A 144,179-nucleotide genomic window follows, 5' to 3' on the forward strand; every position below is an offset into this window, starting at 1 on the left:
CTGTCTGAAATTACACACACACATACACACAAAATGGTAAAGGAATAAGTGATCAAAAAAATAGGGCGAGAAGTTCAGACCAGAGAGAAGACATCAAAAAAATGTCCAGGAACAGAAAGCAGGTAGACAGTGTCTTTCCTAGAAAGGTGAAAGAGGCAAACATCCATATCTCCCAGGTTGGCTTCATTATGATGCCTGGAGTTCTATTGATATTAAACTTAATTAAATGCTTTATGAGACAAATTGAATAGAGTCAGTGCCAGTCTCTGTCAGTCTGGTTATTCAGAGCAGCTGATGGAAAAATTCACCAGAAGCTAAAATGGTGCAGAAAAAAGAAGTGGATATTATTCTAGGGTGCATGAAACAGAGAACTAGAGAACTCTTTTTTAGGGGTTCCTTGGGTAAAGAGAAAATTTAATTTTTAAATGCCATCAGCACTATATGTAAGGTGGGCAGTCACCCTAGAATACCGCTCAAGAAAGATGCTGATGGAAAAGATAAAGGAGCACAGTATGTAAAGTTTAAAGAAGAAATGAAATGTAGGGAGCCAAGTTGAACGTAGATGTAGGGACAAAGAGGTCATCAAATTCCAGAACAGTGCATGATGGGAAGGGACGGCAGCGGCGGCAGAGGGAGACACGCTAGCTTCCCACAGAAGACTGGGTTTTATCACTTCCACGTTTTGAGCCACTCGTGCAACACAAATGCATCACCCTATTCACTTCATTAAATCTTTGCCAACACTCGGTAAATTTCTCTTTAAACATATCACACAGATGTTTACATTCAGTAGAGAAATCTGAGAATTTTCATCGGGATATACAAAAATTGAATCTGGAAGTTTGTGCTCTAAGGTCTCTGGCTCAGAAGCAAAACCATTATGGCTTTAAAAAAAGTGGGGGGTGGGGGTGGGGGTGGAGGACTGAGAGGTGTGAGAGACTGTGGAAGATTCTGCCTCTACCCAAACTAATCTATGTTATGATTCAAGCTATCTTTTTGGCCACACCAAATCGGCCAGGAGCAGATTTATGTCCTTATTCGACTTGGTGTAGCACAGAAGAGGAACTGTTTATTTCAGCAACTAACTGAACATTGGAACATCATGGTTTTGCTATTTTTCAGGACTGCAGCACAGGGGTCTTAGTTCTATCAATGAAAGTTTCTCCCTAGCACTTAGGAAACTTAAAATTGTAATTTTCCTCTTAGTTTATAATTTTTTACTCTCTGCTATTGATTCAATAGAAGGCATTGCTCACCTACTAAAAGCATTGTGCTCTCCATGGGGCACAAAGAGAGGAATAAAGCAAACTCAAAGGAACTTTGAGTAGGCAGTTATCTTTGGAAGCACACTATCACAAATGCAAAACACATTGCCACTCCAATCAAAATATTTAGCTGGTTGGTTGGTTGAACTTGCCACATTGATTAGGTGATTTGACCTATTAGAATAAAAGACATTTTATAAAATCAGAGTTTAACCTGTTTATATAACTGTTACTATATTTTTGCAAAGTTGAACATGAAACAAAAAAGGGGTCTGGGTTGATTCTTGCTATTAATCTTATTACATTGTACTAGAAATATAAAAACTAGACTGGATTTTAAAACCTTATGGTTTTTTGATATCCCCTTCATCCCCATTCTCTGCTTATACATGCAGAGCTCTTACTGGGTCAGTCTTTTCTGTCCATGTAAAGGGGCTGCCAAGTCGCTCTCACCTCACTGTAAATTCACTGCTGTCATGTGGTTTGCATTTCTTTAGAAATGAATCCAAGGAAGTAATCCAAGGAAAGTTACAGACCACACAACCAAGACAGAAGGAAAGTGTTGAAGACCCACCCTGCATCCTTTGAATAGATCCAATAATCATCTGATTTATTGATTGCCAGGGACCATCCTTATGATGACAAATGGAAAAATTGTCACGTTTTGATGTCAGACCCTAGAATGCAATGAAGAAATCTGCATTGGGTCTATATGGGCAAATGTGAACAAAATATTGGGAGATCATATCCTAGACTCTTCTTTGCAACTCTCTCACCAAGGCTCAAGTTTTTGTCATTTTTGTTTAGGGTGATGAAGGTAGCATGTTAACTATTCCTGCTTACTCCCTCTCACCTCCCATCGATGCATCCTCCCTAACAATAACAGAACAATATTTCTGAAGCATCCATCTGCTGTTATTTAGCATGAAAAGACCGGCAGTCTCTGATAAACCATCTCACCAGCCATAACCTATAAAAAGATGAAAAGATGATATAACGCTGGTAATTAGGACTGACAATAAGCTAATAATAGAATTTGCAAAGCATTTAGAAAGAATGCAAATGTAAAGCCAAAGGCACTGGCCAGAAAATCTACCTTCAAAAATGAAGATAAGGGAGGAATATATAAATACGTCCCCCAAAATACTTTGGGAAAACAGAAAACTAAATGATAGATATATAAGAGAGATAATAAAATTCTAAATGAACAAAAACAGCTAATATGTTCAGAGCATCTTTCACAGTACCATACCCACATCCCCCCACTTAATTCTCTCAACAAGCTATCCCCATATATTAAGATAAAGAACTGAGGAGGGAAAAATGAAAGGACTTCCCCAAGGTCACAAAGCTGGTAGGGAAAGAAATAGGATTACAACTCTGGTTATTTGCATCCAAGTCTCCTGCTAGGTTATGTCCCTCAAAACGAATATCTGGAAAAAAAGAAAAAGAAAAAAAGAGGAATTAACTGATAAAGGATTTGAAAGGTTTCATCACATGTCAGAGTAAATCTATAAACAAACCAGCAAAAATCTTGCATGGTAAAAATAAAAGGAAAAAAACATAAAGATAAAGAATAGCTTATGTAGCTTCTTTTTCTGCATAATAATTGCCAAAAGGAGTTAACACAAAACTTTTCTGACCCAATAAGTTAGTATTTAGCCAAGTTATTATTCATCTGTGCAGGCAACTGAGAGAACATTATCAGATATCCAAAGGTTCAGAAACATACCCTTACAACATTTATTTTAAAAAAAAAGCAAAAAGACATATTCGAAAGGTATTTGTATTACACAGTCAAGTGGAGAAAGATTATAAAACATTAGGCATTATTTAAGCCATCTTTTGAAAAGAAAAGTATGTCTTTACAAATACAGATGTAGAAAGACAAATGAAATGTTATATATCAAAATGTTAACATGTATGAAAAGTTTTTTTACTTGCTAATCTGAACACCCATTTTATAACATGCGATTGTTTCTGCATAAAAGAATAATAGAGGTTAAAATAAAAATGTTTCTGGAAACTGAAGGATGAATTAAATACGGGAACTTAAGAATGCGGCAATCGTAATATTAAAAATGATAGTAAGTGCTGAACCTTCAAGTTGAAATACCTTCCTGATATTGAAACTGAATGAGAATGTATATAAAAAAAATAAATTTCTAAGAGTAATCTGGTATAAAACCCAATATAAAAAAAAAAAAAAACAAAACAGTACCTGAATAGTAGAAAGGGCTAAAGGAAATAAGACATTCCCGCAAATTTCATCCTATAAATGGGCCCAAAAGCTACCATGAAGAAAGTGAAAAAACAAACAGGTATTTCTAGATGAAGAAATTTTAGGGGAAAGCTATTCATCCTTCCTGATTAAGTAAATACAACTTACAACAACGACATGTTATTTTTCATATATGTGCTTTGTAGAAAGTAAAGGTGTATATTATCCGGTGCTGTTGAGAATGTAGGTGAAATTTATGAGCATAAGTTTATAGAGATGATGTAAAGTACAAGATCTGGCAGTATCTGGCAACATTTAAAATGTGTATAAAATTCATCCAGAATCTCACTTGTAGTATCTGTCTATCCCAGACAAATATTTCCATAGACACACAAATGCACTTACAAGACTATTCACCACAGCATCATTTGTAGTAGCAAAAAATGAAAACACATGAATGTTGAGTTAGAAAGGAAATGGGTTAAATCTATATGGTACTACCATATACAGAATACTGTATCAAAAGTAATGAGGTAAATTATTTATCGGTACAGCTCCATCGCCAAGGTTCATTGTTCTATGAAGAAAACGTATTGCAGGAAAATGCATACAGGATTAACCCATTTATAGAAAAACATTACAAAACAGAAAAGATAAATGTGAAATTTTCTATTTAAAAATCTGGAAGGGAGAGAAGGGATTTTTACAAAACTTACTACATTTTTAAACTTGTATGGTGCATACTTTTTCGGATTTATTTTTAAATGAGCATATTTCTATTAAAACCCATGTTTCCTGGAAAACAGACTGAGGTAAGGCCTGAACCCTAAAAGTTGATTTGGAGTGCAAGGCAATCGCAGGACAGCAAGAGTAAGAGAGATAGAAAAATGAGGTGGAGAAGCAAGGAAATGAAACAAGGCGAGGCAGGATGGAGTTGGTCCAGCTTCACTGGAAAGCAGAGCTGGGGACATATCCTGGCATGTCACATGGAATGGCGGCACCTTGGAGCACGGGAGCTGCAGGAAAGGATCAGCTCTCTCCTTTCCTATTGCTCTTTGGTCTAATTTTTCCGTACAAATGAAGTCCCCTGAACTTGTGGGCTGAGTGAGTCATTCTCTCCATATGGTCCTTAGGAAAGGCTGAACTCGCGCCCTGCTGCTCAGTGATACTTCTGAATGCAGAATTGGTGGGAACTGCCAGACTCGTCATCGATTGAGTCGAGTTGGGTTAGTTTAAATCCTACTGCCCGTTCCCCTTCATCAGGTGCAAAAAAATCCCAATCGTGCTCAGAGGAAACTGAGATAGCACGTGCTATTTGGGATAAGGTGACTCACAATACAATAGTTAAAGATCTCAACTGAGCAGGTGGCCACAGCTTTGGGAAGCTTGGAGAACCCAGTGAATCTGGGAGCATGCTTAAATACTGAATTCCACACTGTGTTTATTAAATTATGCAAATATGCTAACTGTAGAATCAAAACAAATAATTAAACAAACAAAAGTTACTGATACTTCTTACCGTCAATAATAAGGGAAATAAAGAAATACAATGTTTTTTGAGAAAGATTAGAATTAAAAATCAGGATGTTTACTTTCCAAATTCCTGAACAAGTAAAAACTAAAATATAGTTCAAAAGAAAAATAAAAGGAGACTACAAGGAAGAATGCAAATCTAAAAGCATAAAACAATACCAAAGAGAAAGATTATACATTTCAATTATGATAAATGGTTAACTCCCCTATTAAGAGAGAAGGACACTTAGGTGCCATTAAAGCAAACAGAAAGACACAATATACAAATATTTATTGCTTATAAAAGCTGTACTGAGACAAACTGATACTGAAAATTTTAGATTAAATGTATGCAATAAGATTTAACCACCAAATAAGAAAAAGATGATGACCAGCACTAATTTAAGAAATACCATTGACAGAATGGTTTACAAAAATACCACATTGGTTACAGAGCTTTATAACTGTCATAATGCAAAATAAAATTATAATAAAGACTTAAGAGTAAAGGCCTTTATTAAGTAAATAAAATGGATAAAAAGTACATGAACAAAAAAGTTATATATTCAAGGAAAAATGGACAAAAGCAGCACAATTGTACTGAAAGTTTCAATATACCATTCAGCATTTGATAGTTCAAGGATAAATATTATTTTCAAAAGTGTCCCTGAAAAATTTCTTTTTTTAAAAGTTGTAAAATAAAAACCACTCTCATATGAAGAACATCTCCATAAATTCTCCACATTATTAAATGTTCAACACATAGTCTCTACCAAGAAAGAAATAGAAATTAACTTTAAACAAATAAACACACAAATAAAATGAATTCTTAATTGCCCCAGTCTCTAAATAATGCATGCATCACACAGAAAATCAAAATTACACTCATAAAATATTTAGAAAATTAATAACAATTAGTTCATTGCACAGCAAGCTTATGGAATGTGCCAAAGTCACAAACAGAAGAAAACCCATAGCCCTAAATGATTTCATTATTTGTTAGGATAAAATGAAATAAAGTAATTAAAAATGACAAAATTAGCCTCAGGAAAGCAGATATTCATAAATTAGAAAAATGAAAATGCATACTTACAACTTAAGTGCTGGTTCTTTGAAAAGATCTTGGCAAGAATAGTCAGAGAAACATTCAAAATCAGGAATGAGAATATCAAGTCAATGATTCAGTGAAGATTTCAAAAGCTATGAGATTATAATAGACTCTTGTTGGTTGTATGTTATTTAAATTGGAAAAAAATTAGATGACATTTTCTAGAAATAGGAATAATTGAACACAGCTAGAGTTATAAAACATGTATAGACCAAGGACAATCAAGGAAACTACATAACATTCTGAGCCCAAATATTTAGAACGATTACTTTCGGCAAACTTTTTAGGAAGTAAAAACATTTGAGATATGCTGTTTAAGGAAAGATTTGTAGCTTTTATTTTATGATGGTAAATAATCTTTCAGAGGTCTGAATTTACGATTCGACAAAAATGAATTGTTACACATAAATTTTTAAGTATTTACATTTTACTGCAATGCCTCTGCACCTCATATTTCCAGAAGAGGCTATCAGAGGACATCAGGGGAGGGACCTGCAGTAAGCATGTGCTCCTCAGAACCCAAGTTCCTCTTGGACAGCACATGCAGCTTGGGCACAGTGTTTCTCAGCCTAAGGCAAGATCCCGCGCCTCATGTGATATAACTTGTATCTTCCCAAACACATTGCTATGAAACACCAGCATGATTACTTTTATGCTATCTTTAGCACGTAACATCAATGGAACCAGATTCCAGTTAACATTGCATTATGCAACCACCGATATGTTTTCATGGTCCCAAAAGCATAACGAGGATTTGGCATCCTACATGCAGAGCTGCAGTGTAACGAGGTGAGATGCTGTCTATGGGCACAAACAAGGACTGTATACAAGGCATAGGACTAACAAAGCATGCCAAGCCTGGCAGGAGCCTACCATAGATTCTAACCTAACACTGGCACCGTAACCTAATAAAAATCACACATACACACACATACACACACATGCACACTCCAAAACTCTAGAGCTATCTCACACATGAAATTGTTTAAATCTTATAAAAAATTAGCAAGTCAATCTCAGCAAGATGTTGGAAGAATAAGTCGTATGTACAACTAGGATTTAACCCAGGCATGCAAGGATGATTTAATATTGATAACTCTTCTCAGCAGTTCTCAATAGAGCAAGAGGCTTCCGTTGGCCCCAGATGAGCCCTTCACCTTTGTCCACTCTTGTCTTGGGAGACCGACCTTGGTGGGATACACCCAAGGGGCTCTGTGCCGTCCAGCTTATGGCTGGGTTCAGTGAATGAGAAGCCAAGCAGGAGACTGAAGGAGGAAAGGGGAGTGGGGAGAAGATTCTTATTCCCTTGTCTCCCTTGCCGTAAAATACTCTTGCTTTGGCTCATCTTCCTCGTGCCCAGGAACCACTCCTTCCCCTCGCACTGAGGGTGGTAACTGTTCCACTGCTACTACATCCTGCTTACAAAACTGTCTTTTTGGAACACCTACACTCACTTCTTTGTAAATAATTCCCATGTAAATAAGCCCTCCTAGAAATAGTCTATTTTGAATGATAATCCATTTTCTGTTGGGATCCTGACCAATGAACTACGAAAAAAATCATCACCAACACAATTCATACATCCCTCCTCATATTTGCATGGCTCGGTGTCTCTCACTTACTTCAAGTCTTTCTTCAAGCATCACCTCCTCATGAGGCATTTCCTGACCATGTTACATAAAATTACAAACAGCCTCCCTGAATGCCCCATTCCTTCACCGCTTTGGTTTTATCCAAAGCATTTCTCAATGCCTAACTTCCTGTATCATATATATTTGGTCTATTGTCTATCTCTACTCACTAAATCGAAATAAATTTCATTACTGCACCAATTATTTTACTATTATTTTTAGATATCCTATACCCTGACAATATTCACAGCAGTTCCTGACAGATAGTAAGCAGTCAATAAGCATTTGTTGAATAAATGAGCACACAAGTGAATGAATACTAGGAATAGGCCAAAGGTGGTTCATGATAATCAGACAACAAAAAGGCATAATTAAAATGTGACATCTATTTGTGTCATTATTTTGATCTACAGTAAGCTAATTAACATAGCTCAGTAGTTTAAGCAAATACGTTAGCATGTTGTAAAGTACAAATAAGCCAGACTTATTAGTGCCAGAATAGTCAGAACAAGACAGAATAGAAATGCTAGAAGCAGACATGAGAATGTATTATAATTTATTTTTTTATCAAAATGCCATTTCAATATTTGACAAAATAAGGATTAGTTCAATAAATGGAGCTGAGACATTTGATATTTGCTAAAAACAAAAATAAATTAGGGTGGGCCACGGTGGCTCAGTGGGCAGAGTTCTTGCCTGCCATGCCGGAGACCTGGGTTCAATTCCTGGTGCCTGCCCGTGCAAAATGAATAAATAGGTAAGATTCCTATTTCATATCATACATCAAAAATTTTCACTAGTACATTTAGGATTAAGTGCAAAGAGTGAAGCGATTAAAATATCAGGAGAAAATATCACCAAATATTTATCTCAAGGTAGTTAGGGATCTTTAAAACATAAAGTTAAAGGAAAGCATCTGCAAAGAGAAAAACTAACAGATTCGATTACATGGATATTTAAAAATTTTTATGATAAAAATTAGCAGTTAAAAAGATAAAAAGAGCAAATGGAGGAAATATTTGCAACAACTAAGAAAGCAAGGATTTAATAGCTTCAATATAAATGTGTTCTTAGAAGCCACCATTAAAATGGTGAAATGACATGAAAATTAAATCATAAAGAAAAAAATAGAAATTTAATAACAATAGAAAAAATGTATAAACTCACTAGTAATCAAGGAAATGCAAATAATGAGATATTTTCACCCTTCAAAAAGTATTTGATGATAGTGGGGGGAAATTTATAAACACCAGGTATAGAAATAAATCACATTCAGGACAATGATAATATAAAAGTATTAGAAGTCTTTAAAATATTCATATTTTTGAGCCAGGATTTCGACAACCAGGAATTTACAATTAGAAATCATGTAACATCTGCAATGTTATTTTTCCTACCTGGTGAGTGGAAGCAGCCTGAGTGAGTGGCCCCTGCATATAATTTACTCACTCCTCTCCAGCAAACCTGAGCTGCCGCCAAACCATCTACCAATGCCTCTCCATCTTTGGAATTTGTCACTTCCCCCGCCCCCACTCTCCAATTGTCAAGGTTAAAACTCAGCCTAAGAAGTACCTTGTCTCCAGCCACTCCAGCACAAATGATTTCCCTCTTGGGTCCCAAAACAATTTTATTTAAGTCTTATGACTGTTCAGAAGAAGTAAGAGAAGAGAGGGATAAAGGAAGGAAAAGTTCAGGAGAATCAAGAGATGATCAGTAAATAGAGAGACCACTAAATCTTCAATTACTGAGAGATTTCTATCTCAAATCTTCTGCAGAACAAGCTGGAATATAAATGAAGGCATAAACACAGAAAAATATAAGTTGAGATAGCTACACAAATAAGAGAGATTCACTGAGCCCACTACAATAAGAAGGTCAATAACCAGCCCCATCCTGGTAAATAAGTGGTCAGCAGTGGTTGTTGATCATTATAGCAATATCCCTTAAATGAACAGCTATATGCCTTTGAATCAGTCTGTACTGGTTGTAATTAAACTTTATTCTGTTTGTAAGAGCTGTTTTCTGCTACAAAGTATTCACCACCACCCTCTCCTCATCTCACCTCAGTAAATTGGACAGCCATTTACCCACCTCCACTTTTCCAGAAGGAAAATATGATATCTAATGTCATACAAGTTATAAAAAAGTTCTGCTGTAACTACTCTTTATGAATCTAGCTTTCTACAAAATCATTTCAAAAAATGATGCTCTAAACTTCATAGAACGGTTAATCCCACCTCTGATTTTTCAGCCCTCTATTAATAGGAGCCAACTTTCCACCCAAGTCAATAAGTATAATGGCAAAAGACTCCACATCAATTTTAAGACCTTTTGGTACATATTGCCTTCATCTAATGCAAAACATCTCAAGCTGTCAATCAAAAGACAGTTCAAAAATGCAGAGATGAATATGCTTAGAGTCTGTGCATAAAATCTGATAACCAGAGCTGAGTAATTTGAAAGTCCAAACATAAGTGCTCCATTAAATTATTTTTAGTGGTATCCAGATTAGACACAGTAGTAGAATATGACTCTGCTTTCTTGTGTTTTAGGATGGTAAAAAAAAAAAGGAATTTTTTTGTTTGTTTTTTTTTTTTCAAAATTATGCTGACCACAGTTGGGATTTTTTAGTGGGTTAGGGGAGGAAAAGTGGGGGGAGAATATGAGCCTTTCGCCCATGGAGAGATCCTCTGAGAGCTTTACTTCTCTCTGCTTTTTTTTTTTTGCATTTTTTAAATCTTGTAACAAGAATGAACAAAGGTGGCAATTCAGACAAGACTTTTGAGCGAGTTTTCTGTGACTAGCAGAAGTTCCTTACTTCTGTATTTCTATGCCAACATAGCATTTTTCCTCACCAAACTTTTTTTATAGTTGTTTGAATTAAATAAATAGAGCCTAATGTTTTGTCCTCTCTAGTTCAAGGATCATTGGTGGATTTTCCAAATTCAATACCTAAAGGTTGGAGATGTTTTTCTGCACTATAGAAATGTACATATGCTTTCATAGGTCAGACTATCTATTCTTAAGAAAAACATATATATATAATTATTTACCTTTCTTTCTGTTCCTTCATTTTTATCATCCATCTGGACTGCTCCCAAAAGCATCTAAATGATGAGGAATAAAAACCACACACCCAAGATAAAGGTAGCATAGACTATCAGAAATTTTGACATAACTACAAGTAGACCCCAGATTCCTATGGAGACTTCTCTCCTGGAACTAATTTTTTCCAAAGGAATGATATTAGTGCTGACCTTATAAATCTTTGTAGATGAACACAATGGCTATGATATAGTCAGCTCTAGATTCTGAATATTTTCTGGAATTAATCCCTCTTTATTACAAGATATTCACTCACTATATATTTCAGAAGCTTTAACAAAGCTTTGAGTTAAGTCTGTCAAGGACAAAACCTATTTTTATCACCATTTAAACCAGTTAACATAAATATGTAATAAATAATTTTAATACAGCGACTAAAGGACTTCGTTGAAGAATCAGTAAGTCCTAAATTTCTTTCTGTGTTGGCATGCACACACACAATAAATACACATCAATTAGTATAAAAAAAAACAACAACAACATACTTTTCAACAGTTAAAAGAAAAAGTCCTTAAATTCTGAGCACAGATCAAGTCTATGATAACCATCTAAAATTTATGAACACTTTATTAATATTAACCTTACATTTGTTGTATTTTATCAGCACTCATACAATTGTCAATAGTAAAGGGAGCCAGTCTGAAATTGAAGTAGGCAACGAAGCCAAGAAAAAATGACTTACACCCAACCATATTGTGACAGCAGACAACCAACAGTTTGTCAGTCAAGTAACAATGGCTATAATATTCAAAATATATTTCTATAATTTAAAGCTACACCTCAAACAGTGGAAGGAGTTGCCAAAGAAAATACAGAAACTAAGATTCTAAACTCATATAGAATACTAATTATTACTATCTATTATGAATTCTGATTGTTTCATTGTAAAAACTTAAAATATTTTGTATTTTTTATTTCACAAATATTTGATCTTATATGAAAATATTTTTATTCTACAAGGAAGAAATAGAAACTAACCTGGTAGATGGGTTATTACAATGCCTCTACAGTCTATGATTCCTTTAAATATTGTATACTCCACACTGCTCAATCTAATGGAACTCCTTTAAAAGGAAGTTGAAAAAAACAATTCAAGGGACCAAATTAAAACCCAGGCTTCCACCCCAATCCAACCAAGATAGCAGAGTGAGATATTTCAGAACACTGTCCCACCAAAGAAGCAACCAGCAAGAAACATCTTTCTCAAAACTCCAGAAAAAAGTTAAAGGCATGCAGTAGCAGGGCAAGCACTAAGTGAAAAGAAAGGGCTATTGAAAAGCAAAGGTATAAGATGGCCTCCTTGCTGGCCCCTTCCCCAACCCTCACTGGCGCTGAGCCAGTCCACACTCCCAGTACAGATTCCTGGGACCAATTCCAGAGGGAGCAGAATACCCTTGTGCACTTACTGGGAGCCTGTATATCCATCCCAGACTGGCTGGTGTTTGCCAGAGGGACTCATCATCCTAGAACTCTTCCTGCCTGTAAAAGGCAGCTCACTGAACTCTCCTACAGAATGCCTTGGAGAATGATCAAGTCATGCTGCCTGGACAAGGGTTTGTTGGCATAGAACATACAATGCAATGCCAGGGAGCATGAGAAAATTGTTTCCTAGACAAGGGTTTGTTGACATAGAACACACAATGTAATGCCAGGGAGCATGAGAAAATTGTTTCCTAGAGAAGAGGGGGCATACAGAATTGTGTAAACGGGAGAATTCCTAGATACCTGCCCAGGACAAGATGCATGTGCATAAAAGGTCAGGAAGGCCCCTAAGCTTTGGCCTGGAGCTGTTCCCTAGACTCATTGTAGGGCTAAACTGTTGAAACATGTGAATCTGTAAAGACTAGGAAAGATGTTTTCCTTTATTCTTTTTGCTTTTTGTGTGTTTCTGGCAACCAAGGAGAGCTCTGTCATAACACTAACTGAAGACAAACTTAAGGAACAGATGCCTCAGAGTTCAAATTCCAGCTATAACATGTTAAAATACCAAGATGTTCAACTTTCAACAAACAGTTACAAAGATACAGAGAGATAGGAAGCAATATCCCTGGCAAAGGAGAAGATTAAAGCATTAGAAATCATCAGAGGAGGGCCAGATCTGGGACATACCAGAGAAAGATATTTTAAAAAATGTTTCTAAATACACTCAAAGAACTTGGACAAAGAATTAAAGGAAACACAAATAGAGTATCAATAGAGAGATGGAAATAAGGAAAAGGAACCCAACAGAATATTTAACAGAGATTAAAACTTCCCTGGAGGAATTCAACAGCATGTTAGAGATGACCGAAGAAGGAATGCACCTGAAGATAACACAATTGAAATCATTCTGTCTGAGGAGCAGAAAGGAGAAAGAATGAAGAAAAATGAACAAAGCCCAAGAAACATGAGAGACACAATCCAGCCTAATAATACATGCAACATGGAGTCCTAGACAGAAGGAGAAGAAAACTCGGGACAGTGTCAAAGAGAATATTCAAAGAAATGACAGCTGAATACTTCCCAAAGTTAACAAGAGATGAATTTCCACATCCAAGTCACTCAAAAATCGCTGAACAGGATAAACCCAAATAGAGCCACAATGTAGCATATTATAATCAAACTGTTGAATGCCAAAGAGAAAGAGTGACTTCTGAAAGCTTCAGTAGAGAAGCAATAGGTCACTTACAAGGGAGCCTCAGTAAGTTTGTGCTGATTTCTCATTGGAAACCATGGAGGCAGGAAGGCAGTGAGATGACGTATGTAAAGTACCGAAAGTAAAAAATCTGCCAACCAAGAAATCTATATCCAGGAAAACTGTCTTTCAAAATGAGGTAGAGATTAAGAGAGTCTCAGACAAAATAAATGAACAAACAAATACATAAATAATTTTTAAAAGCCGAAGGAATTTATCATCACCAGCCTAGTTGGACAACAGACAATAGATTGAGGCTGCAGGAAAAAATAACAATCTACAGTAAGGATAATAACACGGGTAAGAATAAATGTTAGCACTGTTGTATTTTTGTACTTCCTACAGAATCTCAAAGTAAATGCATAACATATCATTACAGACTCATGTTTTTAGACTCACAATGTATAAACATGCAATTTGTGACAAGAAGTATATAAAGGTGAGAGATGGGGAGTAGAGAAACATAGCTTGCGTATACTATTGAAATTAAACAATATCAAAGCAAACAAGATTGTGACAGATTTAGAATGTTACATTTAAGCTCCCTAGTAACTACACAGAAGCTACTAGAGAACAGGCAAACTCATAGAAGCAGAAATTATAGCACAAGATGTCAGGGGCAGGGGGCAGGGAGAATGGGGATGCATAATGGGTGTAGGATCTCTGGGGGAGATGGGACAATTTTATTAATGGAAGGTGGTAAGGATGTTGCAATATCATGAATGTAATTAATCCCACTGAATGGTGTGCATGGAAATAGAATGATTCAGAAATTTGGCAAACAGTTAAAATTGATAGATCTGGGTATCTGCGGGGTAGAAGTATACTGGAGTTCTCTGTATGGGATGTGTATTGTGTTTATAACTGTCCTGTACATTTGTAAGCATTTCAAAATGAAAAGCTAATAAAACAAAAACAGGTTCCCACAAACCCCAACCACAGCTCATGCGGCTCGTGACATTCATCCGCCTCTAACCCCTTCTCTCTGCCTGGGCTTTAGTTCCACTTTTTTGACACTTCTGATTCTGCAATGAATCAATGACCCTACTCTCCTGTGTCAGCATTAAGATCTAATTTTCAGATAGGTCTTAGATGGAGATAAAGTCACCTAGGCTGAACCATTGCAGCACACCATAAAAGACACAGCGAGTGGAAAGGACAAGAAAAGATAGGAACTGCCTCAGTTCTGAGCTGAGTTGAGAAGAGAGGGTGCCACACCTAGAAGAAGGGATACGGCACGGAGAGGCAGGATCCCCACTGACCGGTAGGGCCACCTATGCTGATGGCAGGATGAGGTGGAGGACATCATGAGGCCAAGGCCGTCTTGCACACAAATCTCACCCCACCACTTGACATGTACCATTAGGGTTTCTCACTTTTGCAATTGCCAATTGAGGGGATCCCACTTGAGAGGACAGGAATTGGCAGCCACATGAAAAAAGAACACAGAAAAGCCAAAGTACAGGATAAAGAATTTAGGATGATAAAGACCTTTGAACGAGTAACTGGAATGGAAACAATAACAAACTCCATACATTTCACCTTTTACCTGCAAAGAATTCTATACCTTGATTAAAAAGGAAAAAGAGCAATTAAAAATGAACCAAATTGAAAACGTACCTATTGCAAACTATCGACCGTAGTTAAGAGTAATATTTTAATATTCTTTCATCAACAGTAACAATTGTACCACACCAATACTATGGGTCAATAATGGGAGGGGATAGGGGTATAGGAGGATTTGGGTTTCTTCTTTATTTTTATTTCTTTTCTGGAGTAATGAAAATGTTCTAACATTGATCATGGGATTGTATGTACAACTATGTGATGATATGGTGAGCCAGTGATTGTATATACTTTGGTTGGGTTGTAAGATGTATGACTATACCTCAATCAAACTGCAAAAAATAAAAATAAACCAAGTTGAATATGCACTGGGCATCTACAATATAAATTCCTTGTTGTAGCTGTGGATTTTAAGAAAGAAACAAAAGGTAAAAATGAAAGTAGGATGATAGGAAGGAGGCATATTAATACAATGGAAAGTTACAGCAATAATTAAGCCGCTAAGCAAAAACCTAACACATGCTTTATAGTTAATATGGGAATTTCTATTCCATGTTAAGCTCTATTTAAAGACTTAGTTATGCTGTGATATGGAAATAAATTGGTACCTGATGAGAAAACTGCTGGTTACTCCTAATCTCCAGGGGCTACTCTACAGAAAATTAACTTGTGTGAAAATGTTATGTGACTCTTAAAGAACATTCATGCAAAATCTGCTTTGAGTAGATACCAATTTACAGTTCTCAAAGAACAAAACTGAATCTTGTATGATTTCTCACCAACATATAAAGTACAGAAAAAACATACACAAACTTTTTTTTCAATCCCTCAATTCCCAAAAAAGAAAAAAACTCTCCTGACAAACATAAAGCTGTCTCACTAAATAATATACAAGTATGAATCCTGAAAAATTACAATTAGTAATCTTGCTAAAATAGCTTCTATTTCTATTTAAATAACTCTTGAAAAACTAGGTGTTCTTTTTTTTGGCAGCATTCTTTTATTCATTCCTTTAGCAAATGTTTGTGGGAGCAAATACTATGAACAAGCCATGGTGTTAAAGCACAATACGTGAAGTTCAGATGACTTACTCCTATACTTAAGGAGCTTGAAGAGTCATTGGATAAGACATGTCCAAGGAACAACTGTAATGCAAGGCAAAAATAAATAGATACATAAAAGATAAAAGCAAAATACCAAGGAAGTTCAGAAAAAGGAGAAATTATCTCGCAGTGCTGAGGACAGAATAAGGAGTTTTTTAATGGAGAGCATTCCAGCTGAGTTGGGACGGAAGACCAGGCAAGAGGATATCTACAACTGGAGACGGAAGCTGAAGGAATCCATGTGAAAGAAATAATGCAATAAAAGGAACTAAAGTGGAAAAGCACAGGAGGTGTTTAGAAGAAGGGCCTGAATTCCAGTTGTGTATGTTCAGTAACCAATATATAATTTACAAGTATATTAAGAATAAAATGCTAGACTTTCAGGATTTTTCTAGGAGTTACTAGGTCATACTCAGATTTTAAAAACATGCTTTTTTTTTTTTTTAACAAACTTCAAGCTATTTTCTGTAGGAACAATATAATAAAATTTAGACCTAGGATCTCCTAGCCCAACTTCCTATTTTAAGAGAATTGAAAAATTGAACTTCAAGGAGGTTAAGTGGCATTTTCAAGCTCACACAGCTAATTAATGGCAGCACTGGGACCTGTGTTGGAGTTTATCATTCCAGTCTGGACGAAGGATTTTCCTTCGTCCATGAATACTCTCTTATTCCACACCCTTCCTCTCACCCTGTCCCCATTCATGCATTGGTTCACTGGCTGGCCCAAGCAATCTGTGATCTCCGGAGAGGGTATTTCTCTGCAAGATGCTAATTGGTTCATGTAGGGAGTCAGTCTCCACTTTGGCCTCATTAGCCACAGGCTCTAACCAACTCCTGATCTGAGTCCTTATTAACTGAGAGGGTCAAAACAAATCGTCACCAGGAAAAGGAATTTATAAAAAAGAACCAACAGCAGTTGAAATGTCTTAAACACAACTTTGTTAGATTTGACTCCCCCTAGAGTATGTTGGAGAAAAGACTTGATCCAGTAAATTCTTTTAACTGTGTTTCAGTACACATTTTAAAACATGTGGTCATGCTAAAAAACCGCCAACCCCAATTAATACGTTTTCTTTAAAAATAAAAGTCTGCCTTGACAGATAGAGCTGAAATATTCTGTTGAGAAAACTAGAATAAACCACTGATTTGTATCTCTAACTTACTCACCCATACTGCCAGGGCCAGAGAGATCTGGAGTGAAGTCATTAAATACTGACTCTGACTTAAAGTGTTAAAATTCCAAATTCACAGTAATTGCTTTTGTATGAAACAGAAAGTATTTTTAAGGAGCTTACATTTAATAAATGCCATCAAATCAAATATACCTACCATGAAGTTGTCATTTCTATCATTTAATTTTCAATAACTGAATTCTATGCCATTCAGCTTTTCACCTCTAAAATGAAAAAACAGTCACAGGTAAATGTATAAATGTGACATGTTCCTTTATGTCAAGATAAACATGCATTAGTTCCATCTGGTAAAAAGAAAAAGAATGTAAAATCAGGGATTTGTTTAATTCTCCTAAAATCACTTGAATACATTTAAAAGATTTCTCTCACAGGCTTTGCATCTTCAATCTCAAGATCACGGAAACATTATGCACTATATATCAACTATAATAGAAATATTGATAGGAACAAAACCCGTACTAGGATAACCAAGTTACACGAGCTCTCTTTTGTCCATTCACATTTTATCAGGGGCCTACATGAAGTTTCTCTGAATACACACACACACACACACACACATATTTGATGAGTTCCTGCCGTTCAATATTGGTAGACTCTGTCACAATGGTATTTTAAAAGCTTCACCCCCACATTTAAAGAGACTAAATTAGAAACTGGGAAATTATATGGGAAAAGAAGGAACCATAAAATATTAATATGAAAAATACCTTAACATTCCTCTGAATGTATTCAGGAATTCTACTACGTAGAAAAATACATCTATTTTAGATGGCTCTAATTGTCCAAAATGACCCTTGAAGTAAGGCTCCTCTCAATAAAAAAGACTTTCTTTAGACCTTAGGTTCCCAGCTATTAGTCGATTAGTAAAGCACTTCGGCTTGCCCACTAATACTAATAATTAACTGGATTGATTACTGTATGTGAAGGCACACAGGAGAGTCATGCTGGGGGAATTTATAAAAGATTGGTTATTTATTTAAACACTGTGGTGCATTAAGAGTTCACTTTGGCTTCCTTGAATAACGCCAAGTGGATAATTGTTCATCTTCTGCAAGCTGGGAAAATACTTAAAAGTCCAGTTTTTCACAAGTTGCAAAATGTACTGACTAATTCTTATAATATTGTGTTACACAGTTGCGATGGCTCTTGATGTCAATCGACATGTCCCATTCCACAGCCTGGACTCACTTGACTTTCTGTGTATTTAAGTGACACTCTTGTTTGAAATCTGGGTGCTCCTTATCCCTTTGAGTCACAGGCTGTGTCTGGGAGCCTCTGCTCTGGCACTTTTAGCACTTCATTAATTACTAACTGAAGCAAAGTCCTGCTGTTTTGCAACTCCCCTGCCTTTCTTGGGAAATCACAAGCCCTTGCTAGAAGGAGAATGCAAGACAAAAGTTATCTGCCAAATGTCCAGTTTTGGTGTTTATTACAAAGGCTATTTATCTCAAGGTCTTGTATTTTCTCTAAATATTCAAATTACAAAAGTCTCTGGAGTACCTTTCCATTTAGCAAGAAGGAAACCAGGAAACAGAAATAAGAGTGTTTTTTTTCTTTTTACTATTGCATTCACCTTCAATGCAACTAATATTCAGAGCAGATAGAATGTTGAAGTTATACAGCGAGAGCTGGTGTATTAACTCCCAGTTCACAGAGGCACTTTTTGAGGGACAGCTCAAGTTCCATAGGTAGGGATAACACTCTCAATGTCTCTACACTTACGGTCTGGATTGCTAATTTGGTTCTCAATGTATGCTCTGGTGCACTGTTGTTTGCTTTTTGTGCATGCAAGTCCTGTTTACTCCAAGTCGATTTTAAGCCCTTCAGAGGCAGGGGCTTGCTCCCGCTCTATTTCGTATCTGTAACACCCTGCAGTGCTGACTTCTGTATGTCAATGCTTGCAGTACACAGGACTTCTCCTATTACAAACTGTAACAATTAAACATATAAATAATCCTACAAATCAATGCAAGGCCTCAAAAAGAACAGGGTTTTGAATGGCAGCCAACATAATTTTGTGAAAAAATAATCTGCCAAACCAAGCTGGTCAAGACAGCAGACATACTAAAGAGAAGCAGTAAATGTAATCCACGCTGGTGTGACGAATGAACTGTTGCCAATATAGAGGCTACACATTCTTGAAATCAATATTCCTCAATCTGGTGATCACATAAGAGTAAAAGGAATCCGAAGGACTGCTTCCCGTGGCCTTAAGAAAATCTCCTCATTCCCCTCATTTTGAACTGTAAGACTCTCAACCAAGCCATGTAACCATTCTGAATTGCCATCTCTCCACACCTATAAACAGCGGTTATCTGCTCTGAAGTGTATCCTTCCAGAACCAGAACTTTCCCCAACAAAGCGACTTAGAGTTGTTGAGAATCATTCATTGTTCTACATGCAGTGATGGCTCTTGATAAAGATAAAGAGATGAAGGGTGATTGAATCCCATCTCTGCCTCTGCACTCATCCTTTCCTATTTGGGGCACCTGCATCTCACCCCTCATTCTCTCCTGGCCCCAGACTTTTTGCATCCACTGCCAACTGTCACCCAGTAGAACGATCTAGGGGTACCAAGACAAAACTGAGCTCTGACAAGGTCACCAGACAAAAAGAATGACACCATAGGATTGCCAGTGTTTCCCAGGCTTCTTTGTTAAATAAACAGATGATGAGGTCTCTTCCCTGGACATTCTGATTCCTGAGTCTGGAAGTTCTGAACCTAGACCCAAGAATTTACTATGCTAACAAAGGCTCTAGGTAACTCTTATCTTTTAGGTATGTTTGGGAAAGAGTAGAACAGTGTGTCTCCACCCTGGCAGTCTGCTAGAATCTCCTGAGGAGAGTTTTAAATCATACAGATGCCCCAGTCCCCAGGGATTCTGATTTAATAGGGCTGAAATAGAGCCCATTCAGCAGTGCTTTTAAAAGCTTCCTCCAAGGATTATACTATGAAGCAGCTCCTCAAATTTTAATGTGCATTAAAATCACTTGAGAAATTTTTAAATTGTTTAAAAATCAGTAGAGTGAAATTCAGCAGTTCTAGGATAGGGCTTGAGATTCCACATTTCTAACAAGCTCCCAAGTGATTTTCCTCTATGAGTTCCAAACCCTAATTTGCCCTAGAATTGGCCTGAAACCTTGTGCTGCCTTTATATTCTGAGGCCTGTGGGATAGAATGGAAACTCAGTCCAGAGAAGGGACTAGAGTCAGAACACTCTCTGAAGGTGGTCACTAGGCCTTATGGCAAATCTCAGTTTTGCTTTTTGTTCCAATTTAGTATCAGTATTTCTGATCAGACAAAGGATAAAAAACTTGACGTTATATAGAGGTCGGTGGTCTGTCCATTAGGTCAGTGGTGATTAAAGATGACTTAACAAATTCTTTGTTGCTTCTTTTGTTCTAGTTTGCTAGCTGCTGGAATGCAACACACCAGAGACAGACTGGCTTTTAATAAAAGGGGATTTATTTTGTTAGTTCTTCAAAGGAAAGGCAGCTAACTTTCCACTGAGGTTCTTTCTTACGTGGGAAGGCACAGGGTGATCTCCACTGGCCTTCTCTCCAGACCTCTGGGTTCCAACAACTTTCCCCATGGTGATTTCTTTCTGCACTTCCAAAGGCCTGGGCTGAACTGCAAATGCTGAGATGAGGTGTACTGAGCCGCTTGGGCTGTGCTACGTTGAGTCTCTCATTTAAGCACCAGCCAATTAAGTCAAACATCATTCATCGCAGTAGGCATGCCTCCTAGCCGACTGCAGATGTAATGAGCAACAGTTGAGGTTCAGGTACCATTGGCTCATGTCCACAGCAACAGAAACTAGGCACCTTCATCTGGCCAAGTTGACAACTGAATCTAACTACCACATCTTTTATCAAGAGATGGTCTACTAGGGAAACTTCAGAATCATGTCTGGCCCTGTAACCTATTTTGACCCACAGACCACAGTAGAACAGATACTGTAGGAGTGCCAAGCCTTGGCTTCAAAAAGCCTAGCCGCTTTCATTTGCCTGCTTTTAGAACAGGAGACTGCCAAGCTCCAAGGGTGAAGATCTACTTGAAAGAGGCCCATGTTGGACATCTCACCTGAGCCCAGGCCCTGGCTAACCGGACAGCTGAATTTGGCATACAAGTGAGCCCACGGAAGATCAGCAGGAGAGGCAGGCAACACACGCAGGCATCAGAAGCCATACACAGCTGATATTTTAAGCCAATAAGTTTATGGGTAGTTTGTTACACAGCAATACATAGCTGTTACAAGCTCCTAGAGAAAAATATCCTTTGTTTCTCTCCAACTTCTTGCAGAATACTTCTCACTGAGGCAATCTTACATATAATTGCCAACTGGAAAAGTGGCACGCAGGCTGGCATTCACATATCAATGCTACCAGCCACTCAGAGTCTTTCCTCCTGCTCAAAACAGCCTGGAATTCCCCTATCCGGTGCCTAACCCAAAGGCTCAAACCTGACAGGCCAATGTGGAAACCAGTATATTTCTAGGAAGAAACGATTATACGAGGGAAGAGAAAGAGGGGAGAAGGACAGAGCTAAACCTGCCCTTTCTCTCCTATAGGGGAGCAAGACTTAGGTTTCAGAGCAGGGAACTTCTGATTAGGGGAGGGCTAGAAAGCCGAAAGAATGAGTGAAGCAGGGGACTTTCCGGAAGGTGGGGTGTACAATATGCCAGACAGGGGAGCATGTTCCAGAGGAATGCTACAGGGTGTGGCAGGCAGGAAAATGGAGACTGCTAGACACCTAGGAAGGCTGACCCTCATTCCTCTGATACACTAAATGCTCACAAAGGCTTTGAGGAAGTCAGAGAAAGGAAACATCCCTTTTCCCAAACGAGAGCAATCTGCCCACAGTGTAGCTACAGCAAACTAGTCAAATCATTAACCTACACTGACACCCACGCCTACACGTGCGCACGTACACACACACACACGCACACACACACACACACACACACACATATCAGCCTTCAACAACACTCCCACACGGGCAGCACAAAGCCTTGGGGGGCCTCGGAGGAGGTAGAGGAGGCCCAATAGCACCCTCGGAGCACGGCCGCCTGCCCAGCAAGGAGCAGCCAACCTTGACCACTGACCGCCACAGAAAATGCCAGAGGAAGAGCTGACCCTCCAGCTCCGAGTCAGGGCCCATTAAAGCAAAGGCAGGAATCCTTCCATATCCACAGGAGGGTTTAGCGTTATAAGATCTCTTTCTTTGCCTCCCGCCTCAGCATTGTTCCTCTTTTCTCTCCCCACAATCCAACACAGCCCTTATCACACAGCACTTATCACCTGAGAGCTCTGTGATTTTCGTGCCTGCCCCCCTCACTCCCTCCCTGCCTCCCTCATTCCTTCCCTGCCCCCCTCACCCACTCCCTGCAACCCCACCACCCCCTTGCCCTCCACTTCCAAACTGTGCATCTCCAGGGTCTAGCATGGTGTCTGCTGCACAGCCGGTGAAAGCTGAAAACAGGGGAACTAGCTGACCAGAAGCAGCAATCCAAAGGTGAACCACAAATGCTAGGTGAGTCTATAGATGAAGAGAGGTTTTTTCAGTTTATTTTTTTAAGATCACCGCTTTGAAGACATGTTTTCTAAAACCTGTGGTTGCACATGCCCTTATGAGCTTCCATGTGCCATTTCATTTCTGCCATAAACTGTAAGTTTGCTTTTAATCAGAGCCCTGATACAACCCATAAAGGCATTGCTTTAATATTCCTGCATTAGAATATTGCAGGCTCGCACAGCAGGCACCATGAACAAATATTTGTGGGATGAGTAAAGGACTGATTTGCCTTAGCTGCCCCCCTACACTATGCTTTCCAATGCAGCACCCTTTTCCACCTATGGACTGCACAAGATTGGCTTTAGACCTGGAAGGAAAAAATAAATAACCAAAAAGCGACTTAGTTAAAACATACCTTAAAGTAACATCATCTTTTACTGCTGGTGTTTCCTAGCTGCATTGCTCTCTTTTCTTGCTTATCACCTCGTCTCTATTTCCCTGCTACAACTTCGAAGGTGACCTTCGCTTCACTCTTTGACACTCTGATTCTAGACGGTCACTCTGTTTTATCCATGACCTCACCGCTTGGGTAAGGCAGGACGACAGGACAGAAAGACCCCACCTTTAAATCAGAGACCCAGCCAGAATTTTGGTATGATACTTTGATGTAGCATTACAGGGAATCAAAGGAGACACTGAGGCACCCGGGGACCAGGGACACGGAGAAGCCATTTCTACTCTCCTAGGCCTGAAGACCCAGGGCAGGAAGTAAACGGTTTATTAAAGCCTGATTGAGACCTGGAGCCACAGAGAAGGAGAAAATTTAAAAGAGCTTTAGTCTCAGAAGGTGCAGTGGCCAAAACCATGGCAGAGCAGAGAGGGAGCAGAACCACCCTGTTCTCCCATTCTCTGATCCTCTGCTCCTGCCGGCGCTGGCCAACTCAAACAGAAAGCAGAGAGTCAGGGAGCTTGGATGACAGTCTACAGAAAGCAACATCCTGGGGAAGAGGGAAGGTAGAGAACCCAGATCTCCACATAACAGAGAACAAACAGGACAGTTGCCCTCTATAAAAACTTGGACAAATGTCTTTACTTCATCGGCTGCAGTTGTCTCATCTATGAGACAAAGTGTTGTGAGGCTTCTGAAAGACACTGCATGCAAGGGGACCTGCAAAAAAATATGTTTGTCAATATTATCCTTCCTCTGTCCTTGTACTCTACATCTTATAATACTTTGATGTCTTTTGTAGACACCTCCCAACCAAGACCTGTGGTCACAGTCACCCAAGCTTGCCTGTTAACCTTCTGAAACATTTGGACAAGGCATGTGTATGAATCCTCATGTAAAGGCATAAAAAAGGAAAGGGAAGGGAAAACACTAAACCAGAAAGGAGGTCCTCATTCAGTGAAAGCTATGCTCCTTCCTCACCTACAATTCCTAAAACTCAACCGAGAGCAGTTCCTCCCAGAGGGCCAGAAGTCTTTCCTCTACTCTCTCTAGGGTGTGAGGTTTAAATCTTGGTCTCCCTGTTATTCCAAAATCTACAGATATCTAGACAGTTTAAACCACCTGTAGATCTCTCTTTGCTGGGCCATAGTCATCTAGGATTCTTGTTTATAGCTCAGACATTTCCAGAAATGCAACAATTTTGTAAGCAGATTCCTAAATTGGGACCTCTTCAATTAAACACAATTCTGTATGTGAAAGCTGTGATGTCATACAACTAGAAATAGCTTTGACATTTGCGATTACAAGTCTGCCTTTCTTTCTGGGTGCTATTGCAATTATTTTCAGACTGAAAGGGACCTTGGAGATCATTTAGTTGAAGTCTCTCATTTTCCAGATGAAGAAAACAACAGAAATATGGAGCAATTCACCTTAATTCTCAGATGCCTAATCTAGCTTCCTAACTAGTGCAACTATCACCTCTTTATACTAAAGCTCTAAAATCAGTTTCCAAGGTTTTATATTCATTATATCAACTACTCTTGGATAGTCACTTTTTAGGTGATCCCAGCATTCAGCTGAATTGTGAAGAGGTCTAAAAACCTAGGCACACTACACTGTGCGAAGCACAATTTTGCGAGTGTCCCAGAGTTTCATTGGGCAGGAAGAGCATTCTTTCCTGTTGACAGAAAGCAATCCATCACGGGTCTTGATTTGCTCATTGTCCTAATGCCATATAACCATTTAATCACTTTTTAAACCACTATAATCATTCTGTCTCCTTCCTTTCTCTCTTTAGAAGTGGTGGTTGCCCTCCACCTGCTCATTTCAATGACGTTTGAATATTGCTGTCTGCTCTGTTTCTCAGGGGTGACTTCTAGCTGCGTCAGTCACACGGGCCTTGATAGCAGCACCCTGCTTGACTGATTTACCCAGGCGCCTCCAGAACTGAGCAACCAGAGGGGTGCATTTTCGGGATCTGCATGTTAGTTCGCTCTGTGGTATAATGACTGATGTCAGCTCAAACTTTGCCAAACATCTCTCAACACTACTAGTTGCATCCCATTCCAAACTATTGGGTTTGCATTCTGTTTCTGGAGCACAACCCCTTCTACATATTTGCAGTATGGGTTCAACAATATGATAATCATTTTCTTTCCTTAAAGTGCCACTGCTGCAATGGATAAAAATAACTTGTTACTGTTGTCATTGCCTAGGTTGGGGAGGTGGTAAAAGAGAGATGAGACGTTCCAGTAACTAGTCTGGATGTGTTTAACCGCCTATCTCTGGCCCAAGCTATTCTATCCTCCTGGCCCAGGTCTCTTAAACTCCTCCTGGTTATCCAAACTCTATGGGAACTTAATGCTTTCCTGAGAAAAAATAACAAATAAATATTGACCTCTATGGTGAGTCTATGGTTTTTTAACTTGCTTTAGACTCGGGCCCTGGAATCCACTGCCAGCAACACTGCTTTTGTGAATATCGTTTCCTTGATAAATAAATCGTCCTGTGTTGCACAAAATAGGCCACAGTATGCTTCCCATAAGCTGCTAGAACAGTTGAGGGAAAGTAAGACTCAGCCATCAAGTAAACACACTTTTAATAGTACACTAACATGGATCAGGAAAAAGTTATTCTAAAGCATACTTCTAAGGGAGAAAGAATACACTCACAGTTTATTTAATTTTTTCCTTATGTTTCTTCCAAACAGCGTTTATTCTTTGACAAGCTTTTCCTGCCCACTGCATCTAGCACTCCTTTCCCGGGACGGCTCAATAACTGCAGCTTCTCACTGGGTTTGTTTATTTATTTGCACTGCCATTCTTGTTTTCATCCAAACCAACATATGTCTGCACAACACACAGTGAAAAGTCAATGTCTTTCTTTGTGTTTATTTCCCTGAAGTTGTTCACCAAATTGCTTTTTTACATCCCCTTTGCAATCTCATCCCATCCGGCTCAAGTATCCTGGATTAGAAAGGACTTTTCTGGAGTCCTTTTCAAAGGAAGCCTCCCACAGTCTTTAAATCCCCCCAGGTTTTATGGTGCAGATATTCAGAAGCTGAGCTATTAAATAAGAAGGAAAGCAAAGGGGAAAGGCACAGAAAATGGAGGAGCTTCTTTTTTGGATAACCATTATTGGAATTGCTCTGTTATCCATAACTTTCTGGTAAAAGTTTATTACTTTTAATAAATGGTGCAAACACAGTCATTTGCAACTAGAAATTAAGCAAAGGGCCTCCAGAGTAGATGTGGGGCTTATGCGTGTGAGATGGGGGAATGGGGGGGATAGGGAAAAAACGGTTCCACTACAAAAAGAAATACTGTAAATTGGAATTCTTAAAAGCAAACTAAAAATCACAATCCCGATGAGGTGTCTTCCTCATAATATCAAACCAAAAGCAAACTTTAAAACCCTAACACATTCAGCTATGCATATTTATGAACTATATTTAATTAAAGAAACAGCACAGAAAGTTCCAGTCTCTCACATTCTAATTTTTAGCACCTTTGGGGGAAAAAAGTGTATTTCTTGTTCACTTTCTTTTGCATCCAGGCCATTTCATTTCCTCAATCCTTACTTTGAGGGTATTTAACAACTGCCCCATTAGATTCCAAAGGCCCAACACTTGTTAATATTACAGGTTTGAAAATTGGGATGGGTAGAAGACATGTCCCTTTACTCTTTCCTTTAATTTATCCAACCCAAAAATTGAAGACAAGGCAAGAAATCTACACAGTAACTGAGATTACAAATGGAGGAAAGAGAGAGAAATAAAAACCTTGCTTGTTTTCCTGCAAGCAAGGTTTTAGCTATTTTCCAACCCTAAATCATTTGGGCATAAGAACTAGCAAGGTGTCTGAGCAGGAACTTTTGCCAAGCGACCCTGCTGAAGTTTGGGGCTGTGTAAAAACGTGGCGCTGCAGAGGCAGTCCATATTGTGTTAAATATAACACACAGCACAAGTTTATATTAAAGTCACGCCAGGGGCTTGGGACTTTCAACTAAATACTTCTTCAGTAACTACTGAAAACTCAGAGGCTGTGCTACTGGAGAAAAGAGGTGGGAAGTTCACCATTGATTAACAGTCAGGGAGTGCACCGCTCAGAAGTGCCGCTCCTGGGGGGGGGGGGCAGAAAACCCAATTCTGCACTGCCAGGGGCCCCCCAGTTTCGCCTGGAGCAGAAGCAAGCAGTGGCTCCCCACCCCCACCCCCACCCCCACCCCAAGACTGGGAAAATCTTTCTAAATTGTCATTCCCAGTCCCCCAGAGAAGAAACCAAAATGCACAACGGATCTTTTCAAGAACATAGGGTTAGAGGGAGCCAGCCGTGCGACGGCGAGCTGACCACGGAGCGAATTGCCAGAGAGGAGAAGGAATCTTCCAGGGCCGCAGCAAGGCTCTGTTTGGAAGAACGCTGCAGTAGAAATGCATTTCCAGACTTCTGTCCTGGGCGCACACCCTTCTAGGTCCCCCCAGGTGGCTGGCGGCGGAGCGGACCTTCAGCGTCCACGGAGGGGGCCCCAGAGCCATCTGCCCGGCCCCCAACTGCAGCTACTTTTATTGAAAGAAAGGAAGGGAGAAATGCAACCGAGGAGAGGCTCAGGAAAACTGGCAGGGAGTCTGCAGCCACAACCCTTCCACTGAGCCGCCCTAGAGGCAGGGGGCGAGCTGCACTGAGGCCTGCCGCTGGGTGTGGATGGGGGCGCAGGGGTGCGCGCACGCCGGGAGCAGGGCGCGCCCAGCCCCAGAGGAGCCGATCGGGTTGGGGGTTGGGGGTTGGGGGTGGGGGGGTGTCCCTCCTCTAGATCTTCGCCCTCAATGCTCCCAGTCCCAGCGCGCCCAGCCCTCCCCAGCAGCCGCCCCTCGGAGGGGCTCTCCGCAGTACGCTGTGCCTCCCTGGCTCTGCCCAGCTCGGGTTCTCCCGCGGTCTTTGCAGCGTTGGGAGATGCTCGGCGGCAGACCCGGGACCCCTTAGGCGCCTCTTCCCGTCCCTCTGCCAAATAGCAACGCCTGTACTTTTCCAGCTCCCTCTTTTCCCTCTTGAAATTGAAAGTTATTGAGGTCGCTCAGGGTTGTTGCTCCGGCAGTTTCCTTCCCCGCCCCCGAGCTCCCCCCGCCCCCCCCCCCCGCAGCCATCCCCCTCCTCTCCCCCTCTACTCCTCCGCCCCCTCCCTCCTTCCCTCCCTCCTCCCCTTGGGGTGCTCCAGGCAGCCCTGCCCAACACTGGAGCGGCTCCTGCTCGCGCGCGGCAGAAGCAGCTCGGGGTCTCTCCGCCGCGCCTTGGCCATGGCAGCGGCGCCGTCAGCACCCGCTCCGCTGCGCTCCCGGGGCCCCCGCCGCTGCCGCCCCGGCCGCCGCAGCCTCTGAGCCCCAGGGGCCGCCGCAGCCCGCCCGGATCCGGCTGACGATGCTACCTGCGGCCGCCCCGACGTGGCCGCCTGCTGCTACCGGACCCCGCACCCGCGGCTGTGACAGCCACCCTCGCGATGCCGCCGCAGCTCTGGGCGCCGACAACTTGAAAGTACAATAGTTGGTTTCCTTCCCGGTGCACCCGCCCCGCTGCGCCTGCCACCACCTCACGCCGGTCGGATCGGAGTGGAGAAGTGGTCCCGCTGCTCGGGTTTCTCTCTGTATATACGCCCAACACCTACATATATTTTAAAAACATTAAATATTATTGACAATCAAAAGAAAAAGGAGAAAAGGAAGGGAAACATTACTGGGTTACTATGCACTTGCGACTGATTTCTTGGTTTTTTATCATTTTGAACTTTATGGAATACATCGGCAGCCAAAACGCCTCCCGGGGAAGGCGCCAGCGAAGAAGTAAGTGCAGGGGGGCCGCGTCCGCTCCTTCCCGCCGCGCTCACCTGTCGGGTCGCTTGGCCCGTTCGCGCCCAGGCTGCTCGCGGCCGCCCGCGCCCTGCGCCCCACGCCTCCGGGAGGAGGGAACGCTGTGGGTGCGCCGGGCACCGAAGGCGTCTTGGGCGCCGCCTCTCCCGCCCCCGTCCGCGTGCAGCCTCGCGGGGGCCCGAGGCGGGCGGCGGGACGCTGAGGCGGTTCCGGCGCGCTGGAGGCCCGGGGGTCGCGGGCGGGCGGCTCCGCGGTCGGCTCGCCGCAGGGACGCGCGCTCTCCCCCGGCCTCCCGGCCGCCTCCTCAAGCGCCCGCAGCTCGACCCGCGAGATGCTGCTGACCACCCGGCGGACGCCGGGGAGGCGCGGCGGCGGCGGCGGCGGTGCCCGCAGCCCCTCGGTGGGACCCGCCCGGCGCGTGTCGGCGCGGTTCGGCAGCCCGTGCGCCCACATCCCACGCCGGCCGGTACTCCCACGCCGGCCCGTGCTCCCACGCCGGCCCGTGCTCCCACGCCGGCCCGTGCTCCCACGCGCGCGGCGCCGGGTTTCCAGTAAGTCTCCAGCTTCGTGCACGTGAGCACTCTTACCATCCCAGGCCCTCTCGGGGGCTCCCCTGGGGCAGGCGCGTCCTGAGGGTGGGCTCCCGCCTACACGCTCAGCGCGGCCCCTGGCCTGACCCCTGTTCCTCCTGAGGCTGGCTCGTGAAGGCTGCTTGGACAAGTGCTGTAGCCCGCCTGAAACGGGCACGTGGGGCTGGGCGGGCGGCAAGGCGGCGCCTTCCCCGGCTGAGGGGACAGATGCGAGGGTGGCACCTCTCGCGTCTCAGCCTTGCCCTGTGCCCTAGGCGCGCTGGGTCTGTGCCCTCTTGGGCAGCCCCTTCGCAGGCTGCGCTTGCCGGCGCAGCCCCGGCTCCAGCGACGGGGTTGCGGGTGGGGACGGCGGGGGGCGACGAAAGCTCCCCTGGCGCGCCCCCCACCCTCGCCGCCCGCAGAGCCGGGGCAGGCACGGGTGCGGCTGGGAGCGCACAACACCAGCTTGTGTGAGGTGGAGATTTAGGATCGCTTCTCCGCCGCTGTTCGTCTCTGCCCTGCCCGGGCCGTGAGGGTCCCCTGAAAGCTCCTTTTGTACCGCTCGCCCCGGGCAGACAAGGTCTGATTCACCTGAGAACTGCCTTTAAAAAACGTGGCAGGGCTCGAGCGCCAGGGGCTGCAGCCCGGCCTCCCGGCCCTAGGATCGCTTAGCAGGGGGCAGGAGGGCCTAAGCTAAACATGTCAAGGCATCCGATTTGTTATTCTTGGCCTCTGAGTGGTTTGTCTTTTCCATCACTCCCCACCTACTCTTTCGCCTGAGGCCGTGCGGCCGGGGGCTCGAGGATGTCTTCGCGCCTGGTGGTGCCCACCGCCCCTGGTCGCCAGGCACGGCGGGGGGAAACTGAGACGGCAGGGAAGGGAGGCCGGGCGAGGCGCAGAGTTCCAGCCGCCCACCGCTTACCCGCTCCCTCACCCCGCTTAGGAATCCAGACCCCAAGCCACACGCTGACGGGGACGGAGGGTGATCCTGTGGGTCAGAGTGGCACAGGAGTCTCCGTTTGTGATTCTGGGGCCCAACTTCTGAAGAAAGACGCCAGAAAGAAAGTTTACTGTCCAATGCTTCTTTCTACGTCCAGACGGGCCCACGGTGTTGGACAGTGGGCGCGTGACAGTGGGCGCGTGCGAGTTTGATGCACCTCTGGGCTGGGCTTTGGGAGGGATCGCGGAGTCAAAAGCCAAATTGCTTTGCGATCCGTCTTAGGGGTCTCGAGACGATGTCAAAGGCGCCCTCTGGTTGTGACGCAGAGATGAGGGAGGGGATGGGTGGAATCGGGTTGAAATAACAATTTTGTGTGGGAGTGGGGCTGGGAGAGAGCTGCTGCAGGGGACGGATGCTCTTTGCTCTTTTGCTTTGGAGTCTGCGTTTGCGGCTGGGTTTGCTGGTGCATTCCTAGGTGAGGGGCGACCCCTTGCGTCCTCTGAGGAGAGGGACGAGGCTCACTTGGCAGGTGCAGCCCGGCTTTTTGGAGAATTGGGAAGGGAGAGAACTTCACTAAGTGTCCAGAAACTCAAGCTCAAACTGCATATGAACAAACCCATATGGATCGTTTCATAATAAACAGAATCTTTGGAAACCTCTAAAAGAGACAAACACCTTTTCTCAACTAGGGACTTGGAAAAGTTTTTGAAACAATGAGATAGTGGCCAAAGGGTTTTTTAAGAGTGTGCCTTTCCTACTTGTTTTTCCTGAGAAGTAACTAAGATGATTAGTTATAGAGTATCCCTTCTGACCTCTAGAGAAATAACTTCACTTTCCTAAACCTTTAAAGCTATCACTAAATAAAGAATTGCAGGAGGTAGAAAATTAAGGCGTCAGGACTATTTTTCAAAACTGTTTTTTAATTCTTAGTAGAAGCTTCTTGCCAAAAACAAAAAAGATTCATTTTCATTGTCAAATATGTCAAGTAAAAAGAACCATGGCTTATCCTTAGATAAAGCAGATAAAGCCGCATCGGTACTGTCCTGTTTATCTCAAACAACCCGTATTCCATTTGTTGCTTCTTTGTTACAAACTAGTGATCTTGCTTTCCCATATAAAAGAAGCAATGTTTTAAACAGTAGCCTTGTACATTTAAAAATATCTACTGAGACTTGGGCGAGTAAATACACAATAGTTTTTTTTCTATTTGGATTTATATTCAACTCCTAGAAATTAAAAAAATTGAATTTATGCAAGACAAACATTAAATTCTATCCTAATTCAAAAACCCCAAGCAGCAATGTTTTTAGAGGTAAACTCTCGCTTTAAGTATAGGATGCTAGATCAAAAATCCTCAACTCAGCTGTGGATTCATTTCAAGCTCTGCTTTGTAGCTTGGTATAGCCAGCCTCTGAATTCCAAGTTATCTGCTAATAAATGGAAAGGTCATATTTGCCATAGTAATATTAACCAAAATACCTTACAATTTCACTGCATTTTCACTTGGGTTATCTCACTTGGGCCTCTAAATAGACACTTGAAGTACGGGTGCAGCTATTAATATTACCATTTTACAGAGAAGGAAATACAACAAACGAAAGCTAAGTAACCCATACAAAGCCATACAGTTATGTGGAACTTGCCTCCTGCCGTGAACCTCATAGTTATTTATACTGCATGTTGATCCATGTCATAGAGAAGATGTCAGGCTGATTAAGTAATAAATTTGATGATCTCCAGACCATCATTTATACAATACTGTTATCTAACATTGAGCTGTTTTGGTTGACTGGAAATTTTCAATTGAGATTTGTATTTATTGTACATCAACAACTAATGCCAAAGAATTAAATGCCTATTACTAATAGTAAAGCATGCTAAATAGAATATCATATCGATTAATATTATTTAATTATTCAGAAGACATCGTAGGACCATAAAACTATATTAATAAAATCACATGCCATTGTACAATCCTTTTTATTTGATTCCATCTTTTCTTTGAGTTTTAACTGTTTGAATTCCAGATAAATGCAGGATTTTAAAAGCCATTGTATGTATAATAATTATAAAGCACTCCCATTGTACCAGCCACGAAACTTTTTTAACTCTTTCATAAAAATCTCAGGAAAAAAAGGAGCGAAAATACTAAAGGTAATCATTTTAAAGGTAATAAAATTGAAACAAAAATTTATTAGAATATTCTGGTCGTTGATCATGAATTGCTCCAGTTGTTCAGCCGTTCTTGAGATTTTGATATGCTCTTGGTGATTATATTGCTAATCCTGGAAACACGCCAAGTTAACCAATAAAATAACAATCTGTCATTTTAATAAGCATTTTGTGATACAAATTTTGAATCATGATGTGGTTTGGATATTGGTTATAAAGCATTTTTCTTACCTGTCTACTTTTGTCAGCAGTCTACCTTGTTTTTGAGAGAAACATTGTTTTACAAATATAGACATGTACAAAATTTGCTACATAAAGTATACTCTTCCACATATAATGTGACATCTCTATTAACCAAAACTACAATTCAAATTATAGTCAGTAGTGGCAGCATCTAAATATAAACAAAATACTTTTGTTTTCGTGAATTCTAATCATCATTGTTTCTTAAAATAGTCTTTCATTCTATTGTTTTATTCTCTTTTATTCTTTAATAGAAGAATTTTACTAGTAAATATATGTATATAGAACTAATAGATGAAATACTGCCTTTTTAGTCCCAAGATACTCTAGATAAAATAACTGAGAGTATAAAAATGAATAATGAAACTAATTTGATGTCATCATTTCAACAATCCTTTAAGTGTGAAATCTGAGCAATATTTTCACTTGTAAATGGATAAGCTTCGCTAAATCAATTCTCTATTAAATATTTCCCTGGCATTTGATATTTGACAAATTAGGTCCCCAGAAAACAATTAATGAAAATTACAATGTGGTAGTAAAACTTGACTTTCAAGTTATTAGAGGTAAACCCTTGCTAAACTACTATAAAGCGAATTTATTAGTCATCTGATCACTTTAGACAACTTGAATCTGGACAGAGATCTCCAGATTGCTATAAAATGTCTAAAATATTTTCTAGGAAATTCAGTTAAATGGTTAGGCTTTTTCAAAGCAAGAGTTATATTAAATCTCATGTAATTTTGATAGAATGCTATGTAGAAATTGTCAGAACCCTACGGAGAGATGAGACTCAAAAGATCCCTCTACAATTAGGAGGATAAATCTCAGAATATAAAACTATTCGAGATATGGTGAGTTACTAAATCATCTTTTCCCCTTTATCTCTGTCCAAATACTTCATTTTGGATGTTGTCCTGACCACCCCCTTCCCACTTCCTCACTATTACTCCCCATCCCTCCTCAAAGAAATCCTTTCCAAGTGGTGAATTCTTGAAATGCCAACAGAGTTGGTATTGTGTTTCACGAAATATAAGAATCAACTGTGGTGACCACTAGGAAAACATCATTCAGTTTTGAGAGCATGGTAAGGCTCATGCAAGACAGTATGTTGAAATTATGTGTCTCACTTGGTTAGGGCTGTTTCTCTCCTAGCAGTGCACTGTACACAGGCATTCTTTCAAGAATGGTGATTTGAAGAAGTGTTGCATCGTAAATCATATAGATTTTGTTTGTCTTACTTTGGATTTTGAAGTAAAAGTGGGGATCATTTTCTTGATTTGGATTTCTTTCTCAAAGGTTAGAATGATTGGATTATCTCGAGTAAGCCATCCCTTGGACAAACTAGTAAGTGACATACTTTGCAATTATATTTTCACCAAAGGAGAAAGTATAAAATATACATCTGAAAACAGGGGCTATCCAGTTTGCCCACTTATTTAATTCAGCCCATCAGATTTTTCCATTCAGGAACATTACTAGCGCTCTGATTAAGGTTGTCATCCAGCAGTTCTGCAAAGAATGGAATGTTCCATTCTCACGGATTGTGGGGGTGTTGAGAATACTTAATGTCTGAGTGCTATTGAATGCCAAGAAATCCCATTTTCTGCTTCAAAGGTTCCAACAACATGAAACTTTTAAACAAGATATCTTAATTCTCTTCCTATGTGAACATTTTTAACACTTTTGAAAATTCATTTTTAAAACTATGGTTCCAGGTACCTCATATCTGATAAGAGCATTTCTGTCTTATTTGTAATCTTGGCAGTGGACCTAGTTACCATCTGCTGTTACTACAATTCTTCGGAAAATTGTTCTTGGAAAATGTAATGATGCCAAAGAATATTATTTCTAATTAAATATGTATTTGGTAGTTTTAACTGTCTTTATATTTTACGCAAGAATCTAATCTACTCTTTGAAACACAATTTAGTGGGGAACAAGTGTCATAAATTCATGGCCAGCACTGAGACCTGAAAAGGCTCCCAGAGACCAGTGTAGGCTGGGAAAAGTAGATTGAAAAATAGAAATCATGTGTTCTAGATCCCATTTTGCTACTAATATCTAGATAACCAAAACATGTCCGTTTGTCACACTAGTCTGCAGTTTCTCATTTGTTAAATGAGGAGCTTTTCTGAAATTTAGCAATCCCTATTGCCTGTTCAACTTTTAACTTTTGGGTTTGAGAACATAGGTCATCATTAGGGAGTTAAATAGTTATCCTAAATTTGGTTGTTTTATTCAAGTAAGTTTATCAGGTAAAGATTAAGAATGGAATGCAAATAAATGTATGCATTTAAATTCATTGCACAAAGATTAAGTAATAAGCAATTTATCAAAGTAGAGAATGTATTAACTGTAGCATGCCTGTTTTAGTTTTCCAGCTATTAAAACAAGTATCATACAATGGGTTGGCTTAAACAATGGTAATTTATTGGCTCACCGTTTTGAAGCTAGGACAAGTCCAAAATCTAGGCACCAACAAGGCCTTGCTTTGTCCCTGAAGACAGTGGCTTTTTGAGGCTGGCTGCCCATGATCCTTCGTCCTTGACTTTGCTGTCACATAGCAGTGCACATGGCCATCTCTTTTTCCTCTTCTGGATTCCACCGAGTTCCTGCTTCTAGCTGTTCCTGTTGGTTTCCCTCGTCTGACTTTCATTATGCTTATAAAGGTCTCCAGTAATATGGATTAAAGCCCAACCTGATTTAGTTGGATCATCCCTTAGCCAAAGTGACATCTTGAAATGATCTCATTTAAATGGGTCCCGTTCACCAGAATGCAGACCAGGACCAAGAGTGTATCCAAACTGAGGCACAAAATGAGGTCCATATCAGTGCCCAATCCTTCCCATTTCACGTGCCTGAGAAGCACAGCTACCACGTTGATACAGCATATCCACTGTTCAACAGTTGCATCTTTTCCTTGGGCTCAGCATCACAGGGTCTTGGTTTGGAATACCAACTAGAGAGATGCCTTGGAGCTCCCCTACCATGCAGGTTTTCAGAGGTAAAGAAGGGGCGATTACAGTAGCCAGGATTAAGGTCATAAGGCCATGTGCTATAACAGTGAATGACTGAGCAAGAGAGGTAATATGACAAATCAGTAAGTCTTGGCAAGTGAGTAGATATGAAAGGAAAAGAGGAATGAGGCCATCTTTAGCACTAAACTTTGAAGTATAAGGTCTGGGTGAATGGAAGATTGACAGAGAAAAACAAAAAGAAAAAGCAGGAGGAGCAGATTTGATAGGAAACTTATTTTTCCTTTGAGCTATCTACTTTGAGGGGCCAGTAGGACATTTCAGAACTTAGATGTTTCAGACAGTGTCAGGGGCTGAAGATAAGTACTTAAGGGTCATCCATATAATGGGGATAGTTGAACGCAAGAGGAAATCTAGCTGTGCCTTATTATTATCAAAAGTGTTTGCATTTTTGAGTGTTTGCACTTAACTGGCATTGAGAATCACTTGTTGCTGGTATCAAAATAAGATTAATTATATTGTTACTTTGTCTACTTTAAATAATTTAAGATATCATCCTCAACTGTGGTTTCTCACTTTTATAGCACTCTCATGATCACATAAAATTGCATTTACTAGTCTTATGAGCTGCAGTTGTAAGTTGCCATATCTCCATTTGAAGATCACATTGGAAGTTCTCATCAACTACAGAACTGTGTTACTTTGCTGCAGATCATAGGAGACTTGAGAAACCCAATGGCAATGAAAGATAAAGTTTTCTTAAACTGCAACACTTTTGAAATCACTCCATTTGGATCTAGCATCTACTTATAGCACTGACATTGTACTTGCACGATTTCTCTACAGTTGTGCCCTCTTTCAATGAGGGTATATTTGGGTGAGAACTAGCTTGAAGGACTCCAGTCCAGTGAGCTATCTCTCAGTTACCCCCACCCAGTAACTGTCCTACCTCAGTGGCAGAGGCCCCAAGCGCTCTCTTTCTCCCTCCAAATATGGGACTTCTGTATGAGGCTGTATCTTCCAGTGCATCTCCTCTCATCCAAGTCCTCTGCTAAGTACTCGGCATGGACATGGAACCCCACTTTGGGATTAGTTTTAGTTACCTTAAAACATCTTTCTGAAATGAATACACAATAATGCAGTGTACTACAGTCACTCCCATAAATTGTCCTCAGAAAACGAGCTGGTAAGCATATTTATAATTATACCCCAATACAAAGCACATTCCTAAGAGTAAGTGGTGGAGCGGCCCCCATTTTATAACCACATACTACAAACCACTACCACACAATATAAAATGACAGAATTTGTGAGCTGCTTATTTTAGAGCACTGTTTTCTTAACATAGGCTGGATATGTTGGTAAGCAAAAGAGTTGCTAGTTTCTCGTTGATGTGTTCTCTTCTCGTACAAAGGGACTTCACAGGTATGAAAAGGAAACCTCAGCAGGGGCTCTCATGTCTGTAGAAGAACTGGCTGTCACATTTTGTCCATAAGGAAGAGCTAAAATGATACGCAATGTGTGTGAAAATACCTCATGTCAAGCCACAGCTTCATATTCCTCAGAGCCCCTGCTATCTCCATACACATTTTATCTAAATATACATTTATATGTGTTGGTTAAACTGAGTTAGTAATAATGGTTATTATTTAAATAATTACTGTGCTTTAATCCTCTGTGAGTGCCTGACCCTGTACTTGAAATTTTTGCAAATAGTACTTCCTTTAATCCCTACAGCCTCCCTGTTGGGAAGGTGCCAGCAGCCCCACTTTAATTGCCTGAGATCTCTCAGTGAAGAAATGGTGGAACTGGGATTCCAGCCTAGGTCTGACTCCAAACTTAGTGTCTTTCCTTCTTCACACTACCGCAGCTATCGGGATTGGAACTTGGAGTGGTCCTGGGAACATTTTCAAAGGCCTACCTTGTTTTGCTCTTTCTCTCTCTTCTTGGCTCATTCTCTCTCTGTCCTCATTTAACAAGCCACGTGTCTGGCTCTCTACTACTCTTCCCCTACATTTCTTTTTTTTTCTCTACCCTTTGTCCTCTCTTTCCTGAAAGTGATTGGTAGTTTTGAAACATAAAGTGTTGCTGATGTTTTTATTGGAAACTATGGAATTGCACAGTTTATATGAAATACTCTAAGATTATTCTCCCATCTACAATGTACATATCCAAGAGAAGGTTAACTTAGGCATGAGAATGTGGGCAAAGTCTATAATTTTGTAGTTAACTATCAAAATCCTTCCATGTAATTTATAACCACAACAGATATTTCACTGGCTGGTTTCTATTATCTAGAGAAGTTATCTTTATGGCATTTCATAAAATCTGTTATTTATATTTCTTTTACCATGAGCATTAATAATAACCTTCCCTCTGAATTCTTGCTCTATGTGCCTTGGTACAGTTGCTCACATCAGAATCACCTGGGGCTCTTTCAAAAAACACTCATGCCCAGAGCCTACCTTGGGCCAAACCAAACAGAATCTCTTGGGTAGGGGCCTGGGCATTTGTATTTTTGAAAGGAGTCCTGATGATTCCAATGAGTGGTCAAGATTGAAAACTCTTGTCAGATCTTTAATTCAAAAATAGCTGTTGTAGCTGAGCAACTATTGAAAACAACGGTGGTTTCATAAGGGTTAGACAGAACAGACTGGCCTGGACTGTGATAAGAGAAGAGATATATGCCATTTGAGCAAATGCTCGTTCAAAATGTACAGCAATTTGATAGCACAGAATTGTTTATTAGTAGAGTATGGTTAAACATGGGGCACTGACTAGTACAGACAAGACTATCTGTTGGAGAATTGTCTCAATCAAAGAGCCCAAGGACAGAAAGCAAAGTGCATACAGAAGGACATGACAGAGAATTTAACAGATTCCGGTTTCACACCACTTCCAAGAGAGAATCAAATTATGGATGCGTGTGCTTGCCTCTGAACTAGACTACAGGTGAGTGAGGAAGTGAGGACAACAGCAGAAGATGTGGTTATCAGCTATACCAAAAAAAAAAACTTAAAGCTACTTAAAGATAATCAACTGTTTTTCATCTCTTACCAGATGGTTGGGAACATGCTGCAGAGTCCCCTTGTTTTCTAGGAAAGGCCTAATGGCTAGGAAACTGCCTAAAAGAAATAAATGTCCCTTTTATAATTTCTCCAATTTCTACCTGACTCTAGATTGACTCCTGCTGATCAGTAAAACTGCTGTAAATAGCGTAGTTTTAACTCGATCTTAATGGGTTAAGTTTTGTGGTTTGCTGTTTATTTGTGAACTTACTGTTTTTACTTCACTCCTAATGTGCCCTTCTTTGGGTGGTTATCTTCATTAAATTTTGTTTATTATTCTTTTCTAGTCCGTGAAAGGATTTTCGAACCTTGCCATAAACCAGGGAATGCTCCATGTGAAAGTGAAGTGGAAGCCTGGGCTTCCTGTCAGACTTCATTCTACTCGTTAAGGGGGCTCCTTGGGATAATTTGGGTTCCTAGCGAGTCACTAGGCCAGATCCCAATAACCACAATTGCCAGAAGTAATTAAGCTGAGGAAAGCCAGGCTCCTGGGGAGGAGGGTCCTCGCAGCAGCACGCTTGAGCCACTGCCCCGTGATCAGACCTCGTTACTTGTCCCTAAGGAGCGGGAGCAATCACGACTTAGAGAGCAGGAAATCCACCAGAAAACAAGACTTTTCCACCAACTTCTTTTCCTCAAGGGTTCTTCACTCTGAGCATGCAGGGGGTGGAAATATGCCATCGGTCCATCACCGTTCTCATCGCTGTCATCATATAAACCACCTTATCTGACGGCATGAGTGCAAATGCACACTCGCAGACCCCCTGCTGTCATTGTTGCAACTTCTTCCTTCCTGAGTATGTAAAAAGATCCGAGAAATTTCACTTGCATCTTCCTAAAGGAGAATCTGACTAGGATGGAAGGGAAAGGGTCCTTGGAAACATCCCTAGGTAAATATTAGGTATGATATTGTTGAAGAATCATTTGGAAAAAAAGCACGTGGTGGTAGATTACAGCAGGACAGGATTTCTGAAACCTCTAAAGCTAAGAAAAAGCCAAGAGCAAATTTATGGTTTCTTGCATCAGAAGAAAGTAATAACATTTAGATATGTGGTACTATAAATAGCGAAGTAGAAATTATCAACCATGTAGTGTTCTAATTTCATACTCCAGTGTAACAGAAATTAGGAGACTGTTAAGCCTTTCCATAGGAAAATATTCAAGTGGCATCAGTGTATCTGTGCTTAATAACCTAAGTGAGAGTTTGCCTTTGAAACCATGGGCATGGTGTGGAATGCCCAGTAAGGATTCTCCATAAGCTAGGAGATGGACCTTTAAGTGAACAAAGATTAGTCAGTATCCTTAAGCTGCAAATTCCTTTGTGGTTCAAAATGAGCTTAGGCTGCTAGCTCCCTTTATTTAAACATTTGGATGGGTGATAACTGCTTATTTTAGATTCCCAGAGAAGCAGGCAAATTGTTTCTCTGGTCAGCCTTCTTTGGCAACTGGCCATCTCCAGGTATCATTTAGCAAATAAACTCTGACCTCATGCACTGCTGTCAATAGGACCAACTAAATGGAACAATATATCTGGTTTTCTTTGGTCTTAAATTTGACAGTAAGTTGATCTAAGAATAGACTAATTCTAATTTTTTGAAATTAAACATCAAAACTATGACCTGTACCACTACCTTTGGATGGCATCTCATTTCTAACATGGAACACAAAAGATATAGACGAGTATTGCTTAGGCACAAACCAAATGAACACACATTAAACATGTGAATATTTGTGTCTTACAGAATTAAGCCTGTTTCTCAATTTATGACCAATTTGTTGGTCTATACTCTAAAAGGATCCTCATGTGTTTGATAATGAGAAGCAAGTCCCAAAGATGCTGTCCTTAGCCCCTCTGATTAGAATGTATCTATTCATTTCATGCTATCCTCAGGAGAGTAACCCTTGGTCCCCTCCACAAAGATTAAGTATAATGTAGAAGGGAAAGTCTTCTCCTGTAGCACATTTCTAAGACATCCAGGCAACTTTCCACTTCTGTCTAGAGCTTGGTGTAGCTTCACTTCAGGTGGGATTCTTTTGGAGGCCAGAAAGGTTTGCAGATCGTAAGATGCATTCTTGGCCCGAGATAACCTGTGACATTTGCCATCACACCCATCCCCTGATTCATGTATTTTTCAGACCTGTGGGAATTGTGTTTCCATACCCCAAAAGTTGAGTTTGTGAAAGAAAAACGCAAGTTTCCCATTCACTTCAGGCCACTGCCACCACCTTCATCACCCCTGGGGACCTCCCACTGACATTCCAGGTCATGTTAGACTGTCTGCAGCCAAACTTAATCTGCTGCTTGTGCTCTAAGGAGAAAGCTAACAATCCCAGAAACCTTGATGGGATAGTTTTTAGCCTAACTTCTTAACTCATAGACTATAGGGCAGAAGTGCTGACGTTCATCAGATAAGAATATGTTTCAATTGAAAATTGCCAAGATTGTCCAGTGCCGGATATTTCCTCCCCCCCTTTCCTAGCCTGAACTCACTTCCTCATCCACTCCCCAAATTTTGAGCCACTTCTAAAATGAGTTGAACAATCTTAATCTTGGAATCGTCCAAAGAAAAAACAAACACACAGACAGCCGAGTTAATTTATAAAACACTGCTGCATTTATCTTGGCATTTATCTTGGCAGATTTCGGCTCTCCCTGCACTAACTCTTCCATGCCGACTCTCACTCAGCAACTCCGGGAAGAAACAAGTCATTTCTGTATATCAAATGCCTTGAGGACCTTAGTTAAAAATACGTCTGGCGTTTCTTCACATTTCTTATACAAGTTTCTTTCCTCAGATACCATTATTTACTAGGTTTCTGAAACCGAAATAATCCCTTTACTTTTAAATGGAGAGTCATTTTTACAAGTGCAATAAACTAAAGTGGCTGTTCAAATACTTTACTTGAATTGAACACTGAAGTACATTTTTGTTAACACAGTCCTTCGTATTCTAGCAGAGAGCTCCCAGGACTCTCCCCTCCCCCACATGCCAGGCCTCTGTGCCTGGGTGTATGCCAGCAATTTTGCAGGATTCATTCTAACAACTGTGCTGGTGTAAACATTTACAGAAATCCTTTCCATTAGAGATTAAACAAAGTGTAAGTATCTGTTTCTAAATGATAGATCTTATTAATGTTTACAACAGCAGGACTGATGCTATCTGATGCGTAGGTTATAATACTATATACCAGAGAAGGAACGAAGGGAAAAACAATCAAGAGAAGATTCAAGTGAAGAATTAGAATGAACTGTAATCCGAACCTGCAAAATATTATTACAAGTTATCACTATGGAGATGACACGTTAATGTGCACAGAATGTAGGGGAAATTAGTTCATTTAAATTGAAAATAGTAAGATTTTGCTACTGGGATTTTAATGGTTTTAAAAAAGGAGAGGGGCAATAACAGATCTTATTGTGCCAATTCAAATGCATTTCTTAACTATTTTTCCATATTTCCACCAAAATGAAATAACATACTGAGCTTCTATCTGATGTAAGCTCTGGTTCCTATATTATTATTCAAGAAATGGTAACTGGGCTCTAATGCTTAAATCAAATATCACTTGTTAAATTAATGTGGTACCCCCTATGCAATCAGGTAAGCCTCAAGGCATGGGGGAACTAACTCGCACTCCGCTTCTGTGCTTTCCTGTTTGCACATCATTTTCAAGAGTTTATTATATATTAGGGGATTGCACGATTAAGTAATTTAAAACATGAGAATTCCACTGACTGGATTTCAAATTAATTCTGCAGTATAAATGACACCTGTGATACTTGACTGGAAAGGCGTGCAGTCTTTATAAATTATTCCCAACTCCCCTTCATTAGTTAACACTTATGCAATTATAAAAAGTCATGCATTTTACTTCCGTTTCTTTATTGAAAAGTCACAGTAGACAATTTCCCCTTAGTATCTGAAGATATATCTTCTTTACAGGAATATTTTAGGATATTTTTCTATGAAAAAAATATTTTTTCTATGAAAAAAAAGATGCTATATAAATAATGTCATTCAAACATCTGCAGTGTGATTTCACCCCTTCTTGTTTTGCTTCAAACATATAATGACAGTCCTTCCTGACTGAGTCTACAATTGAATCCTACTTTAATCCTACATTTGTTCATGATTTAGCAAAGAAAATAATGAAAAGGGGTTTTACGGGACATGAAATGGAAACTTCTCTGGAGTAGAGTCACATCTTTCTAATTGCCTTCTTGGAAGACAGAACTTCTTGGATTTGAACTATAGTGTGAAATTCCACATTAGGAGACAGTTAGATTGATGCCTAATCCATAATATATTGTATCATTTTACACAAGTCATTTAGGCTGAGAGTCAGTTGCATTATCAATGGGGCCCTTAATCTTTCATTTATCTGAAAGTAAAGCACTGATCTGGATGTCTCTCTGACAGTAAGATCAAGGAGCTTTCCCTCTTCCATCTGACAGCAGGCTCTAACCTTAGTTTTGTCACAACTTGAAGAAGGTGGAGTTGGGGCTTGAATTTAAAAATAGACATTTCTCTTTGTACATTCATGGAACTTTTTAGAACACAAAAAGGTAACAAATGAAAAAGAAATCTTATTGGGGAAAAATATGGAGAAAAAAAATCTAAGTTGAACGTAGCCTGAAGTAAAACAGCTTGCATTTATTTATTCATCTGACGGCTATTTATTGAACATTTATTATGTGATGGGATTCGAAGAATGAACAAAACGTATGTGAAACCTGCCCTTGTACCCTTTCATAGTGGTTAAGGAAAGAATGTATGAAGTCAGGAACTGAAAAACAATATTCAGCTAAAAGTAAAATTAGAACTCTTTGATACCCTTTCTAAGCTGTGTGGCATTTCCTTTTGAGATTTGTTTAAACAGCATTGAAAATTAGTTCAATTTTTCGCAAAGAAGCCTACACGCACCAAGATTTGTCTCTGGAAAACAGGGATAGTAAACGGCAAATGGGGATGAAGCAGGGAGGTGGGTGGAAGAGCAACTGGGATTTATTAGCTTTCCTGGTATTTTCTGTCTTAAAATTTATGACTGATGATCAGGAGCCATCCCTAGTGTGACGTTGTTGACAGTCATAGGTCATCTGCTATGCTTACTATAAACGTAGATGGCATGTTAGGTACAGCTTGTAATGGAATAGCGGAGCTTGGCTGAGCTAATTTCCATTTTTGGCACATTGACTAGTTTCTATAGTTGAACTTTCACACTAGTTCAATTAACTGGAATTACTTTTACCAAACAAACACTAAAATATTGTATGTTTAAAAATAGTGCATTTTTTGTCCATCTCTCCAAGGCATTTTTCAAACCTTTTATGGTAACCCCTTAACTGCTGTGTGGAACATACAATCCAATCTCCTTAAAGCACCAGTTTGGCAAACACATGTCAACAAGTTATTTGGATTTCTTATGTAAGTGTGCTGATGAACCTTTCCCAACATCGGTTGCAAGCTCTAAAGATCTCAGTTGCAAAAATTCAGTCTTGAAAACGATTTGCCTCTGTGGTTTTCTGTGTGTTACTGTTAACTTGTGGAGGTTCTGCAGAGAACAAGAGCAATTGTCATGTATGTTTCCATACCATTTAATGTAATCTTCGCAACAAGTTCATGATATTGTTAATCTATGTATAAATGAAGAAACTGAGATTCAGAACAATTAAGGGACATATCAAAATGACAGACAGGAACAATCAGATATTCTGACCCAAAGCGTAGCTTTCCTGTTACCCTTAGCTTCTCATTAAGCCTGTCAAAGGAGAATGCCAGAGGGGGTGAAAGGAAGGACAGTTCGTTCTCTTCTGCAGCTGAGATGGAGCTACTAATACCCACCCCAGTAGACAAGAAGTGAGGGTGAGCTGAGTAAAGCTGGCTAATTGACAGAAGTGGGTACTCTGGAAGCCTTTACACTGTTTCTAAGCAGGGGCCTGATAAGATCATAATAGGACTCTTGAAAGATAGCTGTGATTGCAGAGTGGCAGGACACAGAAGGGGAGAGGGTCTCTGTGAGGGAGGTGGAGTCCTGGGAAAGTGGAACTGTGGCTTTAGAAACCGGACAGTACCGTTTACTGAGATAGAAAATGCTAGAGAGAGCACGTTTCTGTTAAGTGGACAGTATGTCTTAGCAGCTCAGGAAGGTTTTGGAAATCACATATGCAGCCTCACACCCTCACGTTACTGATGGGGAAACAGAGGTCAGAGAGGGGAGCGGCCTTCCTGATGTCCTCCAGCTGGCTTGCCCACGTCCACATTGGACGTGGGGGCCTGCAGGCGTTCTCTCATGCTCCAGGGAGAAGCGGGCCAGAGAAGCTCTCTCTGGATCTTCTGGCACTTGGATTTCTTATTTGTTTAATTATTGCTGCTTTCAAAGAGATTATCTGTTCACTGGCTGAGGATTTATTTCACAATCTCTTATTTCCTTACTCCAAGAGATAACGCATCTTAAAAAGTTACAATAGTATGTGGCTAAAATGAAAAATTTCAGGTTGTAAATATGTTATAAGAATAAAAGTTAAAAAAAAAAAAAAAAAAGGACCCTACAACACAAATAGTGAGCCCTAACGTCAAGTGCAGGCTGTAGTCAGTAGAAGAGTTATAATAATGTTGTTTCCTCTTGGTGACAAGGTTACAGTACGAATACCAAGTGTAGAGAACAAGGACAGCCAGCGGCATGAGGGACATCTGTGGGAACTTGATATTTTCAGGATGATTTTTCTGTCAACCTACAACTTCGCAAATTAAAAAAAGAAAGTTACAATTACCTGTTACCCTAATTTAAGATACCCATGATAGAGCATCATTTAGAAAGAAAAACAGTTACGTTCTCATCAAAGACAGTTGTCAGTTTTCTCACAAAACATATTCTTATTCTATTCCAGGGACCGGGAATAGAATCTGGCCTTTTCCTGGCAAAGTATCCTAACAACCGTGACGCAGGACAGGTTAGACCAATATAATTCCGTACAGAAGACAAACACCTCCTGGCCCTTGCCTCACGGGACTTACTCGCGGCCCTTGTGAAACGGGAAGAGCAGACCTCACCATTCTCATTTTACAGTTAAGGGTCAAAGACATTACGTGATTTATCTGGCACCACAAGGCTAGTAAACAGCAGGACAGGACCTCGGAAATCTCGTAGTGATTTATTTGGTTTGGTCTGACTACACCTCAGGGCCTTTCCTGCGCTGCCACAGTCCCATCTCCTATGCAACTTCCTCCAGTTAGTGCCATTTCGGTGGGTTTGACAATAGAGGTAGGTAGATTACGGGAATTATTAGTTATGGGTGAGATTCTTACTGGCTGACGAGATTAACTGGGCGACCCTTCAGTCTTTTCCCACTTGAGTACACGTGAGTGAACTCAAATGAGACACAGAGGGAAGAGGGTGCCAAATAAGCTATTTTGAAGACTAAACAAAAATGCGTTCAAATCCAAGGATACAGTTCTAAGCCCTGGCTCCTAATGGTCCTTACGATGTTAAAAGAAATTGTAAAAGTAGAGACTTGTAGTGATATATCTGTATTGTGTAGCATGATAAAGAATTTTTTAAAATCCCATTTTTCCATTTCACTGTCTGTGATCATTATTTTTGTTATATAGAAGGTACTGAAATAGGATCCTGAATTAGCTCCCTACTTAAAATTGATCAGCTAGCCCTATGCTGATAACAGAATGGCCAAAGGAGCATACCTACGGTTAGGCTGGGATGGGCCAGGGTAGATATTTCTGTAACGAAAGGTCTTAGTTATGTAGTCTCAATATAGTGTGATCATTTATAATGGACAGTAGGGAAGTTTGTTTCATCCAGTACGGGAAGATGGAAAAGAAAAGGATTGACCTTTTCAGGTGTTTCTGCTCCTACTCTGGATAATTTTCATGACTATTTTTTAGGCTTTGTCTCCATAATGACTACTCATCCAGGCCCTGGAAGATCTAATTGGATATTGATGCTATAGGAAGTGAAGACTAGCTCTAGAGCTTATGCTCTCTTTGACTGTGGAAAAATTTTAATTCCATACCTAAATCCATGCTAGCTCAGGTGTGATGGTTGAACAACTGGTTCAACCATCTCCTCAGTTTGTTTTCCTGAGCCCCTGTAATACATGAACAACTTTTCCTAAACCTCTATCACCTTTCAAAACCTCGAATGATTCCCGTTTATCTTCATGACAAACTCCTTAGTCTGATAGTCCCTGAATACCATCTGTCTCCCCTCTATTTCTCTCTACAAATTTTAAATTTCAGGTCAAACACAAAAAACCCCAAGACAGTACCACTAATTAGCTGTGCGATCCAAGGCCACAGACTTTTTCATAATATGAAGGGGAACTATTTATTCTTTATCATGTATTGTGAACCTGTTTCTGCACCTGGTTTGGGGCTATACATTTTTAATACATTTTTAGAACTAAAGCAAGCTCTGGCACCCTAGAACCTCAAAATGAAATAATCATTTTTACCCTCTTTTCTTCCTCCCTCAATCACCAATACTCCTTGTTTGGTATCTGAATTCCCTTTTTTCAGCTAATTACATCATTTTTTTGCCTGGTCTCTAGAGTTGAAACCACAGAATCAACATTTACTACTCCTTCATTAGCCCATTAAGTCTTGCCAATACTGTCAATTTCTCTATAGAAATAACTTTAGAATCTGATCCCCTCTTTTTCCTCTCAACACCATCCTAATTCAGCTGTCAGTAGTGCCACCAATTCTCCATCACATCATATTGGATCTCTCAGGTTCTCATCTCTCCTCCCAAATGCCCCTCCTCTCCACCACCAGAGAGCATCTACATAAACCCAGATTAGATCATGGCCCTTGATTGCTTGTAAACATTCCCTCCAAAATACGGAAAGATTAAATTCAGCTGATCACCCATTTCTCCTTATTTTTCAAAATCCAGTCTGAATGTCAGTCCTTCCAGGAAGGTACTTTCAGGTGGCCATTGCTTCCTTTCTGACACCCCCTTGTACACAATATATAACACAGTGATTGTTGGGGATTGAATTATGTACCACCCAAAAAAGCATGAAATCTGAGTCTTAGTCCGTGGTCCTGTGGGTGTGAACCCATTTGTAAATAGGACCTTTGAAGATGTTATTGTCAGTTAATGCTTGGACTCATTTTTGAATATGAACTTCAAAGAGCCTATTGAGATGAGACCTAACTGAATCATAAGGCTGGAGGCCTTTGGAAGAGAGGAAAGTTGGATGGGTTCACAGATCTCCTCCTGAGTTCCTGAATCAAAATCTTTAGGAGTAGAATCAGTGCACATTCATGTTAAACAAGCACTCCAGGTACTTTTTACACACAGTAACGTTTTAGAGACTTCAGGCTCTCTGTCTCATACTGGCATCGTTTGGAAGATGTGCCTTTCCTCTCTTAGTCTGTTTAAACTTGTTTCAGTGACTTGCAAGGGTCCCAGAGACCTTCTGGCCCAGAATTACTGGGAGACCATGATCAATATCCTTTAAAACTTGGGTCTGTGGTCCTTAAAGATAGCCCTTCCTCTTCCAGATCGTTCTCCTGTATCACAAATAAGCTGCTCCAGTTCCTTGCTTTGGACTTTTTGAGAAAGTTATTATTGAATAAAACTTCCAGCTGCCTCAAATAAGGACAGGGTAACACCGAAATATGGTTAGTGCTGCCTGAGTAAAAGAAAATACCTTTCACCTACTGATTTTTGACGATTGCCTTTAAGGGTTGTAGGTGTTTCACACATCACCTCACTGAACGCCCTCAGCACTGTCAAGTATATATTCCCAAGCATAAGCTCAGAAAGGCTAAGGAACTTTTGTCTATTAATCTATCCCTAAACTCCTTGGCACAGATATTTGGTTGTATTCATCTTTGCATGATCGCTAACTATCATGGTACCCGGAGGGTGAATAATTTCGTGCTTTTCATGAATGGTTGGATGGAGAGATAAATGTGGGTTATTCAACTAGTAAATGTCAGAACCAGAATTCACGAGTGAGCCCAGAGCCAGAGCTGTCCCTTCCCCCTGCCCACCAGTCCCTATGGCCCCCTGGGAAGTGTGCAGCACCCATTTCTGGACCAGGCAGCAGGTCAGCCATCTGTGCACATGAGCACAGAAATGCTTCACACTCACACATGGACCTGCATGTCCCTCCGCTGCTCTGTCAGCACTTTGATGAAGCTAGGGGAAAAAATCATTTATTTTCTCTGTTCGGGACTTTAGATGTGACACATAAAGTTGGATTTTAAAAAATGGGATGTCCAGTATTTTTGCACATCTTCTTGTGCCTGTTAAAATACCACAAGTCCCCTCCGCACTGTTTGCTTATGCAAAGGCTTCAGCCAGCAGATATGCTGCTTTAGCACGCTGTGTGGCGAGAAGATCCAAGTTTATTCATAATATAACAAAGTGGAGTTTGTTTTTTAGCACAAACTGAAGTTTGTCTCGTTCAAGAACGTGAAGTAAGTAGTGGTGGAATCGCAGCCATCTAAATTCATTGCCATTAAACTATCACATTTTCTGTTTATGTTGATTTCTAATTAATTCGTCCCTTTAAAAAAAAAAAAGAAAGCAATGGCTCTTTCAGACAGACTAGAGCACATAATGATTCCCACTGTTGGGTGAACACTGTTGGATCTGTCTCCTGAGCCGGTATTACCACCCACTAACTCATCCACAGGTCCTGGCCCTCTGCAGAGTTTGGAGCTCCCGTCCCTCCCCTTCCTCTCCTGTCCTCTGTCCACCTCCACTTGGGAGCACAGCCACTTGGAGAAGGGGACGCTTGCCCTCCCTTCTCAGTCCTGGAGATGCTGATTCAGTGCCCTACATTTTATGCCCACAGCAAACAGGGCACATCGACTTTATGATAGAAAACTCTATCTTTTCTAAGTTTGTGATTAAGAAAAAAACCTCTTTCGTCGTTCTGGTCCCCAAAATGCTTTTTTGTTACCTAGCAGCACACACAGCACAGCTGTCTGGCAGGTCACAGGATAACGAAAGTTTTCACTACTTCTGAAGAATCAACTTCGGAATTAGCCCATAGGTTATAAATTCATTTGATGAATAAAGAGCATAATGCTGAGATTCCCAAGGGAAGGTCATTTTAGAAGGGAGAACCATTGTGTTGCTCTCATTGTTTAAACTGTGTTAATATGGTTTGTCCGTGACAAGAATCAGAAAAAGATGCTATAAAAGATGAACTACAAGATTGCAAAAGTTTTAATTTTTTAGTTCCCCTTCTTTGTTCCTATGATTTCTTATATATTTCATAACAATATTAAGAGAATGAAAATGTAAAACTACAAAACAAAGGAAAGTTTCTGCTAGAAGGACCTGGGAGGAAAAAGGAGAAAGGGAATGCTCCCCCAGAGCAGAGAACATGTAGATAGATGCATAGTCTCTTAAAAGATCAAAATCAGAATGCCAGTTCTTATGGTGGCATTATTTAGAACATTCTCCTCTAATATAAAAATTAGCAAGAGAACATGTTCTCATAGAATGTGAGATGCTGGTTCTGTTCAAAATCCCATAAAACTAACAAAAGCTCAAGTGAATCAATACACCAGGCAGCATTTGTTCTTTCCTTTCCTTCTGGTAATTCCTTAGAAGTGCACAGTCAAATGCCCTTACAAAATCCAGGCTATTTTCCTTGGTCCGCGAGGTCTGTAGGATGTGTGTGGCTCTCGCTTTGTTCCCCAGCCTCATCTCACATTTCACAGCTCTCCTGATTCCCGTTGTACTGCTCCTCAAGCCCACTTGTTTCCCACAACCTTAAAGTCTTTGCAGTTGCTGACACTTATGTGGAATTCTCATCCTCCGGTTTTCTTGTCTGACTCCTCATCCTCTGTACCCACGAAAGGGAAACCTTCTCTAAGGAAGCCTTGCTTGACCTCCCAGTCTAAAGTCGCTTCCCGTAGTTATTCTCTTCCTTTTCCACCTGTTTATCTCCTTCACAACACTCTCCTGATCTTGAAAAGTTTAATTATGTCTTTCCTTCTTTGTTAACTGATTAACATCATGAGCTCAGGAGTCGGAAGTCTCGTTCACCCCTACATTTTCTGTGTTGGGCTTATAGAAGGATCTCGGAAATTTTTGTTAAATAATTATTCATGGTCTCCACAGTATCTCCAGATATGATGCAGCCTCGCTTTTGTCCACACTCACATTTCTGTTTCCCTGATTCTGTAATATGTGGGTAGACAAAGCATAACCCTCAGCCACCAAGCTGGCATCTGGCTACCAAATAGCCGTCATATCTTAGATTTCAGGAATTCTATAGCCACCGTCATCTTCCAGGCTTTTTCTTAATATTTTGAGCTGGCTTGACTTTAGTGGAAAGTCTAGCTAATTGCTATTTAATGCTAGGTCTGTTTTATTGCTGTGGTTTTATTTTAAAGTATTTATAGAATATAAATATTAGACTCCCTTCAGGAAATTATTATTCAGTAAGAGAAAGATGTTCCAATTTTTCAAAGAAATCGTTTCCACTAAAAACAGTATGTTTCCCCACATAATAATGGTGGAGCGCCCACTAGGCTGTACTCAGTAGCTGGTAAATGCACTCCTCTCTGAGACCGTCAGGAATTTTATGAATACGTTGGTGTGAGCACCGACTATTTAGCTTATTAGAGGTTGATTCAGTGGAACAAAAGATAGAGCAGATTCTATTTTAATCCTGAGTGCTACAGGTCAGTTAATGTCTGTGCTACTGATGTTGACAAAAGACCTAATAGAATATACGTGCATCTATACACACATACATATACATATATTCATATATATTTTAAAAGCATAGGTGAATTTTTGTTCATTTCATGAAAATATTGGCATATCAAGATGTTAAAGCCATCAAGTACTAGCCAATATTTCAAAAAAGTAAGATCTATATATGTTTGCATGTATAAACATACAACTCACACAGCGAATTATTATTAATCAAGAATAATAAAGGTGGAGCATGAATAGACCCTTATTCATTCAGATATCATCGTGTGAGAATGTAAATGAGTGCTGTATCCCAATAATTTATCTTATTCATTCAAAAAAGCTTCTGTACATATTTTACTGTCTAGAACTAACTCCCCCAGATTGTCCAAATGGTTGCAGGAGCCTAGCCATTTGGAAGCTTTAATTTAGGAAACATTGCATCTCAATACTTTCTTGTGTCAACTCTACAGAATTTGAAGGAGACTGCAAGCAATTCAAAAATTTTAACGTAAGATCTTTCTTAAAGTGGCATTGCCAAGCATTCCAAAGGAACCATGAAATATCTAATTTTCAGTGACCATAACATTACTCTAAACTTAAATATTATTCCATAACAATGAAGACAAAAATATGATAGAAAAGTGCTGCATTAAGTTAAGCAAAAAACAAGAGGTTGTATTTTCTCTGGGTGAATGGATTATTGAAGTAATGGCTTCTAGAAAAGCTTTCCTTATTCAATGATTTATGCCATAATTAAGCATCTCAAAATGTATATGATTCGGGCCGGCCACGGTGGCTCAGCAGGCAGAGTTCTCACCTGCCATGCCGGAGACCCAGGTCTGATTCTGGTGCCTGCCCATGCAAATAAATAAATAAATAAATAAATAAAGTATATGATTTAGAAGTTGATTTTATTACCAGATATTCACAACCACAGTCCACTTAAAATCAATTATTATAGACATTTTCTGTTAAATATTTACTGCTTTAATATCTTTATCATCTTCTAAAAAACACAAATAAATAGCTTATCTTTTGTATTTGTTGCCTTCATTCATTTAATAATCAAAAACTGTTTCTTTATTGAGTACTTATCCAATAGGCAACCAACCCTGTCTGAGGACTGAGAATTATTAAGAAAATTATCACGAAATTGTCTATACCCTCAAGAAGTTCATATGCAAAGTGAACACCCCTGTCAAAGGAGAAGGTATGGAGGAAAGGACAGGTGTCAAACTGACTTTGATTACAGAATTCCCCAGAGAGAACAGCAAGAGAAGAAGTCTGTGAAGCAAGGATAGTCCAGGAAGAATCTATATACATTTTATTGGTTGAAAAGAACTTTTACCTAATTTGTGAATTTATTTATTTATTTACTTACTGGGAATTGAACCGGGGTCTCCCGCATGGCAGGCGAGAATTCTGCCTGCTGAGCCACCATGGCCCACCCTCCTGAATTCATTAATTTTTAATGATCTAAATTATAAAACCCACAAGTTACTTTCACAGATATGGCACCTCCATTGAACTCAGTCAAGCCTTTTATAAGCCTAAAGTCTATTAATTTTTTTATTTCTGGAAACTTTCTAGCCACAAATAAATGGCCGTCAGAGGCGGTCAACAGCATGGAATAAGAGATTTCTTCCCCATAGCAGTTTACAATAGACATCATGGTTGGCAATTGAGCATTAGAAGGAAAATAAATTAAAAGAATTCTTTGAAGCTTCACTTAAATTGTTACAGAAGCAGAACTTAGTTTCTAATACTGCAACCAGTTTGGTATGCACTAGACACTGAAATTACCCAGCCAAAGGTTGTGTACTTACCAAATGTTATCTTACCATTTGAAACCCTATGCTCTGGCTGTTTCATCAAAAAAGTCTGATTAACTCCCATTATAATAGCAAGTCCCTCAAGGGTTTTTCGCACCAGTTATGCATTACAAGTCGGAGGTTATCAAATAGAGAGATAGTGGGAAGATTTCTTTAACAGACAAATTGTATTCACTTACTCAGGGCATGTTAACAGTTCAGGCACTGCAATTGGTTTAAGTTTTACATTAACTTCTACTCTTTTCATATAATTAATCTTCGTGAATAAATTAAGGAACCCTACATCCCTATTTCTCGATTTTAGGGGGAAAACATACTTTCTCACGGGTATGTGACACATTTGTGATCCAAAGTTGATCCAAAGTTCCCAGTTTAAAATTACCATAAATTCTGCCCATTTTCCTGTATCTAAAGTTTCCTTATATAACAAGAACTCTGTACCAGATACCAAAGCTATAGGTTCTAGCCTTTGATACAAACTCATTATTTGTATGGTAGTTGATAGCATATATTTCAGTCTTACTTTGGGGTTTCAAAACAAGTAATTACAACAGTTTCTGTCATTCCCCACAGCAGAGGACAATCACCATGTCCATCTTCTATGAGATGCAGGCGTTGAGAGCCAAAGTGGAAGAGAAACGGGAAGCATTATTCAAATCATCTTTTCTCTTACCAAATGTCTCTTATTTTGAATTATATACCTTCCCAACTCCTATGTATGTTTGGGACATGCATGCCTCCTTCCCCACATCATACTACCTTTAGTATAGTCTAAGCCATTCTCAGTCTCAACCATTGCATTACCTTCCATGCGTGCTGCCAGGGAAATGGCCTTTCCAATACAAACATGATCATACAACTTCCCAGATCGAGACCCTCCACGTCTGCAGAGCAATTTCTTGGCCTCTCATGTAGACGTGCCCTATACTTCCAATCTACTTGATGTTCTTTCTTCCTCCATTAACCTCTGTTTATGCCCCAGTCACCTTGGACTCCTGCCAACCTCCTTCTTGACTTGAGTATCCGAGGTGTTCCCTCCTCTCCCCACCATGACCGTGGCCACTTATCGATGAATGGACTCCAGCTCACTTTCCCAGATTACGTTCAAACGTGGCTATTCCAGGCAGCCTCCTTGGCTGACTCCTCTCCCCTGCTGCCAGCACCTCCATGGGTCATATAAAATAATAAAAAGAAGCACTGCTTGAAAAAAGTGATCCAGAAATGCAAAATGAGGCTCTTATTAGAATGGGGAAAAAGAAATAGAAAAAGTGAAATTCTATTTTCTGCCTTAGAATCCTAAAATTTTAGAGCTGAAAGGGTTGTGACAGTCAATCCAGACCAAAGTTTTCTGTGGTTTCTATATAAAAAGAAAAGCTCTGGACTTAAGATGAAGTGTGGGAAATTTGTATCTGGTTGTGTAATACCGACTGTATAATTTGAGTGATCCTTATACAGCATTCAAGAAAGCAATCACTTCCCTACCCAACTGTAAAAAATATCTAGAATTACAGAATCTGAGCTTCAGAGTCTCAGTTTTCCTCACTTACCTCAGCCCAGCGTTTAAACCCTCACAAACAGTTTGTCATCATTTGTACCTGTCTAAATTTAAAATCCATAATTAAAAAAAATACTAAACCCAACTTTTCGTTGAAAGTAAGGACAATAACTGCAAGTGAGGATATTCCTCAAAAATCCTTGTCTCTAAAGGCAACATGAGAAAAGAACAAACAAGAAAAAATGATTATAGCATACTATGTGACTTGGCTGTGTTAAATTTTAACAGTACGATTTTAGAGAGAGAGGGAATTAAGGAAGGTACTTTGGTACATCTGATCATTTCAGTTAAACGTGTTACCAGTGGTAAGACCCATACAGAGCTCTCTTTTGGAGAGTTTTCCATACCTTTAAAACACAAATTTTTAGTGGGATTTATTTTTAGGCATGTCAAGTTTTGAGGCACTGAACACGTGAATTTGTTTATTCCGTACCTGATCAATTTGAAGTTACATCATAATTGACAAAAGCTATTAGGGTACTTAAAATTACGTTTGTGTCTTTCTTTTTAGCAGGTGCATTTCAGACAAGCATAGACTGGACTTGGAGCCACCTGACCCATCTTGATTGAACCCAGAGTCACTAAATGCCCTGAGCTTGGAGCAATTTTCTTTCACATCAAGGCGCCCTTTTCCATAAACAGTTCTTCTTTATGCAGGTTGTTGCCTACCACTCTGGCTTCCTGAAATGGATTAGATTAGATTCTGGATGTGTGATGCTCTCCTCACCTCCTTCCTTCAGGGTCTTTTCTGCAAGCCTCCAGTGCCAAGTCACTGGCCTGAAAAATGGCCCTGGGGCTTGGAAAGCAGTTTCCACTCCCAAGTCCCCCAGGCCCTGCACTGTCTGAACCTCCCGTGACAATTTACGTGACTGCCCCACTCCTCAGAGGAGCATGCTCAGGAAAAACAGACATCCCTTCCACACACACACACATGTCCTCAGTTTATTTACAAAACGTTTTGGAATGAGAGCGAGCTGTTTGTGGTTTCAGTGGCGGGTGCAGGAATGGCTTCCTCCAGGCAAGGATGCTGGTCAACCGAGTGACCTCTCCGTCGCTAACCTATGGGCCCCTGTGGAAAGGCTGGTATACGGGTCCCCTTTCTAACAAAGCTTGACAAGATATGATTTTGTGGCAAAGAACTTAGTAATGGCCAAACATCATTGTGAAGACAGATTTATCCTTTTCACTCCTAGCAAGAGATGTCAGATACACTCTACAACATCTTTAGTCTCTTCTGTGCCCACTTTTGGTTCTTAAAGGGTCATGATTTTTCCTTTCTGGATTCCTGAAGGGACAATAAAGTTATTAATATTGTATTTGAATCGAGATTGCGTTAGGAAAGGAAGTCACCCCAAACACCAGCCCCATGAGAGATATATCTTTTTGTGGAGCTTTCCACCAGCTCATGCATAGATCATGATGACCAGATAAGAGTTGTAAGCAGGTTTACTGTTACAAAGATTTCAAGTAAACATTAATCTCCCCAATGTTTCTGTATATTTGTTCACACTTGCTAATGAACGTTCTCACTTCGCAACATCTGTCATTCTCAGAATCCTTGGAATTGTCAGGAATAGACACAATCGTTCTTAGGGTGAGTCTGCTATGTCCTCACCAATATCCCTTTCAGCTAAATAAGCGAAAGATAAGAAAGAGATATCTCTCTCCCAAAATATGTGAGTTGGCTGTGTTAAATTTTGAAATTGAATATAAATTATTATAAACAGTCATGTATGATCCACATGGAAATACTGGTAAGATAAAACCACATTTTGCAATTTTATCAGATTTTAATTGATCAGTATTAAACTCCTGTGAGAAGGAATAATTTAAGAAAGCATTAAGTGTCAGTGGAAGAGCTACGTCACTCAGGGTCAATTTGCTTTGGATCAGGGTAAAATTGTGTTCTCTAGTAGACCGTAATTGAAAAAAATTATCCTAGAACTTAGTGTCCTCACTCAAGTTAAGCCTCAGTGTGTGTTGTCATCCTTGCTGAAGAAATTTGAGAATGTGCTAATAACCCATCATATAAATGAAGTGCTTGGCTAATGTCTGTTATTTTCAGTGTATAAAGGAGCACAAAATTACACAGTCCCCAATCTCCCAGGGTGCTAGTTCAATGAAGATATTTTTCACTATATATACAAATAATTTGACGCAATTTACTCTTTTTCAAAAGCTCAAGTTTTAAGAACTTTGACATTAAAAACAATATATATGTTTTAAAAGATCATCAAAGGAGTGGGGGGGAAGCCTCATCTCATCCTCACGTTGCTACCAAACTGAAAGCTAATTTTGAAAAATGTGTATCCTGCCCAGAGAAGGTCATTTCACGTCGATAGCTATGGTTTAACCTCTGTCTTTTCTATGTTTGTCTCCGCAGTGCATCCTAACGCTAGCCAAGGCTGCCAAGGGGGCTGTGCGACATGTTCAGATTACAATGGATGTTTGTCATGTAAGCCCAGGCTATTTTTTGTTCTGGAAAGAATTGGCATGAAGCAGATTGGAGTGTGCCTCTCTTCATGCCCAAGTGGATATTATGGAACTCGATATCCAGATATAAATAAATGTACAAGTAAGTGCCTACATGAAATTATGTTTTTATCTCATCCTTGGGAACTTATCCAGATTGGAATGGGCTCTAACATGTTTGTGATGTTCTCTGCTAAGTAAATAATAATGTTTGTCTGTTAGGTTAGACCACCGTTGGATTTAGCCCCCAGTGTAGGAAAATTTTGGCCACCTAAGTGTTTTTGTTTGTTTGGTGTTTTAATGGTAAAAGCAACAACTGAGAACACTATTATTCACTGAACCTACAGAAATGTACTGCAAACATCAGTTCCATCCGAAGTCCCATTGCCATCACAATTCAAGCAGTTAAGGACTCAAAGAAGCATTTCAAGAGAGATTCATTATAGCAACTGAAATGTTTATTTACCAATAAATAAATGATTCCATTTGTTTCTACTTAATGCCAGCCCCTAATTCAAATAAGTGAAGATTTTTTTCTGGTGACAAATAGACCAGAGGTTACTTATGGATAGAGAACCTCTGACATTTCCTTGTGAGTCTCTTACTCTAATACAATAAACTACAATCTTTAGTCTGTCATCTCCATAATTTTCTCTCCCCACATGAAATGTCAGTATATGGGCCTAAGAAGGTGCTTTGTTAGCTGCTCAATGAAAAATATAATTGGTAAATATAACGAGATATAATGAGAATTATCTCCAAGTTTCTGCAAATTCTAAATTTCCAATCTTAAAGAAAATACTGCCCTATTAACTTTCAGATTTTATTGAAACTTAGAATTTTGCTACAAACCAAAATTTCTACATTTGAGATTATAATTTTAGTTTAAGCTTAAACTTGTAGCCAAATTTTAGAATTCATTATTTTTTTTGCATGATTTTTCAGCTAAATGGATTTTGGAGCATTTTTAGGAATAAAAGTATTTGATATTTTCATGCTTCAATTTCAAACCTTTGGAGGGAAAAATGTACATAAGAAAGAAGATTAATATGAAATGAATATGATTGTCACAAATAGAACATAAATACCAGTCTTAATTGCTTTTTAATGTTTAAAGTAATTAGATAAAATAAAAGAAGTACTTTTAGTTCAATTTTCTAATTTCGTTTCTCCTTTCTAAGACATTTCACAAAATATGTGTTTATAGAATGACAGCATGTCCTATGAAGTGTTTTCAACTCTTCTTTTGGAAAAATATATTAAGCACATGTGTAAACATAGCATTCAATTGTATTCATTTTATTTTCTACACATTTATTTAGAAAGGTGCATCATGGCCGCCACATTCTAGCATTTTAAAGATAAAATAACCTAAGCGTACATTTGCCCAAACTTCAACTCCAAAGCAGAGATTAACATAAACACATGAAACAAGTACTAAAACATATGTTTATTAAATGTTATTAATGAGGTGTCTAAAAAACGACTCATTTATTTACTTCTAGTCTTCATAAAATGTAAAATGCAAATGTTTATTTAGCAGAAAGAATAAATAGAATTATCAGCCAAAAAAGTAAAAGGGAAATATATTATTTTTTTATATAACATTTAATTATAAATTATTTTCCTGAATAGGAGTTGTTGGTTAGAAGCTTTCCATCTCTGCCTCCTGCAGCCAAGCTAATAGAAACAGGTGCTGGCTGGGCCGTATCTGGGCCGCGGTACCAGATTAACTTTTCTCCAAGAGTTAAAAATGTGCTGGTGGTAGTGGCAGCCAGTGCCGTCCCCATACTTTTTCTGGCCCAGCACTTTAAAAGAAGAAGTGAAAAGAGAAAAGGGAAAAGTCTGCCGTGGGAACCAGAGCCTCCTGCTCGCATACCCTGAACCACCAGCATCAGACAAAGGGACAAGCTGTCCCAATACTAGACAGAATCTGATACTGTCTTTGAGTTCTGCCAGACACAAAGGGTCTCAGTTTTGTAGCTGCACCAAAGGAGGAAACGTGGGTGAATATTCAGGTTCTGTGCAGAGTTTAGCTCTTCAGTTTGAGACACCAGCGGACAGCCAAGTGGAGTCACCTTCTGGGCAGATGGAGATGTGAGCCTAGATGTCTCACAGGAGACCGGCGTGGAGTTTGCGATTCGGGAGTCTCAGCACAGAGACCCACAGCGCCAATCCCTGTCGTAGCTGCGCTTGCTTAACTGATTCCGGGACAGAGCAGACGAGGAGGATGTTACAGTTGTTTAGGTTCTTAATTGCTGTTTAAGAACCTGAAAGGAGCAGGGGAAAGTCTCACCTCATCCTGTGGCAGCTGCTGAGAAGTGACCCCTGATGGGCCTGGGACTGTGGACGGAAGCCCAGCGTTCCTGCGAGCAGGCTCTCATTTTTTGTAAGAGAAAGGCTGAAGGTGAGGCAAGTTGTCGTTCTGGTAAAATGGGTGCAGGAGACGCTCTTGCTGAAGAAACTGTAGGTGATATTGTTAGCACTGACTTGATGCAGAAACTTGAAGCCTGCTGCAGAGAGCACAGCATCTCCAAGAGGCATTTGAAGGCACACTTGGAGCATCGGATCCCCATTCCCTCGCTAACAAGGCTGATAAAGGTACAGACATCACCAGAAAGGGGGTGAGGGCGACGTTGGCTTGGTTATCGCATCCACTGAGCCCTTTGCTCCAGCCTCAGAACTGGCAGAACCCAGAGCGCTCCGGCAGCCCTACACCTAGACTCATTTTGCCACTGCCGTTTTTATGGAAAAGCCATGTATTTGGCTGAAAAAATGAAAAATTTAGTCAAGAATCCTTACAGCTGAAATGCTAGAGTGCCTAGCAGACGGTGATTTTTTTGCCAGGCTTGGTTATGTTCAGCAGGCTTTTCAGGGAATTCTTTCACAAACAACCAGAGGTATTCAAGACTGGAAGGAAAAGTGTATCAACTTCAGTTGTGAGAGCACAGAGAATCCCAAAACATGTGAAGATGTTTTGGATGAAATGTTTTTAGAACAAACTGACCACTGGGACAGTACTGAGATGGAATTTGCTGCTAGAGGAGTGAAAAATCTAAAGTTTTAAGATACTGCTCTAGATTTTATATTAACAGATTCCTTGGGAAATTTGGGAAACCCATGCACATCTGTACAGACTGTGCTAAAGAATCGCTGGCTAACTCCTCCTTCAAAGAAACGCTGTGGCTTCGTTATTGGGCTGTGCTGAAACAGAAAAGGCAACAGATGAAGAGTCCAGATGGATTTTGCAGGGGGCCCATTTTTATGCCGTTTGTGAGCACATCAGCCCAGTCCTGGCTTGGGACTTTTGGGGCTCTAGAAATTCTGTCTATGATTTATGATGGGTTTTTTTTTAAGAATCAAGTTTTCTTTCTCAAAGACATTTTTGACTTGAAGAAAGAATGCTATTCAAGTACAGAGATGCTGGCCGAAGACCTCAGGCAGGTTTTCTCCTGGCCTGTGCAGGAGAAGGTGCAGCCAGGCCTCCGGGAAGCTGCACAGGTAGGCGCGGCCTCGGCATGTCCCGGGTGCTCCTGGAAGCCAAGGTGCAGTAAGGGCCATAAGAACCGGGCAATTTGAGTGCACTGTGAAATATCTTAAGGTAACTTGACTTTGCAATACATATTATAAACTCAACAGAGTTAAATTTCTGTATGTAAGTGCCAAGTTTACATAGGATTAGTTACAAAATGCAAAATTCAGAATTTTTGTGCTTTTTGCATGTTCTGTGTTCCTTAATGTATAGGGTATAGTATTCAGTTAGTTACTGTGAAGGTTGCTCTAATAGTCTTTGAGTAATAGCTCCTTCACTTTCTTTACATAGACTCTTAACAACTGGCTATAATTCTTATTATGAGTGTCTTTAGAAGCAGCAAAACTAGAAATTCTATTATGTAAGATTTTACCTTTTGTTTGGCATCTTGTATTTTTAGCTTGTTGTTGAGGTACCGCTGGCCTTGAGTTGAGGTACCACTGGCCTTGAGCTGAGGTACCACTGGCCATGCACACACTTGGGCACTTACATATGCCCATTACAAAGCAGGCAAGACGAGTATTCATTATATTAACTTACTCTTTGGGGGATCAATGCTGTACGCTGTGGTTTACACCTAGCCATAAGTAAACTTAATTACTTTTTCATTTGAGAAAGATATTAGTTAAAATCAGTTTCGAAGAATTGCACCATTTAATGATACTACATAACATAGCTCTGGGGAATTTATGTCACTGGACAAGGTGAATGACTTTCCAGAAAGCATTATTTTTCCTTTTTACATTTCCATTTTAAAAAAATTTTTTGTCCACATTCGGTAGATTGGGTCATCAAACTCTGTGCTTGAGTGTGACTTATTTCTGGTCAGTATAGTAGCTATTCCTTTAGCAAGATGGTTTGTATGTGGCCTTTGACAAAAGGGAAGAGAGTGATAAAATAAAATTTCAAGGTAATAATTATAAAAAAAAAAACACCTCTTCATTGTAAGGGAAGAAACTTTCCCCCTTTTAAAGGAAGTATCTTCCTAAAAAGAATATTTCTGACAGTAGGATGGTACTTAAAACACACATCCCAATTTCCATTTGCCTTTAAATTGTATTGAACAACAAAAGAAATGCTTTAAAAATAATAAAAGATTACTCAGAGCCTTTTAGGGCAAAACCCTATTTAACAGTGGCTCCTGGTGGCACTATGAGAAAAGTGTCACTGCCACCACGTGCCCTTCCTTCTGTTCACTCCCGTTTGCAAGTCCTGAGGGGGCCTCCAGGCAAATAGCTTTTCTCCTTCTATTTCCTGGGGGTGGGGGGGTGGGGGAGTGGAGATAATTTCTCAGTGATTTATACTTGATTTTTTTTTCCTATTTTGGTTTCCCTACATTTTTTATTCAAGTAAAAGGCTAGTTATTTTTTTTCTCAGAGGCTAACAGTGGGCTTATAAATGTCGAAATTGGATTATCTTTTCAAAAGGAGCCAAATTTCCCACACTGTTCTAGTCACCTCCAAAGAACTTTCTGTCTGTCTTTATAAAATAATTTTATTTTCATCCATTTACTATAATTCTGTTAATCTGTTGAATTAACTGACATTATGAAAAGTATTTACAAATATTTTCTTGCCTTACGATATACCATTTTGTACTTCATCACCTAAGAAGTAACTATTCGCATTACAAAAAGTCTCTTTGATTTATTATGTCTTTAAGTGTAGAAAAGAAATGCAAAAAATGACATTGAATGCACTTCTCTGGGTCCTTACAGCATCAGAAATTTTAAACTATGTTTATAATTCATTTGTTTTTATTTTAATGTGGACATGCATTAGGAAGTTATTTTGAATGTAAATTTCAAAGTGATTATAAGAATTAGACTGAATTCAAAGCTTTTTTTTTTTTTTGCTTGTATTAATCAGATTTAGAAACAGCTCTTTATGGGAGGCTTAAGAATTTACGTAGGGTGGTGCGACGGTGGCTCAGTGGCAGAATTCTCTCCTGCCACGCTGGAGGCCCGGATTCGAGTCTCCAGAAAAAGTAAAATAAATGAATAATTTATGTAATCTGCAATTAGTGGAAATAAGGACATCCCTAGTTTGCTCTTATTGATTATATGTTATTGTTTTATGTAATTTGAGGAAAACCATGCGTTAGGTTTACTGAACCAATAACAGTAAAACTTTCTATTTCCTAAAAGAAAAAAAGGCTATATATCATGTTCCTGAGTGAGGCAAGCGCCAAGCATTTGTATTACGTATGTGTATTTTTAGATGGGTGCCCTCCCCACCCCAAGTGGTTTTCCCTCTGTCAGGTCAGCTCTCTGGCACTAGTCTTACCTACTCCCCTATTTCCCAGCTAGTCTAAGCACACAAAGAGCGGCCCTCAGAACTGTGATTTAGAGCACCTCTCCCTTCTGTCCAAACACCACTGTGGCCCAGCCTACTCCTCCACACTCGTCTCCTACCACGCCTTGCCGCTCACTTTGCATCTTCTTACAGGCTGCCCTGGGCAATCACAGCTCCACACCTGCTCTCCCAAGTTACTCCCCACACCTCTGCACAGCTGGCTCTTTCATGTCATCCAAGGGTTTGCCCGTAGTCACCTCCGCAGAGAGGCCTTCCTGGACCCTCTTACCCAAAGTCACGCTGCTTCCCCCATCAGCCTTTCCTCCTTTCGTTTTCCTCCCCCGCACCCCCTCCCCTCACCCCGCTCTCCGAGTGCTCTTTGCTCTGGAACCAGACTACCTAGCTTCAAAAACAAGTCTGCTCTGTGAAGTTGGGCTATACATAAACCTTCTGAGCCTCAGTTTCTTTATCTGTAAAAGGGAAATCCTAATAAGGGATCCCTCATTGGATTATTGTCAGGTTTAAATGACTTAATCTAGGTAAAACCCTTGTATCAGTGACCTTATAGTAAGCTCCATGGAAGGGTTAACACTTGGATTGTTTATGGTATCTCCCCTCCTAGAATGTAAACTTTTTAAAATCTGGACCTCATTCTCTTGCACCCTGCTGTCACCCCAATGCTTAGCATAGTACCTGGCACATAGCAGGCAATCAAATAGTCTTTGGATGATTGAATAAAGTGCAAGAACAGTGCGATGGCAGCTTTCCGATACGTTTTATTAAAATTCTGATGCAGTATTTTCATTGTTATTTAATATAAATAAATACTGTCTTATAAACATTCTTGACAGTGGACATGTGGCCAACAAAAAAATATCCATAAGGGAATCAGTCAACTGCTTAGGCATCATTAGCTGATGCCCTTCAACTGAGAGACTGTGAAAGAATCATTAATTCTGCTTGGCTATGGAATTTCAAACCCCAGTTGTTTGGCACAGGAGTTCCCTGGGTCCTTAGCTGGAAGCCTGCAGAGCTGGACCCACAGTAGGTGAGTGAAGATAATAACACATGGTTTCCTTTCCTTTCTTCTCTTTCAGAATGCAAAGCTGACTGTGATACTTGTTTCAACAAAAATTTCTGTACAAAGTGTAAAAGTGGATTTTACTTACACCTTGGAAAGTGCCTTGACAGCTGCCCAGAAGGGCTGGAGGCCGACAACCAGACCATGGAATGCGTCAGTGTGGGTGAGGAGAAACTCGGCGCTTCAGAATGATGAGACCCCTCAGATAATCAGGGAGCGGTTCTCAAAGTCCTGTTTCACGAGAACTCATGGGGTCGAGGGAAGACCCAGGAAACGAGACCTGATGTCGTTACAAATCCCACTTTTTTCTCTTGATTGCTTTGCTGTCATGTCCCGGTGGCACAGCTATTCAGAAACAAGAAAGAGAGCATCTGGGACTTAGTCAAATTGACAGAATGAGAAGGTTTCAGGATCTGATTAATTGCAGGCTGAGACTCCTGGAGGAGAGGTCCCTCAGACAGGTTGTTTGTCTAAATAAGGGATCACTGTCAGGCGATATTTTCCCTCTTTTAAATGTTCTCCAGCTACTACAGCCACAGAGGTTGAGGAACACTTGGGGAGCAGATGCTAACCCAAATGGGAAAACGGCAGACTGGATCTCAGAATCCCCTGGGCAACAACTACAAGAACCTTTGAAGCTGGTGAGGTTGGCACATGCACACAGATGTCCTCCTGATTCAGTACAAGATAGTCCCCGGGCCCCCCCTGGGGTGCCCTCAGTACAGATCCCTTTGAATTGCAAGGGCTGGAGTAACAGTCCCAACTTAGCAGTGACTTAACCGCTTCAGTCCACCCCCGAACTTTTATTTCTAAACTGAGTTCTGGGGCAAAATGAAGTCGAGGATACGTTAAAGATAATTTCAGAAGCACCTGGGAAACAACAATCCTGAAACAGCACATGTCTCGTGATGGTTAAATATTTTTTCTTTAGTCAATAAAAATTCAGAAGAACAACTTAGAAATAGGGGGAGAGATACATGAGAAAGGACTTCGAGTTCATCTCCGTGTAGGTCCTGAGGGTTGGAGATTAGAGTTAATGTGTCCCAAATGGCGGAAAAGATGGAAAACGCTTCTGTGGAGTATTCAAGGGCAGCATGTTAGGATGAGTTGCAGAAAGCTGGTGGCAGTTCTCTGCCCAGGAAGGGAGATAAATGTATAGATTTGCTTAGTTTGTTGAAGGTGAGGTGTTCAGTCTTTGAAAGGCTATATCTTCAATGTATACATTCTCTCTTGTCAAAGAGTACCTTTGACTTGCTTTGGTACTGTTAAGAAATTAACCTTTAAGACACATTGGTAATTTATTCCACTATGGAGATCATGATTCTTTCCTAACACGTTTCTACTAAAGAATTTTATACATTTTAAAAGAAGGACCAGCAGCCTCAAGGCCGTGTAACACATCAGATGGACCAGGCTAGAGCATTTGCCCACACAGCAATTTTTGCTCTGGGTTCGCTGCTGGTTGTTCCCTATGAGCTGTGTCCCATCGTTTGGTGTCCAGCTTACAGACTCTACAGCTGTTACACGTGTGGACTGGCCCCAGATCTTCAGGGACAATGACGACCTGCTTCATTATAATATAGGACCTTAGAGTAAGACCTGCCTGTTCCTTTACCCATTCAGAAACAAGAATCCAGGGACCTGAATTGTAGTGGCCAAGAGCATCTTGCAAGCTATTGCAGGTGCTGATTCTATTCACCAGATAGGCTGGAGAATACATCTCTCCCTTCACTAAAATTGTACCTTATCTCCTGTTTCCTCCTCAGGGAAGATCATAAGCAGAGAAAATACTACCCTGATATGGAGTTCGGGGGAAAGGCTTATTTCACAATATATCCCCTCCCCCATGGTTTGCAGTTCAAATTAAATCTGTCATAGGAAAGCATATTCCTTCCACTGTGTGCCCCAAATATTTCCTTCCTTTCTGCACTGTCATTCTGTCATCCTCGTCGCTCGTCTTCCAGAGCCAGCCTTGCTCAGGTCATCACCAAGGCAAGATGTCAGCTCTGAACACTGAGTGGCAAGGGGTATGCTCTCGCAGTGTCCTGGAGGGAAACGCGTAGGCAGTAGCAGGAATTAGAGCAAAAGACTAACGGTCCCATCGTTGGCGGGACATCCCATTCGACTTTCCTCCTGAATCAGGAATCCCTTTTCCAGCATCCCATGCTGACCGTCAGCCACCTCATGACCGCTTTCAAGGACAGGCAGCTTATAACTTTTGTGAGACATTTACTCCTTTAGTGAAGAGCTGAAGATTTCCAGTGGTGGGATTTTTCTTAATGCAGAAGATAGAAAATACTCAGCAGTTGGGCAGATCTGTGGTTTCTCAATTACTTCTTAACGAACTAGAGCCCCATCTCTATGTTCTAATCTAATGCTCTGAATAGCATTGAAATCACTTTTTTTGGTGTCTTTAGCATTTTTTTTTTCTCAAGTTTCTATTTCTCTCCAGAAATGGTTTTTGGACACCAACATTATAGGTTTGTTCTATGTATTTCCCTTGGAAAACTCTAGCTCATCTTCCAAGAGTGCTTTCACTGTCTAAACTCATTGGTCTTGTGGGTAGCTTCCCTTCTTCTTCCTCAAAAAAATTATTTCAGATTGTCATTAGAGTTCAGTTTTAGAGCAATTCACCTCCTGAATCTGGACTTATAACTACATATGCTGTCATGCTTCAGCCTGGTTTCCTGAAGTCTGGTTGTACATCTGTCCAGACCACTTTTGCCATGGTGAAAGAGTGCCAAAACTGGCCACTTCCACATGTATTTTTTCTAACTGTTTATAATTTAGTCCTCTCAATTCTGGCATTAAGTAAATACTGGACAAAGTTGCAGGTCACAAACACATGATTTTTCTTTTTCCATTTGCTTTCTTTGAGATGTTTTCATTTGTATATGCTAAAGATACAGTACTTTTTATTCTTTTTTTTGCATGGGCAGGCGCTGGGAATTAAACACAGGTCCCCGGCATGGCAAGCGAGAATTCTGTCACTGAGCCACTGTCGCACCACCCAAGATACAGTACTTTTTGATGTTAAATATCAAGATAGGAGGCTGGAAAGTATATCCTTACCTGCAAAGAGTTCATCTTATTATTATCAAATGACTTGATTGCTCTCTTCTTTAATCAAATTATGTGTAATAGAGAATGAAGACTATTTTAAAAGTGGTTCAATAAAGCTCATTTAAGTTGATAGAAAATTATACTCACTTATCTAGTCACTTACATTTAACTCTGAGTGCATTCACATACCTAAAAGTAACTGAAAAAGTATATGGAAGATGTATGGTAAAATAGCTCTAAATTTCAAAAACTCTCAGGTTATCTTTCTTGAGATTGTTATGACCAAAAGCATTCTGTAATGAAAAAAAGGATTGATGACATCAGAAGTTAGCAAGAAAGGTTACTGAAAAGCTGTGTTTTGTGGAAATAAAGTTACATCATTTGAAAGAGTTACCTTTGTAAGATGTTTTAGATGTTTTAAGTTAGGAAGTTTTATGGTTGTATATATAAGAATAGCACCTCACAGTATTTCTTTTCATGAAAGGGCAAAAATCTCCTGCTATAAGACCCTGAAATCAATCTAGAGTGCACCTAAAATAGACACTGACTCGCCAGAACCCCACCCAATCATAAATTGCAATATATAAGTACCCAACCGCACAGGGAGTAGAATAGGCCAAAGAACTGATTCAATTTTGCTCAATCATTCACCAGCACGAAGATTCTCAAAAAGTATTTCCCTATGGGCAAATCAGCATCACCTGGATTGTTTGAAACACATTTTCTCAGGCCCCATCCCAGACCAGTGAATGAGAAATTCCATACCTGGGACCCAGTGCCCTGTGTTTTAGCTAATTCTGATGCACTTTACAGTTTGAGAATCAGTTTTCTAAAACATAAGTAACCACTATTCTGTCTTCCAAACAACTTGTTTTCAGGCTCAATCAGCAAATGTGACAGGGCTCAGGACATTCTAAACCGTTGGTCAATTGTGTGGGTAATTATATTCATGACTGGGTTAATCCAATCTAGCACAAACCAAGAATGAGTTTACCTGATGACATGAGTACAAAGAACTGAAAAAACTCAAGGCCTTCCTTTCCCTTTCCTTGTTTCCTCGTTAAGTCAGCCTGCCCAGCAGTGATGTGCTGGACTTTGGGTGTGTGTCGTTGGAGGCGAACCTTCCACTTGGTTAACAGTGAGAGGGCTGTGAGTCCGCTCAGGCTGTCTCTGCTGTTCTGTTTCAGTGCACTGCGAGGCCAGTGAATGGAGTCCTTGGAGTGCATGCATGAAGAAAGGAAAAACCTGCGGCTTCAAAAGAGGGACTGAGACACGGGTCCGAGAAATCATACAGCATCCTTCAGCAAAGGGGAACCTGTGCCCACCCACCAGCGAGACAAGAAAGTGTACAGTGCAAAGGAAGAAGTGTCAGAAGGGAGAACGAGGTACTACCGTACTAACAAAATGTGCTTGATTGAATCCTCATAATTTGGTGCAAAATTGACTTTATTTCCTAGTAAACATTTAGCATTATCACTTGTGTCGATCACCCTGAAATATGCACCAAAGAATATGTCAGTTGAAAAATTACAGAATCTATGTGGCTGTTTGAAAAATGGAGCCAGATCTCAGACCGTTCAACTACAATAGAATAGTGCTAACTGAAGTGTGGCCACTGGGCTGGATCCTAGGCATTGTGTTTGCTGTCATCCATCTCCTCCATTCCTAGCAAACTTAGGAGATGCCTCGTAAACACAAGGCCTAATGGTGAAGATGCACCACCAGCCATCAATTTAGTCCTTTCCTCAATGCTCCAAACCAAAGTAGGCCAATTAGTTGTAAACTTTTTGTAGCTAAACATACGTTGTAGATTATAAAGGATTTGAAAAAAACTTAAATGGATATAAATTCTTCATACTGACTTTACATTTGACATAAATGACTAAGGTCGTTTTATGAATCTGGTACAACCACTAATGACATTCTAGCCCCAGAGTCTTTCATTGTGTGTTAACTTTACATACCAGATTGCAGAATCTATTACAGCAATATTAAATAACTGCGTCAGAGCTTCACTCTGCAGTCCTATGATGGCCAGGAAGAAATATGCCATTTAATCGGATTCTTGGGGTTGAGTAAACTTCCATTTAGAAGAACCACAGTTGTTGACCTTTAAAATGTCAACTTAACATCTTTTTCGTTAATGGCGTCAATACCAAGTACAAATTATTGTATAATTTTATGTAACTATTGGTAGTCACCCAGTCACCCAGAGCTTACACATGATGCTCTCAATTAACTACAGCTTGAAAGAAGTTTGGCTTCTTTTGAGGTTGAATCTCATGAGCTTATTTCATTCATTTATTCATTCAACATAGTGTTACTGATCTCCTACATTATGCCACACTCAGGGCCAAACTGGGGGTTCACCCCTGAATGTGATACTGTTGCTACCGTGAGGTACCCCTCAGAGCCCAGAGAGGATTGAGTTATTATTCACAATTCCATATAGCAAGCACGATTCTGGATGTGTGAATAAAGCTCAGCAGCAGCACAGTGGAGTATGCTGTGTAAACACAAGCACTGTTCCAACAGGAAAGAATTTGGGTCTACCTATAGTTTTCTAAAAAAGGGTTTTTCCCTGCACCAAAAGAATTGGCCATCTTCATAACATATAAAGCCTGCTGTTGCCATTAGGAATCAAGTAGTTAATGTGATAAAATTCTTCAATACATGGGTGACTTTAAAGGGAACTTCAAAGCTTTTATAAATTTGTAAAAGGTTTTGATTAAAATTTGTTTTAAGGAATGAAAGTTGGCTAGTGAGAAAGGTCTTTCTGGCATTTGTTACCAATTAATTTAAAACATCTTAGATTTTAAAAGTTGGATTTGGAAATCAAATATTTCATCACTTACTTGCTGGTATGTTCCCATAGTCATATATTTACTTATGTTTACTAAATTTTCTTGAAATTTAATCACTTGCAGGTGGTATTCGTTCATTTTACTCTTTTCACAAATATTCTACATTGCTAATCAATATTCAGTACAGTTTGCTGTTAAAATGTAAGTAAAGTTTATTCAATAGAAAAATTAAATGATCAATCTAATTATGTTTTTATTTCTTTCATTTGAGAATGGGCCCTTCTCATATACGTTGGTAGGTCTTGACTTAAACAACATTGAAAATGTCAGTTCTTGAAACTAGCAACTGAGATAAATAGTGCTATAAGAAGTTTAAAATAGTAACCTGTGACATATAACTTCACTTAATAGTTTCTTTCTGGTCTTTTCCCTCCTTTCTGAATGGAATGAAGTGATATTTTATATTTACAAAGAGAACTTCATACAACTTGAAAACTTTAGGTACACATTCTTTTCCAAATTTTATAGTTTGTAGAATACCAAGTAGTAAATGTGGTTCACATTCCTAATAAGACCTAATTCTGCTTTTATTTCATCTTCATTCATCTTTCTATATGTGTACCCCCAAGTTTTCACAAATGGTCTAGAAGCTTAAGGTAGAAAAGAAAATACTTCTCCCTTCACTCCTTACTTCACTAATCTACAGATTTCTTAACTTCTGTTAACAGTAACTTATCCAATATCCTATTTGAACATGAATAAACTAAACAGAAACTAAACTAATTATGACCTCTGGACATCCCCCTGTACCAAACATCACATCATAATAGCATTACCCAGAGTTCTGTCATTTGGGTTCTGATATATATATTTAAATCTCAAAAATTTAGCCCTTGTCTTAAAAGAATTTATAATCTAAATGGTACCAGCTACAAATATGCACAGAAAGAAGCATGTTGTCCAGACCAAATGAAATAGAAGACTAATTCCTCTTTATGTTTTTCTGTATGAGCTAGTATTTCTTATCTTAAAAATGGTGAGCCTTGGAAACTTTCATTTGGTTTTAAAGGCAAATGCAATAAAGAAACATAGAAACAATTTCTCCTAACTTCTAGACTAGCTGTTATTTGACTTGCTTCTAAATGCTTATAGATTATAAAATAAGGAGATCCTTTTAGGTTCATGCCTTCAGTACTTCTAGGGTGAGTGAGCCAAAGGTGAGGTTTTTGTAACATTTGACTTGAAAACCTTGAATTTAGACTTGCATCTGTGATCTTTGCCCAAAAGGTAAGCAATAGACAGAGACACACAGCTCATTTTGGAAAAGGTGTAGACCATGTGCTCAGGATATTTTTTACCATGTTATCATTGCCAAAGGCAAAGTCTCCTAAGGAGAATGATAAGATCCAGAACCGATTTCCACACTGTACACTAAGAAGAAGCTGAATAGGAAAAAAGTAGTTTTCTGTAGCACAATGGGCTATTCTAGTTGTGAGATGCTTTTTGCTATGTTTGTGTTGGAAAAATAGATTGTAAACTCTTGTACAAACACCCATTTTTCTTCACTGCTGTTCTCCCCATGCTTATAATACTCATAGAAAACGAGTCTAAGAAGATAATGTAATTGTAAACTTTTACCTGGTGTACTGTGTGTGTACACCATTTAGGGTTATTTCCCTTTACCTTACACGCTATCTTCTAGTTAATCCTAACTCCCTCATCAATTACAGCTTTAATAAAAGCATAATACCATTGCAACTGTTTCTCATTTGAACTTACTTTTATTAAAGCTAGTAATTGAATTGCATATTTGAAATGTCCAAGATATACAACATATTTTCAGAGACTATAAATACTGACATATAGACCAGTCGCACTTATGCATGAAAATAATGTATTGAAATAGATGTAAACAAGGAGAATTGAAAAATTGGTCATGCCCTCAAATACCATTATTATAAATATATATTATGTTTATCATAAGTGCTATATTTAATATTACAGTAAGATCCATTTTTGGCAGTGAGTCTGCTTTGTTCCTAGATTTTCTGCTCTGTCCTTAAGTTTACTTCTTAAAATCTTTATAGCAACCACTCCAGTGTTAGATAGTTGAGTTTTTTACAGGAAGGATTTATATTAAATATTCATTCAATTTCAAAACAAGGCACTTAGCCAAGAGTCCCATTAAAGTTCATCTCAATCCAAATAGAGGCATGTAATAGCCCAAAATTGTAGGATGCCAACTGGCTTAGAATTTTTAGATTATGTCGTCTCCCACCTTTTTCCATGGAGGAAGACCAGCTGAGCCACAGAAACTTATCCTGTTTAAGCACTAGATGGTCCGGAGCCTTCTGCTTTTTCCCCACACCTCATCAGTAGATTAAGCTTCGGGCATAGGTCAGAGACAACTCAGTAAAGTACCGAAGTGAGGTCACAACAGCACTGGAGATGTGGCTCTCCACCTGGAGCGAATTTGCCCCAGACATTGCCGTCCCATGAAATGTTAAGCAAGCCAGAACCTGGAGCGACCCAACGAAAGCCAAGAGATGAAGGCGACCCTAGAGAAGCCACAAGAGGAAGCCCCACAGGATACAGAGGCTGACAGCAAGAGAGCCCAGGAGCAAGGAACCAGCAGATTCCAGCCACACACCTTCCCAGCTGACACAGGTCTTATGGACAGTGTATTAGTTACGGTTCTCTAGAGAAACAGAATCAACAGGGAACACTTGCAAATACAAAATTTATAAAAGTGTCTCATGTGACCACGGGAATGCAGAGTCCAAAATCTGCAGGGCAGGCTGTGAAGCCGATGATTCCAATGGAGGGTCTGGATGAACTCCACAGGAGAGGCTCACCAGCTGAAGCAGGAAGAGAGCCTGTCTCTTCTGAATCCTCCTTATAAGGCTTCCAGTGATTAGATTAAGCATCACTCATTGCAGAAGACATGCCCCTTTGGCTGATTACAAATGGAATCAGCTGTGGATGCAGCCGACATGATCATGATTTAATTCTATGAAATGTCCTCATCGCAACAGACAAGCCAGACCTTGGCCAAACTGACACATGAACCTGACCATGACAGACAGCATCAGCCTTTCTTAAGTGGAGGTCATTTCTTGTTGGTGGCTTAATTTGGACATTTTCATGACTTTAGAACTGTAAACTTTCAACTTAATAAATTCCTTTTATAAAAGAAAAATGAAAAAAAAAACACCCAGCTATATTTAAAACCTCCAAGAAATGTAGTCCGCTGCAGTAAATAATACCCCTCTCTTTCTCAGAAAGATGCTCCTTGTCATAAACATGTATAATTCCTCTTTAAAGCTATATCCGATTTTTTCATTTAAGCTCCTCAGAGGAGAGGGCTGATAGTTGTTTGGTTATTATTTAGCTTTCTCCTCACCAGATAAATTAAGTGATTGTAGCCAGATCTTGTGTTTTAATAATCTCCTAATTATCTATTAGGTTGTGCTATATCAAACTGCCATTTTTGTAGGTCTTAAATGGTTGAATATTTGCAGTATCCTATATTTTGCATACTTCAAAATTTGAAATGAAAATTTCATCTCTCTAAACTTGTACTTATTGGAAGCAGATCAAGAGTATGGTTGTAACTGATTGAAACTAAAATTTGTATGCGCCCCAACCTATTTTAAATATTCGGCTTTTTAAAAATATTTTTATTGTAAAAACTTAACATAAAACATATATTCTTGACATAAAAGCATCCCATACATAGCGTGCAATCAGTGGCTCACATTATCATCATATAGTTGTATATTCATCACCATGATCACTTTTTGAATGTATTTTAAATATTTGGCTTTTTAAAAATATTTTTATTGTAAAAACTTAACATACAAACATATATTCTTGACATAAAAGCATCCCATACATGGTGTACAATCAGTGGCTCACAATATCATCACATGGTTGTATATTCATCACCATGATCATTTTTTGAACATTTACATCACTCCAATAACAGAAATAAAAAGAAAAAACTCAAACATACCATACCCCTCACCTCTCCCTCTCGTTGACCACTAGTGTTTCCACTACCCAATTTATTTTATCCTTTGTCCCCCCTATTATTTATTTGTTTATTTTTATCCATATGTTTTACTCATCTGTCCATACCCTGGATATAAGGAGCATCAAGTATTTGGCTTTTTTTTTTTTTTTACATGGACAGGCACCAGGAATCGAACCCAGGTCCTCTGGCATGGCAGGCAAGCATTCTTGCCTGCTGAGCCACCGTGGCCTGCCCATATTTGGCTTTTAATAACAGTAAAATTGTTAATAAAAAGATGCCTTTAAAAGATGTGGGCACCACTAATCTCTAAAGACCCTGTAAAAATGTGGTACATCTTCAGATCCTTTTCAGTCATTTCCACTCATGTCCTGTTCCATCTTTTATTTGATTGTGTTTTTTCTCCTTAGCTATATTACTCAACTCTTAATTCCATTTGTTTCTTTTCCACCAACTCCAATTTAATCCTTGCAGCATCAAAACTGCTTGCAAATTCAATGAGCATGTGTCAGAACTTATTATTCATATGGGAAAGAAATGTTACAGACTCCAAGTCAGGCCCCAACCTCTTACAGTTTCCTCTGGCATTGACATTAAGGTGACACGGTCTTAGCAAGGAGCCTCTGTGGCCCAGGTTTGTGGATTAAAGGCCACTCTAATTTCCTTAGTATGTACAGCCAAGTCCCCTATGTAGTGATGGAACAGGAAGGCTATAGCCAGCATCTGAATCAATGTAGCAAAAAGTGCAATGGCAGCTATTAAGTTTCCTATATCTAACACGCTGTGCAATCCCATTGTATGTTCTTAAACTTCTCAAGGTTAAAGAGAAAGCTCCAGAAAATGAGAAGCCCTTTTCTTTCAGGCCTGCAATGCTGGGTACTTTTATAACTCAACCAACCATGATGATCTCCTTAAAATTAAGATCATATTCGTATCATTCCATTTTTGTGGGTTCCCTAACATCGTCTGGGCATCATTCACGGTGGTTGAAAGTATTCTGAAGGACAAACTCAAATGTTACTATTATCTATGCATTCTCAGCCTTTCTATGATAAAGGAAAATCATTTTGAGACTTTTCTGCTGTGTTGGTGTATACCTCAGTATCCCAATTCTAAAGCAGCCTTTATAATAAGTGATCCTTGCAGATGCCTATATTTTCTGAGATTTCTTTCATGTGAGGTTCGTCAGTACTTAACAAAATTTATAGTGGTCAGGCTGTTGACTAGATTGGAAGCTGTAGTATACAAAAAATTCTTCAGCCCCTAAGAAAACAATGATCTTGCCATTGTTTAGATCCTGTACATGAGTGAGGGTGTTTCAGTTAGTTTTTGCTGCATAACAAATAACCCCAAATCATAGAGGCTTAAAACAACACCGCTTATTACAACAATCTCTGTGTGGGCAGTAGGGGCTGAAACCCATGGACGACTCTCACCTTGGCAGGGGTCCCTCATGTTGTTGGCTGGCAGAGGCCTGAGGACACTGTATCATGTTTCTACCTTATAAAGGTAGCGAGTTATTCAAGGCTCCGAGGATCAGAGGGGTAGCAGGACCTCTTTAAGGCTACCCTCAATGCTGACTCAATCTCTCTTTCATCACACTGTCAGCCAATGCGAGTCACAAGCCCAGTCCTGATTCAAGAGCTGTGAAAACCGATTTCACCTCTTGGTGGAAAAAGTCATTAAGTCACTTTGCAAGAGAACATGCATGTATTGGGAGGAGTGGAGCATTGCAGCCATTTTTGCAACTACCACAGAGGTCCTTCTCTTGTTTGTCATTAATGAGTGCGATTGATTGCTCATTATTCCACATCCTCTTACTATCTAAGATGCTGCCTCTACCTGTGTGAAAGTCATTATGCTGATATAGAAGATGCTCTATTGGAGATTTCTACTGTACCTTCTAATTTGTCAAAAACAGGATAAGAAGACGAAATAAAACGCCAGGCCAAGATACATTCACACACTCAACTAATATTTATTGAGCACCCACTATGTGCCAGGTACTCTTAGGTGCTGAAGATACAGACGTGAACAAGAGTCAAAAGTCCCTGCCACCGTGGATATTGGAGTCTAGATGTTGGCATCGTGGTTTATGTGGGTCCACAGGGTAATTGACTGCTGAGGGTCAGCCACTTACACCTGCTTCAGCAGTTTTCATCCTTGGGATTTGCTGAATCAGTCTCTGCAGTCTTCAGGTTCAGAAAGGTACTTATTTCCTCCAACAAGGATAAAATAGCTCTGCCTACTTTTTAAATGTGGGTATTTTTTCTTTCAACACCATTTTGATGTGCAGATATGTGTTTGTAAGATGGCTCAGCAGGGTTAAAGGTACAGCTTGTAGCTGTGGAGCAGAGCTGAGTTTTCAGGCCTTTTGGAGAAATGACCCCGTGACCTTGGCTCCATTTGGAGTCTGTTCTAGCCAACTGAGATCCCTGCCAATTAAGAGGGTTCCCTAGAGAGAAACTCTGAAAGCATCAGCATAAATTCAAATTCTGGACCCCCAATACCGTTTCCAAAAAGGCCTTCTTGTCCTTTGCTGATTAGAGAGTAAACATTTCTCCAACAGAAAGACTCTTCCTGCTGTCACGCTCCTGTCCTGCCCTCTCCCCTGGTACAGCCACTCCTTAAAGCTGCTGGTGCTGCCAGACCCCCTTTGGTACAGGAGGCACCCCACACATCTGAACACACAAAAGGGTTATTCTTTCCGTAGATTTTTATCTTGTTCGCTTTTTATCTACTCCAGCAACTTCTTCATGGAAGCGTTACAGACTAACTTTGTAGATTTTTGCCGTCGACAGGACGAGCTCGCTTGACCTAAGGAAATGTGCCCAAGTCAAGTACAGTCGGGTTACAATTAAGTTCTGTGGCATCAATAAAACAGGAACATTCTATGGCTTGTTTATATTAAAACCATATCATTTTTGGCATCAAGACTTTACCACTAAAATGGCTGAATCCTTGTACACTGCTCTCAGGCTGGATCCCGAATAGAATGACTATTTTATACTCATAGACAGAGCCAAGCATAAAGGCCTTAGTACGAGCGTCTGGCACTTGTAGGTCACTATTATTAACATGTACGAAATGGACACAAGGGGCCAGTTCTTCAAAACCTCTGAACCCACTCTGGTCCTTCTCTCTTTGATATGCACTTCTCTTTCCACTTAATTTTCAAATCAGTCCCTTTTATCTTTTATTTAAAACACCCCATTTTTCATATTTAAATTGGAAATGCTTTTCTATAACTAATTATTGCTTTAAGAGAAAAATAATATATTAGTATTTATCTCCCCTTGATAACCTGTTTTCACCAAGCTCACTGTTCACCCCTCTATATTCATCATGACATGTTGTTTGAAAATGACAGAACTCAGCAAAAAAGAAAACTATTGGCTTTAGGCACAGCCTGCTCCAAGAGCTCAAACAGTACTGTTGGGCCTACATCCTTCTCTCCTCTCTTTCTCTCCATTTCAACTCATCATGCCTCTATTTCTTTTCATTTCCCGGCTTTGTTCTCCTCATGAAAAAGGCTCTCTCTCCCTCTCTCTCCCTCTCTCTCTCTCTCTCTTTCTCTCTCTCTCTCTCTCTCTATCTCTAGAAAGATGGCCCTGGACAGCCCCAAGTCTATGCTGAAATCTCTCGCTCTGAGCGGACAGGCTCCTCTTCAGTGTCCAATCCCTCACTCTTGTGAAAGGCTTCAAACTGCCCATGCTCGGGCCATGTGCCCACCCTGAGCCAGTCACCACGGCAGAGGAGTGGGGTCCTGGAGGGCTGCCTGAGCCACGGACCCACCCCTCACACCAACAGCCAAGTGGCCCTTCTGAGTGGAGTGGACACCATACTCAGAAATAAGGTGTTCGATGGACAAGAGTGGCCAGTGAAAATGACCCCCCACCACCACCAAAAAAAAAACAGAAGTTCAAAATTTACCACATCTGAAAGAATGTGGTAATATTACCCTGTTTGTCTAATGTTATCTGTTAAAAAGAAATGTAAGTGAATGAGCAACCAAAGTTTTCTCCATCTAGGTTAGACTCGACAGGTATGCCAAGCATAAGGCTAAGAATATTTTAATTCAATTTTTTTCTGCTTTCTCTGGATTGGCTAGAAACATTTTGGATGAGTAAGCTGACTTCACAATGAACATAAAAAGGAACAATTAATCACATGAATGATTTCTGGGACTGATTTGTGTAGAGTTAAATAAAAACATGCCCGTGTCCATTCCTAGCTGAGGAACACTCTGGGAAGTGTACTGGGGGGATGCTGACCTTTTGTTGATCGTGTACCAGGCCACTGGAACTTCAAAATCAGCTCAAACCTAATTGCTGAGCTCCTGTGTTTATCCTTGTATACTCTCCCGGGTCATAGCTCTAGCCTCTGAGAGTCCAGGCTGCTGTAATTGAGAATTCTGTCTTGTAAAGTGTTGTTTTGTTTATTTGTTGTTTCTGCTAGAAGGACCTGCTTTCCCTATTTTTGTAAAGAACATATTTACGGAAGAATTTCTGAACTCTTCAGTTGCATGGCATATCTTTATGCAGAACTGTACATTGTTAAAGGAGATATTCCTTTCACTTTGGCATTATATGAAATCTAATAACTGAAAGTCCAAGACCACTTAACTTTCACTGATGTCGTTTTCAAAAGTATCACATTTTAGGAAAGGAAATAACAACATGAGAAGCTCACACGTGGAAAATATGAAGAACTGTTAATTCCAAATATAAAACAGACATGGACTTAGGATCAGCAGTTAATATCTAGGTATCTGTAACCTGGGAACAAAATTGATTGTCCTAACTTACAGAAATAATAAACTAGATTTTCGTAATGTAATTAGTAGGATGCTAATTAGATAGCTCATTATTTTTACTATGGATATATGATTACTGAAATTTCACTAAGAATAGTAAGAGCACATGGTAAACATCTGCTACCTTGTACCTAGTCCTCCAACCAATACCAAAACCACAGAGAGATGTTGTTTTCCTTCACATTTGGTCTGTTTCCATAACTATGATATAATTACCTATGTACTTCATGGACAAAGTGGTAGGACATTCTCATTTGTCTAGTTTGTCAAGAATTGTTTTGAAGTGTGTAGGAGAAAGGAGTTTTTATTTTTAATTTCTCTCTCCTCAGCCCTTTGGCTTCCTAACAACCTATAGCTCCACTGACCTTCCTCCTGCTTCATATTCTACCTTATCCTCTTTCCCTCCTGTTCCTTCAGGTTTCCTCTATTTTAAAAGAATTATCTGTCCATACAATTATGTTTTCTGTTCAGTGTTCAAAATTTAAGTTTTGAAATTTCCAATATCCAGCTAATGAACTAAAAAGTTAGATAGTTCAAAAATCAGAATCATCTCAGTTCAGCTATGGGTTTAGGGTTCATTTTATTTGTGTCTTTGTTGGTTTTCCCAAAAGACTTCTTTATAAATAGCAATAATAGTATGTATGCTCACATAAAAACTCCCAAACATAGGTGATATATAAAGAAAAAAATAATAATCTCACTCTTCCTCAGTCTAGTCCTATCCCTGAGAAAAGCCATGTAAAAGTGTGGTGTACACTCTTCCCAATTTTTCCTTATTCTTATATGAATATATATATATATAACATATATTCCCATATAGAATAAATATTTTATTTTCTATTTTCAAAGTAGTCTACCCATTCTTTCTTTCTATAGAGAAAGACAGAGAACTGTTGATCTTGCTGACCCAAAAGGGCGTGTTTATCGGTGCCATTTTTTAACCCAACCTTCATGGACATCTTTCCAAGCTTTTCCTTCTTAATAGAGATATGACATTCTATGGATATAACATAATTTATTAATCCATTGCATTATTGATGGAGAGTAAAATTATTTCCCATTTTTTGCTCCCCTACTACACTAAAAATCTTTGAAACAGTCGTGAACTGGTGCTTCACTTTCCATCAGAGCTAAAAGTGATTGTTCATCCTAGTATTGAGAACACAAGCTCTGAATCCACATTCCCTGTTTTCAAATCTCAGTTGTGCTTTTTACAAGCTCTGTGATGTGAATTACGTAGCTTTTGTATGCCCCGATTTCTTCATCTGTAAAATGGGGATAATAAACAGGGACTACCTCACAGAGTTGTAATAAAGAGTGCAGTAGAATGTAGAAAGCACTCAGATTTGTGCCTGGCATATAATAAACACTCAGTAATTGTGAGATCTAATACAGAAGGAGCCCCAAACATTGGATGGATACATCAAAAGACATGCACATTTTAAATATAACTGTGTTCTGCCCAATTACTTTCCAGAACTGTTTTAACAAGTTCACATGTGCAGGAGAGCAGAAATGCCTGTTTCCTTATATCTTTGTCAGCACTAGATGTTGTCGGTCTCTTAAAATTTTGTCAGTCTCATGGCTTAACAAACAACATCCTATAATTTTATTATTGACTGTTCTCAACTATTAATAAGGCTGATCACATTTGTTGAATATTTGATATCTGTAAGATTCCTGTTTATATGTTTTGCCCATTTTTCTACTGAATAATATTTCTTTTCTGAGTCATTAATAGAAGTTCTTTTGCATTGTAAGGATAATAACCTTTTTCACACGGATAGCAAATATTTTTCTCTATTATTTGTCATCTAGATTTATAGTGAATTTTCCCTATCTTTTAAGCAACCAAAATGTTTCCTTCTGGTTGCTGTTTTAAAAACATTTAGATACTGTAGTCTTGTTATGTGGGGGTATTCATTTAGTATTCAGTGGCAACTGTGTGTTAGACCCGCTTGTGTACTCATGTTTATATGTGCAAGTGATGCTCCGTCCCTATAAGCTATCTTGCCCTATAATCCCTCATAAACTCACTTCTGTCTCTGCTGACTTATTAAGAGGACATATATTTCTAGAACTCTTATTTCAGAAGATTTGCAAAGCTTAGATAATACTGGCGACCAATGAAACATCAGAATGAAAGGGTCCAAAGGGAACTTGGAGATGCATAGTTCATTGGTCTTTGATAAATAACATCAAGACCAAAGATATGAAGTGACTTTGCCCAAGTGATGTTATCACGAGGCTGATTAATGACAGAAGAGGAAAGAATTAGTGCACTGCTGTTTGCACTATCACACTGATTGCCAAACACAGTGTTTTCTATAATATTGCTTTGTTGCTTTCCATTAACAACTGTGTTGATGTTATTAATCCAATTTGTGGAGCTATCCAGATATTGACCAGTGTATCACTGTACTAATTTACCTACTGGAGCTACCGCCAGCCGCCACCCTGGAAAGCAGGCGGTCTCCCACTGTTCAGTGTCGCGGGGCTTCCAGCCCTTTGTCCTCCCTGCCCAGGTTGGCTTGGGACCAGGTATGCTGGAAAGCAGATTTGAACATTAGGCTAAGAGAGTTCACCCTGGAAAGGTGGTCGGGGAAGAGACACCAAAAAAACTAGGATCAAGTAATGAATAGGCAAGGAGGAGCTATTTTCCAGGGGGGAAAGCAGCCTTTTAACAGACATTTTATTGAGACTTGCTTTGCTCCTGGTAAAAGATGGCTTAGTTATCTGCAGATACTTATGAAATGAGAAGATTGAATTACAAAAGTGCTTTTAAAATCAGTTTTAGGAACAGAACCCATTGGCAAATTAAAATCGTATGTAGAGCCCAGTCTATAAAATAAATAAAAATAGAAGTTCTTGTTTTGAGGTTCTAACCAACCAATAGCCCTGTGATAGAGTGCTGGATATGGAAACCATCGAACGAGATGGTTTCCAAGGTTTCTTTTATGTTTTCTGGAAATAGTCATGGTAAAATCTGAACTTGATATGAGCCCTTTGCTGCAGGAAAGCATGATAGTTTTTTCTTAGGAAAGTTGCATGAGTCTCAGAAGGGAAAAATATGTCTCACTTTGTGCAGAGGCTGTGTCAGATGTCCCAGTACACTGTTGCTGTCGCATCTTGTAAGGTGGTGAGAAATAAGTACCTGTGGACAGTAGCTCTCTCAGGATATACCACCATCTCAGCCTTTGCAGTTGCTTGTTTCTTGGTTTTCTTCACAATTTTGTATTTGCCTATAGTCATTTATGGAAGGGTACCTTCCACACTTTTTTTTGTCATCTGAAGCAGGAAACAGAGGTGAAATTTTTTAGTATTCCTGAGGCATATGCTATTTGCATAACCTTGAATTTGTAGTAATGTTTTAACTCTATGCACCATACAATTCTGAACACCCCTTCTTCTTGTTGACATGTAGAGTATTTGGGGTTTTTTTCCCCCCAGGGTTTCTGTCACTTATTTCTTCCTTTTTGATTGCTAAATGCATAATCTGAAACACTAGGTTGCAAACTGGCCTTAAATTGGCTAGAAGCTCAGAAGAATTACTCTGAACACTTTTTATATAAACTCTAAGAAGGTCAAATTTAGAAAAATCTCAGCTGCTGGACTTGGAGTCCAGGAGCCATTGACCATTTATAATCAATATTAGTGAATGACAAATGACAGATGTTTATTGCTTAACTAAAAATTCAAATGCAGTGTTAATTTCTTAAAAAAAGTTCATTTAAGACCCAAAGATTTTCATATATGTATTGCAATAATGAAAATAATAAAACTACCAACATGGGATCTGGAATCCTCTAACTGTAAGCTCCCAAACTTCCATAGGAAATAGAAGTATTTTTAATTCACCACATTAAAAGCTGGATTGCGATGAAACTGTATTCCTTTAAATGGAAATGTCTTTTACAAGCCTACATTTCTCTGTAAAAGAGGCTGATGAATCATTGTGTATATGAATTTTTATCTCACAGGCTAAGACCAAATTGTTTATCATGTACTGCTTTTATGATCAGAAATTTCAAAAAAATAATATCCAAAAGTTGCTGCTTTAACATCCCAACATTCTTTGGAGACCCAGTGAATAATAAAACAACTGGGCAGTGGTTCAAGGGGTTAGGACACAGGAGTTCAGTTACCTGGGTATAATATTCAGGGACCTTGGTAAAATGATTAAAATAGAGATGAAACATCCAGCTATTGCACAGGAAGTAAAAAGGTTTTCTCCAGGGGAATGACATGTGGACTCAAAAAACATCTTACAAATAACTGAAAGACAGGAAAATACTTTACTTGGGCTGTATTCTCTTATTCTGGGGCAACAAACATATCCCTTGACCTCAATTCTTTCCGGTGAGGCTGTGAGTTAATATTATTGGCTTAAATCTTTGTGGTGGTACATAATTATCTTATTTAGCCTTTTAAATATTCCTGTCACCTATGCCTTACTCTTATCAACTCCGTTTAAAGAGGAAGAAATGGAGGCTTTGGGTGTGAGTGGGTTGCTTTAAAACACATACAGCAATGACAGATGCAGGACTCAAACCCAGACTTGACTATCAGGCCAGTGCTGTGTCTAGTAACAGAAGCAAGGGGGGGCTGGGACTACCTCAACTGGGTCACTAGCTGGGAAGCAAGGCAGGCCTAGAACCCGGATGTTATGTCTGCTCATCCGTTTCAACACGTTCTCACATCTTCAAGATGGCCATTTATTTCTATTTGTCTCCCTTTTCAAACCGCGCCCTCCACATTAGTGGGTTGGCATTACCCATTATCCACTGGTGGAATTGAGAACCTTCTATCACCAAACCCATTGTGGTTCTTTCTGTTTTACAACCATTCTGTTGTTCAGAGAACAAACTTGAACTTAATAAACAAATTGGCCAACGATTCCCCTTTTGCCTCGCATCACACTGATGATTTAAAGCCAAATGGTTTTCACAAACTGCCAGCATCATATTCCAGTGCAGTAAGCGGTTGTGTTTAGCGGGCTCATGCTGTCTAAACAAAATCACAATGTCAGTCACGATAGTGGGTGACTGTCTGGCTGGGAGTGCTTTCTGTGATTTTCACGGGGCTATGTTTAAAAATGAAGTCCAATAAAGATCCTCACTTGGCTTTTTTAAAGGTTATGAAAGTGTATACCCTGTCCAACTACTATAAAACAACATTGAGAGCTTAAAGTACAATTTACTAAGAAATGTATTGCAAAGCTTCAGATTTTCAACTTGGTTTACAGTGTTGTGTGAATCAGCAGACATGCCAGACATAGAGCAGAGTTCCCACCCCAGGAGGATTCCAAGCCTGAAGCAAGCTGTAAGTGGGTAGAGTTCCAAGAGAGAGCGCAATGTGCATGTGTGAATAAAGCAGATGCAGCCTGACTGTTGGTTTGTTCTTTGGGAATGCACAACTATATGGAAAAATCCCATGTTGCTCTCAATTGCTTTAGACATCTGCTAAAGGCACAGGAGATTGAGGCTAAGCAAGGGTGCATGATTCCTCTTAGAACACTGTAGCTTAACTTCGGGAACAAGGGAGAGTGGATGTTAGCAGAATAAGCATCTCATCCTGACGTTATAATTGTGCTCCATACTCATCCATGGACACAAACAGAGTGCATTAAGCCATCTGTTTGCAAAGATGGCGGCATTTATATTCTCTAGTAGTAGTCTTTGATATCTACTCACAGCTTTGAATTGGGTTGCCGAAGTCCAGTTCGTTTCCAATAGCGTGTGTGAGTTTGTAATACCTTACTCTTGGCAATGTCTTAAAAATTTAAAGAGGCTTTTAAGTACTTTTTTAGACATGAAATTGAGCATACAAAATAAGCTTAATGGCAAGTTAGTCAGAAACACATGGATATGTTTCCTTTAAATTATATACAGATTTTCAGAATTAAGATGTGGTAAAACCTACTCATGGTCTATTAAGCCTTCTAAAATACTTGAGACATTTGCAAACTCAAGGATGGCCCAGTGGAAATGAGAACAAATTTGTGATTGCCATGTTAATATTTAGCATTCTAGCAAACACTTCATTTAGTATATAGGTTTGAAATAATGGCTGGGCTACCAGCAGCAGAAGGCCAAGAGATCTGAAGAGAGAAAAGAAAATTGGGATATTAGTAAGTCAGGGTAACCGATAACATAGTGAAACTGCTTCAACCCTGGGTTGCATTTTGTTGCCAGTGTCCTCTGGGAAGACAAGAGCTGTGGCTTTTGGGTTGACTTCACTGCCACCATATTCTAAGGACTCCTTGCTGAGGACCTAGTCTTACCCCCGTTTTCTTCAAAGCATAAGTTTGAGTGTGCTACACGGCGATTTTATAATAGATATGGAGTCAAAAAATGGAAATATAGTAACCAACATGCCTTTTTGTTTTACAAAGTCTATTTTATGATCTCTCTGTATTTATCCTCAGCCGTACAGCAGATTTCCATTTGAAGCATGCTGTAACATTTTCCTAGGCCAGTTTTCAGGGATGTTTGGCAGAAATAGTGTTTAGGTTTATGGAGAAGATTTCTACCCTTGGCAGCTTTATCTTAAATCTCTGAACCGGCCGTGGAATCAAATGAGTGAGGAGATCTTATACTTCTTCCATTTACTTCCTTGACTTTAAGCATAGCTTCATAGTGAATAGCTTTTTTTTTTCTTTTTTAGGTGAGGGCAGTTAGTGTTGCTTTCTGAGCTGAAGTTCCTAGGGGCAGGGTTTTGGCTTATTAAATTAGGAGCCCTCACTGCTTCGGAGGATAGAAGGAATTTCCTAGGTGGGGAAGTTCAATAGTTTTAGAATATAGACATTATTTTATTTATTTTAGTCCAAACTAGATTAACATTATTCACTTTTTGCTGTGTGGAGTAATGTCAACTTTCAGAACTGGAGAACATTAACTTTGCATTTTAGGTGTCATCCACTTAAGTAAAGTTTTAGGGGACTACTAGGTTATACAAAGAGCAAAGCATTTCAGAATTTAGTAATAACTGAGCTTAGGAGTAAATGTGAATGACTTTTTTGAGAGCTTACACTTTTTTTTAATTTTTATTTATAAAATCAATCAACATACAACGCAAACATTCATAACCTATGAACATTCCATACTTGCTATGCAGTCAGTGGCTCACAATATCATCACATAGTTGTGTATTCATCACCATGATCATTTCTCAGAACATTTACTTCATTCCAGAGAAAGAAATAAAAAGAAAAAAGAAAAAGCTCATACCATAGCTCACCATACCCTTTCCTCCCCCTCTCATTGACCAGTAGTATTCCCCTCTACTCAATTTATTTTAACATTTGTTCCCCCTATTATTTATTTATTTCTAATCCATATTTTTTTACTCATCTGTCCATACCGTAGATAAAAGGAGCATCAGAACAAGGTTTTCACAATCATACTGTCACTTTGCAATCATCTTAAAGAAGCATGGCGTCTGGAACACAGCTCTTCCCTTTAGCCTCTCTAATACACCTTAAACTAAAAAGGGGTTATCTATATAATGTGTAAGAATAACCTCTAGGATAACCTCTCCACACTATTTGAAATCTCTCAGTCATTGACACTTTATTCTGTCTTGTTTCTCTCTTCCTCTTTTCAGTCGAGAATGGAGTCCCACCTCAATGCCTTGATGTTGAGTCCCACCTCATTCTAGGATTTCTGTCCCACGTTGCCAGGGAGGTTTATACTCCTGGGAGTCATGTCCCATGTAGAGAGGGGGAGGGCAGTGAGTTTGCTTGCCACATTGGCTGAGAGAGAGAGAGGCCACATCTGAGCAACAAAAGAGGTTCTCTGGGGGCAACTCCTAAGCCTGATTTTAAGTAGGCTTAGCCTATCCTTTGCCAGGATAAGTTTCATATGAACAAACCCCAAGTTTGAGAGCTCAGCCTGTTGATTTTGTTGTCCTCACCGCTTGCAAGAATATCAGTCCTCCAGATGGGGAAGCTGAATTTTCCCTCTTTCTCACCATTCCCCCAAGGGGACTTGGCAAATACTTTTTTATTCATGGTTCAAATCACTCTGGGGATTTATCGGAGCATTACTCTGGACAAACGTACAAAATCTCATGCCCTACTCAAGGTTCCATGTACTCCTGGTGTTCAAAACTGTCCATATAATTTATATTAGGAAATGCACTAGTCAAAATATAAATTTTGTACTAAATGAACATTTTTTACTTTAGTCTCACGCATAAGTTAAAGTCTTAAAGTATGAATTACCATCTATTTTCAACACCCTGCAATATTGGCATTCCTTTGTTCTTCCTCATGCAAAAACATTTTTAAATTTGTACATTTAGTCACTATCATTGTACACTCTAGGCATTCCTAGATTATACCATACCATGTACATATACCATTATATGATAAAGACTGAGATGGTATAATCTAGGAATGTGAATAGACTTTATAGGCATTTAAGTGGGAAAAGAAGTGATTTTCCCCAATTTATCCATGATTTTATTGAGCATCCAAGTCTCAGCTCTCTCTCCTTGCATTCTGTAATTCATTCATACCCCAACACATACATTTTCCCAGAATAAGAGTTATTTATTGATTTCCGTGTTTTTCCCCAATAATTATCTTCAGTTATGCCCATTTGTTTTTGTCTTGTTCTTCTGTTGAACTTAGAAAAAGAGTTCTTCTACTGAAGATGGACTCTCAAAGCACATTTTTAGTTTTTGTTTTGTTAAGGGGGAATAAGAAGGGAATTACACACCTTGCTGAATATTGGAAACCCAAAAAGTCAAAAGTAAGAGTTTTGCTCTTTTGCAGGCAAAAATTTTTGAATTACAAAATTTGTTTGAAGAACAGGGAATTGTTATCTTTTTTTTTTTTAAGCTGTATGGCAGAGGTCACATTTCATTATTTTTCCATGTGAGTATCCCATTATTGCAGTACCGTTTGTTGAATTTCTGTTTGTTTGTTTTTTCTTTCTTTTGTTTGCTTGTTAATTTGGGGGAAGTCAGGAACTGAACCCGGGTCTCCTGCATGGCTGGTGGGAATTCTCTCACTGAACCACCCTCACACCCGCCCTATATTACCTTTTTAAATTACACATGTTAATAAATCACTGCCAAGTGGAAAATGGGATAGGTGATTACTTCATTTATCAAATAATACTGCCTGATAACATTGATTTTTTCATAAGTGAGTATTTATAAAGTACCAGAAAGCTTTATCCTTTTTGATAATTGATTTATCTCTGAAAACAACTGCTTATTGCAATGTTAATTTGTTTAACAAATCCTTTGACTCCCTGACAATATTGCAAAGGTCAATTTTAGCACATTTATTGCAGTCCTTTTGAATCATAAATCCCAAATTCATGGACTTAAGCTTATTTTTTTGTATCACCCCGTCTGGTTTCTGCACCTCTAGGCAGGTTTCAATGTGCAAACTAATTAGAGCATAGAGCGCATACTAAACCTGGATGGCCTTAAAAACTGAATTCTTTAAAACTGGACCACCAGATTTACTAGCACTGATCAGTGAGGGTGCCTTGGATTGAATGAGGGTGTGAACCATATTGTTTCTAAGATTCATCTAATATTGTCTTATGAGCATTATGTATTTAGGTCAAAAGTCATCACCATTATTTTAAAACATGTATGAAGTTCCCATCTGAAAGTGATATGCTGCTGGATGTTCTATAATGTTAAACAGATCTGGACATAAAATAAAGACAAAAGCAAACTCCAGAGTATTTCTGTAGCCATGAAACCACCATAAAAAGAGGTTTGTGACCCCAACATTACCTTAACATTCTCTTCAGCATTTCATATTTAATTATAGCAGATTACGCACCAATATAATAAATATAGATTTATGAGATACTTTAATGTTCTTAAAACAAATGAAAACCACCCAAGAGGAGCCTCAGCAAACCTGAGGCTGTCCAGATTGCATTGGCGAAGATTAAGGAAGGGAAGATCATCTATCTCCAAGGGATGTGCAATTAATCTCAGAGTGGGAGTTAAAGCAATGACTAAGCAGAAAAGGGAAGCTCAAGTGCAAGCCTGTAACAGAAGGGGATGGAGCGCCAGAATCATAGAGCTTGTGATGTCCTTTCTCGTGAATAGACCTAAAATACTGACTTCTTACTATCAGCTTCTTTGGGCCCTTAAAATCCCACTTGTTTAGGTCAACTAGTTTTTTCATGACTAGGACTGATATGGTCAAACAGATGTAAAGAATAGGCTTTTTAAAAAAAACAGTGTGTTTTCTTGTCTAGGAAGTAAAAATGTGCCTCATCACCTTTTAGGAGTCACCAGAAAGTAATTTAGGATTATTTTATGATAATTCAGACTTTAGATAATGAAAAGCTCAAAGCGCACTTTAAAGAAGAAATATTCTGCTCCAGGGTTTGTGTATGTATTAACTTCAAATACAAGTCAGAGTCTCATCAATTAGCTTAGGTGACACCTACTGCAAACTATGGAGGAAAATGTTTGGCCATCGTTCCTTGCAGCTGAATTATTATACTTTTGAAAATTCCTGTCATACCCCATAGCAGCAAATTTCTATTTCCAATAAACACCACCGTTTCAGTCCTCACCAAAGTGAGACTCTCAAACCTTACATTATGCCAAGAATCTCTTTGAACTTAGTTCTTCCTTAATGGGCAGGCCTTCCTGTAATGGGGAGAATTGTGACCTGCCTTTGGGTTTTCATGTGCTATGCCACAGCTGATGGCCCTTGAAAGTGACTGCTAAGCCTTTTGTTCACATCAGTGTTCCCAGGGATATTTTGCTCATTCCTTGGGAATTTAAAAGAATCACAAATAACTAATAAAGCATTAAAAACTATAACATGAAAAAAAAAAAAACTATAACATGTTACCTAATTCTTGAGAATAAGCCAATGAGACTAAAAAAAATCTGCTTAAACATCACAAATGTGAGATCTCAGCCTTTCAAGCTATCAAACTGTACTAACTGCTCACCAATTCCAAATCCATAGTTCAGCTCTGCAGAAGAGGCACTTTGAGCTGGTTACTGTCAACTGTGAGGTTTGACCTCCTTCTTGAGTCCAGCTGCTTTTTGTAGAGGAGAAAGGGGCTGCTGTACCCTGAGACAGCAGAGGGGTCTGGTCAAGGAAGAGGCAGAGATGCAAATGTAATCTAGAATAATTCAAAGTTGGCACTTAGTGCTTCATGCCAGTAATAAGTGCTGGTTGCAAGAACCTAACTCTGCATGCTGTTAGAATTAGTGATGGGGCATGAACATCAAATGTCACAAAATGCAGGAATGGATTATAAAAGCAGAGTGAAAAACTCAAAGGATGCAACAACTGAAGAGAAATTTTACGAAAACATAAATTGAAAAGACTTCCGTTTACTTTTTGTCTTTTTATAACTCGAGTTAAAGAGATGAATGGCAAAGTTGGGGGGTGTGACGCACAAGAAGCCAAACTTTTTTTCAAATGTGTTTCTTTCTCCTCAAAAGTCAAGTGTAAATGCTGCCCTGGAAAGGAGTCCAAGGGAGCAAATAGTGGTCTTACAGTTTTGTTTTTGTTATTTTGTTGTTGTTTGCTGTTGTTTCAAAAACAGAGTGATGAGGTAACTGTTATCACACTAGTATTAGTCTCATAATCTCATAATCACACAGTCCTTCTTTGACACACTTTTGAAATGAAAGTGAAGTGTGAAATGAACCTGTATTCACTGAATATTTGTAGGTACTGATCTATCTGCTTTTCTAGGGCTGTGTATCCTATGAGAGAGTCTTTATAAGTTATAATCTTGAATCTAAATTTTGAAATATTAAGTAATCATATTTCACTGTCAACAATCTTTATTAAAAAGATTTTTTTATAAAAGATTTTTAAATAGTAGATTATATACTGTAGTTGACAAGGGGAAACATTTTGCATAATTTGAGCCAGAAAACCACTAATCACATCACAGAAACCTCCCTGTAATTCTCTAAGTCACACACAAGCGTCTTCATTACTAACCTCATAAGAATTGTATGTTTTGAAACAGCTTTAATCTGAGCCTTATAATTTGCATATAATCATAAAATAAAAGATAAGTAAAAAGACAGCATTTGGGACAGCTTAGTTTTACATACCTTTTCAAAGATTTTGTAAAATGATTGGGAGTCTGATAAATAAAATTATTCTCCATGACATAAATATTCTCAGTTACAAATCATAATGAATAGAGTATCAATGTTTTGTGAATTTTCAAAGAAAGACACATTGGATAACAATAAAGGCTTAACCTATATATAACCTTTATTGTCTTATTACATGGTTAAATATGCATTATATATATAAAATACATTTTCCAAAGAACGTTTATATTTTGTGAGGCTTTATAAATGAAATTTATATAAATGAGGCTTTATAAATGAAATTAATAAAATGCAGGGGTATGTGAAATTCATATTGTTCCAGATTTCAACTAGATTTTTTCATCTCGTTCTTTAAAAGTATGAAAATAACGGAGAAAGGAGCATCTGCATCTTTTCACATGTAACTTTTCTTGATTATTTCTAGGGAGACAGACTAAACATGCAGTTCTGACATAATGCAGCATCCCATTTTGATTTCTGGTTAGCTCAGGAGCCTTCACCAGCTGAGCAAAGTCTCTGCAAAAGGGCAAAAATTTCTGACCTCAGGCAGTTCAGATAGGTAGAACTGAAACAATGAACACCAGGAGCAGAGAAAATATTGGAATAAATTCCCCCAAACTTCTGTCGTTCCATTGAGGTGGGTGCATGGAAGAAGGCATAATTTCATCCTTAAAGAATTTCTCTGTTTTCACATTCTTTTGTTTGTCTTAAAGCTGTTCTTGCAGATGAAACAGTCCAGATGAATTTCTGCTTAATAGGAATTCTCATTCACAAATTGATGCTGAAAATGTACCCACTACATCTGTAAAAATAAAATGGGGATGTCCCAAGCATACCACAATATCACAATCAGGTTAATAATCTGATCATTTTTAGGAAAAGCCAATTTTTCTATTGGCTGGATTTCTATTGCCATGATTATGCATCTTCATCAGTTCCTTTTTGCTGTTCTTAGTAGAGGAATCTTTGCTTTTGGTGATGATGTAGCTCAGTAAATAAAATTGTTCTTTATGAAGCATTACATCATCCTGCTGGAAACAGCAAGGATGCAAGGCTTACTCATGGTACTTTCACATCCATTTTCTAAGCTTTGGTTTGTCTTCTGATTAACATGCACAACACATACATGAGTAAGGGGTGATAGATTTAGTCACATTTTGTCACAATGAGAAGGATTGACTTTCCTTCTGAATCAGTGGAAAATAGAAAGGAAGCTTTTAATGATCTTTTAAAATAAATGGACTTTAAAATGAACTTTTAAAATAAAATTAGGGTTTGTTTTCTTTCTGGTGCTCGGCCGCCCTTGATTTATCATTTTACATCTGATTGTCAATACACTCAGATTTCCAAATTTCCTGAAACAAGATTTCCAGAAAGGAAATTAAAGAGCTTAAATTCAAGTTAGGTGCTATTTAGAGCCCAGCTGGGCTCATTCAGATGACCCGTTTGGACTGTGGTCAGTGGTCTTTAAGACTGTTTTCGGCATCTGTTTGGGATGTGGAATATGACAAAAACATTACAAACTTGGGCTTTTATTAGTTTTCTATTACTGCCATAACACACTACCAAAAGCCTAGTAAATAAACACAAGTTTAGTATCTTAGAGCTCTAGATTAGAGTCTGACACAGCCCTTACTAGGCTAAAATCCTTTCTGGAGGTTCTAGGAGAGAATCTGTTTCTTTTCCTTTGTAGCTCCTGGAGCTGCCCACATGCCTTGGCTAAAGGGCCTTCCTCCATCTTTTGGCTTTAAGCCAGAAATGGCAGGTTGAGTTTTTTGGGATAATATCTCTCTGACCCTCTCTTTGCTTCTTTCACTTTTAAGGGTTCATGTGATTAGATCGAGTCCACTCAGATAATCAGATAATCTCCTTATTTTAAAGACAACTGATTAAAAACCTTAATTTCATCTGCAACCTTAATATCCTTTTGCCTTGGAAAGTGACATATTCAGAGGTTCTGAGGATTTGGACTGACTTCTCTGGGGGAGGGGCAATTATTCTGCCTACCACTGTGCTGTTCCCGAAAAATGGGTCATACGTCTCAGAAATTTGAAATGCCCCCAAATAATACTCTCGTAATGGATCCTAGATGAATGGTCATCAAATCAAGGACAAACATTAACTGTGGTTGCTCATTTTTGTAAAGTGGATAACCATGGCAGTGAGTTTCCCAGAAAAAATTATTGACAGATTTAGATTGCCTGCCCGATTCTTCCATTACTCTCTCTGTGCTTCCTTTCTGTTTTTCACTGATTCAAAAGAGAAGTCAATCCTTCTCATTGTGACAAAATGTGACTAAATCTATCACCCCTTACTCATATATGTTTGTGTTATGCATGTTAATCAGGAGACAAACCAGAACTTAGAAATCGGATGTGAATGTACCATGAGTAAGCCTTGCATCCTCGCGGTGTCCAGCAGGATGATGTAATGCTTCATAAAGAACAATTTTATTTACTGAGCTACATCATCACCAAAAGCAAAGATTCCTTTACTAAGAACAGCAAAAAGAAACTGACAAAGATGCATAATCATGACAAAGGTAAAGTAAGCCAGAGAAAATGGTTTGATTTACTACTAGAATTTTTTTTATGATTGAATTCTCATTAAGCTGTTTTGTTGTTCAAGTACTCTGGTCTTGATACGCCATTTGCTTTGCACAATTCTGATCTATCTATCTATGTTTTCATTCAACATTTATGTCCTGAGTAGCTACCATGTGCCATGAATCATGGCGGGGGCTAGATGTGAAAATAACAAGAAAAATACTTCCATACAAATAAGACTCACTTAGGAGTTCATAAATTCATGGGAGAGTTGATCATTAACAAAAAAAATGGCAAAATAGGTGGATGTGTATGGTGCTCTAAACACAGAAGAAGAAAATGTTATTGCTTCTTGAAGTCCAAGTAGAAATTTTCCAGCTAAAAGAAGTGGAAAGAAACTTTCCATCAAGAAGCAGCTTGACACAGGCACAGAAGGAAAGTAGAGCATGATGTGATCAAATAATAGTGAGATGTAGTGCAACAGAAGCAAAGGCAAGTTTGGGCAAGAGATAATGCTGTGTAAACTAGGCTGGAGTCAGATTCTGCAGAGCCTTGTAAGCCATGCTCAGAACGTGGGAGTACCAGCAGTGGGTAGATTTAAAAACAAGAGACTGACAGGACAAGAGAGCAGCCTTCTGGAAGGAAGGTAACCAGAAGGCTAGCAAAAAAAGCAAAGACCTGGTGTTTTGGTTTGCTGAAGCTGCCAGAATGCAATACCTCAGAAATGGAATGGCTTTTATAAAGGTCATTTATTAAGTTTCAAGTTTGCAGTTCTAAGGCCATGAAAATGTCCAAACTAAGGCATCCAGAGAAAAATACCTTGACTCAAAAAGATTGATGTCTGTCACTAAGAAGGTGTGTGGCTGGTCCTTGTTCCCAATTCCATTGTTTCCAGCTTCTGATGCCAGTGGTTTCCTCTCTAAGCATCTATTGGCCTTAACTTAGCTCCTCTGGAACATAGCTCTGGTTTCTGGTTTGTTTAGCATCACATGGGAAGGCGTATGGCGATGTCTGCTGGGCTCTGCATTTCCAAATGTCCATATCTAGACATCACTGTCAGTTCTGAAGCAACTGTTCTCCAAGCTCTGCCTCTGAGCTTCCTCCAAAATGTCTCTCTTTTTAAAGTACGCTAATAAACTAATCAAGACCACCTTGAATGGGCAGAGTTACCGGGCTTGAGTGAATTAAGGATTTTCACCAAGTCTTAAAGGAATCAAATATCCCTGAGACTTTAACCCTCATCAATTTAAGGATGTTCTGTTTCCAAAGGTGACTTGAGTCATTCAGTTGTTTGATATTTTTGTAGAGATATCTTTTTATGATGGTGATGATCATCATCATCACTGCTGTCAGAGTTATTTTATGGACCAGAATTGCATAATTCTTTCCATTACATACCATTCAGGGGAGAGCAGCCTTTGAAGTGTACCTTGAAGGAAGTATATGGCCAAGGGGTATTTTTAAAATATTTGACTAACATAGCAAAATATATTAATATATAAATCTATGTATAAATTAGAAATGCTAAATACATTAACATAGCTAGGTGAAGTATGCAACTACTACCAAGTGCTATAAGCAGCAGTTCAAACTGTCTGTCTAATCATTCTATTGATTTCTGAAATATTTGCTGATTTTTACAAATCACTGGTGGGTTCTCTGTTTGCTGGGGCAGGTGCGCATGCCAGGAAGCAGGAAGCTTCCCAGGAGACAGTTTCTCTGGATTCCTTGAGAATCTTCAGCAGTTTGAAAAATTCAACCAGAGTAGGCAGGACCCAAAAGTGTGCTTGGCTGAGGATGGTCAAGGAGTAATGGAGGTGAAAGGATTCCCCCTCTGTCTTCGTTTGCCAGTCTTAATCATAAATGCCACATAAAGGGATGGCTTAAACAATAGGAATTTATTGGCTCATGGTTTCAGGGCTCGACGTCCAACATAAAAGCCTCGACAAGACCTGCTTTCTTCAGGAGTCTGTGGTATTCTGGTGCTGGCTGCCAGAGCCCTTGGGGTTCCTTGGCTTGCAGCTCTGCCCCCTGGCCCATGGTGATGTCCTCTCCTTGTCTCCTTCTGTACCTTCTGGGTTCTGTTTATAAGGCCTCCAGTAATGTGGATTAACACCTGCCCTGTCTTCAGAAGTTCCTATTGGTGATGGGTTCACACCCATGTGGATACAGATGGATTCAGGACACGTGTTTGGGGATGCGTAATTCAACCTCCCACGTCTTCTACACTCCCAACCTCTAGAACAGTAGAGGAACAAATTTTATAATTATTACACTCGTCTTTTCTGCTTTCCTTAAATATTTTAACTTCCTAATATTTTTCATCACCTCTTGACTACTTTGCTCTTTCCTAAAAATTTCCTGGAGGCGAGAGACATGCTTCTGCACAACCATTGGCCCCGTGTCCCCTCTCTACCTTCATGTGGGTCTTCAGGTGCATGGAGTGATGGTTCACTTTGCTCAGAAAATAGAAATGAAAAATGAGGGCTAATGACACCTATTTAACCCTTTAAAACTTTTTTTTAATCTACTTCTGTTGACCTTCTTATTTCCAAAGTCAATTTATTTTATTCTTAAATATTTCCATGAAACAACAGATATTCCCTTTCCTGGAGATTGAGTAAGACAGAGCCCATTCTTTCATGAATTGTTACATTTTCTTTAACTCTCAGCTCATTTACTTAGGTCTTTCCTAGGACTTTCTCTCCCTATTAATTGCATAATACATGCCACTGGCAGCCCTTGGTACACCCTCTTAAATTGAAAGTTTCATCATACTACCCAGTGGTCCTTCAATTTGTGGGTATTCTGCTAAAAGCAAAATTCAATGGATTATAACAAAAACCACAGCCATTTAAAACACAAGGGGAAGTCAGACTTCTGAGCCTGCATAGCGCCACTTCAAAAGAGCAGACAAAAGCCCCAGGACTGGGCCAAGATGGCTAGGGGCATATCTTATGGTTCTATAAGAAGACTACATCCCTCCTCCACCAAGTAAAGCATCATTCCTGCTGAAGTAGAAGACAACGTAAGGGGGAAAAAAAGGATGTTGTGGCATCCTCTGACTTGTCCCAACCATCTGCATTCCCTTCATCCTCTGGCCCACTTCGTCATTCCGTCTGTATCCTTGGTTATCTTTTATCCTCCAGCCTCAGAAACATTGCATCAAGCCACCGTTTCCCATGTTTAGTCTAGGAGGTGAGCCCTGGATCATACCCAGCCTCAGGGAAACTTTAGAGCCTTAGGGATTTTTAATTATTCCTCACTGGCTTGACCCCCAAGATGATGTGCTAGAGAAAGATGAACCGATTTCCCTGAGGCCGTGATGTAGCTCTCTGGAGTAGGCTGTGGCCCCTTGAAGCACACCTGGGACAGACATGACTGACTGGCTGAGCGCTGGACCATGCCCCGTGGGCTCATCAGGACAAGCTGTTTGGGATGTCCCCCATCACACCCCCTGCATGTGAGACAGCAGCAGCATGCCACTCCTCCATGCCTCTCTCCATGCCTGTCCTTCCCCAACCCTCCCGCAGATCCAGTGCTGGCCTTGAAATGAAGAAAAGTGAGCACTGCTCATCTTGTTTAATTTATTTCACAAATATTTGCTGAGGAGTTACTGTTTGCAAGCTCTTCCCCTAGAAGCCACGGCTCTCATCTTCTCTGGATGGTGGCATAATGCTGACCAAGGTGCTGGCCGCTGGGCCCACACCTCTGAGGTCCTCCTTGCTGCAAAATTATGCAAACAGACCCAGAGCCCACTGGGGGAGGCCCCTCAGCACGCCCACCCTGTGGCACCCCACAATGTTAGTCCTGTGAATTGTTCTTCTCTTTCAATTGTTTTTAAGTTAATGAAAACGAGTGTTGAGAGTCTACAAAGAGGGCATTCCTAGTGTTAACAGTTGTTACTGAGTTAATTGTTCCTCCTAATACTCAGAAAAATAGGAACACAATTCAACATCGAAAAATAGGAACACAATTCAACATCGCAGCACAGTGTAAAAGGGTGTAAAAGAGACATCAAAATTCAGTAAATAATTTATTTGTGATGTACTCAATGGCCCAAACAAAACAATAGAAGAGGAATAACTACTTAAAAGCCAAGAAAGATGAGGGAAATTGATCTACTAAAGGTAGCATGGGAGGGAATATCAGGATAGGGAAGGATGGATGTCTAAGGAGTGAAAGTAATTCTTCACTGTCTTCTGCATTAATCCGTTGCTTATTAAAATTCCATATTCTCTTTTCCCCACAACATTTTGAAAGGGTGTAAAAGAAAAATGTAGAGAGGATGCACATAGTCAACATATGGAAAATAGGTTTTATAAGACAAAAGGCCTATAACTGGAGAAGTCTCTTATCTTAAAGGCTCCAGTTTCTGAAGAACTTTTGTAAGTAAATGAATCTCGTTTCAGACTCTGTCTTTGAATTGATATTTTTAAATCCACCAGGAAAAAAAAAATAGGACTTTACCAGCTGTGGCGGGGCGAGCCCTATAAATAAATACGTGCACATATATTTATATAGCCACACAAGCACACATTTGCTATACATGTGTCTGCTTGCCCAGCTGTCCTCCCCCACCCAGGCATCCCCCAGCACAGTGATAAAGGGAGCACAGTGAAAAGCTGGAAAGTGAAATAGTATAAAATCTTGTAAATATTGCTTAATTGGTGTAGATACTTCTAGATTAGTGACACCTCAACTGCCAAAAAAATTGAAAGAATTGAAATCAACCCTATTCCCCTCAAGTATATGTAATTGCTGATGATGAAGTAATTGCAAGGTGCTACCTTGCTGGTTGTGGAACTATATGAGGACTGTATTTGTAATTAATAGCAGAGATGTATGCCAACAAAAAGAGTAAGAGAAAAAGTACTTAAAACAGTTTGCATTTTCCTCCAGAGGTGAAATACACCCCTTATGCTCTTATTTAAATTATGAATAAAAGTCATTTATTACAATTTCAATATAGTAGAGGCAAAGTAAGGTTTTCTGTGTATTCCAAACTAGTTTGAAACAGGGTCTGCAGCAAAGCCAAATGAAGACACTTGAATATGCAGTCGAAGGTGCATGAAAACAATTAGCTTCACATAGAAATAAAGAGCTGGAAACACTCAAGTATACCATAAAAGTGGGTGATATCTTTAGGTAAAATATCATGGAGTAGATCACTCTAAATAAGAGACTCCCCACCTCCCCGTGATGTAATTCCAGATTAGAGTTGCACTTTTCCCCAAAGAAAAGAAGAGTGGGCTGGGATAGAATGAGAGTTAGACAGCAGAATCAACGAGTGCATGAAATGATGAAAGTGGAACAGTATCAACATTTCTTGAATAATCAATCACTGCAAACATGAAAACCAGCACGAAGCCATCCCTTCCTGTCAATACAACTGCGCGGATGATTTGGGTAAGGCAGGAAGAGAAACACAGGCAAACACGGCTATCAACACTTCTTTTTCTCCCTCAGAAGAACAAAATCGTGTGACAAGTTCTTGGAGCAAATGGAAATTTATCCAAATGAAAATCAAATGATAAATGCCCAGAGAATATTCTTTCTTTGGAATTTTTTCAATTCTTCAATTCACCCAGCTGGAATGAATTTTCAAGTAGCATTCTGTTCAGCTTTTTGAAATGAAGGATTTTCCTGTTAATTGGCAAGCTATATTTCATCAAAGATGAAGACCAGTGCTCTTGGCTTAGTGACTCTCTCTCTCAAAAAAAAAGGCATTTGGTGGCTATTTACCATAAACAGATTTTCAGAACATGTATCTCAAGCATTAAAGACTGAACTGTGAGCCTACATACCTGATTAAAAGAATTGGGGAAAATGCCAATCCCAGTTTTATTCTAAACCACACAAAACCCCCCTATCACTTTGCTCCCTTATGGAGAGGAACATTTAAGAATAGAAAAGAATTTTAGAATATTGATAACTTTTAGAACCAAATGTTGATGCAATTGAGATTTCTGGTTTTCTAAAGTAAATGAATTATATGAATTTAAGAATTCTTTATTGTGTTATTTGGATATAAGTTATTGGCGTGAAGGAAGCATGATAGTCAACTCAGAAAGAATTAGAGCAAAAGAAAAATTCATAAGGAAACATCCTTTCTATATTCACATTTTCAAAGCAATCCGTGCTGTAGACTTTGATTTTCAACTTAATTGTTCATTAGCAATATATTAAATACAGTTGCTACATTTAAAATTTATGTTTCCTAAAGCTTTACCTGAGATTCTATAAAGGTTCCATGCACTAGGGTAACTTTCCAGAAACCTACAATCTCCAGATGTTTCCTGGACCAGATAAGTCCTGAAATGCAGAGGGCCCAGCCTCTCCAAAACATCAACTAGTTCCCCCCCCATCCCATATTATCAATAGCCCCTTCCAACATGAAAAAGTTTGAATGGGCACAGCCCAAATGCCACTAAAGAGTGGGAGAAAGATCAAAAGTGATGGTGGAGTTATACAGACACGGTTGGGCTTAATAAATAAGTGTGATTACCAAATCATTATACTGATATTTATTTTAGCCTCCAGTACCTTAGAGAAGCTAGAATTATGGAAAACTGTAACCCACACCAAACTCTGAAATCTGTCATGCAACTAATTGTTGTGGTGTGCCTTGAAATTTGTAGCTTTGTTTGTATATATGTTATTTTTCACAATAAAAAAAGAAAAGAAAACCAAAATAAATGAATAGAAATTTATGTTGACACTAAATTAAACAAACTAACTTATCTCAAAGAATGTGAAACATTTAACAAAGAAATCAGTTGACGTCAAGTGCTAAAGAAATAACTTTTACAGACTTCTTAAAGGAATCATTTCATAGACTAGTCTGAAGGATAATTTATACTCTGATTTAAAATAAGTTTGTAGTTACATTTGTACTTTAAGTCTGGCATTATGGGTAGGATAAGAATTTTCAAAGAGGATGTTTCAGTGTGTTTTATATTTACATTTCTGACATGGATTTTTTAAAAAGGTTATATGAAAGAAATATTTTATGTAAACCTTAAATGAGTTCACACATTTTCTCTAGCTTAAGATGTAAGAGGCAGAGGGTGGGGGGAGCATAGAGTATAAGTAAGACTGAGAACGATGAACATAGATTCTTTTTTTTAACATGGATTCATTTTTCAGATAGTCATTACTAGTTTGAAAAATACTGGTTCTAAATCAAAATTTTAGGGTAGAACACTTGGTTTCAATAGTTTCTGAAGTTTTAGAGATCAGTCATACCACTGTCTAAATAGCTGAAGGTAAGTAATATACAAGTCCCACATTATAAGCTCATAAGGAGTATCTAAAACAATCAAAATATCATATGCATGACCGTTTTATTTCTTAAGGGAGCAATAATCTTTGTTTCACAGCTAATCAGGAACTTCAAGGCAGAAGTAATTAAAGTTAATTTAATACATGAAATTTTTAGCGACACATCCTTTTTGACATTAAATGAAAATCAGGATAAATTTACGTGCTTACCCAGTAAATACAATTTTTTCAGACTCAAGAGTTAGCTCAAAACACATTATGCAAGTGTGACTAGATGAAGAAATGTTCAAATGTGGATTAATATGTCTGACATCATTCCAAAAGTTTGGGATCCAACCTAATGCAGTAAGTAAGATTTCAAAATGAAGTTAAGAACTTTTGCACTGAAAAAAGAAACAGTGAAACTGGCCATTTCAAATGAACTGTTAACCAAAAGGCAGTTGATTCAAGGGAAATAAGCCCACATAAAAGGATGACAAATTTAAAATATTTATCTGAGACAGATTTTAATGTCCTGTTATTTTTTTTAATTTTATACAATAAAATACAAGATGCCCTTCACTGTACAATGAGTAAATTTTAAATATCTCAAATAGTTAAAAATCTTTTCGAACTTTCTCCCTTCTGCACTTTTAACTGTTTGGTTTTTTTTTTTATTCTGATGATTTATAACAGGGAGATATCCTCAGTACCCAATACCGAATATCTAACATGTTTACTGGTCTCTTTTTCCCCTCCTGCTGATTTCCCTTTTAAATGCAAGGAAACAAGGAGTTCAGGGCAGCAGAAGGGATGAGGCAGAATGGAGCAGCCTTCTGTGAAAAGGCCATGTAAATGCTGTCAGGACAGAAAACCAAAATTCACCATTTCCATTACTGACTCTCCAAGGGAAAATGAAATTATTTAGAAACCAAGGGAAAAAATCTCTTAAGGCCTGTTGACAACAGTCAGTTCATAAGGAATGTATTTGATTTGGAAAAAGAAGGTTCATTATGCTTAAATCAGAGTATATAAAGATAAAAACTAAAAATTTGTAATTACTATCTATCATATTTGTAATCAAATGAAATGATACATACTAGAACTGACTTCAAATATCAGTGAGATTTTTAAAACTTACATTCATTATGCCTTTCTTACCCTTTTTGGTATTAAATATAATAAGAGATCAAAATCTCTGATCATTTTAATAGGGTTTTGAAAAATTCAATGGGACTGGTTCAATGATAAAATAAACTTCTAATTTATATTTAAATGATATAATGAATTTCTAAATTACACATATAATATAATTTACCCCTGTATGCTGAGGAGAGAGTACAGATACTAAAAAATAAATAGAATTATAGCAATAAAGAAGGAGAGTAGAATGAGGTCATTGAACAGTGCTGGCACAAAACTTCTATTCCAAAATGCTGTTAGGTTCCAAGATTCAGATTAGCAACTTGCTGCCCAGAAAACTGAAATTTCCAGAGGTTAAGTACTTTCTCAACCTTGATTTTTATAAAACCTCTCTCTCGTAAAGTTAGGCCATCCCTGACACTTTCAATGCCTTGGTGTTCTACTCGGTAGCTTAAGTGTGAAATAAAAGAAGGTCATCAGGCCCCATTTTATTTTCCTCTGTCGAAATACAAAGTGGAGGTAAATCTGTAAAATGGGGGATTAGGGTAGGGCTTATAGGCACGATGCCATCACGGGAGTGTTTCATACATTTTCGTTATCGTTTCTCTTAATATCCTTCAAGACAGGCAGCCCAAATTGTCTTCATCTTGATTCCTGCAATAGGTTGCTAACTGAGAGCAAAGTGGCCCAGAAAGATGGGACATAATAGCCCAGCCCAGAAAGAGGGGTTCCCAGAGATACATTCAAGGTTCATGGTTCAAAGGACAGGATCAGTAGCTCTGTGGTGCAAGGTGATATCACAAATTAACAGCATTTAGTAGAGAATGCAATGATGTGTCCATTTATTTTTTCTGTGACTAATTGATCATAAGCATCCTGGAAGTTAAATAGAAAAGCCACAGAAGTGATTCGGGTGTGAGCCTACAGCGTGGGTAATCCAGGGAGCTTGAAAAGTCAATCTGGAGAAGTTGTCTGCCCATTTACCAAAATAAAAAGCTCTCCGTTCTTTCATCTTTTCACTCTATTTGTAATAAATTCCTAGCTTAATAAAAATAGCAAGAGGGAATGAATATTTCAATTTCATGGAAACAAAGAAAAGCAAAGGATTCGGATACTTTTCTCCTGCCGATTCCACTTGGTAATAATATAGCCGAGAGGGAATTGTGGCCCTGCCAACTCTCAGCTGTGTGCTAACATTGCGTCCCCCTGCCCTGGGTTCACTTAGCCCACAGTTCAAAGGCCTTTAAATATGCCATCTGAAGGATTGATCATAATTGCAGAAGTTACACTGTAGCAATTTTTCTTTGCAAATTTTCCCCAGTGATATCTCAGTATAAAAGAGCAAAAGTCAGAATTTTCATCCTCTCTACGTAAAACGCTAGATTCAAGAATCATCAAATTAACCTTGTTTTGCACCGTCTGTGCCTATGGGGAGGCATGTGCTTCCAGCTGAATTCCACTCCACACCCAGTAAAGAGAAAACACCTAGCAATGCTTTGTGTCTTTTTAATGGAATATTTATTTAACAAGTCTGTGATATTTAGTCCTGGGTCTCATGTATTGGATGCATTTTTAGCTTTGGAGAAAATTATAATCGTTTGTTTTAGGAAGTGGAGCTACTTAAAGCTCAAGGGCTCCCCTTAGAGGTACCTTGGAAGAAATTCACAAAGAAGCAGGTTTGTTTGTTTTTTAAGATTTAGGAACAAATATTTCTAATCAAGAAAACTCTAAACTGATATCCTTATTTGAGCCATTCTCAAGAGCTAAATTATATTTATGTTTCTAGGAGAATAACCCTTTTTTTTCATAACCCCATGACATATAAAGGGGTCACTGAACATGCTCTGTTGGTTACATTTTTCACTTGGAACTTAAATAGCTAGTCTGTAGCTTAGAAAAAATAATTCAGAATCGTTTTCTTCCCTATTTCTTCCTTTTACAGGTTTATTCAAGTCTGCCACTAACTTTCATTTCATATCATTCTAAACTTACCCAATCAGAAAATGTGCTTTAAAAATCCGTAGCTACAGTAAGTCAAAACATTGGGAAAAATAAACGCGTAACCATGTAAGGTGAAGTAATTTTTAAGACCATGCATTGAAGGAAATCCAGCCTTCTCTTGACCTAGAGAAGTGACTCTTCAATGTAACCACACAGCGGGATAATCTGGACGGAGCTCAGTAGAGCTGCAGGTTCCTGAGCCCTCACAAATCTCTCGAATCATAACTTCCAGGGGTAGGACTGAGGAATCTATTCTTAAAGTCATCTGTGTTGGGGAAACTGGTCTAGAAGACTCTAGAAGGTGCTTTTTATAAAAGGCTAATAGGCTTATATTAATAATAAAATAACTTCAGAATCTTCAAGATGTCAGTTTTTCTATTCAGTTGTGCCCTACCAGCTTGCAACAAGGTCTTAAATCACGTGCGGCAACGCAGTCTATACAGAAATGTTAGTGACTCTTTTCAAAGATAAAGCTCAAAACTAAATACCAGCCATAGCTGTGGTCTACACTCCCTCATGGATGCTTATTGCTTGCAGTGAAAGTCTGTTTTCCTGAAACACACCAGAATAGCCTATCGGTCTTCTGTCAACTAGTCACAGAAACATCTGAATTCTGTGCTGCTCTACGATTCTGATCCTTGCTTGCCCTTCAGTTTTCAGTGCCAGTGATCAGGATAAATTCCCAGCATGGCAACCAAGAACTGTACATCTTTCCAGCTCCCCTAGGAAATATTCTATGTACAGACTGTGATATGACCAAAGAAGTCTCCTTTCAACTCCCCAGCTTACCCTGACCTTGTCTGCCTCCACGCCATCGACAGAGAGGCCATTGTCTCCTGCCGTTCTTCCCTCATCAGCCCACCAAACGCTCTCTCATTCCTTAAGGTGCAGCTTCAAATATCCCCCACTCAGGGAATGCTTTTCCCTCTCCACCATCAGAGTTCAGTGCTTTCCCCGTGGGCTCGCCTAAGTTCTTGGGCACGCCTCTATTTCAGCATTAGTGTGTGACTCTTCTTGTTTGTGTTTCTCCAGATCTCGCTTGCATACCCAGATTTCTGCAGGCTTTTTGACATGGAATAGGGGCTTAATTCACATTTGTATGATGAGTTAATATGTTAGCTTCAATATGCCCCGTGACTAACCTGTGCCTCTCCAGGCATTTAGCTTAATCCTCACAAAGCTTAGCAAACAGTAATCTATCCATATTTTGCATATCAGATGGTGAAGCCTTAGAGATATCAACACCTTACTGAAGATCCGAATTTGAACTGGGTGTTTTTCTGACTGTAAAGACAGTGTTCTCAAGCATGACCCCATAAAGCCTCCCTGCAAAGGCTCAGCTTGTACTTGATTGCTAATAACAATTTATCTTTAATGGTTTCTAGCCATATACCACCCTCCCAGTTGGAACACCGAGGGAAGGTGAACATTCTTTTAATCATTGGAACACTCCACAACCAGTTTTTGGCACATGTGTAGATGTGCAGTGTGTGTGCACATACACACACACACACAGAGTGAATGGATGCAGGACAAAGCACCAACATACATGTGAGATTGTGATAACTTAGATGTTTAACTTGCAAAATTGCAACAAATTTTTTTAAGTAACTGTTGACCACATCAATGAAGAATCACCAGAATAGAAAAGAAGTCCCCTTTAATGAAAACCTTACAAAATTCTCCAAATTACATGTGATTTTTAATGGGCTGCAGCAACTCTTCTGTATTTCTATTTAATTTCTTGGACAAGAGTAAAATATATTATTTATGCAAAAAGGTATTTAGTGTTTCCAACCACTAACACATGGCCCATAAAAAAATAATAATCCCATTTTTTGGTTGTGCAATAGCCCTCTGTTGGGCAGCAACCATGGACAACGTGCTAGTTTCCTGTTATTTTAACAGAGCTTCTCCTTTCACTCACCGCCCAGACTAAATAGTTATTCCTTGGATAATAAAGCTATAATACCAAGTTTCAAGCTACTTCCAAAAATGTTTCTGCCTGTCTTAAGAAATAATCATATCAGTTTGCTAATAAACAGAAATTCACTGCAAGTTGAGTGTGTGGTCACAAGTGGCTAAAAAACATATAAATCAATCTGTGACCAAGGAAGAAACAATATATTTCTTACATGCCCAAAACATTAGTTGGGATCACAGCTGTAAGAGATGTTGGATGATCATCAAGAGAACAATGTCAAACACTAAACTTCTGGATGATTTCCATAAAAATAACTTTTTGTTTGGGGTCAGTAGTTTGCATGGAACTTTGGAATGATTTTCACTGACAATTTTTTAGAGCTGAACTCAAACACCTCCAAAATGTTGCTCAAAATGGAAATATTATGTAACCTAAACTTTACAGCCATCACTTTCAAAAAATCAAGCACATACTATGAAAACCAGCATTTCTCTTTCTTAGCATATACAACTTCATAAAATATAAATTATGCTACATACTCAGGAAGATAAATTTACCCTTTATCTTTCTCTGTTTAAAAAGTTACAAAGCTCTTCCTGGAGCCTGCCCATGCAAAAAAAAAAAAACTTAGAAAGCTCAGGCCTGCACTTCAAATGTAGTCATAAAAGTCAGGATGAAGAGAAGAGCCCTGAATACCTTCTGCACGAGTCTGTACCAACCCAGCAATATTTCTTGGAAGTGAAAAGAATAATGGACTTGGCAAATCAGGGTGCAAGTTGTTCAGCATGATTGTCCAACAATATTTTTTTTGTAGATTGCTGCATGCCCAAAATAATTTGACTGATATTTGCCCCACCCTGGTCTGGATTCCCAGCTTTATTAATTGTCCTTCTTTGAGCCAAGAACTTGGAGGTATATTCTATTGAGCCCAATAAGGCAAGTAGTCATAAAGAAACTGGAAGGTTTTGTAAGTAAAGTCTTGTGACAAAGCTAGTTGTGGCATAAAATCATTAAGCCAAGCAGACCGAATTAGGAATGCAATATTTATAATACTGCTCCCTAGAACTCCACAACTAGAGCTCAAGAAAAGGAATGCCAAACCACTGAATGCAATATTTTCAGCCTGTTTCAGTACATTAAAATATTTTGGTTCTCCCATGTAAATAATTTATCTTAAATACTTTGGTCTGAAGTGACAGTGTAGACAGAAACTGATTTCAAATTCTACTTCACTCAGTAGACGGTGATACATGCTAACAGAATTTGTCCCATATCGAAGAGCAGTTGGTCCCTAGTTTTCATTTACTGTGATACTGATTCCAGTCAGTCACTTATCATAGGGAGAGATGTGTTAATGGATGTTATTAAAACCATACCTTCAGAAATTATTTTACCCAGTAGACCGTATATGGGCAATGTTCACATCATAATAGGAAATCTGCGTAATTCACGATGTAGAATTAAACAGTCCATCCTAATTGGTACCAGACACATGCACTTGGATCAAATGACTTCCTCTAAAACTCGCCGTGGGCCTTCTCTGCCAACAGAATGAAATTCAGTTCTTCATCCTGGGCCAGCCTACCTCGCACTGCGCATTCCCACCCGCAGTCTTAAAGTCACACTGATTTCATTCTTTAAAATGCTTCCTAGTGTGAGTCTGACTTCAATCTGGGCTTTAATGAAACCCTGTTAAGGTCAGGGGTCTCTATGAAATCCAGTAAACATCCAATAAAGATCTGTTCATTTGACTGATACGGACCCAAAGTCTCTGCCCTTGAAACTTAAACCTTAAGGTTATTGATATGTAATAGTCACTACCACCCCTGGATGTAGATGAATTACAACAATGTAAATTAATTTCCATGTATATAAACCTAAATAATTAACATGTAAAACTTTTGAGAATAGAGCATTAAGGGCTTTCATTTATCAACTGCTTCATTATCTTTTTTACGTGTCTCACATTCACATCGTTTGGGATATAGTACATACTTATTAAAGAGTAGTTGAATGAATGATTTAAATGGCATATATATTTGCTGTCTGTGGGGTTGGTATGCAACCTAAGAGAAGCATAACTCGATTTTTAAAACTTAAAGTAATCCAATAGATTATAACTGAATGTGTTTTTTAAAGGAGCATTCTTTCATTTCAGGAAAAAAAGGAAGGGAGAGGAAAAGAAAAAAAAACAACAAAGAAGAAAGTAAGGAAGTGGTACCTGACAACAACAAAGGTCCGGAGCCCAGCAGTGAAACCACAGAACAACGAGAGAACAGAGACAACCAGCCGCAGAGAAAGCGAAAAGTCCCAGATAAATCACAGAAATCGGTTTCAGTCAGCACTGTGCACTAGAGGGTCCCCTGCGATGGCCGTGGACTCAGGAAGCTGCTATGTCCTCCCAGATGCCCAGGACAGGTGTTCTAGCGGTTAGGACCGCAGATGGATAATGCTATCAGTTACTGCTCAGTCTAAACAACATTCCAAATAGTTGCTATATTCTTTGTGCAAGCATAGTTAACAAGGAGCCAGAAGTGCAAAGAAGGGGTACTTTGGAATGATTTGTCGTTTATGCTTCGAAAAAAGTTGTAAAAGACAACGTAAGATATGTTGTACATAATTATCGATAGGCTATAAGATGCAGCAACTCATGGTGACATCTGGAGAAGCACCGTCTTTTCCCTATAAAAGTGTTTTTCAAGCTTTTGTCTCAAGAAGCAAAAGATAGTCCTACAAAGCAGAGATGCAGTATCCCTTCCAAGCAGGTAGGAGATCAGGGGAGACCAACATCTTTCACAGAACAGTGTTGTTTTGTCCAGGAGAGCCAGAGAGTGCTCAGAATTAGGGCCTGGCATTTGGAATCATAGGATTTATCATCACAGGAAAAAAAAAATGTTTTAGGATGGGTTCTATTGCCCTCATCCTGTACTTCTGCAAGAAACATAAGTGCGCGTACCAGAATTAAAGAAACTGTGTGGGATTGGAGAAAGGCAGGATGTGGAGGAAACCATAGAGTTGGAGGTGATTTTTGTGCTTCCCAAAACTGGGAAGGAGTGTGACAACCTGAGTGTGACAACCTGGAACAGGACTCAATCACTGTCAGCACCACGTGGTCCGGCCTCAGCTACCCCTTGGCTTATAGAAGTCTGTAAACATGTACCTATAACTTACTTCCAAAAACAAAAGCATACTTATTAGAAGAAAATCCTGATTTCATAGAAAACAAGAAGTAGAGCAAAGAGAGTATAACATGTTTGCAAAGTCATGTAAGTTTTCTTTCTCTCTCTCCATGACGGAAAAAAACAATTGTGTTACCTGCTTAATGATCCACTTGGAACTGAAAGGCACACAACTTTCTAACAAGGTGTATCAAGCAGGGGGGAATGCCACCACAATAAATATATTTGTTGATAGCTTTTAATGTTCCATTCACTTTGTCTTCTTGGAAAACCGTTATTCTTTCTCTTAGAGACTCATGAATTAGGGAACAGAATTCTGCCAAATCAGAGAAGCTGTGCCCTGTGGAATTCAAAATGTGCTACATGTCTCCAGTGTTTGCTTTTTAAATCCACCTTTGGCTGAGTCGATATCGATTTACTCGGAGGGTATTGGGAGATACTTTTTCAACTTTTTTCTTAGTTTCTTCAACACAATGTTATTTGTAGCCTCATGGGCCAACCTAAATAATCTCACTGCACCCCCTTCATGGCTTAGAAATCAGCACCTTTTCTTGGCTGTTGGTTTCTCCTACAGCTTCAACATTTGGCCTTTTCTACTCCCTATTTCCTCAGTCTGTGGATCTCTTTGGGGGGTTGAATTCAGCCTAGCTGAAGACCTCAGCGATGGTTCACAGAGGACACGGCCAGACCCCTGCAGGAGGAGGCACCTCTGGGTGCCCAGCACAGAATCTGGTGACCCACCTTTGCCTTCCTGCTGGAATGGAAGGAGGCCCAGCTGCCCCATCCACCTCTCTCCCAGCCTTTAACATCACTACTTTCTAAGGAATTGGCAGTGAATCTGGCTTCTCGTTGGCTATCTCTGGGCACCCTTTCCCCCCAATGGTTCTGCTCCTGTGGACTGCTGATTGTTATTGGCTATCCATTTCTCCTTTCCTTTCCAAGATAGAAACCTTTAAAATGACATATTCCTGTTTCTAACACTGGCATTTTCTTCCTCTGTCCACATGAGAGAAGTGTTTCTACTAACTAGATCTCTTCCTGATGTATGAAATAATTCTACCTTCAACTAAAGATTACAGAGGAGAAAAAAACCTTTTCCTACATCATTATATTAGGTGAAAGTATGTTCCCAAGTTTTAGTACTTTGGGATAGTTTCGCACACCATCCTTGACCTCAGTACTATCTAACCAAGCGCAAGTATTCAAATTATTTTTTAATATGGTTCCATGTCTGTAATTGTTTTTATTCTTTCTATGAGCACTTTTTGGGAAGGTTTGTGTTTGCCCTCTGCCTGCCTATGCAATGATGGAAACAGGGGTTATATAAACCAAGACCGAATGATTGTGGCAAATGTCCATCATGACTTCCCATGTGTTTTGACACAAGGCTTTTACCCAGTGGTGCTCAAGGCAATGGCAGACATCCAAATCCTTGATACACCACTTAAATAAAAGCAGAGTTGTTATAAAAGAGAAAGAAATGCAAACTAACATTCATCTTCATTCACTGGATGAAAGATAAGTGAAGACAAAGGTAATGCTCCTTGTATGGCTACAGGCAGTATGGTTGCATACTACCTGTAATTAGTATTTAGGCACATGGAATCATTCCAAACTTCAAACTACCTGCCTTCTCAAGTTTGAGCAAAGACTCTTGAGCAAATTCTGGTAAAGTGCCAGCACTTTCCCAGAAGGCATTAACTTTCCGAACTTTCTGCTCTGAATCTGTCTCTAAGACCTGGTACCGAGTTAATGAGAAGAGATGGTAGGTAGAGGAGACATGAAGATGGAATCGAGAGACTGAAGCAACATATATCTGCCCACATATGACCCATGCCCGTGTCCTGCCTCCAGATCTGCCTTCTGGGCCAGGGAGGCAGTGTAATTCAGCAGAAAGACTCCAACTCTACGAGTCGGAAGAGTTGGGATCTAGTCCCAGTGTGTAACCATTGGCAAATCGCTTGACTGCTCTTAGCCCCATTTCTCATGTCCAACAGGAGAAAGTTGGGCTGGAGGTGGTCTCTGTGGTCACAGACAGGGGAATATTTAACACTTCTGTCTCTTCAGGATGATGCATCCAGTGGGTCCTCGTTACCAACCACATTCTTTGGACTCACCAAACCTGCTTCTCCACAAAGGGAAAATGTGTAGACTCCCAGAGGATGCAGATTAGGATCTCTGCAGCTCAGTTGTTATTGAATTAAAAGTTGTTCACATTAGTGATTATTAAACATTGAAATGATTAAGAATGAATTAGCTATTCACATATTTAGCTAATGCCTAGATTAGAGGCTGATTCTCACATCGGGAGACAGCAAAGAAAGTGGGACGTGCACCATAACTAGAGAGAGATGGCTAACCCTGAGTTAACAGCCTGGTTCTGTGACTAAGCAGTTGTAAGTTGTGTGACCTTAGGCAAGTTGTCTGGCCTCTCAGCGTCTCCATTCCGACTCTGGAAAATGGAAATGGCAATATCCATCTTGCAAGGGTGTCATGAGAATTAAAAGCTTCTCCACTCAAAAAACTATTCAATATAAAATAAATACAGTTAAAAAGTAATGACTAACTCCATAAGTCACACATATAAATCAATTTGATTTCATGACTCATGATATATGATAATATCTATGTAAGTGCACATGTGAATAAGCATGTTTGTGAAAATCACAGAAATGAGATAAATAGTAATTACAGTAATAGTCAGCAAGTAACAGTTTTGACTTGGATCCTCTTAAACGTAAGAAATTATCTATTTTTTAAAGTATGCAAAATAAATGGGCATAAAGACACTGCCTCTCTCGCATGGATGTATTTTAATAGCAGAAGTCATGGCTAGGTCTTTTTCAACAAAATTGCAAATACTCATGAGCAAATTGGTGGGATGAGATGGGGAGTCTCTTTCTAAGGCTGATTTTTACAAACAAGTTGTTCCTTACTGCAGTGCAAATAATGGTTCACCTGGAATCCATTCACTGAAAGAATAAGATTAAATAAAGCTGTTGATTGAATAAATGGAAGCTTTACCCATTTCAAGCCAAAACATTTCATCTCAATAACTTAGCAGATGTATTCTCACTTTATTATATTTTGATATATTTTAGAAAAAGAGAAAATAAAATGTCTATACCTCTTTTTTGCTAGCCACTTATCCTTTGACTAAATTACATGGTGTAATTATCCCCTATGGGAGGTGTTAATAAGCTTGTTTTATAAATGAGGAAACTGAAATATAGAGGAGTGCCAAAAGTCACACAACCAGTAACAAGGGGCCTAGAAGTCATATCCAAAATTGCCCATGACATGCAATATTTAAGAAGAAGTAAAATCACAGAGACCTCAATTTAGAAAAAGACAACCCTGAACTGAACTCAAAATGCGACTATGAGTGTGTGAATGTGCATGTGCAAGTAAATTCTAGAAAGCCCGTGTGGAAGTGGATGGAGAGAAGTGAGTTGAGAGGGAAGACGGGAAAAGAGGAAACAAGAATTATATACCGCCAGAGAAAAACCAAAGTTTGGATAGGTATAGCTCCTAAGGAAAGGCCTGAGTTGCTGTAGTCCTTTATTATTGGGGAGCAGCGTATGATTTCTACTTTGGTAGAACAGGGTATTTGCCAGCATTATCTTCTTTGTGGAGAACTGCAATGATCCAGGAAAAAATACCAACAGAACTTCTTCACTATTGGAACTGCCAAACTACTTCATTTAGATGATGCCTCGCTTTCTCCCAGCTACTTGAGGCATTCAATACAGGATTTTAAGTGTCACATGCTTTTTCTTACACACACATCCCTGTCAACTAATTCAAAGGCTGAATTAAGAACTAATTCTTACACATACAGCCCTGTCAACAAAAAAAAAAGGAAGGAAGGCTGTAAAAAGGAAGGAAGGAAGAGAAGAAAGCAAGGAAGGAAATCGTAGCCATTTTTTATTCATAGTCATTAAAACAATTATAGCACAACCTCAACTAATCGGAATATTCCATTAACTGGAAAGTTGGCAATATGATAATTTTAGGAGACAGAGTACAAGACCATAAAATAATCTAATATATAAACAGCTTGTAAAAATGTCTTAGTCTTTTATATCTACAGTGTGTGCAATGAAAATTGTTTATTATAAAAAGTTTTGAACAAGGTTGAATAATAACTAATTACAATGTTTCCTAGCTCATTGAGGTCTAACTAGTTTTTTTTATTATCAGTTTTAATTTTCATTATTCTTATTTAATTTCCATCACAAATAGATTTCAAGCAAATTAGATTTGTTTCAGCCAATTTAACAACTCTAACAATTTTAGAAGCAGCTACCTTTATAATAAGAGCCCAAATAATATAATGTAGGGGTGCACGGGCAGTTCAGTGGTAGAATATTCACCTTTCATGCAGGAGACCCAGGTTCGATTCCCTGACCATGCACCCTCCCCTAAAGAAAAAAAACCAACAAAATAATATAATGTATTTATAAACACCTTGCAATTGTAAAGCAGAATAAAAATAAAAAGTTAGTGTTGCTAGCCAGATACTAGCTACAGCAACAGATTGGCTTCCCTTTCCCATCCCTCACACTGCTGCCCTTACTAGAGACTTGATTCTTGGAGGAAATTACCTGCTCTCTTCCCAGGAAGGGGCTAATGGGAGTACTGACTCCTGAGGCAGCCACAGACTTGAAAACAGGGACTGCACTCTCTTCTTCTGGCATATTTTTCCATAGCTGTTGGCATTGGCACTATGTCATGACAGATTAGAAGTACACCTTCACTTTGTAAATTCTGTGTTACCCCAAACACAATAAAATAAGTTACTTCCGAGCCTGAAATCTGTAGCAGCGACAATTCTGAGTCAGCCGATGGCCCCTGCACGGCCTCCAGGCCATCCACGTTCTTGGTTGTTCCCCATCTCCTAAGAGGAAGGAAATTCTGCGACAGTGCAGTCACCCTCCAGAATGTTTGAAAACAGGGGGGAACAGAAAGGATTCTGATCTCACAATGAATGAAGACTTTATGTTCTAGTTTGCCAGCTGCCAGAATACAATATACCAGAAACGGAATGGCTTTTAGAAAGCGGAATTTCATAAGTTTCTAGTTTATAGTTTTCAGGCCAAGAAAATGTCCCAATTAAAACAACTCTATAGAAATGTTCAATCTAAGTCATCCAGGAAAGATACCTTGGTTCAAGAAGGCTGATGAAGTTTAGGGTTCCTCTCCCAAGTGAGAAGGCACATGGTGAACACAGTCAGGGTTCCTCTCTCATCTAGAAAGGCAAATGGTAAACACAGCGTCATCTGCTAGCTTTCTCTCCTGGCTTCCTATTTCATGAAGTTCCCTGGGAGGCATTTTCCTTCTTCATCTCCAAAGGTCGCTGGCTCGTGGACTCTCTGCTTCTCGTGGCTATGTCGTTCCGCTCTCTCAGAATCTCCTTTTTCTCCAAAATGTTTCCACTTTTATAGGATTCCAGTAAAATCAAGACCCACGTAGAATGGGTGGAGACCCATCTCCACCTAATTCATCTTAACAACCACTCTTGAGTGAGTCACATCTCCAGGGAGATGATCTAATTACAGTTTCAAACATACAATACTGAATAAAGGTTAGAAGAAACGGCTGCCTTTACAAAATGGGATTAGGATTAACAATGGCTTTTCTAGGGCACATACATCCTTTCAAATCGGCGCACCTTATTTTCATCTTTTTAACTACTCGGTGACTACTGTGCACCCCAGAATGTCATGATAAAAACACAAAAACAAAGCAGTGCTCCTTTTTCAGGTACTGGGTTCTCGGTGGCAGCAATGCCAATCCCTCCTGGTTTTGGCCTCTTTCCCTGTTTGCGTCCATATTTTTCTTGTTTGTGGTTTTTGATTGATTAGCTTGGGATGAAAAAAAAGCAACCTCTACCTAATGATTTAGAAATTAATTTGAGAATGCATTAGAGAAGAACTGGTTTAGTTAGTTCCTCTGTTTTTTTATATAAAGCTATGGAAAGAATATTATTTTGCACTTCAAATAGTATGTTAAACAAAACTAGGAAAACAAAAATAGAAACACTGTATTTAGAATCCAAGGGATTTTCCTCTCATGTTAACTGTTCAGAAGGGGATCCTATTTATCAACTCACCCCTACTGATTTTTTCCCCTATAGTAGAAAATGTTTATAACTCACTTCAGAAAAAAGACCAAATGCTACAGGAAAATAGATTTTCATTTATCCAAAACAGAAGTGAAAATAATTTAGGATTCCAAAGAAACACAGATAAGCAGTTTAGGAATGTGAATCAGTTTCATTCAAATAAAATCTGGCTTACATGATGTCATCCTAGTCTCCTTTTAAATGCTGGAGCTTTCAGTTAAAAAGGAGAAAAATGGGGTGGACCACGGTGGCTCAGCAGGCAGAGTCCTCACCTGCCATGCCAGACCCAAGTTCAATTCTTGGTGCCTGTCCATGCAAAAAAAAAAAAAAAAAGAGAAGAATGAATCATTGTGGTAAACCAATATTTCAACCTGCTGACTATGGAATATCTGAAGCATAAACTAATAAGCAACATGTGAAAACATCAATAGAACAGAGCTTAATTTGTATATCCATCTGATACAATATTTTTAACAGAAAGTAATCAGTCATCAGAATGTGCAGAATATGAAGATTTTCTAAGTTGATTATGAAAATTTTCTTGTCCACAATCATCAAAATAAATTGTTTGGTCAGAGACATTTCTACAGACCTAAGGAATTTGAGATTTAGAACCTGTATAAGGTTCCTTGCCTCCACCCTTTCTAGTCCCCAAAATAACCAATCCAGTAGATCATGGATAAATGGACAAAGAATAACTAAAATGTATTAAACTTAAAGAGAAGTTACAGTAGAAAAGCATCACTTGCCTCATTCAGGTTTCATATACTCATGTTAGGACGTTATTATAAAACCACCCATAGAGCTGCCGTTAAGAAGATACTACTTATATAAACAAGTAATCAATATAGAGATTCTGCCACCCTCATAGTGTATCTATTAGCAAAGAAAGAACCTTCTCTGAAGTTAATTTTTAAGAACTTCCCTTTCTGAAATTCCATGGTTAGTTTTCCTTCCTCAGACCTCTGAGGGGCCAACGGAGCTGCCCAATTAGCCTCAGCCCTTGTCATCTGCACAGACCAACATAAATATTCTCCTACAATTTTCTCTACCTTTAGGCAGAGCTTAAAGACCTTAGGTTATTTTGTAATAGTTGATATGCTAACCCTGGCATCCACAGTAAATACTGTGGATGTTTTCCATTCTTTAAAAATGATAAGAAAACACCTTTTTGCTTTTATAATTATATAACTTTTTATGTTTTTGATACTAAAAATATCTCCAGAAAGAATGAAAGTGTGATGTTATTTAAGTACATCTGTGTAAAGAGCACAAAAGTGCTTTAATTATAACATTGAGAGAAAACGTCTTTATCTTATATATTAAAAACAATACTTTTTCAGTAACATTTCAACTGGAGAAGCAGCCAGGTACAAAGTCTCACCACAGGCCAGGTGTTCGCCAATGTGTCCCTTCAGAGGGCAGAAGGTTATTTCAGATCCTTAAAGAAAAAGGGACAGGTGGCCCTACATTTCCTTATATCACACAAAAGTCTATATAATACTTGTGGTAATTAGATTCAGTTGTCAACTTGGCCAGTTGAAGGCACCTAGTTTTGTTGCTGTAGACATGAGCCAATGGCATGTGTGCTGGTTTGAAAGGAAGTATGCCCCCTAGAAAAGCCATGTTTTAATCAAAATATCATTTCGTAAAGGTAGAATACTCTCTATTCAATACTGTATGTTTGAAACTGTAATCAGATCATTTTCCTAGATGATGTGATTTAGTCAAGAATGGTTGTTAAACTGGATTAAGGGATGACATGTCTCCACCCATTTGGGTAGATCTTGATTGGTTTATTGGAGTCCTATAAAGGAGGAAATATTTTGGAGAATGAGAGATTCAGAGAGAGCAGAGCAGAATGAGAAGCCACAAGAAGCAGAGAGTCCACCAGCCAGAGACCTTTGGGGATGAAAAAGGAAAACATCTCCCAGGGAGCTTCATGAAACAGGAAGCCAGGAGAAGAAGCTAGCAGATGATGCCTTGCTCGCCATGTGCCCTTCCAGCTGAGAGAGAAACCATGACTGTGTTCACCATGTGCCTTCTCAGATGAGAGAGAGAGACCCTGAACTTCATCGGCCTTCTTGAACCAAGGTATCTTTCCCTGGATGCCTTAGATTGGACATTTCTATAGACTTGCTTTAACTGGGACATTTTCTCAGCCTTAGAACTGTAAACTAGTAACTCATTAAATTCCCTCTTTTAAAAAGCCATTCCATTTCTGGTATATTGCATTCTGGCAGCGAGCAAACTAGAACAGCATGTGAACTTCATCTGTTGCTGATTACATCTGCAGTCGGCTGGGAGGCGTGCCTGCTGCAATGAATGACGTTTGACTTAATTGGCTGGTGCTTAAATGAGAGACCGCAAGGTAGCACAGCCCAAGCAACTTGGCATTCCTCACCTCAGCACTCACAGCTCAGCCCAGGCCTTTGGAGATGCAGAAAGGAATCACCCTGGGGAAAGCTGTTGGAACCCAGAGGCCTGGAGAGAAGGCCAGCAGAGATTACCCTGTGCCTTCCCATGTAAGAAAGAACTTCAGGTAGAAGTTAGCTGCCTTTCCTCTGAAGAACTAACAAAATAAATCCCCTTTTATTAAAAGCCAATCCATCTCTGGTGTGTTGCATTCCGGCAGCTAGCAAACTAGAACAATACTCAAACATGAAGTTAAACCTGAATTGAGAAAAACACTTCAGAAAACAAAGTCCTTTCCAAATCACTTCTTAAAGAATAGAAACAAAATAATGCTAAAGTTGAGGAAAATAATGAAAAGTGGAATCCCTTTTGTAGTTTCCTAGGCTGCCCAAGCCAATACCTGCAACAATTCAGCTTAAACAACAGGAATCCAGTGGCTTATGCTTCTGAGCCTAAGAGAAAGGCCAAGTGAAGGCGTCATGGAAGGGCTGCTCTCTCCCCGAAGCCTGGCGTTCCTGGCTGCCCTGTCCTTGGTCCTCAGCTTGGCACATGGCAGGGCACCTGGCAGTCTCTTCTGGGTTCCACTGATTTCAGCTTCTGGCTGCTTCCTCTGTGACTGGCTTTCTCTCTCTCTCTCTGAATTTCACTCTGCTTATTAGGACAATTAGGATTCTGGTAATAGTTTTAAGAACCACCCTGACTGAGGTGGGCCACACCTTCTTAACTAAAGTAACTTCATCAAAAGGTCCTACATACCACCATATTAAATTTAACATGTTTTTCTGGGATATGCACAGCTGCAAACCACTACGTGCCTATATAACCTACTGTGTAACAGGAAGCTACAATCTTATTGCAAAATGTTGCATTATGGCACTGAAGATGCCTCACCAGTTCTAATCCAAAACTGTCCTCAGCATCTCCCCCATCTTCTCCCAGATAGCGCCTTCCCAGCTTTGATTTTGCAACACCCTAGGCCTGCATTCCCGCAGACCAGGGCTGGATTTTCCAACAGAAAAACTCAGCTCACAACAAGGGATTCAGCAAAACAGAGGTAAGGAAAACATTTTTTGAAAAAATATATACTGTTTTATATGAGAAAACAAATTTTTAAGCACTGTTCAACATTACAAAATTGACACAAATGCAGTAACAATGGGAAAAATGAGAACTTCATTGAGGTGTCTTATACTGATTTAGCAGTCTAATATTGTTTTATTTTGCAATACATAACAGAAAAGGATAGCAAAATCTTTCAGCACCGAGATCCTCCTGGCCTCCCCCCTCGCCTGCTAGCCAGTCTTAAGCCTGCTCTGTGAAGTACCTGTGACCATAACAAAAACCACCTGTTCTAGTTTGCTAGCTGCTGGAATGCAATATACCAGAAACGGAATGGCTTTTAACAAGGAGAATTTAATAAGTTGCTAGTTTACAGTTCTAAGGCCGAGAAAATGTCCCAATTAAAACAAATCTATAGAAATGTCCAATCTAAGGCATTCAGGGAAAGATACCTTGGTTCAAGAAGGCCGAAGATGTTCAACGTTTCTCTCTCAGCTGGAAGGACACATGGCGAACATGGCGGCAGCTGCTGGCTTTCTCATGGTTCTCCCAAAAAAAGGGACTCTCTCCAAAATGTTTCCTCTTTTAAAGGATTCCAGCAAGTAACTCCACCTTCAGTGGGTAGAGACACACCTCCATGGAAATCATCTAAATAAAAGTTACCACCCACAGTTGGGTGGGTCACATCTTCATGGAAACAATCAAAATGCTCCCACCCAGCAATATTGAATGAGGATCAAAGGGCATGGCTTTTCTGGGGTCCACCACAGATTCAGACCGGGACACCACCTAATCCCTCTTTCTCTTAGGTGCCATGGGAAAAGCTCCAGTTCCACCCTTGTCAGGAGCCAGACTTGCCAGCAAATGCGAAGACCCAGTCAGGACTCTGCCTCAGATTTCCTCATTTCCTGGGCGGGGTAAACGCTCCAGGAGCTCAGCTCATTTTCACAGAGAAATCATGCAAAACCTTACCTGACCAAAAAAGAAATTAAAAATCCAACAAAAGAAAACAAAACAAAAGAAAAAGCAAACAAAACAGAGTGCTCACAATGAAAGGAATAATGATGGAGAGCACTCTAGAGGAAAATAGCCACCCATTCTTTCTAGTTCTGTGTAGCTTAACTCATACTCAAGGTAAATTGCCTTTATTCAAGAAGCTCTCTCTCCCTCTCTCTCTCTCTCTCTCTCTCTCTATATATATATATATATATATATATATAGACTGAGCAATGTATCTTTAAGACATAAATGACTAGACTGTCATAATAAACATTGCAAAATAAATATGGAATAACATCTGGAAGCCAAGCTTTGGATGGGGTAGGGTGAAAGGGAGTTTAGCTAACTTTTAGTACCATTAGTATCTTTTTTTTTTTTCTTTTGGAAATGTTCTTCATTATTAACCAATGACAAGCCAAAGACTTACTGGTATTACTTTAAAATCCCAAAGAATATTATGCAATCTATGCATAGCTTCTTTTCACAATATTTTAATGATTGTGCTTTCTACTATTTGAAACAAATACAGTAAGAGTTTGGTTGCTAATTAAACCAGTTTATTTACAAATGAATGTGGCTTGTATTAGGTCTAATTACTTTTGGTACTGGTAGATGAGAAAGTTACTCCTTGTTTTTGTCTCAGGAAATCAAAATCTCCGATGTAATAATGTTCGAGAAAAACAACACTTTCCCTGTAAGCGAATATTATAGTAATTATGACATTCAACTATGACTTCTCATTGCAGTGACAAGTGAAAAGACTGTACTATGCATCCAACTTGGGTGTAGTGATTCAGTTCAACTGACATTTAGGGAGAGCCTGTGGCAACCGCACAGGCCCTCCTCTTGTGCAAAGTAATTACATGGAATGCTTGAATCACTCACAGTAAATGTAAGGGTTATTACGTACCCACCTGTCCTAGGGTTCACTTCTCTTATTTTATGCAATGCTATGATAAAATTTCCGCAACTGAAGTCATAAGCTTTTCATGTCCAAAGCCAAAGCAAAAATTAGAAATTTAAACCATTTGTAAGTTGTATAGCATCCCAATTTATGCCTAATTTATAGTAAACAATAATAATAATAAAGTAGTAGATAAATTATTCCAAACTTATATATGCTCACTTATTTGTTATTCCTGGTTTAGAAACTGCTATTTTTTTTTTTAAATGAAACAAACCAGCTAATTACTAGTGGGATCATAGATATAATAAATATGTAAGAATATTTCATTTCATTCTAGTATTTTTAAAAATGTACTCCTTTCTCTCTCCATATCAACAAAACTGGAAACGCAGTGTCCTTAAAAAATTCTCTTTTGAAAATAACAGGCGTTTCATTAAATATCTCCCCACCCCCACCTCATTACCAAAATTGTAGCCGAGCTGCAGAAAAGGTGCTCAAATTCTAGCCTCTCTTTCGTCAGCTATTGCAAGGTTGGAGGTGAGGTCAAATTAACCAGGCTGCAAGTTGTAATAACTAAAAGGATCATCTCAGCTTCCATGATTAACCTTATCTTCTTTCTTTAACAAACACTCAACACGTCCGTACTACAAGTTTCAAAAAGAGCACTTTCTTTTCATTTGCGACACATTTTTTTAAATATTCGGCCAAAATTATTTCTTTACTTCGCAGAACGGAAGGGGAAAGGCAGCCGTGGGAGACCGCTGCGTGCCCGCCCCAGCTGTGGGAGACCGGTGCATGCGTGCCCGTCCCTCGGGGGCTTCCCGCAGCCTCCTGCCAGCTCCCCGGGACCTTCCCCCCAACTCACCCCCGGCCCACCCCCCGCCCCGCCCTCGGCGGCTCAGCGCTACCGACTGGGCTGAGGAAGCAGCCCAGGTGAGGGCTGGAAGGCATCACTGGACAAGAACCTGAGGTAGTCTTATGGAGGGAAACTGGGGAGAAGAGCTCAGGCCTTGGAGACAAAAGGCATGCATTTAACTCCCTCCACCTCTGCGTAACTGTGCACTCTCGGCCAAATCAAAGTTCTTTGTCTCAGTGTCCTCAGAGATAAAATGATTTTTTTTTACAGACCATACCGTGTTTGTTGTTTTGAGGATGAAAAAAGTTAACAACAGGGCATGCCAGGCACATAGGGTTGCTTTAAAAAATAGGTTTAGGATTTCCAAATCATTTGGAAAGTAAAATTCTTCTATATATAATTTTAAAATATTATTTTATTTAATATAAAATGTTATATTATAAAATATGTTACAAAGAAGTTAATATAAAAGTTAATAAAATTTCATATAAAATGTCCCCAATAATTAATCTCCCATAATATTCAACTCGATCAATGAGGATTTACTCGACACTTCTTCTACATGGCAGGCAGCATGCCCCATACTTCTGACACAGAACCACAAAACAGAAGTCTTGTCTTAGCATCTTCTGGTGGAAGAAATGTGTAGGACACCCGAAGGCTACCTGTGTCCTGGTGGTGTGGAGCAGGGGCAGGGAGCCCCTCACTCAGCCTTGGGGACGGGTGGGGAGTGGCCAGCGGCCTGAAGGATTTCCTGAAGTCTGAGTAGTTCCTTGACTATGAAAGAAAAACGAAAGGAGCAAGGGGCATCAGGGACTGCGGGAAGAGTCTGGCGGGACAACACAGACGCTGTTGAAAAACCACGGTTGTGTTCTCTGACAAGAGATCCAGGACTTGCGTGGATAGGAACCTGATGTCAAATCGTCTGAGTATCAGGCCAGAATTTGACTTCATCCTGGAAACAGTGAGGAGTCTGTTAAAGGTTTGAAGAAGAGGATTGAAATTATTCAATTTACATTAAAAAAATCCTTTGGGTGGCAATGGAAGGATGGATTTTTTTTTAACTTTTTTTATTAATTAAAAAAATTAACAAACAAAACATTAAGATATCATTCCATTCTACATAACAATCAGTAATTCTTAATATCATCACATAGTTGCATATTCATCATTTCTTAGAACATTTGCATCGATTTAGAAAAAGAAATAAAAAGACAACAGAAAAAGAAATAAAATGATAATACAGAAAAAAAAGATTGTACATACCATACCCCTTACCCCTCGCTTTCATTTACCACTAGCATTTCAAACTAAATTTATTTTAACATTTGTTCCCCCCTATTATTTATTTTTATTCCATATGTTCTACTCTTCTGTTAATATAGTAGCTAAAAGGAGCATCAGACACAAGGTTTTCACATTCACAGAGTCTCATTGTGAAAGCTATATCATTGTTCAATCATCATCAAGAAACATGGCTACTGGAACACAGCTCTACATTTTCAGGCAGTTCCCTCCAGCCTCTCCAGTACATCTTGAACAACAAGGTGATATCTACTTAATGCATAAGAATAACCTCCAGGATAGGGATGGATTTTTTTAAGAATGAAGGAAAGGAGACTTAAATGAGCAGCAGTTTTAAGGACAGGAATATAAAATTATATTAATCCACTCTGAAATAGATTCTGGATTAAAGCAAAGAAAAAGATGAAGGAGAAGAGGGGATCGATACCAGAGATCGTTTGAAGGAAGCAGCCACAAAGCATGGTGACAACACAAGGAAAAGGGTGAGGGAGGCCCACGCCAGAGCACTGGTGGGAGTGTGAGAAGTCAGTGCCCTTAACCAGAGGGTTGGCCCTGGGCCACAGCGGAGTGTCTGCTTGCTTTGTTGGTTTTATGGAGGTGCTCTCCAGGGAGTCTGAAATGTAGAACTGTCCCTGGTTAAAATGCATGAATGGTGGAGTTACAGATTAAGGAGCAATCAGCAAATGAGGGATAAATAAATCAAAGGATAGGAATGGGTGGGCTTGAAGAAAATACAGTGAATGAAAAGAAAAAGGAATGAATGCAATTCACAATATTTAAAGAGTGGGAGAGGAAAAGGAAGTTATGAAAGATGAACTGAGAAATAGGTAAAGAAAAATGAAAACAATGACAGAAATATTGGGAGAAAAATTAGAAGAATGCATGATGATATCAAGTGCCATGATGCAAGCAAGCAATTCAAGAACTGATGAGTATCTCTGGATTTGCCAATTTGGTGATCTTTTAGAACTTATTCCAGTGAAGTTATGCAGAAAGAATGCCCATCTCAATCTCTTGAGGACAAAATGGAAGGGGAGGAATTAGATGTCGAACGTAGGAAGCTCAATAGAGAAGCTTTTCTGTTAGTGATTGGAAAGTGACTCAAAGCAGGACCTACATGTCAAGGGATGATTTACTTCTGCTTTACGAAGACTGAGATTAGATTAGAACATGTCGCCTTGGGGAGGCAAAGAAGAAAAAGGAATAAACACTTTAGTTTGGGGGAGGCAAAAAAGAAAAAGGAATGAACACTTAGTTTATCAGACAAGAAATGGACTAAACTAACTCCTAATCAAACTAAAAATACTGCGTTAAGCACAATAGACAAGTGACAGTTAAAAGAACATTTCTTCTAACACACCTTTGGATCTCTCTCAACTCCCCAGTATCTACATTTCTCAACAAGATCTTTTTTTTTCGCTTCTCCTTTAACTGTCTCCTTTTTTATATAAATGCATTTGAAAATGCTATTTCATGTTAACTAGTATTTCCATCCTATACCAATTAATGCTACTACTCTCTTTAACACTTGAGTTTCTCAACTTTTAGGCAATATTGCCTACCCAAGTTGTGGCCCAAAAGTTATCTATACTGTATCCATTTCTACTTCTCTGTATAATACTTTAAGGTGTATTAAAGGTAAAATAATAGATGCAATAAGCCATTTTTAAAGAGGTAAAATGCTATAAAATATGAGATATAATAATATTATTAATGTCAATTTAAGAATGCCTTAATTTAAGGCTAAACCTGCTTAAAATTAGGCTTACGAGTCACCCTGAGAGAACCTCTTTTGATGCTTAGATGTGGCCTCTCTCTCGCTCAGCCAACACGGCAAGCAAGCTCACTGCCCTCCCCCCTCTACGTGGGACATGACTCCCAGGGGTGTATACCTCCCTGGCAATGTGGGACAGATATCTTAGAATGAGCTGGGACTCAGCATCCAGGGATTGGGAAAAGCTTCTCGACTGAAAGGGGAAAGAGAAAAATGAGACAGAATAAAGTGTCAGTGGTTGAGAGGTTTTAAACAGAGTCCAGAGTTTATCCTAGAGGTTATTCTTACACATCCCCCTTTTTAGGAAAAAAAAAAAAAGAATGCCTTATCTTCACCTTTGAACAGGTTGTAAGCCAGTGTTTGATCACAATAATCATTGACAAGGAAGAAAAGTGTTCAGGTCAACTTATCACTACTAATAGAAAAATCTCACCCAAAAAAATTTAAAACTGTCAAGTATATTTTTATACAAAGCATAAATATTTGACTCCATATTTATTTTCTTTTTTCAAATACATGCAGCAATTGTCTCCTGTTTCCATCCTGCTTAATGCAACCTTGTATTTCGTAACAGTTTATAACGCTGTCTTTCACACACTGGCATGGTTTCAGCTATTCAATTAAAAATGAGATATTTTATTTATGTATTCAGTTGCTGATAGGAAGCATCTTGCGCCTAGCATATTCTTTAAAAATAGGGCTGAACTGTTTCCATTAACTTCTTACTTAATCTCTAAAAACAGAAACCTTAAGTAATTCTTATGGTATGGATCCAATGATAAATATAGAATTCTAGTTTTCTGTCTTATGGAAAACTAGTGAGACCAGTAAAAATCACACACCTTCACAGGTCCTTCTAAATCAGTAGAAGAGAAGGCTTTGCTCTTAGACTAGATTCTAAATCATAAAATTGGACATATATAAGGACAGGAAAACAATGCTATTTTATTACATCTATGATGTATCCTTTTGCGGAAAACAAAAACCATAACAGCTTTGTCTCATCAGCTCCTCCGAAACTTCTCATTTTAAAAATTTGTTGTATTTTCAAAACAGAGCTTCTTTTGCCTAAATAAAAGAGCCAACCATGGAGAACAAGTGTGGATTCTGAAAAGCTACATCAAAATTGCCATTTATACCAGACAAAATTCTAAAATAATATTAAGCCATTGGCGAGGAATCAAGAGGAGCTATACTTGAGCACGACAGAACACTTGATAACCACCAAGCCCTCGAACATAAGGCCTTCCATTGTTAATTGCATTTTCATTTCTTTTTTTAAAGAGTTTTATATTCATAAATTCAAGAAATTTCATAGAAAGGGCAGATATTGAATTTAACAAAGGATTTGACAAAGTATCTCTGGATATACATATGAACGCCTAAAATTGCGTGGCTCCATAGCTGCTAAACAGCCCTAGGCCAGGAGTAGTGATAGAGTTGTTGATGCCAACCTGCAGGGTTCTACAAAGGTGTGCCAGGGACCTTCGTCTTTCATCCTGTCCTGTTTAGATGCATCTCAATAGCTTAGCTGAAGCTGGAGAAAGCAGTCTCACCTTATTTGAAAAAGTATAATACAAAGCTGGGAGAAAGAATTGATATTTGGGATGAGACAATCCACACTGGGAAATAGCCAAACAGGTTGTAATGCTAGACATGGACCAAAAGAAAGTAATCACAGCCCCGCATTAAGCTATGATGAACTACATGGGAACAAAGGAATCACTAGCAGTGAGCTTGGAAAAAGTCAACCCTTCGGCATTTCAATTGATCACAAACTTAACAGGAGCTAAAAGGCTTATATTGTGTCTGAAGATGCTAATGAAGCAAAGGCATTCTGGGCAGACTGCTGGTGCTGTTTCTGCCTACAGGTCAGATCCTGGGTCCCAGCTGATCTGAGAGCCTGAGCAATGGACTGGAGTGTCTTCAGAGGCACCATAATAAAATCTCTGTAGCAGTTACTTTGACCAGCTCAAGTTCACGATTGAGCTCTTTCAGAACATGTGAGGCCAGGGCAGCCTAGCACAGGAGGAAGGATCCCCCCAGGAGGGGAAAGGACTCAGGTTTGCCTAATGGCACATCAGTTCCCCTCTCCAGCCCACTCGGGGCTTTTGAGAGGATTATTCCGATTTCAGCTAAACAAAGGAAGTGGAGAGCTCCATTTACGAGGAGGAGGTTGGTGGCATGCTGAATTTTGTTTGCCAAAGAAAGAGGCTACTAGGTATGGGGTTGGGAGAGTTCGAAGTGAGGGGTATATAAATTGTGCGGTTGAAGTAAGTAAACAAAGGGTAGAATTTGAGGCAGTGAGCAAGAAAAGTGCTGTGCTTGGAAGAAAAAAAGAGCCAGAAGAAAGATTTTCAGTAACTGTTTTCAGACCTTCACTTCTCTTTGAAGCTCTAGACATCTAGATAATCATGCTTTACCCTTACTTACGTGTCACTGCCATTTTCTGAAGCTCTATCCTCCTCCCCATGATCATCAAAGATGTGAGTAACTTCATCACACAGTCAGCTCCTCACACCACCTCCCCACACCCCACCCCACCCCCAGTTTCTACTGCACCTTAGCTGATTGCCACTTCTGTGTGGACAATGTATCCTATTACAGCCTCATTGTTATGCATCTCGCTATGGACAATACCACAGTCAGAACCCTCCCAGCTCTGAATTTATCATTTCTAGATTTCTACACTCTGCCCATAATCTCCTAAATTTCCTGCTCCCTCAATCTCTTGACCCACTAACATTATTCCTCAACTTTATTAAGGACTTTTGTCCTTGGTCCTTCTAATTAATCTCAAACTATCACCCCTTCTTGACTTCATTAAATTATTCAGCTGAGCTTCATTTTCCCTACTGATAAAATGGGGGTAGTGACGCCCACCTTACACATTTGATGTGAGGATTAGAGATAAATTATGTTAAACACTTAGTATTGTTCCTTACTAAGAGAAGCATTAAATGTTAGTTACTAAACTTGACCCACCTGAACCTCATGGTTTATTTCTTAAATGTCTCTCTTGTAAGGACAGTTCCCTTGTCCTTCATCCTACTTCTGCACCTAATTAGCAAAACTCTAACCTTGAATCAACCAGCTACTCCCTTTTCCCATCTCATATCTGGGCTGCTGAACACTGCAGAAAAGAAATGCCACAACTGCTTGGATTGATGCCACCCCAAATTCATGGTCTTCCACATCAGTAGAGCCACCAACACTACACAGCAAAGCGTTTAGCCCTGGTCTGAAAGGTTTAGGAGGTGAAAGGGTGAGAAAGAAGAAAGGTACACCAGGAAATTTAAAGTGTGGGGAGAGTTATTTCTGCGCTCCCGGGCAGAACTCACCAGACCCAAGATGGAGGGAGGTGAGTGCGCATGCGGGCTTCGGTGCGGGCAGCTTTTAAGGATGGAGGTCAGGTGACATCTGGAAGGGGCGGTTCATTAGTTCCGGAAGTCAGGTTGGGAGGGGTGGCACAGCCTCCACAGCTCCAGTTTCAGTGCCCTTCCCCGTTCCCCCGACCTAACATTCAGCCTTTTTGTGATAATAGGGCACCAAGATCTTTCTGGCTACTTCCTGCTGTAATGGGTCAGTGTGGGGTTATAGGCCGGAACTGTCATGGTCAGGGAGGTGGGGAGGCTGGCTGTAGGAATCTGGTGAGGAAGGCAGGTGATGATAATGATGCAGGAGCATTTGGTTGACTGCTACCCAGGATAGTTCCTTTATGCATCCCTGAAGGAAGTTGAGGAGGCAGGGAGCTAGGAGAAAAAAGAGACAGATTAGGATAACTGGTCCTAGTAGTGGGAAGAGCCATGTCGCCAGAGGAGAAGAAAACCAGTTTAAGGCAGAGTTGGTTCCTTGTTTTCTGTTGTAGAGATCGTCTCTTAGTTTGTTTAGGGTTTGAATATTTTGTTCCACCAGATCCGACTCGTTGATGTAATAGCAGCATTCCTCTTGGAGGAATGTACATGTTCCTCCTTTTTCAGCTGTCAGGAGGTCTAAGGGCCGTCAATTTTGAAGAGTTAGCTGGGCTAGTGAGGTGAGTTGGCATTGTAGAGAGGAGAGGGATTCTGATGTCGATCCCAGGGCTACCTGTAGTCGAGTCTCGAAGTATTTGAGAGGTTAAAATACTATGTCCCAGCGCCCCTCCCACTGTGGCTGAGGCTGCGACTGAAGCAGTTAGGCTGACACCTACTAGGATAGGAAGAAAGGCAGCCCTTTTTGAGTGAGGAGAGGGCAGTAGCCAAGTTAGTTCGGACTCCCCATAGAGGGTCAATTGAGGAACAATAGTAACCAGGAAGCATGGTCCTGGGGCAGTGGAGTCGAGGCACTTGGTAAGAGTCCCATTACACCAGAAATATTGTTCTTTGGGGGCATGGGTGGGGTTGTGGATAGTGACAATAGTTTGGCACTTGCTATGACGTTTTGTTTGAGGGTTTTTTATCCAGTGTAGTGAGGCTCCTAATTTGGCAAGAAGATCTCACCCCATTAGTGGGCTGGGGCAAGAAGGCATTACTAAGAAAGAATGTGTAACGGGGTACCCTTCTATTAAACATGTAAGCGGTCCAGTAGTTAAGGGGTGCGAAGGATGGCCGTTTGTGCCCATAACCGTGACCTGGGAAGGAAGGAGTTGACCTGAGTAAGAGGGGAGGACAGAAAAGGTAGCCCCCGTGTCCACTAAAAAGGAGGTGGACTTACCCCCTACTTTGATTGTTACCCTGGACTCGACAAGGGTGATTGGGGTCCCTGAGGCCGGGTGTCGTCAGTAGTCAGTGGCCAGGCCCAGGACTGCTAGCAGTGGGTTAGGGGTTGGGAAGACGGCCCCCCACGGCCAGGTGCCGAGGAGCAGTCACTTTTCCAGTGTCCCTTTTTACCACAGAGAGGCCATGGTCCCTTGGGCAGTCGAGGATTGGGGCACTGACAGGACCAATGTCTGTCAAGGCCACATTTGAAGCACTTTCCTGGTGGTAGATTAGTCGTAGCTGGCTTCTTCTCCATTGAAGTGGGCCGCAGAGCCGCAATCAGGGATTGGGTTTGTAAATTCGCCTTTTGGAGGTCCTGGGATTCCTTTTCTGCCTTCTCTAGTTCATCATGAGTAATAAAAATTTTAAAGGCCGTGTTTACCAGGTCACAGATAGGGGCCTGAGGACCGTCCTCAATTTTTCTAAGTTTACACCTTATATCTGGAGTTGACTGGGATATGAAGTGTGTGGCTAAAACAGTTTTACCAGCCTCTGAGTCAGGGTCTAGGTGGTTATATTGGGAGAGAGCTTCTGTGAGCCGGTGTAGAAAAGTGGCCGGGTTTTCATCAGGACCCTGAGTAATTTCCCTGAGCTTATGGAATTTATTACTTTATCTGAAGCTTTCTGCATGCCGGCTATGGGGCATGTAAGCATTTTGTCCCGTCTAGTCCACCCGTTCCTCCCCACTGGAGCGTCAACCTGATATTCCCACCCAGGCTGCTGGTCTGGCACTGCCTCGGCCCCTGCTGACATGGTGTGGTCGGTTATATGCACCTGGTCAGCATGGGCCCTGACTGCATTGAAAATGCGATCCATTTCATCTGTAGTTAGATTACATGAGCAGATTATATGAATGTCATGCCAGGTTAAATTAAATCGTAGGCATTAGCTAGATATTGAGATTCCTTAGTATAGGCGGTTGGGTCGCTGGAGAATGAACCTAGCGTTTCTCAATATTAGAGAGGTCAGCTAGGGAGAAAGGGGTGTGTACTCGAACTAACCCCTCAGGTCCTGCAACTCCCTGTAGTGGACAGTAAAGGGTTCTTTGAGCGGGTATGAGAGCTTATAGGTGAGGAGGGCAAGGCTGTTGAGGACAGCGGGGGCTGGATGGAGATGGAAGCGGAGGGTAAGACGGCGGCTGGAGCATGGCCAGTGGAGAAGGAGGAAGAGAAAGGCAAGATGGTGGCAGGAGTGCCGCCTGCGCAGAAGGGGAGAGAGGAGGGCAAGATGGCAGCTGGGACATCACCGGAACAGAAGGAAGAAGAGAAGGAGAAGATGGCGACTGAGATGTCGCCGAAGCAGAAGGGGGGACGGAAAGGCAAGATGGCGACTGGAGCGCCACTGGAGGGAGGGGAGGGTAGAGCGAGGGAGAGGAGGATACAAAGGGATGGGCGGGAGTGCAGAAGGAAAAAAGCCTGGACATAAGGAATCTCGGCCCATTTGTTGTTCCTCTGGCAGAAGTTGTGGAGGTTTGTTAGGATATTAAAATCGAAAGTCCCATCCTCAGGCCCATGCGAGAGGACCTGCTGCCCATGCTGCCCGGTCTGAAAGGAGAAAGGACTGGCCCGGGGGTGCCGGCGTCCCAACGCCCTGAGAGAGTCCCGGGAAAGGGAGTGAGGCTTGCGGGCGTCCCCGCTCACCGCAGCCCTCGGAAGAGAACCTGACGTGAATTCACGGTTTTTGGAGAGTAATTTACAGACAGGCTCTCTCGGAGCCGTGAGACCCGGCAGCAGGGCTGGGAGGGAGGGACTTCCCCGATCTGTGGTGGATGCAGCGGTGGCCGAAAGATCCCTTGTCACTGGCCATGTGGAGGAAGGAGGAGAGAGGAAGCCGGGGCGCCTCTGGCCAGGCAGGTGGCACCCACACTCCTCCCCTGGGTTTCCAGCACCAGATGAAAGGTTTAGGAGGCAAAAGGGTGAGGAAGAAGAAAGGTACACCAGGAAATTTAAATTGGGGCGGGGGGGGGGGTATTTCTGCGCCCCTCCCCCCGGGCAGAACTCACCAGACCCAAGATGGAGGGAGGTGAGTGCGCATGCAGGCTTCGGTGCAGGCAGCTTTTAAGGATGGAGGTCAGACGACGTCTGGAAGGGGCGGTTCATTAGTTCCGGAAGTCAGGTTGGGAGGGGTGGCACAGCCTCCGAAGCTCTAGTTGCAGTGCCCTTACCCGTTCCCCCGACCTAACATGGTCCACTTCCTTTCTCCTTCCCCACCTTACTATTTTCAAAACTTCACCACTGATTTTCCCCATCACTCTCAGAAAATGAACCCTATTTTAGAGAGGAGACTATCTTGCAAGAACTCATTCTCCATTTCCTGTCCCTCCCCACAACACAGAAAAGTATAAACATAGTCAGAGCCAGCCTTACGTCTTCTCTTCTAATCTTAGCTAAGCCGTTGTCCTTCTGAATTTCAAATGTCACTCCTTCCATCTGTTCATTGATCTCATCTTTCTTTTCCTTGGGAATCTTCCTCAAATCAAGTATATCTCCTCTTTTCTGTATCTTCACCTTGTTTCTTTGCTGCATCTTGCCTTTAACCTCTCCCTTCTTGTCTCTTTATCTCCTCTTACTGGTCATCTGTCTTTCCCTTTTCCTCTAAGAGCCATGTTTCTCCAAAGAACAATATAGTTCTTTATCTCTGCTCTGTCCTTTCCTAAGGCCTCTTCACTGTATCTGTGCTGCTTCATCTCCTTTAAAGTAAATCCACTCTTGCAAATATCTCTCTAGTTGTAAAAAAAATGGCATGTTCTACTCCTTACCTTACATTACCTCTCTACTACACAGGATGTTATTTAACACTTTCCTTCTTGATATGAGTTCCTCATTTGAGTGTTATATCATGATTGATTTGCCTCCTTCATCTCCTAAAGAGAAAAGTCTCATTCATTTGTAGGGTTTTACTTACCATTTAAAATTAATACTCCATCTACATTTCTAAACCAGACCTCATTCCAAATCCAAGTAGCTAATAGATAACTAAAGGAAAACAAGTAAAAAGTCTCTCAACATGAATGGCTTAGAGCTTTTCCAACCTAATATGTCCCAAATTGAACTCACTGTCTTCCCTCTACCTACAAATCTACTTACCTCCTGTTTTCCCTATCTTGACAAACAATACCAGCTTCCACCCATTTTCTCAAGTCAGAAACATATTACAACTTCATTTTCAGTCAGTGATTAAGTCCTGTCAATATTTCCTCCTTAATACTCCTAAATTCTTCTTTAGGATTATTTGTCCATGGTCACTGCTGTACTCTGGTCTTCTGTGTAATTTACTGCCGGAAGCGCCTTACTGCTCCTGCCATGAGCCGTTGCAGTTATGCTCTAGCTCATCACTTAGACTGCTGCCAGGTCTCCTCCGGACTGAAAGTATCTCCCCACTGTCCCTCATTGCTTTACACTAGTGCCAAGTACCATTCATCCAGCACTTACTATGTATCAGTAATTTAGCATGTTACTGGTTTAGAGAATTTCTGAAAATATCCATAAAGTGAAAATAAAATGGGGACAGAATTATTAATTAAGGTACCTAGGATTAAACAATGAGTAGAAGAAGCAAAGCTGCAATTCCAACTCTAGCTTATAGGCTCAGAAAAGAATTTTGGGGATAAAGGACAAAGGAAATAATTCAGAGAAGATGGTGTCTCAGAACAGGGAGGCAACAGCAGAGATGGAGAGATGAGGTCCAATCTTGGAGCTATTTTGAAAATAGATTTGCTCACAGATTCCAAGTGGGGTGCAAAAGAAAGCAAGGTGTTGAGGTTGACTCCAGCGTTTAATGGTCTGAAAAACCAGAAAACTGCAGTAACCATTGAATGTGAGGCTACAGGAGAAATCTCTGAGTTTTCTCTTTCACTTCAAGCTTATCCTTTCTCCTCAATAAGCAATAATTGTTCATGCACATGAAACCTTTGAAAAAATATCCCCATACCTGGAGAGAAAAAAATGAAGCAATCAGGGAGGGCAACGGTGGCTCAGCAGCCAAAGCTCTCGCCTGCCATGCCGGAGACCCAGGTTTGATTCCCGGTGTCTGCCCATGCCAAAAAAAAAAAAAAAAAAAGCAATCAATCCCACATCAAATTGTAGAATGTAATAATGACAAGTCGACTGGATCAGTGGGCTTGAGCTACCCTGATAGTCCATATGGTCTAAAAGAATAGTATAGTACACCATGCATCTGTATTAGATGAGTCATAATAAGAACAATTTAAAACTCGCAAAAATACAATTAAACACCAGAGCAGATTTTAAGATTTATTCTTAAAAATCTATTTTCATTTGGTTTTGTTTTATAATCCCCCTTTTGCCCCCTCTTCCTGTGCCTCCTCTTTATCCTCATTTCTTTCTTGTTGTACCACCTTCTGGTTTGTTATTCTTTTTTCCTTCATAAAATTAGGAATTTTTTTTTCCTGGTAGCTCTGTTACATTTTCAAAGCATTGGTCTTATTCTGAAGTTAAAGTGTGATTTCTGAAGTATGTGTGGATTAAATCTCATCCAAATTCATCCTATTTTAACTCAGTTTCTTCTCCCTTATTAGCAATGCAAAATAGCCAGATCTACTACAAAGCCTAACTGATAATGGGAGGCAAGAATCTGTCCTTGTGAGTAGGTAGAGTTGATGATGCCAGAGCAAAGTATACCCACTGCTTTAAAAATAGAGAATGCCTTTCATCCCATCACTTAAAAGGGAAATCGCCTTAGGATAAGGTAAATCAAATATTTCTGTCAGCCTGAAAAAAGAAAAAGAATCGATTTAAATTCACAAGATTTAGGAATCACTCTTTACAGCTTATAAACTGAGTGATTTGGGGCAAGTCACTTTCCTTCTCTTCCTCATTTGTAAGACATCATTGTGTAGAATTTCTCTCTCTCTTTCCTTCCTATGTATCTTATTTTTGCCTTCCTTTTATCTTTACTTCCTTTCTCTCCCTCCCTTCCTTCCTCCCTCTCTTCTTTCCTTCCTTCCTTCTTATTATACCTCATTCCATGTATTAGTTTCCCAGCTGCTATCACAAATACCACACAATTGGGTGGCTTAAACAACAAGCATTTATTGGCTCAGTTTCAGAGGCCAGAAATCTGAAATCAGCAAGGCTTGCCCTCTCCCTGAAGACTGTAGCGTTGTGGTGCTGGCTGCCTGTGATCCTTGGAGTCCTTTGGTTTCCCCGTCATGTGGAAATGTCCTCTCTTTTCTTTTCTGACTTTCCACTGATTTAAGTTTCCAGCTCCTTTCTTTGGCTTTCTCCAACTATGCCTGATTTCTTCTGATTATAAAGGACTCCAGTAATCCAGATTAAGACTTACTCTCATTAAAATGGGCCATATCTTAACTAAAAATAACATCTGCAAGAGATCCCATTTACAATGGTTCGCACCTACAGAGACGTGGATTAAGATTCAGATCATGTCTAAACTAGAATGCGTCATTCAGTGTACCACAGTCTACCCTCCGGATCCCAAAAAGACATGTTCTTTCCATATGCAAAATATATTCACCCATCCTAATAACCCAAAAGCCTTGAGTCATTTCAGTAACAATTCCAAGTTCAAAGTCTCATCAAAATAATAAATTATAGGTGGGGTCTCTCTTATGGCAAAATTCCTTTCTGTCTGATGGACCTGTGAAACCTACAAAACAGGTTATCTTCTTCCAAAATAAAATGGTTGGATAGACATAAACTAGGCATTCCAATTCCAGAAGGAAGGAATTGGAGGGAAAACAAGGATCACAAGCCACAAGCAAGTCTGCAACCCAACACGGCAAACCCCATTAGATCTCAAGGTCTGAGAGCCATCTATAGCTGGATACTTTGCCCTCCAGGCCTACTAAAGAGGCCACAGTGGTCATGTTCTCCCCGAATGCTGGGACCCCACCATCTCAGAGCACAGCAGTGGTGATCTTGCTCAGTCTAAAAACTGAGGCATGGCCCCACCCTTTCCAAACATTGAGGTAGCAGCCAAATGCTCCCTGAACAACTGGGCATAGGCCCTACTACCTCTGAGCATCGGGATAGCAGCTGCATCCTCTCCAAACATTGAGGCAGGAGGCCTGACCCCTCCAAGCACAGGGGTGGACATCCCTTTCCAGACACATGGATCACCCTCTCTCTTACCCGAGGAGGTCCTTTCAGTACAGAACTTTGTTTCCATGGTTCAGCCCTTGATGTCATTCTTCCTTCAGGACATATGGGACTTGTGGTAGATTTCAATCAGAACATGTCCAAAAAAATCATGGAAATTGGAGTCGAAAGTCAAGAATACAAATAAGTAGAGCAAAACTCACCTATAAAGCTGTGATAGTTGATCTCTAAGCAATTAAAAGTTGAAGATATTTGGCCTAGGTTATCATATTTTGGTGTCCAGTCGATGCGCTCAGCTGGATAAAAGCAATCACATCTCTTTATGGAGAAGTTTGCAGCCTTCTATCTCATTTTGCTCAAACACTTGCACATATGATGTAGGTATTATCACCCCTAATTGAGACTTTCTAAAAGTCTCCCTATTCTGTGCACTTACTAGGTGTATGGACTTTGGAAAGTTGTTTAAATTCTCTGAACTCAGTTTCATTATCTTTAACCACCGTAATAAAACACAAATGTTGCAATAAGAATAAAATAATACACTATCACCACAAACTTAGAGGCTTAAACAACACAAATGTACTATCTTAAGTTATCCTTAGGTAAGAAGCCTGGACACAGCTTAACAGGATGCTCTGTTCTTGGACTACAAGCCTGCAATCAGCTGTCACTGTGCTGCCATTTTCACTGGAATCTCAGGGTTCTCCTCCTGAATAATCAGATGATTGGAAGAATTCAGTTCCTTGCAGTTGTGAGGCTAAGGTACCAGTTTTCTTACAGGTTATTGGCCAATGATAACTCCTAGTTTCTAGAGGCCACCCACAGATCCTTACCATGCAGTTATCTTCTAATCATTTGAAACGTGGATGTTTGCTTTCTTCCAACCAGTAGGACTGTGTCTGTTGCTGTTTTCTGTCTTTTTTAAGAGCTCACCTGAATTAGGCCCAGTTCTCCCAGGGTAATTCAATTTTGAGATTAATCAGTCAACTGATTAGTAACCTGATCACAGTAGTGATAGCCTATCATATTCACAGTTCTCACACACACTTGATAGGTGGAAATTATATAAGAGCTTGGGTCACTGGGGGTCATCTGAGAATTCTGCCTACTACAATGTTGAATGTAGCACACCATGGCATCCAAAATTTCTAAGTGCTGTCCTCTTGGTTCCATTTTTTTTTCCACATACCATGTGGTTGTTTTAAGCTATTACATATCCTCCAAAAAGACCATATTCTTTTAATCCGTTCCGGTTGGTGTCGATCTATTATGGGTGGGACCGTTTCATTAGGTAATTTCACCTGAGATGTGACCTGCCTCATTCAAAGTAGGTCTTGACCTTCATAATGAAATCCTTTATAAGAGCATAAAACACATATAGAAGCTAAGAGATGAAATTCAGAGAGGGTCACAGAGAAACGCCAGGGAAGTTTAGAGAAAAACCCACGGAAAGAAAAGCCAGAAGCTGAAGCAACAATACCCAGGAGAGACGGACTAGCAGATGTCACCATGTGCATTGCCTTGCTATCTGACAGATAAGTTGCCAATAACTGGTCTTCAGAGAAGGTATCATTCTGTTGATGCCTTAATTTGGACATTTTCACAGCCATAGAATTGTAACTTACAAGCTAATAAATCTTTATTGTTAGAAGCCTGTCCATTTCTGGTACATTGCATTTCATCAGCTTTGGCAAACCAAACACACCAGAATGTTGACTATAGTATTTGATCCAATAAAGACACATTTATAGAAAAAATTACCTCAAGAATTTCTCAAATTCATGATTTTTTCCTTCATTCATTCATCTGTCACTCATTTAACAAATATTTGTTGGCTACTATATGCCAGGCACAATGCTAGACAGTAGAGGTGTAATGATGAGTAAAACAGGTATGGGCTCAGCCTTCCTGGAGCTTATTATTAGAATAAAGGACAAAATAAAGACAAATGAACAGTAAGAAAAAGAAACAAATAAATATGACCCTCGCTAATTGTGATACACTTGTAGTCATTAGAGGGCTTTTAGCCATATATGACAATATTTAGACTACATTTTTAGAAGATGATTCTGACTTTGTATGGAAAATTGGTTGAAACTTTAAGATATTGTTTGTTGAAAATGACTGAGCCTATTCAGGAGATAAGAATTTGATACTTTTTACCATACAGAACTATATCTACCTCAAATTCTATTCATACTGAGGAAGAATATACTTTTTTAGTTTAGTTTAAGCTTCAGAACATTGTATTGGACCACAATCCTAGTAGGTAAAATTAAGATTTGTCAGCTCCAGTCTAGTCATTGAAGACTTTCTCAGTATCTTCTCAATCTTCTTCCAAGTAGATGTGATCTCGAACTTTCCTCCAACTCTAATGTTTCATCACTCAGGATTAATTTGGCTGCATATAATAAAATAATAGTTTCCTAAACAAGATAGAAGTTTATTACTCTCATGTAAAAAAGTAGTGAAGATATTCTGAAGATAAGTGCTTCATAGTTGGTGTGGCCATAGACCTAAGCCTCCGAAAACTTCAGCTCATGACATCCACCTGCAAGATGCCTCCAAAGGGTCCTGGAGAATATACCAGGTGAGCTTTAAGGAGATTTTTGTTAAGCTCTCCAAAAATAACAGCAACAGCAACAACAATAATACTTCTGCTTATTCTGCTTTCATCTCATTTGCCAAAATCTAGTCACGTGACCATATGTAGCTGTAAGGAGATTAGAAAATGGAATCTTTCACTCCAGGCAGCCATATGGTCAACTAAACTCCAAGGTTTCCATTGAAAATAAAGGAAAGGAAAATGGAAACTGCTGTAGGAAACTGGCAGTCTCTGCCGTGTAGTAAAAGCCAGGAGGTAGGACTTGAGTGGAATGGGCAGAGGGTACAACCTTTGGCCAGTTTGATTCTAGGCCACTTGGGGTGACACAATCTAGACAAAGAGGGTCCTCCTCAAGGCACAGGCTCATTAACCAGAGTTCTCAATACAGAAACTGAAGCCCCAATTAAGACTTGTGCATCAATGTTTTATAATTAAAAAGTGGAAAAGTTGAAAGTCTTGGTGGATGAGTGAGGCCCATCAGATGTACATGACACAAATTCACTGTCAGCTAGCTTAAACAAAATGGAAAGACACTTGTCTAATACTTAGAACATTGGAAAGCGCTAAGCAGCCAAGACTTTGGAAGATCAGTTGTTGAACTTGCCTCAGGGATAACCAGATACTGAAGGGATCTTCTAAGTACAGTAATATTATCAGGACTTTCTTCCTACTTCTCATCTCCATTTCTTTGGGCATAAACTTTATTTTCTTGGATTTCCTGAGATGATAAATATGTGGAATGCCTCTTGACCACTCGGTCAAAGGTTATGTCCCACAATTCCTGACCAGAAAGAAAATAAAGAAATCCAATTTCTGAAAAGGGACTCTTGTTCTTCCAGTTTGGGAAATATTCCCATTCATGGACCAATCAATTGATCCAGGTGACAAGTGGGAGTTGTACATGAAAAAAAGGGGAACGCTACTAAACAAACTCAACAGAGGTCTGTTAGACTTGGAGTAGGTGTCCTAAAGCTTTGGAAGTTCTGAATATCAGTTTCACCAGCAGAATAATGGGAAAAAAGAGATTAGATCTATCTGTACATATTCTGGATTTTTAATATTTCTTCAGGGATAATTTGAGAATAAGATTCATTTAAGGAACAAAGGATATTATTAAGAAAGGACTTCATTTTGTTCAGTTTTATAGAGAGACAATTTCCAGACTCTTTATATTTCTGGCCTCATATAACTGAGCTAAGCTTTTATCTGGTATACATTACATAGCCTCTCAGTTCCACCACCCAGCTGCATAAGAGTCAAGGGAGCGCCCTTGATTTCCCCTCCCAGACAACCCAAAAAAACACAGACAATGGGAATCTAACCAGTTTTGTCTAGGCTTAGGTCAAAGGTTTTCTGTACTCTCTTCCACTGCTTGGAGTTGAATGGTGAGCTTTCCACAACTCGAGCACTGCTGACATTCAGAATTTTGATTTAAAACTTTGGGATGGAAGCAAAGAAAGCAAGTGGGCTTTCCACTTATCTTTGTTCCTAATCCAGTGTGCTAGTTAGAAAGCGTTGTGTACCCCAGGAAAGCCATGTCTTTTATCCTGTAGGATTTTTTTTACCCTAATTGTAGGGTAAAAACCCTTTTGATAGTTTATTTTCACAGAGAGTTGACACTCGCAGTTGTAGTGTGAACTTTTGATTAGATTATCTCCAGAGTGATGTGGCGTGCCTGACTGTGGGTGTGACCTTTTGGTTCGATGGGGATGTGGCTCCGCCCATTCAAGATGGGTCTTGATTAGTTTACTGGAGTCCTTGCAAAGGGGAAGCATTTTGAAGAAACCTCAGATGCAGATGCTTGGAGAACAGCTGTTTCAGAGCTGATAGAGACATAGATGTGTGCAGATGCTTGGAGTGCCAACTGAGAGAGTAGAAGCCTAGACATGGGCAGAGCCCAGCAGACATTACCATGTCCCTTCCCAAGAGATGCTAAGCCAGCCAGAAACCAGAGTCATGTCCTGGAGGAGTTAAGTGAAGGCCTACAGATACTTAGAGAGGAAACCACAGGAAACGGAGGCTGAACGCAATGGAGCCCGAGAGCTCAGTTTTGGTACTACGAGTGGGGTGCTGCAGTGGTTTGCAAATACCAAACATATTGGAACAGCTTTCTAAATGGATAAGGGAAATATTCTGTGATAGTTGTGAGGAGCTTGATAGAGAAGGCCTAGAATGCTTTGATGAGACTATTGGTAGAAATATGAACTCTAAAGATACCTCTAGTGAGGCTTTAGAAAGAAATAATGAACATGTCATTGCAAACTGGAAGTAAGGTGTATTAGTCTGTTAATGCTACCAGAAGCAATATACCAGAAATGGAATGACTTTTAAAAACAGAATTTAATAAGTTACAAGTTTACAGTACTAGTGTTGAGAAAATGTTCAAATTAAGGCACCAACAAGAGGTTACCTTCAATCAAGAAAGGCTGATGCCATCTGGAACAGCTCTTTCAGCTGGGAAGGCATGTGGTTGTCATCTGCTGGTCCCTTGCCCCTGGGCTCCTTTGCTTTCAGCTTCTGTTTCCTCTGTGGGTTCCTCACTTGGCATCTGTGGGCCTTCACTTAACTCCTCCAGGACACAACTCTGGGTTCCGGTTTGCTTGACATTTCATGGGGAGGCACAATGTGGCATCTGCTGGACTCTGCATCTCCAAATGTCTGGGTCTCTCATGTTGGCTCTGTCAGCTCTAAAGCAACTGTTCCCAAAGCATCTGCATATAAATTTCCAAATGTCTATCTTTTTGCATCTAAGATTTCTTCAAAATGTTTCCCCTTTTAAAGGTCTCCAGTAAACTGATTAACTCCACATATAAATGTGTGTATTCATTTGTGATAAGGCATCTGTGTGGGAGTTGAAAGCAATGGAACCAAGGAGTAAGGGACCAGCAGATACTAGCCATGTGCCTTCTTAGCTGACAGAGGAGTTGTGGATGGTATCAGCCTTTCTTGAGTGAAGGTAACCTCTTGTTGGTGCCTGAATTTGGACATTTTCATGACCTTAGAATTGTAACTTGCAACTTAATAAATTCATTTTTTAAAAGTTGTTCCATTTATGGTATATTGCATTCTGGCAGTTTTAGCAAACTAAAACACCCAGTTAGGCCAATTAGCTAAGGCAAAAGAATCTGTGTATAGTCAAGGCTAGCCAGTCCACTGGAATTCTTTGTGGGAGTTTGAGACAACCTCAACCAGTAAGAAAGTGTCCCTTTGTTTAGTTTTTTTCTGTGCATATATATACAAATTTTTTTTTTTAATTTGTGAGTATACATACCTGTCAAGAATAAATTTAAGGTGCTTTGGATGCTCTGTCCTGCTTTAGCCATATCTCTTTCCATAAAAGTCTCTTGCAGTTCATATATACATATGTACACACACTCCCACACAGATGCCTTATCACAAATGAATACACACATTTATATGTGGAGTTATGATATATACATTTATAAGCAGAGTTCTGATATAGTGGTGTTACAAAATAGGGTTTTAATTCCTTCTTACTAAGATGCCTAAGAGAAACTCTTCGCCAAGGTAGATGAGAGTGTTATATGCTCCAAACTGGAAATGTTCTTAAATTCTCTTCTATGACCCCCATAGTTTTTTATCAGGCCACATACCTTGGGATTTGTTCCTTATTTAAAAGCTCTCATTACTATTTTTAGAGTAGTTTTTGTATCTACAAATGCTCAAATTTCACAATCAGTTCATTTCTATGGAGAATTGACATTTCTAATTTGTTCCACAAAATATTTCAGACTGCTTTGCTTCCTAACCTTGAAATGTTCCCTTATCCCCTGTCTGTTTTTGTCTTGTATGGGTGAATGGATGGATAGATAGATAGACAGACAGACAGGTAGATAGATAGATGGATAAATAGGTAGATAGATAGATAGATAGATCATTGCTATCTTAGAGCACTGGGATTACTTTCCATGACTTTGGCAAGAAACATTATTTCTGGAAGGGGATCATAGCTTTCACATTGACTAAACATGGATATCATGACATGTGCTATGTCAACACTGAGCACAGCAACTGGGGGTGTATCTATTTAACTTTTTCACACAGTACCACAGAAGTTATAGTGAACATAGTTAAAACTTAATATTAGTTTCCTTCTTTTGGTAGAGGGTAACTATGAAAGCAGTTGATTTACAGGATTCCCAAGGAGGGAGACTGTGGCTGTCAAATGCAAACTTCACTACCTCACTGCATACCGTGGCTTAGGCTCACCTTGTTGGGCCTTAGGAATGAGAGGTTAAAGGCTTTGCAGAGCCCATGGGTAAGTATAAGGGCCCATTTGGCTCCTGTGGAATTGGAGCATCGGAAGAGATGGCCCCCTCCTAACCTCCATTAGATCTCCTCAAATAGTTCAGCATGGCACAGAAGAGGTTGGTCACTATCACCTCAGGAGCACCGTGGGCCTAAAAAAGTACACGGTCCTGTAATACGCGTTCACCCTAGAATGGCTCCTCTTCTCTATCTCTTCATTATTACTTGTGCTTGATGTGCAAGTACAACCACAACGTAAGGAAGATAGGTTTGAATTCAGCATGGGTTTTACGCTATGACTTTTATATACATAAACTGGTTTCTAAACCAGTTAGATGTAAACCACCTGGTTGTGACACAGAGGTACATAGCAACCAGATGTGCAGGATACCACCTGCTGTGTGTTAAAGCATCAACCTTGTGTGTGGCTTGTTTTTTAAAATAAATTTGAACAGATTCTAATTTTATCCCTAAAATGCTGTCACTCTCATTCCTGGCATTTTGGTATGTCTAGACTCAGGGACACATGCAGTGCCCTGCCTAGATGTCTTTGGGTCCTCTTGACCATTCCTGAGCCACTTCTGCCAACTTCTGGCCTATACCTGAGATTTTTTAATGAAAATGCCTGAGGCCAGTGGCTTTTCCTGCCATCTTAGGACAAAGGAACACAAAGTGCCTGGGAGCTTCTATGCCTCCCACGCCCTCAGCCTTGGCTACTTACTGATGCAGAAATATGATAGTACAGCGCCTTCCCCCTCTAATAGGACAAATGCTAATATGGATTTACATTCTGCAAAATTTACAGCAAAATCAGGCGAAGGCCCTTACTTGGCTTCTTCTGCTCCCCTGTCCTGCTCACCTCATTCCCTTCCCAACTTCTCCTGTGAGCACTTCCTCCACAAATCACTTGTACAAAACTCCTTATCTCAGGGTTGCAATGCTTCTGAGGAACTTATCTAAGGCCATGTGCTTTCTTGAATAGAAGGGAAAAAGGCAAACTTGGAGATGTTCAGTCAGAAATTGTTTAGGGCTCTAAGTCCACCCACAAAGATGTCCCTCATAAGAATGTCATCTGCCAGATGTGACCCTCCAAAATCATGCTGATATCCCTCCCTAAACCAAACCGGGATGGGGAATCCTTACATATACTCAGTCACTGTGCCTCAGAAGGGAAAGAAAGTCAGTGGCCATACAAGCTTAAAGCTCCTTATATCAACTGGGGATATTTTCTTACAGAAGGAAAAGTATCCCAAACTACTCTCTAATAATGAGAATGTTTAATTCTATTGATTTACTCAGAAAATAATAAAAATTCCACTTCAGTTATTTATGATGACCAGAGAAAGGTGATAAATAGAGTAGGAAAAGAGCAAGAGCCCAGGAATGGATACAGTGAAGTACAATTAGTACCAAAATTTATGATCAAGCCTAATGCTCAGAGAGCACTTGGATGCTCACACAATTCTCCGAGCTGGGGGGCACTGACACCCTCATATTTCAGATGAGAAAACTGCAACCCTGAAATGTTAAGGGATTTTCCCAAGGTCGTCACACCTTGG

General features: G+C 39.7%; 1 protein-coding gene, 1 long non-coding RNA gene and 1 pseudogene across 2 annotated transcripts; 2 read left to right on the forward strand and 1 right to left on the reverse strand.

Annotated features, from left to right (window-relative positions):
* The first annotated feature begins 28,776 nt into the window (after window positions 1-28,776).
* RSPO3 (R-spondin 3) lies at window positions 28,777-109,833 on the forward strand. The gene is made up of 5 exons (XM_077162837.1): window positions 28,777-29,173; window positions 57,637-57,828; window positions 64,649-64,795; window positions 68,883-69,080; window positions 108,468-109,833. The coding sequence occupies exons 1-5, from the start codon at window positions 29,077-29,079 to the stop codon at window positions 108,662-108,664; spliced, it is 831 nt and encodes a 276-aa protein (XP_077018952.1). The 5' UTR covers window positions 28,777-29,076; the 3' UTR covers window positions 108,665-109,833.
* Window positions 59,533-61,304, forward strand: LOC143682531 (mitoguardin 1 pseudogene; annotated as a pseudogene).
* Window positions 109,834-112,289: 2,456 nt separating the features above from the next.
* LOC143685178 (uncharacterized) lies at window positions 112,290-114,513 on the reverse strand. The gene is made up of 3 exons (XR_013176451.1): window positions 114,096-114,513; window positions 113,865-113,912; window positions 112,290-112,460 (listed from the first exon to the last, which is right to left on the reverse strand). It is a non-coding gene; the product is annotated as an uncharacterized LOC143685178 (long non-coding RNA).
* Window positions 114,514-144,179: the final 29,666 nt, after the last annotated feature.

The sequence above is a fragment of the Tamandua tetradactyla genome, chromosome 5 (assembly GCF_023851605.1).
Source record: "Tamandua tetradactyla isolate mTamTet1 chromosome 5, mTamTet1.pri, whole genome shotgun sequence".
NCBI classification, from domain to species: Eukaryota; Metazoa; Chordata; class Mammalia; order Pilosa; family Myrmecophagidae; genus Tamandua; species Tamandua tetradactyla.

Bases quoted from the DNA above. Each gene is read 5' to 3' on its own strand.
- RSPO3 (XM_077162837.1), top strand. From the start codon at position 29,077: ATGCACTTGCGACTGATTTCTTGGTTTTTTATCATTTTGAACTTTATG. The intron at 29,174-57,636 runs GTAAGTGCAGGG...TTGTCTCCGCAG, and splicing joins GGGAAGGCGCCAGCGAAGAA to TGCATCCTAACGCTAGCCAA. The intron at 64,796-68,882 runs GTGAGGAGAAAC...GTTCTGTTTCAG, and splicing joins CATGGAATGCGTCAGTGTGG to TGCACTGCGAGGCCAGTGAA.